At 41.2% G+C, this 144179-nt stretch overlaps 3 protein-coding genes across 3 annotated transcripts in view; all 3 read right to left on the minus strand.

The window, feature by feature from the left end:
• Positions 1-1476, minus strand: part of wbp1la (WW domain binding protein 1-like a) — an 8888-nt gene extending 7412 nt beyond the window's left edge. Inside the window, exon 1 of the mRNA XM_070978421.1 lies at positions 1289-1476. Coding sequence (XP_070834522.1) covers positions 1289-1351 — 63 coding nt within the window. The 5' untranslated portion in view covers positions 1352-1476. The remainder of the gene's footprint in view (positions 1-1288) is intronic.
• A 27048-nt stretch (positions 1477-28524) lies between these two features.
• fbxw4 (F-box and WD repeat domain containing 4) lies at positions 28525-86526 on the minus strand. Its single transcript, XM_070977496.1, has 9 exons — positions 86130-86526; positions 84445-84540; positions 82847-83032; positions 80569-80701; positions 80186-80271; positions 47982-48047; positions 34929-35069; positions 30859-31000; positions 28525-30697 (listed from the first exon to the last, which is right to left on the minus strand). Exons 1-9 carry the CDS (start codon positions 86312-86314, stop codon positions 30563-30565), a joined length of 1170 nt encoding a protein of 389 aa, XP_070833597.1. The 5' UTR covers positions 86315-86526; the 3' UTR covers positions 28525-30562.
• Positions 86527-112613: 26087 nt separating this feature from the next.
• fgf8a (fibroblast growth factor 8a) lies at positions 112614-120935 on the minus strand. Its single transcript, XM_070978271.1, has 5 exons — positions 119938-120935; positions 119800-119836; positions 118720-118900; positions 116313-116419; positions 112614-114149 (listed from the first exon to the last, which is right to left on the minus strand). Exons 1-5 carry the CDS (start codon positions 119967-119969, stop codon positions 113865-113867), a joined length of 642 nt encoding a protein of 213 aa, XP_070834372.1. The 5' UTR covers positions 119970-120935; the 3' UTR covers positions 112614-113864.
• Positions 120936-144179: the final 23244 nt, after the last annotated feature.

The raw sequence follows: 144179 nt of genomic DNA on the forward strand, positions 1-144179 counted from the left end.
CTCACCTAAATGATTAACTGATTATCAAAACAGTTGCTGATGAATGTTCTGTGGCTCAATTAATCGATTAATAGACTAAAAAATTCAGCTCTAACCTGAATGTGTCTTCATTTATTATTATTGCTTCTCTTGCTGAAGAAAACAAATTTGTACTCCTCAGCTCAGCTCAGAAACCGCCTGGATGTAACTGAGGAGAGCCTCTAAACCAGATATCACCCTGCCCATACTGCCTCTGACCCCGCTGTAACTATGTAACACCAGGAAGCTCTACAGGAGACGTCATATTGAACTCCCATTTCTACTTGCAACAGCAGTAAAACTCTGCCAGACTGAATGTGCAGATATATGTCTTATTGATACGTAATAAAGCTAACCAACCAGTACGATTAGATTCCAATGCGCGACCTATATCATCACTGTTTCTAGATTTTTTGGTAGTGATTACAGACCTACTTTTACAATCTGATCCATGATCAGCATGGGTTTGCCCAAACTAATGCAAACATAAGCGGCGGATGCTTTCATTTTCACGGTACTGATAACGTCTCGGCTGTTTTTTTTTTTTTTTTTTTCCCATAATGTTACCGGTTTTACAACATATGACTCAAACATGTGACTCGTCAGATTCTGTAACCTGATTGGGATTCATGTGAGCTTTACTGCCAAACATAAATATTAACAGGGTCAGGTGCTGCATTTTGATATTTGTAACTAATGAGTTACGTAACATACATTTTATCCGGCGCTGACCTTCGTGTGTAAAAGATGCCATGTGAAGTGAACAACTTCAATCTATGGCTTCACAACATTTCAACAATCATTTTCAAACATACCTAACGCTTTGTTTGTTGATTCAGGATTGTCAAACAGTAACTTATATGACAGTCATAACTGCGTGGCTCAGGAATCACGTTCGGATATCAGCTAGTCTTCTGTATCATTTTGTGTTAAACAGAAATCAAAACATGTGCTACTGCTCGTCCCTACTAAGGTTACCAAAGTTAGCCTGGTCCAACCTGCTATTTAAACAGCATAGCAACTTTCATACCAGTGTTTTCACGTAGCCTGACTGCTGAGGTCCGTACTAAAACTGGCCTGACGTTACCAGGAAGACAAATAAAAAATCAACCACAAGCTTGTAGCCAGAAACTACAAGACGAAAAACATTATTTGGCCAATCCAAAATCGGCTTAATACGTTTTAAGTAACCCAACCTGCTAGCTACGTTCGTGTAGTTAGCCAACTAGCTGCCAAACTGTTAAAGAACGTCGGGTAAATTAGCTGTTACCTCTGCGACTGTGGCCGCCGTGGCTGAATTTTCTTGTCCAACGTTGACCTTTAGTGATCCCATTCTTAAGAATATTAGAGATTAATATTTCTTTACCACTGGACTGCTAACAGTCGCATTGTTACCAAAACTTCGGCCTCTTTGGCTAACCAAAACAAGACAACCCCAGTCCAGCTAAACTTCAACAATTGTTCCCTCAGAACGCTCTTCCCCTCTGCCATTGGTCCATTCAGGAATGTAGTCGTTTCTCGGACAACGATTGGTTCTTTCTGTTGTCACTCTAAAATGGTGCTCCGCCGACGTGTGCATCATCTGTCACCAGAAAGGTGGACTCAATTTCACCTCAGCGTTCACAGGTGAAAGGTAATCATTTCAAAGGAATACAGTGGGGAGAATGAGTACAACAACGACAACAACAACAACAACAACAACAACAACAACAACAACAACAACAACAACAACTATGAATCAGATTCAAAATGCCTGGATTAAAGACGAGAAGAGCATGCTCACTTGGAGAGAACTCTAATACAACTTAATTCTAGATAGAACAGTTTAGATCAAACTATGTACATGAATCAGGGTGATCACCTGTGCTGCTGTCACAGAAATAATCATCAATAACCAGTCAGAACTTAAATAAGTAACTCACAAACCAAGGATACAAGTGAGATCAAATAAAGTCTGCTCTCGTGGGGACTATGAAAAAATCCAGTTGTTGCAAATTTGGTAAAATTTGTCCTTTTGTAGTCTTACAGTTTTTCTCAGTCGCTTTGATACATTTCTCGAATCATCCTCGACATTGGCAAAAAAGTAAGTGCATTTCTCAAAACAATTTGTACAAATAGCAAAACACCATGGATTACCTGCAGAAGGCAGTTACTTGTTCAAAATCCTTAGTTCATCTCTCAAAAGTAAATATCTGTGTCAATGAATATGTCAGTGCCATCAGAATGACATGTCCTTGTGTCAATGTGTACGGATAAGACAGTCAAATTGCTTTGTCATGTTGTCAATATAACAGTGTACTCTGGAGGGATGTTTTGATGTAAACTTTGGCTGAAAATTTGATGACAATTATTGTAAATTGTAAGTTACGCCTTAGTGTATGTGGGAGATTAATTGCACGAGATTGGACAAGGTTCACATTTACGCCTCTACTGTTTGTACTGTAATTTGTTGACAGACCATGTCATTGTGATATAGAAAGGAAAAGACAGCACTGCATAGCACAAAGAAAGTAACAATAAAACAAAAGTAGAAATGTGAACATAGGACAATCTCCTTAGGGTGACACGGTGGTAACACTGTGGCCTCACAGCTAGAAGGTCCCTGGTCCAAATCCCGCTGTGGGCGTTGGGCGTGTCCTCCACCATGCCTTTGGTGTGCCTGCTGCTCGAGGAAAAAAAGGGGCCTTTCTGTGTGGAGTTTGCATGTTCTCCCCGTGTTCACCTGGGGTATCCTCCATAAAAATACCCCCATTAAAAACATGCAAGAATATCACCACCTGACCAATGGTGACGGTCCCCGGGCGCTGGTTGACTGGCGGCCCACCACTCATGGTCTGCCGTGGAGGAAGGACTGACCATGGATGCGTCAAAAAGCGGGAAAGAATTTCCCAGTTGCATGGCGTGTGCAGTTTCCCCCTCAACTCTGCATGTTGTGTGTAAATTGTGACGAATAAAGGAATTGCACTATGCAGTGCTGTAGGAATTACAGTGTAGTCTTCCTTTACCTCCTGACGTTCCACAAATTTCCCTTCATTAGAGAAAGTTCAGATTCACCTGGGAGCAATTTACCAATTCAGGACAGATTTAGAAAAAAAGTCTAATGGAAATGTATAGAAATATGCTTGACATATTATGACAACTTGTTTAACTATTTTACATGTAAAGACTTATGCAATGAACTAATGCCTAAATGTTGTGGGGGTGAGACTATTCAATAGTGACCCATCATAATACATTTTGATCAACATGACATATAAGCAATTGATAATGTAGGAAACAGCAGAGAATTGTACATAATCATTTGCCTGGATGTACCAAAGCATTTAGAACTTGTTCAGAGGAATGAGAAACTGCTTTTTTGATGTGCACAAGTGACACAATGAAGTGAAGATTGAACAAGTAGTTTTGAGAATTTCAATTCTGATCTGAGAAATGTCCCGAAGCAACTGAGAAAAACTATAATTGATAAGTCAATTTTTCCATCCTAAATATCTCTGGTGTAATTCCAATCCAATCATTCAAGGTAGGCTGAATTGGGCTTAACCATCTCCTTGTAATTGTTTTCTTACTTGCCACCAAGAGTAATTGCAGCATTTTTATCTCCCTTCTATGTTACAAGAGTGTGTGTGTGTGTGTGTGTGTGTGTGTGTGTGTGCGCGCGCGCGCTTTGTAACAGTTAAAATATCTACTACTGTATTCAAAGCCTATAAAAAAGCCTATATACAGTATGTAAAGCTTAATTTGTAATATTTATAATATTATATTTATGAACTGCAATGAGAAAGTGTCAGATACTGCATGCAGCCATATACAATAAAAATATTAATATAGGCCAGTGTTGTGCATGAACGAGTTCATTGAACGATAGCTCATGAACGCGTTCATATTTTGGGCGAACGTGAACTGAACGTACTGTATTACTGCCTGATGAACGTTACTGTGAACTCGTTCATTCTGGTGTCTGTGAACGGCACGCTCTCTCAGTTTAACTTCGTTCAATAGGGTGTCAGATTTCTATAGAGTCTTCCAGGCGAAAACCCGGCTGAAACACACCGTAAACAGGCCTTAATATGTAGCGGGAAAAAACACCAAATCTGGCAACACCAGCCAACGGTACCGCACCGCCGCATGTATCATGCGTCGCATGCGGAACTATGAACTAGTTAATTTTTGGAACAGTGAACTTAGTTCAAAATTTTGAATTATGAACTATGAAATGAACTAGTTCATTTTAAAATTTGTGAACTGAACTTTGAACTAGTTCATGTAGAATGTGAACTTTCCCAACACTGATAGGCTACTTCGCTTGTTCAGCTATATGTGTGTATGTAAGTGGTCTGCAAGACTGTAAGACTTTTTTAATGATCTGAGTGAACTTGATGATTCATGCAAACATCCTGTAATGGCAAACGGGAAAATAATATGTCAGCCTTGTTCACTGTATTCTTATCAAAAGCACCGCGTTTAGTACGAACAAAGTTTTCCAACTGACTTTATATCAGCAGCCAAACTAAGAGCAAGCAGACTGTAAAAAAAAAAACAAAAAACGACCGGAGTGGAGGCAGTGACCGACACGACACGAGCCGTTTTCAGCTCTGTCTTGTCAAATGCACCGCGTTTCTAAACAAGTTCACCAAGTAACTTTAAATATCATACAAACCGAAATAGAGGCGAGCTGAAGGAAACCTAAGGAGTACTGAAGAGAGCAACGTGAGCTAGAGTCAAACCAAGCACAGAGAGATTAGTCAACGGTCTGTGTGTACTACAGTGGGGCACGTCTCTGGCTGCAGACGCGAGTCTGTGTAGGGAGAGGCGGGCGTTGTGTGACTGGCCAATCACAGAGCGTGAAGACAGTCAGTTACCCAATAAGGATTTTTCTTCAGCACGAGCACAGATATTGACGAGTTTCATGCTCGTATTCGTCAAAAATGCTTTATCCGTACCGGATACTCGGCTCAACCCTAGTCGTTAGCAACAGTCGAGCCACATTGTCTCCGGCATGGTATATGAGCACCTTTATACCTCTCCTGAAACGGTCTCTTGAAATATCTAATAATATTCTTCCAACGCTCTCTCCACCTCATGGAGTTGGATGTTGACCACTGGACCAGATGTTTCCCCTTGCCTCCTCAGAAATCCCAATCCCCGATTCCCTGTCCCATTTACCTTTAATGTATAAAGTGTTATTAACATTGGCATGGGAAAGAGCTTTGTATAGGTTTGAAATGGAGTTAGGGGTCATGGCATTTTTCAGGATGTGGTAAAATTCTGATTCGACATCTGAAAGTAGGGTTGCCACCTTTCAGAAATGAAAATAAGGGATGCCCACCACAGCTCCTTGGGGCCATGACCACCACGGGCCGACTCCCGTGGGGTGGAGTGCCCGCAGCAGTGGTATGTTTTATTTGTGCCACTGTTTTTGTTGTTTGTTGTTCTTGTTGTTAATTAATGGGGGATCATTTGCCTCACAATAGTGATACCATCCTTGGTTTTGGGGGTTGGCCTCACTTAGAGGATAAATACTTGAATCTAACACGATTTCATTAGACTAGAGCTGTCCTATCTGGTCTGATGCGCATGAACTGATGAAGCCTGCTCGGATGAGAGGCGAAATGTCTTCCAAGACAAACTGACAAAGTCCAGTTGCGAACGATTGAATGTCCTGAAGCTTACAATGACCTGGATGAATGAGAATATACACAGGCACATATCATGAAACACTTCCCCTCTTTTTCGTCGGTAACGTAATGTGTTAGGATCTGTGAGAATGGAGAGAAAACGCAAAGGAGGTGCAGAGAAACTGCGAGACAAGAATTTGGCTCTTCAAGGCAACGCTGCAAATGCGCAAAAAATGCTGCTATGTTTGCAACAGCAGGGCCTTCATCAGCTCCTGTGGCCGATGACAGTGGTGGTGGTGGCGGCGACATTGAACAGGGACATGCAGTAAAACCTGCGGTAAGCTGGACTGCTTTCAGAACACTTGTAATGAGTAAAGCAACCCAACCCGTTGGTAATCTGACAATGATAAAACGTCAATAACATATTTTTGGCTACTGTTCTATGGCCAGGTTAGTTTGTATTCTAGTTAGTTTGTAATACCTGTATACACAGGTATTTTTTTAAGACATTGTGTATGTAGCCCTCTCCCTCATTCATGTGTCATCATCCCTCTTAAGTTTTCAGTTTCTAAGCTGCTATTTTTATCTTGAAGATTGACCAATAATTAAATCTCTCTCTTTCTCCCTCATACATATACATACACAAAGCTCAAAGTTCATTCAGGAGTTCAGCTACATTCATCCTTTTGGACTGGGTCACTTCACAGTTTATTGAGTACAACTCTTGGAAGAGTTAGCATGTGATCCATCATTTCTCATCTTTATTCTTTCTTTTTTCTTCCTCCCTGAAACACATGAGTACACCCAATAGGATGAATTCTGCTTAAAGATCCATTACTGTGATGGAGTGGTGGAGTATACTTTTTTGTAGAGTTAATAAATTACACTTTTTGGAAATATTTAATGTGTCCACTCTCACTGATTTCCGTTCACTCATTGTATGGCTTAAAGTACGTGGCTTTAAAGAATTGCACAGTTGGTATACACATTCAAGAGACCAAAAAGACCGAGGTGCGCATTATCAAATGTGGTGGGCCAGTCTGGTCCATGAGTACAGTTTCCACAGCCAGTAATAAAACGCAAAGCACAGTGGTATATAGCATCTAATTTCTTGAGGTGCAGATCTTAAGCATTCAAAAATAACAGATCACCATAATCCAGCAAAGGTAAAAAAGTTGTTGAAATCAAATACTCCCTTGTTTTGAGGGAGAAGTTGGATTTATTCCTGAAAAAGAAGCCCAATTTGATTTTCAGCTTGAAGACAAGATTTTCAATGTGTGTTTTGAATGACAGTTTCTGATTGATGATGATACCTAAATACTTGTAAGTTGTAACAGTTTCAATGTCAACTCCTTGCGTGTTTGAAATCTTTGGGAGATTAGATGGCAGTTCTTTGTTATGTGAAAACAACGTACATATAGTTTTCTTAGCATTTAACACCAGTTTAAGATGAATTAAATGTGACTGAACAACATCAAAGGCAGACTGCAGGTATTCCAGAGTTTTAGTTATTGTGGGGGAGGAACAGTAGATGATTGTGTCATCTGCATAGAAATGGAAGGTAGCATTTCATAAATTATCACAAAGATTATTTACATAAACAGAAAACAACAGTGGTCCTAGAATGGAACCTTGAGCCACACCCTTTGATAAGGGGAGGAAGGCAGAGGAAGACCCAGCAAACTGGACACATTGAGTTCTGGTTGACAGGTAGGCTTCAGGGCATTCAATCGTTCGCAACCGGACTTTGTCAGTTTGTCCAAGGCAAACTGACAATGACCTGGATGAATGAGAATATTCACAGGTAGGTTGACAGGTAGTTGGCAAACCAGCCTACAGTCACCTCGGATAAACCAATGTTGCGAAGTCTTTCTAACAATGTGACATGGCCTACTGTGTCAAAGGCTTTTGACAAGTCAATAAAAAGAGCTGCACAGTATTTCCTGCAGTCCAGTGCCTCAATAATATCACTGACAACTTTGGTAGCAGCTGTTATTGTACTGTGCTGTTTTCTAAAACCAGATTGATATGGAGATAGAATACTATTTGTGTCCAGAAATTCTTTAAGTTGTTCACTGACCAGCTTTTCAAGAACTTTGGCTAAAATACATAACTTAGAGATTGGCCTGTAGTTATTGAAAACTGTGGGGTCTCCCCCTTTCAATAAAGGGAGAACATGGGCAGATTTCCAGATGATGAGAATGACATTCTGGGACAGTGTAAGATTAAAAATAAACGTTAGAGGTTCTGCTAAAAAGTCTGCTGTGAGCTTAATGAAATAGGGTTCAAGCATGTCAGGACCAGCTGATTTGTTAGGATCCAGTTGCTTTAGAGCTCTATGAACATCTATCATCTTAAAAACAGTGAAATTAAAAGACTGAACTGCAGAGCTGGTTTGGGTCAGTGGAAGGTGAGCTCCATAATCTTAACACTGTGTTGAGTTTGCATGTGAAGATTCAAATAAAGAACCAGATAAAATGAAATGCTCATTAAAACAGTTTAAAATATCAGATTTATCAGTTAGAACACTGGAATCTTCTTTCATGCAGGCTGGCAAATCATTTGTGGGTATAGTCCATATGAAGATTTTATTACTTTCCAGAATTTCTTAGGGTCATTTAAATTGGTAGTTGTTTTGTTTAAGTAAAAGTCAGATTTAGCCTTTCTAACAGCGGAAGTAAAATGATTTTGGGGCTGCCTAAAAATCAGCCAGTCAGCCTCAGTTTTAGACTGTCTTGCTTTGACCCAGGCGAGGTCCCTTTCCTTTAGCAAGGCAGACAATTCGGAAGTAAACCATGGATTGTTTCGGCCTTTAACCCTAAACTTCTGAAAGGGGGCATGTTTATTTATGATTTTTATAAAAGCATCATAAAAACATTTCCATGCAGGTTCTATGCCGTTTATAAGAGATATTCTGCTCCAGTTGAAGTCCCAAAGGTCATGAAGAAAGGCTTTCTCATAGAAATGCTTAAAATCTCTCTTAAAAATAAGCCAAGGTCTTGATTTAGGGAGCTTTGCTTGTCTGATTGTGGCAATGACACAATGGTCACTAATATCGTTGGCAAATATACCAAAAGCAGAGTATTTATGAGGAGCATTTGTCAAAAATAAATCAAGAAGAGAGGATTTCTCCGGGTATTTGGTATTTGGACGGGTCGAACCATTGTGTGGGGTTAAATGTGTCACACGTAGATTTAAAACTATCAGAGACAGGAGACAACCAGTCCCAGTTAAAATCCCCAGTCAGTAAAATCTCATTAAAATCAATGGATGATAATTGTTTACTCAGAGATGATAAAGCCTCGCTGCTTGCAGAGGGGGGTCTATAACAACCTACAATGGTAATAAAATGGACAGAATGTGGTTTGGCCTCTTTTTTTTTAATGAAAAATGATCATTTTTAAAAACTCCAGCCAAAGTGGAGATTTCTGAAAACGCTGGTTATGTGTTGCCGTGTAAACTGGGTTAAACAGCATTTTAGGTTCCGAAACGTCACAACATGCAAACAACAAATACTTAACGTCATGTGAGCGACCTATGTTTACATTTGCGCCCATAGGTTTGGCATAGTTATGATGGCGCTCGACAGTGTATTTATCCGGGTTCATGTAAACAACAACATTTTTGAAAATGATGTTGTGTGCACGATGTTATTTTTGAAAACGGTGGGGTGTATTCATTTTCAAGAATACCCTGCTATGTGTAAACGTAGCCTAAGGCTACGAGAGTGTAAACATAGGTCGCTCACATGACGTTAAGTATTTTCAGTTGCATGTTGTGACGTTTCAGAACCTAAAATGCCGTTTAACCCTGTTTACACGCTAACACATTACCGGCGTTTTCAGAAATCTCCACTTTGGCCAGAGTTTTTAAAAATCATTTTTTGTGACAAAAACTCATGAAAACATATGCATTTTCCCTAAGTGTAAACGTAGGCTAGGTCTTTGTAGGTGGATGGATGATAGCATGGGATGCAGCCGGTGGTGCTCTGCTCCAGCTCCACCTGTCTCCACTCAGACAATTACACAGGCAGAGAGGGAGAAAAAGAGACAGGCAGGAGCACAGGAGACACAGAAAATGGAAAAACACAAGGAAACAACTGGGACACAGCCACAGCCATAGCTGTGACAGAAAGGCTTTACAATTTGACTACAATTCAGGGTCTCTCTGCAAAATAGGGCCACTATCCTTTTGGTTTGTATCATGCTTTTTTTTCTTAACACAGAACTTTTCATTTTTACACTTCTTCCAACAGCATTTAATTTTCTTTGTGAATGATGTATAATGAATCTGGGAGCCACAAGCTCTGATTCATTGGTCTCAGAATGTAGTTTTTTGTACTGCACCTCTAGTGTACACCCTGCACAAATTGGGCAGTTTGATAGCCCCATACATTAGATTGAGAGAGAGATTTTATTTGCAGTAATGTGAAATTATTTTTCCAAATGTCAGGTTAAGTTTCACTCTCTTCCTTTTTTACTTCCATCTTTGTTGATTCTCCTCTCCTCGGGGCCAGCCCTTTGAACCTTTCAGCCCAGTTTAAGGGAACAAAAGCAAACAAATCACATTGTCCTTTCAGGAATTTTGGCTTGTTCGCTGCCTTTCATGACCTCTTCTTTAGGCACCTCTTTGCCTCTCCTCATTGAGGTCCCCAAGAAGTCAATGGTTCCTTACATCCCAGTTTGACAAGTCAGGAGAATACACACTAATCCCCTTAATCTGGCCTTTCTCCCGCACGCAGCCACAGGGAGAGAGGGACCACAGAGAGTAATCCTGTCTGAGAAACAATAGGATTAAGGGCCCAACCCATGAGTGACAATCAGGTATCCACTGACTGACCTGCAAAGCAGGAGCCCTGGCCACTGTGTGTGACTCAATGTGACTTTATTTTTGTTTGGCGGGCCTGAGAGGGATGGGGGTGAGGCAGGGGAGGGACGGGTGGGTTGTGACAGGAGGAAGGACATTTCTTTGAGGGGCTGCTGGAGGTCTGACAGGCCTGTGGTCCCCTAAGCACCAGGGACCCAGGAATGAGTGACAGGTGAGGTGTAAGGGCTGGGGTTTGGTATAGGAGGCTGAAAAATGTGTATGTGGGGGTATGGGCTTGGGGGTAGCACAGATACATCTGATTTCATTTCAGATTTCTCTAGGGATATTTTAAGGGAAATAAGTATACTATCTTTTTGTATAATTGACATGAGAGAAATTCCCATAATAAAAGCATGTACATAGTGTTCAGTCATTTTGATACAAAATATAATTTCAGAAGCAAACTAAATATTTCAGATGTGAAAATGTACATTTCATATGTGCACTTTCAAATAATATGATACCGCAATGAAAAAATAATCAGGAACTGGAAATAGAGACAATGGTTTGTGATACAACCCATACAGAAATAACATAGGTATAATCTCAAGGTTACTGAGTGTGTTCATGTCTATCCCTTTCAACAGCTAACCCTCTACTGCTGTGATCAAGATCTTCAAGATCTCAAGAACTTCACATTCTAAACACCAGGTGGCCCCATTGGCACAAATATGTCTTCAGCAGGACTCTCACAGTCAGAGGGCCCCCTGTAACCGAGCTCCTCAGGTCAGAGAAAAGACAGACTGCTCATTGCACCAACACTTTGAACACAATTATCTGTCCAGAAACCCCACAAACCTCTAGCAGTGAGGTGCTTCTGATATCCAATCCTCTGTCTGTGCCCCCACTGCAGCTTGGAGACAGGCCTCAGATCTGTAGGAAACAAGCTTCACATCCAGTGAAAAGAGAAGCTGTCCGCTCCATTCAGCTCCAGTGAACTTGGCCAAAGAAAACAGCAATCGATTCTTCACATCTCCTCATGTTACGGTGATGGTTTTGTTAAGTGCTGGGGTAAATTACAGGTTATCCATTGTGTGAAAGGGAATGAGTCACAGGACGGTGGATTTCCATGTGTGACAGGTGCCTGCAGTGGTTACTCTGTTTGTTTAAGATATCTGGAAAAGCCTTCTGAGCTGATATTGTGGCTCTGAAGGCTCATCCCCACAGGTGAGGGTTAACCAAGTGGTGACCAAAGTAGTATTGAGGGACTCTCAAGTGTCCCTGACAGTGACCCTTCTGAATGCTTTTTAGATTTTTGGCTGGATGGAAGAGCATAGAGAAAAAAACTGAGTAAAATCTTGTTTAGCAATAGTTCAACATTTTGGGAAATATTCTTATTTGTTTTCTTTTCAAGAGTGAGATGGTAAGATGGATATCAATCTCATATCTGTGTGTACTAAGTACAAGTATGGGGCTAGTGTGCAGAGATGTAGTTAGCCTACCTTAGCATTAAGACTGGAAACAGCTTGCCTGGCTCTATCCAGTGTTCAAATATACACCTACTATCACTCCAAAAGCCCACTGATTAACATGTAAAATAAAAACAAGTCTTTGCTTGTATCTGACAAACCACACCATGAAGGAGACACTGCACAGAGATGCATTGAAGAACACTGTGTTCAAGATTGAGCTTTAAAAGTGTTGGTAAGTGTATTTTATAACTTTGGACAGACTAGCTGTTTCCACCTGCTTGCAGTCCATGCCAAGCTAGGCCAACCACATCCAGCTCTGTACTTAACACAAAGACAGAAATTGATTTTAATCATTCTACAGTACAGATAGTCCATTAATGCTACAAAGCAAAAACAAATATATTATTTATGGTGGAGTGTGGAGGATAAATTGAGGAATCTCACATCCTAAGGAAACAAGTTCTTCTGTAGTCTGGCAGTAGAGCAGTGGATGTTCCTATATTGCTTGCCAGATAATAGCAGGGTGAACAGGCTGTGGCTGGGATGGGTATTGTCTTTTCCCCTGGGGGACTTCTGGTATTGAGCACTGTGGTGGTGGAGGTGTGACCACCAATCTGAACTGTCTGGTGTATGTTAGTGAGAATGTCCAGTGTCCAGTTGCAGGGTGTGATGCTGAGCTGAAATCAGCAAACAGCATTCTGATGTAGCTGTTGTTATTTTCAAGGTGTATGAAAACTGTGGAGGGTAGTGGAGATGGCATCTTCAGCGAAACTGTTGGCTCTGAATGCAAACTGCTCAGGGGCAAGTGGTCTGGGAGCTGACAAATATAGGCAGGGAATCTTGTGTGGACAGCCTGGGGGTTGGACAGGGACAGAGCAGGAGACCTCAGTTGTATGGCCTGGCAGCTAGACAGGAGCAGAGCAGGACACCTCAGATGGATGACCTAGAGGCAGGGCAGAGGCCGAGCAGAAGACCTGAGGTGGATGACCTGAGGTTAAGACAAATGGGTGGAGCAGGACGGAGGGGTGATTGGTGACAGGGCTGAAGGACAGAGTACCTCTGGATGACAATCAAGAGGTAGGGGTGAAAGGTGGAGTGGTGCTGGACAGTGACCTGAATACTGGTGACTTAGGTGGAGCAGCTCTGCAGAATGTCCAATAGGATGTCAATGTGGGAAGGACTGCTCTGGAGGCTGGTTAGGTAGGCAGCCACATTAAAGCTGGAAGTCAGGACTAGAGTCCTGTAGCTGGAGTGTGGGACCAGAGATTGGTGGCTGGAGATCTGAACAAGGCTGGTGGTGGGGTGGCAAGAGAGCTGAACAGGAGGCTGGAGACACGGCTGCAGGACTGGAGGTCAGTGGCTGGGAGACTGGAAAGTGAGCTGATGGAGCCAGGGAAACAGGGGAATGCTGAAACACAGCCACAGGAGACGGCGACTGAGACTGTGACCATATAATGGAATAATTGTATAATTCATACCTGATCAATGTCATGAAGACCATTTATTCTTTTATTTACGTGTGCTTATGAAAATATATGTTTGTTTCATACTTGTATTTTAGGATAATGGGTGGCTCGCATTAAAATGAAGCAGGTCAAAGGTTAGGTAATGTAATCGACAATGTTCCAAGACAAAATAAAATAATGAAAACAGTTCTGGGAAAGAAGAAAAACTAAAGAGACACGGAGCAGTTGCGGGCACATCTGTCTTTAAAACAAAGACTTTTGGATGAACACTGGCATTTTTCAAAGGGCCAGTGCTCGACAGCAGCTTTGTGTCTCATGATGAAGCACCTTCTGAAATGGATGATGTCACCCAAGACATGGGTATCAGGGACAAGAGGGCAAAGCAGGAGCCTTTTTTTTCTCCTGTGCTCCCAAACCCTGAGTGACAGAGGAGGAAAGACATGTACAGACAAGAAAACACATTGCTCATTACCAGACTGATTTATCCACTGGCTGATACTGGACCCAAACATCAATCATCAGCCAGTCACTCTCATCCACTTCCAACTACAATTGAATTGAACATACTTATTTTAAGTGATATCATTGGTTTTCTAGAAAACTATTTTGATTTTGAAAACAAAAAGCGAATCCTTTGTTTCCTATACATAGCAGAAGGTTTTAGTGTCCAATGTAAGTGAAAAGACTTTTTGAAGTGTCCACTTATAAAAGAATGAAATACCTTGAATGTGTGGTCAGTGTGTGTGTGTGTGTGTGTGTGTGGGGGGGTGGGGGGGGGGGGGGTGGTGTCATTCCAGTTGATTTTGTGACAGAAATGCATTGTGTGTTTGGATGAGCAGCTACATTCATCTTGTGAGGAGACCCTGGAACTCCGAAAAGACTAATGCGATCAAACAAGGTAAATCCTCACCATGTGCTAATGTCCATCAATATCAAGCTTTTATTTTCAACTTTTGAACTTTAAAACAAGACAGTTTAAATCATGATCTTAATTCCATCAAGTAGTAATATATTGCTGTCATATCACAGTCCTGCTAAGTCCTGCAACTTGGAATTTTTGTTGACTGATCTGCTCGTAAAATTTGCTAACAGGAGCAGATGAAAATAGAAAGAAATCTTCTCTCTGACCTATAAGGTGGATGAAACAATACCAGGTGGGTTTCAAGTGACAAAAATGTAAGCTATATGAAGGGGATTTCTCTTTTAACCACTATTATTGCTGTATGTGATGGAGTTGGTAGTTCTGATACTCACATCTTTACCTGTTTGCAGGCTTCTTCAGTCCAGTAAGTTCAGTCAGCTGTTAAATACTAGCATAACCAGGGCACATAGATTCTTTGTAGAGCTATATTTTGTAGAAGATCAGAAAGTCTGTTTGGGAAATACATGCTAAAAAAAAAATTACATTGTTTTGTATGAATTTTGTTAATTTGGGGAACAATTGCATATGTTCAATGAGATGTCTGCATTTATCTCAGTATATTATATAATCAATTAGGCTGATTTGAAGGGCAGGAATCAGTCTCAGCTGGCTTACAGAGACAGAAACATTAAAATAATTGCAGAACTGTTGAAACTATTTTTTTGCAAATAAGCTTTATTCTTTTCCATATTTTTTACTAACAGTTTTTGCACAAATCTGGACTCATTTTAATAGAGTCAAAGTAGAAACCAGTGACACTGATGTACTGTAACTTCTGGCAGGGACACTAGAAGTCACTAGAAGGTGTGCTGAGAGAAGGTCAGTCTACAAGATGACATCATAGTAAAGTGCATTTGTGATTTTTACATTAATATGAATATACAAGATCATATCCTATTGTTATCAACAACATTTATATATAGTACATATACTGCAACAGACAGCAAGCTTGAACACAACATACTGTATGTTAAAGCAGCCACATTAACAATGCAGTCAATGGAAGCAATGCATGAGGACTGCCAGGGAGTGAAGAGAGAAAGACTAGAATGTATAGCGAGGATCTGTCGATGTGTATTCAACCCAGTGGTGTACTGCAAAATAAGTGGGTATACACTGTGTACCTGAGTATACTCACTTACAAATCCCCTCTGATGCACACCATTCAGTAGTGTGCTACAATTATTTTTTCCTGGCATGGCAAAGGCATGACCCACCTTACTCTTCCTCTGATTGGCTACTACTACACGTTGTTGCCTTTGCTGGTTGGCTGGGTAAGAATATCAGTGTAAGCCAACCAGGGTAAGTATTACCTGGGTAATACATTGCCAATGCCATCCTGGGACAATAAATGTCAACTGTAGTCTATCTGCTTGCCCCGTTGGGTCACAAAGTCAATAATTAAATTAATGACGGAAAGAAGGAAATTCATACAGCAAACAAATATAGATCAATATAAATGCAGTCCATTTTAGACTGGTGACAATGGAATTACACTCTCTTACTGCACTACAACTTAACACAGCACTGCAAACCATGCAGGAATTACATGAAACATCATGAAAAGGTCCACAGATGTGTCAGCTGAGAAGTCTTTCTCAAGCAGATGTTTCCATGGGACACATTTTAAAATGAGAACCCTATAAAAGGGTCTTAGATATTTACTGATGGCTGATAGCATGATGTAATGCTAGAAGACTGAGGCTAAAACTACATGCATAAACTTTGCATCCTCACCAGTTGTTGATAGAAGAGAGCAGCATTGTTTGTGTATTTCAGTGTTGAGCCGCTTCATCCAATATTATGACATAAAAAAATACAATTTAGAAATAATCAAATGTTGGCTATTTCAAATGTTATTTGTTGTAACATCCCTTGAATTGTTTAGATGCACACTTGAGCAAGCAATATAGAGGTTAGATTTAGGCTATGCATTATAGTTCACATTTTCAAACAGTGTGCTTCACTTTTACAAGAGACAAAGATTTGAGGATATGGAGAATTAGCCATGAGTTTAGCAAATGCAATGGTATCATTACATCATGACATTCTGATATAAATGCATCTTAGCTTACAGACTGCCATATCCACAAGCAGTGGATGCGTCGGTCCTGACCAGGTATTATTCTAATTTAACCTGTAACTCCACAAAATAACATACGGCTAATAGCGTGCCCATTGCCTTTAGATGTAGTGCATCTTTACTACTGTAGGTAGTAAGTGTTAGGCTTTTCCCCCAGTAAATTTGTTAGGACCCAAAGATGCAGACCACAGACAGAGATACAAGAAAAAATACAAGTTATTTTAAACACAATAGGTGCAATGAAAAATGAACTCAGAAGGACTGGGAGAGAATAAACAGAAGGCACATGAAGGCTGACAAAGCAGGTTTGAGGCAAGGCACGCGCTGAAGCAGCAGGTAGACACAGAAGTACAAGAGCACACTATGAGTGGCAGTACAAAAGCAGTTAGCATTAGCAAACTCACGAGAAGAGGAGATAGTATAGCGTAGTACTCACAATGAGATGATAAAGACACCACCAGAGATTCAGGACAATCCAGCAACAGGTAGGAGAGAGCGCTCTCCATTTATACTATGCCTAATCAGGATCATGCGCGTCAGGTGAACACCTGAGGAGGCAGAGCTGACTGGGTGTAGGTGAACACCCAGCTAGACCGACAGGGGAGAACAGACAGGCAATAATAATACTGAGGAAAAGAAAAGGAGACACAATGGGGGAAAAACAGGTCTGTAGGATCGTAACAGTAAGCCTGTTAACCAGACATGTAGTATGCAGCTTACATTAGGGCAGACAAAGACAAAGTTTAATCCATTCCTTACGTTTGGTCTTGCACTTTAGGTTTTTGAAAAACTACAAAAAAACCCACCCTCCAAAATCGTTCATCGAGGCTCATGCAGACTGCATCAACACATAGAGAAACACAAAGCTTGACCTGCCACTGCCAAGTTACTCAGCCAAGACTATGATTGGATAGTTGCTGTTTGCAGGAGGGAATTAGCGAAGGGTCAGTTGCGGCACTGTTCCAGAAAACTTTAAGCCATGCTCCTGTATCCCTGCTACCACTACCTCTGCCCTAACACATACAGGAGCCTCACCCCACAACATGCTACCTATCATTGCTGCCAGCAGCCATGAACAGCATGTAAACGGTACTAGTACATGTGTGTGTGCGTGAAGTGCAAAACACAGAAAACTCAGCTGGGAACAGCCCTATAGCATTCAGCAAGCTTTATAAAATAGGCAAGGCAAGGCAAGGCAAGGCAAGGCAAATTTATTTGTATAGCACAATTCATACACTAGGCAATTCAAAGTGCTTTACAGAAGCATAAAAATACATTAAAATCACACATTTCAAAGAAAGAAAGAAAGAGAGTAGAAGAGAATATAAAAATAAAAATAAAATACAATTAAAGGAAAATTAAAAACAGAAGCCAGTAAAAGACAATAATTTAGCTTTTAGAATGATTAAAACATTGAGCAAATACATTTGCTTTAAGTAAAAGCTGTAGCAAATAATAATGTTTTCAACCGTGATTTAAATGAGCTGACACTTGGTGCAGACCTCAGGTGTGCAGGGAGAATGTTCCACAGGTGAGGAGCATAATAACTGAAAGCTGCTTCACTTTGTTTGGTTCTGCTTCTGGGAACACACAATAGACCTGTCCCTGATGACCTGAGGGGTCTGGATACCGCATATGGAGTTAATAAATCTAGAATATATTTTGGTCCTAGACCATTTAATGCTTTGTAGACCAACAGTAAGATTTTAAAGTTTATTCTTTGACTCACAGGAAGCCAATGATCTGAGGACTGGTGTGATATGGTCCATTTTTCTGGTGTTTGTAAGGACTCGTGCAGCAGCATTTTGAATCAGCTGTAGTTGCCTAATTGATTTTTTGTTTAGGCCAGTAAAGACTCCATTGCAATAGTCCAACCTACTGAAAATGAATGCATGAACCAGTTTTTCCATGTCTTCTTTGGACAGACATCCCTTGATTCTGGTTATATTTTTCAAGTGGTAGTAGGCTGATTTGGTAATCAGCTTTAAATGGTTGTTAAAATTCAGGTCCAAATCAATAGTTACACCAAGATTTTTGGCTTTATCTGTTGTTGTCAGTGACATGGAGTTCAGTTGAGCACTGATCTTTGACCTTTCATTTTTGGGACCAAAAACAATCACTTCTGTTTTATCTGCATTAAGCTGAAGAAAATTCTGGCACATCCACTCATTGATTTGATGAATACACTCACTCAGTGAAAGTAAGGGACTGTACTCATGTGATGACACAGAAATATAAAGTTGTGTATCATCTGCGTAAGTATGATAAGAAATATTATGATGCTCCATAATCTGAGCTGGGGGCAACATGTAAATATTGAAAAGAAGTGGTCCGAGAATAGCGCTCACTCTTTTCCTTTCAATCTTGTACAGTCACTCACAGCTCCATCCACACTGCACAGGGGCAGACACCCTCTAAAACCCTCTAAAACCCAATGTGTCCACTCAGGATAGAAACCTGCTGCAAGTCTGCATCAGAAAGAATGTAATAATGGACTAATACATATGATAATATCCTCTTTTCCACCACAAATACTTACCTATATCCTAAGAAAGTATAAAGCATTAAATAAGTTTATAACTTTTTAATAAACTGATGGTTTTTTTAATGCCTGGGTGTTGCAATCCCTCAGCGCCCCTACTTCTGAAGTTGGTGGCTTCTGGCCTCCAGTGGCAGCAGTGCTGCTGCTGAGCAGAAAATAGAGCCAAAGTCCTGACATCATGTCCAGGGAAGCAGCAAAGCCAAATTTTTAGCAGGCTTGCTGTAGTCTCTGCTTGTGATGAATGACATTTCCAACAGTAGTGGTACCTAAAAGACTGTGGGCTAAAGGACTGTGCGCTTGTTTACCTCATAGGCAGCGAAGCTGAAAAGAAATTCGGCTCCTCTGAGTTTGAAGACAAGAACATAAAAAGACTACAATGCTGCTTTGAATGAAATTCGATGACTACTTTGATGCAAAAAGAAACCTAATACATGAAAGGGCATGAAAGCAGAAGCACACAAAAGGGATTCTGTATAAGCTAATGGAGAGATGTGAGTTTGATGGAAAAAAAGGATGAACACATCCGTGATTGATTGGCTATGGGTATCAGAGATAAGGGGTTGTCTCACAAGTTCCAGCTCACTGCAGACTTGACACTTGCACAAGTTATCCAGCATTTGAGGCACTCTGAGGATGTTGCAAACCATATTAGTCTCCAGTCTGGCCCACCAGAGTTGCTGGTGGCAAATATTAATGCTGGGAGACAGTGAATGGAGTGACACAGGGAAGGAAACATGCACATGCACATGCACAAGCACAAAGAAATATCCAGAATGCGTGGAACACACCACTATGATAAAATGCCCTGCTTTTAAGAGTACATGTAAAAAGTGCAACAAGTGAGGCCATGGGACATGAGTGTGTTGTTCCAAAATACTTGATGACGTCACAGCGAGTATGGGACAGTTTCAATTTCCAGCACTAGTCATTGAGGCAGCAAGCCCAGACAAACTAATTGTTACTTTCAACATTGCAAATGCCTTTAAGGTAGATACAGGGCCAATCATAAGTGAAAAGACATATCTGACATTCCCTAAAGCCTATGGAGTGGGTCCTGTAGACAGATCCTGTCCATTTTCGGCCAGGGGGCAAACTCAGACCCATAGACTGGTTCAGAGATAATACTGTCTACAGAAGCAAAGAATACACATTACATGCATATGTGATTAAAGGAAGTAGCAGCAGTTTGATCAGTCACCTAGATCCAGTTAAAATTGGTCTAGTGAAGAGAGTGGCCAGCACTGTGTTCAGAGCCTGCTAAAGACTGAACCTGTTAAAGTCATTCTCAAGGAAGGTGCTCCGTCATATGCAGTGTACACTGCTTGATGTATATCACTGCCAGTTATACCTCTAGTAAAGAAGGAGCTGCACCGTTTGGATGAAGAGGACATTGTTGAAAAGGTGACACAGCCCACAGAGTGGAGTGCCGCTATGGTCCTGGTCCTAAAGCCTATTAGAAAAAAGGTCCAGTGCTGTGCAGACCTAAGGAAAATAAATTGTACAGTGAAATGGGAAAAGTTTGTGCTACTCACAATAGAGGAAATCATGCCACAGCTCTCAGGATCCCACGTGTTCATGTCATTAGATGCCACCAGTGGCATGCTAAAGGTCTGTCTTAGCATCTGCACCTGCACTGTCCTTCCATGATGCTGCCAGGCCCACTGTGTGTGGTGTCAGCTGACACTAACAACGGAATTGGAGGCATCCTGCTGCAGGACACCTCCAATTCACAGCATGGTGATGACTGGAAACCTGTGACTTACTGCTCCAGGAGACTCAGACATGCAGAGACCAGGTATACTCAGATAGAGAAAGAATGCTTGGTTAGTGTTTGGAGATGTGAACGCTTTGAGAAAAATGTCCTGATAAGGTGCCAGAGACTGCTAATGAGACATCTGCCTTAATACAGAAGATGTGTATGCACCAGGAAAGACTTAAGCCGTAGCCGACACTCTCTGCAAGGGCCCAGTGCAGTGTTTTGGGGACGATGCCAACTGTATGACATTTCAGACCACAGGAAAAGTAGGTGTTGATCTGTATGAGTACAGGAGGCAATACTGTCTGGTAGTCTCTCACTAATACTCTACTCAGATACTTTGAGATCCTACAACTAACCATGCCAACCAGTAACCAGATCATACAAAAGCTAACATCTATCTTCCAGAAGGTATTCCAGAAGTGCTGGTAAATGATAACAGACTTTAGCTAGTTTCACAATTCATGCAGTACAGGAGGAATAATTGTATTCATGTAACATCTAATCCGCATTATGCCCATAGTAATGGACAGGCCAAGATGGCCGTACATGTAGCAAAAGGGGTTCTTTGGCAGGAAGATCCCCTCCTGGCTCGATGATATACAAGGCCATTCCTTCTTCCTCTCTCTGGGTCAGTTCTGCAGAGCTGCTGATTGTCTGAGTGTCCATCCTCTCAGTTAGATGTACATGTGTCTTAGCCACTCATATCTAACCAGTACACATTTTTATTGTCAGTGTTCTGTACTGTATCAAATTTTCTAAAACTAGTCAGTGACTGTAGTACGACCCAGGCCATACCACTGCTGTTAATGCTGCCATGACACTAATACTATTCCTACAAGCTTTATTAGACAACGGACAGCAGGAGTGGGGCCATTGTTATTCATTGAAAAATCTTCTCTAAAATTACTAACCACTGATTGTGTTTAATAAAATCCTCCACCCAGAAAACATGGTGTGTGGGGTGTTGTTGTGGAGACTGCTCCCATCCCCAGCCTCTATGATTAATTCAACTGTCAGGTGTCCCTGGGGGTCACATCTCCTGCATGGGTGGGCAATGTCTGTACGCACTGTGGCCACTCCTCTTAAGTGGCCCTGGCATATTAGCTAATGGACAGCATATGATCTAATAAATGCCATTAATGGCCAGTAGGGAAGGTCACTGCCCAGACTCACAGTGGACACCCTGGGACACATGTGGCTGGTAGCACAAAAGCACAAACTCATACAAAGCCTTATTATGCCATAGTTTTACTGTACATCTCCACTGCTTAAGCACTAACACTTAGTCACCTTCACTGTGAATGCATTCATTACAAACCAACTGAAAGAGTAATTCTAGTTTCTTAAAATTCAGTATTATTTTTGAAGGTAAATGAAGGTCAAAAATATACAGGACTATTATTATTACATAAGTATATGTAATAATCGTAGTGGATAACATAAGTATATGAAAAATTAGTTTGCAAAGGTATAACAGTCCAGCAGATGGCAGTAATGGAGCACGTATGGATGCCAACCACCAAAAAACCCAAAAGAAAAGTGCGGCAACTGTCATTGGTCATCAGTACACACTTGTTGTCTACATTAATTTCTTGTCAATATATTTGACCCGATGAAATTCCTACAAGAAAATGTCAAAGTGAACCCGATCAGAAGAAAGACTTTTCTCTGAAAAGAGGTGCCAAGGTTTGAAGCTAGGGATGAGCGCACCGAAATGCGGAGCAAGATGTTGTTCACATTCACATCTAACAGACAAACGACTTTGCAGTGTCCTCTGAGTATGAGTTGGTCGAAGTAGTAAATACAAGCAGTCCAGATTGTCACTCCAACATCAACAAGGTGGTGAAATTGTCTCTTACGCTGCCTTTGAGCAGTGCAGCATGTGAAAGGGGATTCTCACATCTCAACATATTCAAAACCATGAACAGATCTCATCTGTTACATACTTGTCTCTCAGCCCTGATGCACATTCACCTGTTCAAGATGACCACAGAGACATTTGACCCACAGCCAGAGGTTTACCTGTGGATGGAGAGAGACAGCTGATCTGAGATTTTCATGCAGGAAGCTGAAGAAGAGGACAGAGAGGGAAGCACGAAGGACAGTGAGGAAGTCAGCGTTTATTAAGACCACACGATGTATGAGGTACATACCAAACACCAGCTTACCACCTGATTTGATACCATCATGTTACTTCTGTGATGATTTGATATGTACCGTGATTCTTGTGTATTGCAATTCTTTGTGATTTGATATTTTGATTTATTGCAATTTTTGTTTTGTTTTTTTAACACTAAATCATTTGAAAAAGTTGAATCACACACATGCACAGACTGCACATCATGAGACAGTTCCAAAAACAATGCAAATCACATGTAGGTCAGTCTTTCTGAGATTCATTTCAGCAGCATCATTGTTATGCTACATATAAACATGGTAATTAAAACAGTTTTTGAAGCAAAATGCTACATTAAGCTGTTCCAGCTCCTCAAGCTGGCTTCCCAATAAATAAGATGCCAAACTGAATAGAGCCCCCAAAAACTGGATACAGCACAAATGTGAGCCTTTAAATTAATGTCTTTCACATATGAAACTGAACTTGAAGACTGTCCTTTCAAAACCCTGGACTTGACTGAATATACATAATATGTATATTTAGCATATTATGCTAAATAAAATCTACAATAGTATGAATAATAATAAATACTGTTTGAAGTAAAGTGTTGCGTTTAGCTGTCCCTGCACACTGTGTCACAACTGAACTAGGACTTGAACCCGAATGCACGACTCCAGAGACAAAGTACACATAAACAATCTTTAATGACAAAGTATCAACAGAAAATCACTCTACAGAGGAAAAATCATTAACTACACAAAATAAAGGAATCACTCACGAAGAGGAGAAAAACAGCAACAAAAAACACTCTGACGAGGAAAGCAACTCAGGTTATGGAATAAGGTAAGACAAAGTATCAAAGTAACTAAAGGCAAGACTAAGACAATGGCAAGACAAAGTATCAAAAGAATACAAAACCTGACAAGAAACGTGGCATGGACTGGCTTAGCAAGGCAAGATGAACTGGCACAGGACAAAGGGAAACACAGACAATATATATCCACACACACACACACACACACACACACACACACACACACACACACACACACACACACACACACACACACACACACACACACCAGGTAAAGGGGCAAGTTACCTGAAACGAGAGGAGAGTGGGATGTCAAAATAAAAGCCACGAGGCAACATAGACACAAGACAAAACTAAACATAACTTAACATAACTTTCTAGACATGACACTCTGTATGTGTCTTTTCCTAGCTATCTGCTATGCTGCTTTATCTGCTCCCCTCTCTTGACACACAATGTCTCCACCTAGTGGTGGCTGTATTTTTGAACCCACTGGGAGAAGCAGATTGAGTTAGCAATGTAAAGTTTCAGCTATTATATGCCTGTAAGTATGAGCACACATGTAATTTTCTCATTTTATGTCAAGCATGTGACGTAAAAACGTTTATTTGTTAAAATTATATTATCATGGGTGGCATGGTGGAGCAGCAGGTAGTGTGCGTGCCTCACAGCAAGAAGGTCGTGGGTTCGATCGCCGGGTCGGACGGGGCCTTTCTGTGTGAAGTTTGCAGGTTCTTCCCATGCATGCGTGGGTTCTCTCCGGGCACTCCGGCTTAACATAAGGTTAGTTGGTGAAATTGTCCTTAGATATGAATGGTTGTCTGTCTTGTGTGCCCTGCGATCGACTGGCGACCGGTCCAGGGTGTACCCTGCCTCTTGCCCATTGACAGCTGGGATAGGCTCCAGCTCCGTTAGAGGTAGCTCCAAGCTAACAGACATACATAACGCTAGTTATTAATACACATTGGATTCATTCAGGCAGGGGCTGATCCAGAGAAATATTCATTGAGTGGCAAGAGGGTGGTATGGAGACTTTAAGTGGTGGCAATGTACAACTTTGGAAAAATAAGAGACCACTGCAAATTTTTGACTATGCCAAAAGAGTTGAAAAGAAAAGTTTTGAGTGAGGAAAATAAGGGTTCAATTCTGGCTTTACTGGCAGAGGGATACGGTGAGCGTCAGGTTGATAGGGTCACGCAGCAGACATTGGGGACAACAAAGCTACAGACTGGCAGGGGGCACAAACGACTCTCCACTGGGATGACCATCAACTCATTCGAATGTCACTCAGCAACTACAGAATGACATCAAGTGACCTACAAAAAGAATGACAAGTGGCAGCTGGGGTGAAGTGCATGGCAAGATCGGTTCGAAGCAGGCTTCTAGGGACAGGGCTCAAGTTGTGCAAAGCTAGAAAAAAGCCCTTCATTAATGAGAAGCAAAGAAGAGTCAAGCTGAGGTTTGCAAAAGATGATAAGGATTGGACCACAGAGGACTGGAGTAAGGTCCTCTTCTCTGATGAGTTCAACTTTCAGCTGGTCGTCTAATGGTTAGAGGGAGACCTGGAGAGGCTTACAAGCCACAGTGTCTCGCACCCACTGTGAAATTTGGTTGAGGATCAGCAAGGCTGGAAACATGCAGATTCATCTTTGTAAAAGATGCATGACTCAAGCCATGTACAAGGTTATCCTGGACGAAAACTTGCTTTCTTCTGCTCTGACATTGTTCCCCAACTCTGAGGATTGGTGTTTTCAGCAGGACAATGCTCAATGCCATACAGCTAGGTCAATCAAGGTGTGGATGCGAGAGGATTCGGGGTCGCGGGGGGGCCGGAGCCTATCTCGGCTGTCAACGGGCGAGAGGCGGGGTACACCCTGGACCGGTCGCCAGCCGCAGAAATTATAACTAAGTAAAACTAAATATATATTTATATAATATGATTTATAATGCATAATTGCATAATACATATTAGAACAATATAATAAAAATACAATATAACTAAGTATAGAAACAGTATTTACAGCCAAAAACAGCAAAAAAAATTTGCGCAGTTTCAGATGATTGATAAGTGTAAACTGTAGACTGTATGTGCAATATTGCAGTAGTGCAGATAATATGTAAAAGTAATAGGTAAAAACACAAGAGTTTGTGAGGTTGGTGGATTAACTGTTTAAATTACCGTTGTACAGTGTGATGGCTTGTGGCAGGAACGATTTCCTGAAGCAATCTTTTGGAGAAGGAGCTCCGCTGTCTGTCCATGAGGTGGTGAAGAGGATGTTCAGGGTTATCCATGATGGATAACAGTCTGTCCAGTGTCCTCCTCTCCACCACCTCCTCACCACCAAACCTCCTCTAGTTTGCAGCCAATAACAGAGCCGGCCTTACTGATCAGTTTGTTCAGTCTGTTGGTGTCACTGGTTCAGATGCTGCTCCCCCAGCACACTGCAGCAAAGAAGAGTGCACTGGCAACAACAGACTGGCAAAAGATCCCCAACATCATGCAGCACACACTGAATGGTCTGAGCCTCCTCAGGAAATAGAGTCTGCTCATCCCCTTCTTATACACAGCCTTGATGTTAGTTTTCCAGTTCAGTCTGTTGTCGAGTTGCACTCCGAGGCATTTGTAATCCTCAACCACAGTGACATTCTCCCCCAGAATGCACAGTGGTTGTGTGGTTGTCCTGTTCCTTCTGAAATCAGAAATTGACTCCCATCACTTGCAGCTTCTCACCCAGGAGCAGCGGCTGGATGGTATTAAATGCACTGGAGAAATCAAAGGAAATGATCCTCACAGTGCTGCCGCTACAATCCAGGTGGGAGTGAGCACACTGCAGCAGGTGTATGATGGTGTCCACACACACACACACACACACACACACACACACACACACACACACACACACACACACACACACACACACACAAAATCAGTATTTATTTCACTCCTTGCAACATAAATACATAGTAACTCATATCAAACTATGTTATCCTTCATTATCATGCCACTTTGAATGTTTGTCAGGCTTATGTGGGCTTTTACTGAAATCCGAGAACATCTGAAGAGGTGGCTTCTCCACCCTGAGCCTCAATTCCCCAGGTTCCATCCTGTTTCTACGCCAGCAGCTCACACTGGTCCATCGTCACACTCCATCCATCCATCCATCCATCCATCCATCCATCCATCCATCCATCCATCCATAGCCCGGATCTTTCCCTTCATCCTCTCATCCCTTACCCTTCTTCCCCAACTCTGTCATCCCTCTACCATCATCCCTCACACCTTCATCCTTCACCCTCATCCTGATTTATTATCATTCATCAGTGAAAGGGTTTTGGGGAAAGTCCAGTTTTGGTGGAGCTGGAACATCACACCTGGAGGGGAAAAGATTCAAACTGAAATAAACCTAATTATACAATATAGTATTTCCTAATAATACACTGTGGAACAGTTATTTACAGTTGTACTCCATTTTTGTTTAAGGCAACCATTTATCAAACTGAATAATATACATATATTAGAATGAAGCTAAGCTTGTCTTTAAAATACACCATTTTGGGAAAAATCCATTTCTGTGATTTGAGCCTCTCACTCACATGTAAAATTCTAATTAGTAACAATGTTCATACCATGAGGACCAGCCGGCCCACAGATACTTGAGATAACTCAGACACTCTCTTTTGTCTTTCGCAGTCAGAGCTCTGCATGTCTAGCCACATATATAGATGATATTCAACAACTGCATCCCTTATACTCTGTGAAGCCACACATTTAGTGTTGCACGTGATTCCAGATATCCAGTGTCTATCCAGTAATGCCGATTACGCAGCACAAATCTTATTCTCTATAACTTTGTGGTAAGTGTGGTAAAAGTGTAAATTCTCAGGTAATAAGCTTTGAATGAAGTGTCAGTGCATTGCTGACTAATGTGACTTTTTGTTTGGGGCCTGGAGTTAGTGATCTTAGCGCTTTCTTAACTGGGTGATTTCGAATCTTCCACTTGCATGAGTGATCTGAAATGTGGATGTTTGTCTGTAGGCAATCTGGAGACACTCGTAATATATACTCATATATCAACATAACAACAAACACATTTAGCTTACTAGCAAACATGGCTAAAGCAAATGCAAGCAAATGTGGCTCAGCAAACACCGTTTATGGCCTTCACTAGTCTTGAACTTCAGAGGTGAATAGTAAGAATTACCTTATTGATTAACTGTACAGCCTGCCGAGTCCTACTGCCATTAGTCATGAACAGCAAAGCTCCTCCTGGTGATGGGATCGAACCCACTGAACAGAGCCTTGGAGTCCACAGGGAGCATCATCTCTTACTGCATTCACTTGCACTTGGACATCGTACTGTCACAGTTTCCGACCAAGCACAACTTTGGTTTTATGTATATATATATATTTGAATTAGATTGTCCAAAACTGGGGCGGCATGGCATTCTTTAAGGGTGCCAGCTGCCTCTAACCCTGGTAGATCTGCCGCTGGATTCAGGAATTGTGAAAAAACAAAACAAAACCTTAGTGAATCAATTTTGTATATGTATAAATGCTGTGTGTATGTGTTAATGTTATTTCCCTGATTTGCCTTATTCCAGATCTCTGAGACACCATCCACACCTTCACCTTTTTTTCAGTCATTGAAGTAGCTTTGCTGTTGTGTGTTATGTGTCTATTAATGGGTACTAATGGTTGGTTTAGTTGGAGAAAGAGCTGGCCAATCAAGGGAGGTAGTGGGAATAAAAATGGGAATGTCATCCAGCAAGATGGACTTTAAAGGTTGATTTAAGTTGACTTACAGAGATAACTCTTACATTGTCATTAACAATGCATTTATGCATTTGCCATGATGCTGTTCATATCCAGGCAAAATAAAAATTGGATTCTACTTTTTTTTTTTTTTTAACTCTTACTACTGTATTTTATCTTTGCTTTACTGTAAATAGCTTTGTTTTTAAGTTTCAAGTTATTGTTTTTAACAACACTACTGTTATCATAGGAACTGCTGCTGCTACTTCAACTACATATACTACATTACACTGACTCCTTGAACTGACCGCCGACCCATACACACACTCCATATCCTCCTTGGACGTGAACTCCAGCTGTTTGGTTCCTGTGTGTCAAACACCAGGTGCACTGTATGTGTGGTTTGAAAATCCAGATGTGATCATGTAGATTTGATCCTCACATTGTTCAGAGAGGATTTGGGGAGTCAAACACTCCAATCCCCTCTGGTGTGTGATCTCAGGTGCAAGGGTCAAATGTATGTAAACCCAAACAGTTTGTTTCCACAGTGATGAGATGGGTTTGTCAGAGGCTAATATGCCTTAATCCCCTCAAAGGCTCTGGCTGGGTCCAGGCTGCTGCTGCAAAGTGTTGGGGAGGAAAAGCCTGTGTGTTTTCCTCACTGTATCTTATTCACTGACAGTGTGTGCACATGATTTTTATGTGTTAAGCGTTTGTGCTCACAGTGTCTAAAGATAACAGGCAAGCCCTTCACCTGCAGGCTCCGGCATGCTTGTCATGCCTAACGAACAAATTCACTTTAGGTTGTCCTCACAGGGTGTTACAGTTCCTCTCTGTCCACAGTTACCCTCATCCCAAATGAAAGTGCATCTTGGTATTTGTCCAAATGGCAGCGACGGTTTTTGAATGCTAACAAATTAATTGTTGTTTAACTTACATGGTCACAAAGGGTTCTAATTCTGTAGATACTCATTTGTCTGGGATGTAGACAGTAAACTCCAGTAAATGATTGAACTATTTCAGAAAAACTGATGAATGGAACTCTTAAAGCCATTCCAAAATGCTTCATGATATAAAACCCTCATGGTGCTGTAAACACTATTAGAAGAACCTTTCAATGGACCATGAGGGATTTTTATTCCTATAATTTTCTGTTAAAGATTATTATTTTTTCATTTGTGGAATTTAGCAGTCATATCTGTGGTCTTTCAGCACTGCACTTCCCAGAATTAATTTGTCATTCCACAGCATCAAACTTGTTTCAAACAGCAAATGTAAATCTTTGATGACCTGATGACGAAAATGGACATGTCACAGCAGGAAAGGTGTAAATAATAAAAGAAACGCAGGCTGAATTCCATTGAGCTGCTTCAGTGTCAGGGTCCTGCTATTGTTCATGTTGCCTCACTGTCGCATTCACTGTTTACATGAACTCAAGAAGCCAAGTTACACAGGTGATAAGAGAATGTGCTTACATGCTGCTTAAATGTGTGTATTTATCTAGCAAATCAGTAATCAGATTTATCCTTTACTCCAATCCGTATTTTGGAAGCATTTCTTAATTATTTCAATTGTATTAGTAAGGACAAGTCTTCCTTTTCCCGTCTCTTCAGCTTAGTTAGTTGTGTGTGTCAGAGGGGACGGACAGACAAGACAGACAGACGGACGGACGGACGGACGGACGGACAGACAGACAGAGCACAGCTTTTCTCACAGCACCAAAGTGTCTGTGTTTAGTCAGACTTTGGATGGAATTATTTAAATATCAAAAGGAATGGCATTTAATTATCTCTCTTTTCATCCAACCTATACAGAAAACCTGCAATACAAACCTGGAGTTTGAAAGACGTGTGTCATTTACCGATGAAAGATGCATTATAGGAAATGTAGGATCCAATGTTTTTGGAACTTAAATCACACTATGGACCAGGAGTCTGGATATCGCGGCCTGTTTGTTTAGTCTCTTATTAGTCCTCTAGACTATTATGGAGCACTACATGACCAGAATGTCCTTTAAAACACATCGTTTGACATGTCAAAATGTTCAGTTCACTCAAAACCAAACGCAGTGCACAGAATTGATCAGCTGGATCAGAATAAGCAGCTCCTTTGAAATTGTGAAAACATTTCTTGTGAAAATATGTAGCTTTATTAAACAGCTGATTACGGACAGTTTTTGGGCATGTGTGTGTATCATCTGATGTAGATGGGGTTCTGGCTGAAGTCCAGTGAGTGCAGGGCAGTGGCCAGGGCTGCATACAGGTGAGAGCTGCTGAACCTCAGGCAGTACACTGGGCTACTCACTGGGTCTGAGCTCAGCTGGAAAAACTGCACAACAAACAACAACATAAAATCACATTACAACAGCATGAAGTTTATTGTTTCACATCTGGATGAAGGGGCATTTTAAAGCACGTGAGGTACCGTAGCTATTTCACAGAGTTTATTCCACTGTCATTTTTCTCATTCTGAGGACATTCTGTACAAACCTGCAGGCATTCAGTCTGCCGCTTGTCCCAAAGTCGTACGACACCATAGTATGAGGAGCCGCTGGCTATCATGTGATTTCCGTCTGTCTGGATGCAGTAAAGAGCGCTGTCATGAGGCTCCTCCCACTCCATCACACACTTCCTGTTGGGAAGGACGGGAGAGTTGACACACATGAGTTGAGATGAACAACACAATTTTTTTGTTTTGTTTTTTGATGTAGCAGCACCACATAATGCCTGATTCTTGAATGTTTGCAACTTGAAAAAGTTCTGAAAAAATATGTAGGAGCGCAAAATCAGGCAACTGGGCTTCACTGGAAGAATCTTCACACATGTACAGACAGCAGTGTGTCTGGGGTTTTACTGTTTTTTTTCCAAGAAGCATTGATGCTTTTTTGCAGACTGTCGATCATATAATGTCTATGTAGTAGCTCCTCTCACAAGTAGAGGAATGTCTGTTTGAGGGCTGAGCAGGCTGGCTTGGGCTCTGGAGATTGGAGAGTGGGTTGTCCACTGATCACAGGGTTGGCAGTTTGATCCTCACCTCCCCGTGTCCACAAATTGAAGTGCCCCAGGGCAAGACAGTGACCTCCAAATTGCTACTAATAGTCATGTCAGGACTCTGTGTGCTAAGTCGCTGCCATTGGTGTGTGTGTGTGTGTGTGTGTGTGTGTGTGTGTTTGTTTTTCTGGCCCATTATCAAAGGGGACAGTAGATAAAGGCAAACCTGGAAGGTTCTGATACAAAGTATGAACCTTAGCCAGACACCACCAGGACATTTCTTTAGAGACCTTTTTATAGATAGTTTCCCAAGGGACCAAAATACATTGGATAAATTAAGAGCGATTAAGACAAAATAATCGTATTTAGTATTTGAAATCCTTTGCACTAAATTGAACATTGTCTCCATTTCCCCCAAAATCAGTATCAAATTACAAATGTGTTTTAAGGAACCTTTCTATGAATTTACAGTTACATAGTATCTTTCAAGGAAATTCTAGGAATATATCAGATCCATGAGATAAAGTGATACCGGTTGATCCAACTTTCAAACACTTTTCCAAATCCACAACAAAGGCCCCCTGTCTCTGCCTGGGTTGCTGGGGAAAAAAGTAAAATTGCTTAAAATATACTAATCAAAAATCTGTAAACTGAGATTACTGAAAAAGACAAACCCACAGAAATCACTGAAAAAAAGTTTCAAACAATCTGACCTGCAACAACACAGGTGAGATTACATCTCTGTGTGCATGTTGTGCAGGTTTGGAGACAATGCTGAAACTCCATCTCTTGTTTATAGGAAATCTCTATACGGTAGTTTACAAGGAGGTGAGTGTGTGTGCAGCAGCAGGCTGAGCGAGCAGCAGCAGGGAGGTGGTGGCTGTGGTTAGGAGAGGGGAAGTATTTTGGGGATAAGCATTTTCTGCCAATAGACATCGATCCTCCATTAGTGCAGCCTCATCAATAAGTGATTGTCTGCCCCCCGGCAGACAATGGGGCAGCAGAGATGTCTGGAGGTCTCCCTCTCTTTCTCTCTCACACACACAAAGGTAGAGCATACAAATGCACACTCTAATTCTAGCAAACCTCTATGGGGGAGGTCACTCATTGTCACTGCATCCTGAAAGTGAAAAACATTAACAGTGCACTCACTAAAGTCCCTGATATACAGTTTATACACACACGCACGCACGCACACACACACACACACACACACACACACACACACACACACTTCCCTTTAAGTTTTCATTACATCTTACTTGCATATTAAAATTGCATATAAACTCAAACTGAACAGAGACAGTAATCTCAGAGGTATGGCTGGGTGAAAGTATATAGGTATAATAGGAGAAAGTATGCTAGGAGTGTGAAAATAAAACCACACATAAAGCTATCAAACTAAAATTCAAAGCAATAAGCCATGTTCCACAGCAATGCAAAACTCTGTGTGAAGCACGGTTGGAGTCAGTCATCTGGCCATCAGTAATTATTATCACAGTATTATTCAGCTGAAAGTCAAAATATCAACAATTCAATTCAATTCTGAATTATTTGCCAGCCTTAAGAAGCCTTACTTCCATTGCTGGCACACATCATTCCTCCATATCTGGATACTCCTGAAGTTATTTCTCTCCTCCATTGAGCAGTGTTCCTATTATCAAAAGCTGTGATTGTGAAGATGTAAATTTAATTACAAATTATGTAACACTATATCTGATATTCATAACCAAATACCCATCATGTTTTGAGTGATATCATCTATACTGTGACACAATATCATGTGATTTTTTCGTGTCAGACATTGGACATACTGTTTATACCATGGAAACCCTTTCATATATCAGGTTGTATCAGACCAGTGGTGCAAATCAGTGACAGGACAAATTTAATAGAATATAATATGTTTCCATTAATGTGATGAAATACTGCCAAGTATTTGATTGGCAGGATTAACTATAGACCATCATTCACGTCTGGTTAGTTTATCTATGTATCAATTTCTCCAGTGAATATTCCAAAAATGTACTATATCACAACATAGTAGAATATATTGATATTGCAATATAAAATGACATTTATTTATTTAAAAGAATCCATCCTATAGAAGAGATGAGGACAACTAGAATTCACAATCAAACTGATCATTCATTAGCTCTATGAACATCATGGGACATACAGAATCAGCATTTGTTTTTTGTCTTTTCACTGGTGAGCCCCAAATTCCAGACAACCTGAACCTCCTGGATGACCCTTGGTGCCTTTTGAGGCCAGTGAGATTTGACTATATGAATTATGGATATCTAAAGAGGGACCCCCCTCTGCCAACCTTCACCCCAACCCAACCGCTTTCAAAGTCCCCAGAGCGATCTGACAATCAGATCTGATTTGTCTTACTTGACTGATCCCCCAGAAATACAGCCTGAAACCCCTCACCCCAATAAATGCTGCCCTTTCCAACCATGTTAGGGACCCTGCTGGCATATAAGTGAGGGCTGCTGCATTAATATGGACACCACAGTAGGTTAGCTCCCTGTGCTCACACAGCTTGAAATAAAACTGTAAGCTTGGAATGATTTTTAGACCACAATCTGAAAGTTATTAGTGAAGCTTTTCCATCCTGACGAGAAGCCCTAAGGACGGGAACTAAGGGGCTGTCTATGAAATCATCACAATGACACGCTGAAGTGTGAGTCAGCGTGGATTGCATGGTGATCTGAAGCATCACTATAGACTGGATTTTAGATACACTGCTGTCACTTTTAAATGCTTTTATCTCTGATCCTCACGGTCACCGTAGGGGAGGGTTAAGTGAGGGGTATTCAGTTGGTTGCAATCTGCAACCTCACTGCTAGATGGCACTAACTCCTGCACACTGGAAGTTTAACTAACATTTCTACTTCAGGCCCAAGATCAAAATAGCAGAATTCGCTTCAAAATTTTCTCTAAATTAATGAATTCATCAAGAGAATGAAGTCATCAGTCTACATTCTGTATGTAAATGTTATTTCTTGTGTGTCATTTGCACTGAACATGGACTCATGTGACCCAGTGGCGAAGAACAGCATGCCTTTCTCTTCCCTTCGCTGGCTGCATTGCTCCTCTAGTGAGAAGGCAAGGCCCAGTGTGAGCACCCTGTCAATCCAGCTCTTCAGGATTGCAGTAACAGTGATCCAGTACATGGGGGTCTGTCTCAGTGAGTTTGCATTGTTCTTCAGTGATATCAGCAGACAGTGATTACACTTCAGATGACACCTCAACCACTTTTAAATACTTATACTACAACTGCTTTAAATGCTTCAGCTTCAATTGCAATCCAAAACAATATCTCACAATCATAATCTCTACTTCATTTTTTTTCAACGGTACCTTTGGCCCTGAGAATGTTGTGGTAAAGGTCTAAAGCACAGACAGATCCCACATTCACCTACATACAGTTGTTTTATTGCTGCATACCTACAGAATGTGATGTGTAATGTGTTTTATGGTCTCAAGATAAAAACCAAAGGAGCACTGACTGTTAACACACTGTTAAAGTTGAGCCTGACTAAAGAGACATGGTGGCGTACCGTGGGCTGAGGCGTAGGTCCCACAGTCGAATGAAGGTATCATAGCCGCAGGTAAAGAGCTGGAATGGAGACTCAAACACCATGTCCAACACACCAGCCCCACGACGAAACTGTGAGCCCAGACTGCACACACACTCCAACCTGGTGGAGGAGAGAGGACATGTGAAATCTGTGTTTTCACATGTAGAATATGACCATTCACATGTGACATGTCAGAAAAACACACACAGCTTTATGTGAATTTATCACTTATAGCATGTGGAGAATTACAAAATAAATGTGACAAAATGATTTTCCTTCCATTCATCATCAGTAAAATAAATGAATACATGATGAAATACATACACCAATCTGCAGTTCGGCCTTCAATGTGATCACTTACCAAATATTTTTTTGTTTCATTTTGTGCCATACAGTATGTAATGCTTGGCAGTGCTTGGTTAAAGATGACTGGTATTTTCCCACAGCAGGACTGATTATCATTGAGCCTTGAGGATTTTACTATATTTGCCCCAACCTTTGAATATCTTTGACATAAAACAAAACAAATAAGTGGAAGTTATAATAATTGACTGCTGAGCATTAGATGGATCTGACATGATGTCATGAAACCATGTCCAAGCTCCTTCTGGATGTTTGAACTCCCCTATCTCTATTTACCATCACTCGTGAACAAGACCCTGAGATACTGGAGCTCCCTTAGTTGGGACGGTGACCCAGCGAAAGCAATTTCCCATTTTCCGGTAGAGAGCCATTGCCTCAGACTTGAAGGTGCCAAGTCTCATCCTGACTGCTTCACACTCAGCTGCAAAGTGCTCCAGTGTGTACTGAAGGTCACAATCTTAGGCCAGCAGATCCACATCATTTGCACAGAGCAAACTGGACTCTCTCCTCTACCTGGCTGTGCCTTGAGATCCTCTTCACAACAATCGCAAACAGGATCTGTGACAAGGAACGTCCCTGGCAGAGCCCAGCACCCACTGAAAACATCCTTAACTTCCTTCTACTCATCCTTCCATCCAGACCTTCTAAAATAAATCAAAACGAATCAAAACCAACGGTAGTTTGCTCCAGCCGCCCTCCTATTAAGTGGCAAGTGGCACCATGTTTAGGACGTCATAGGCAATTTTTTGAGTACCCTGGTATATACTGAATTGGAGAATAGTCCAAATAGTCCATGCTTCTTTCTGTCAGGCACACATACGGCTGGAGCCTATCCCACCAAACACTGGGTGAAAGCCTGCACAAGTGCATTTGAGATAAGCAGAATTGTGTCTTTTTATTACTCTTTTATTGTTATCTTATTGTCATTGTTTCCATGATTGTTTTTAGTTTCTTTATTACAACATTTCAAGTTACAATTTTAATCTTCAACAGGAATGTGGTTACTTGGACTTGGAATCAGCACTTACAGAGTGTTGTCTGTGTGTCACTGAGCCTGGATTAGTAAGCACGGCTTTGAATGTGTGACTGGGGACACACAGAAATTGTGTGTGTACAAGTTCTAAATAAAGTTTGTGTGTCTGGGTTGATGTAGTTTGACCTGTCTCTTTCTGTCTGTGTGTGTGCGTGTGTGTGTGTGTGTGTGTGTGTGCGTGTGTGTGTGTGTGCGCGTGCATGCAAGTCGAGCTCCATGCAGCACCATGCTCTTGTGATCACAGTGCTGTCCCGCTTGCTCCTCGCCTCTTGATTATTGGAGAATAACTTGCACTCAGCAGGGTGGATTATTGCAGAATAACTGTCTCTTTGTTGCCATTTAATACCCTCCATGACCGTGACTGTGTGCGACTCTCACACGTTTGATACCTGCCCCATAGCAACCATTTAAAGGAGGCCGCTATCCTTGGCGACCAAGCAGCCCTGTGCTTCGACTCGTGCCCCCTCCCTCGCCCTGGAGCTCAATCCGCAGGCTTGGGCTGGTAATCCCCCAGCCTTACCCCAGGGGGGCTTCTTATTGGACCAGGGCTTTCCCCACAGGTTGCCTTATTGGGTGAGAGCTTTCTCATTGCCAGGGTCTCATGACTAAGCCCGGGCCAATGGGGAGTCTGTGATGAGGCTGAGTTTGTGTCTGTGTGGGGTGGTGACCCCTCGTTTTCCCCTTACCACTAAAACCAAGGAGCTTAGCACATGCCACACAAAAAAAGCTCATTCATGCCAAAGGGATACGAGCCTGTTCATTCATAACTAAATAATGATGTCTTCATCACAGCACCTCCATTCTAACTAAAATGGAATCATCAATTCATAACCCTACCATCAGAAATCCTTCAAAGTAGATGATTATAATCTTACGCTGTGCTGAAAAAAGGGCAAAAACAAACCAAAATGCGAGAGGAAAATAAAAACTAGGTTTCCATAAAATGGACCTGACATCTGTGCACTGATCTTAAAGTCAGTAATAGCACCATGCGATGAGCTGGTGCACAGTGCAAAACAGCAGGGATTCTCAAATTGGTAGGTCACTGGCTTTTATGGGCCGCGTGTGATTACAGGATGGAGGCATAAGCATATAATCTGTCAAAATGACTGTATCTGTTAGTGAACAGCGGCGCGATGTTCTGATCTGACCATCCATTCTGTTGCTTGTCTAAGTCCATAATGCTGAATATCTGAGTGTGGCCTCAAGCATACCTGACTGGAAAGCGTCACATGACAGGCTCTAAAACATAGCTGACTGGCTGAGTCATAACCATCACACACCGTCTGCCCTCAAAGGGTGAGTGATGTGCTCAGGAGAACACACCATCAGAGGCTGTAAGATGTGAAAATGACAGGGTGGCTAGTGTCACATACTGTTAAGGTCATCAACCCCAAATTAGTGGAAAAGTACTAATGCTATACTGCATATGGCTCATGTTAGAAAAATTGTCATGTATTTTGAAAAATGCATACATTAAATGGTGTCTTGTGAGGCCAGATGTGGACTGGATATTGGCAGCACCAGGAGAATTCCCGGTGGCCTGTTGAGCTGACTTGCCTGTGGTGTCAGGCCAGTGTTAAAAATGCTAAATGAAATGGAGAAATCAAAGAGAAACCAACACAGGGCAGCTACAGTTCTTTAGAGTCCACAGTCCACCCGGTTTTAATCTGATGGTATGATCTCTGTCTGTGAGTCGCACGCACATACACATCAACACAATGTTCAGTTAGTGCGTGGAGAGGGCGTGGCGAAGCACAGTGGCGAAAAATGGACAGCAATGGACAAAAGGGGAATGGGAGACAGAGAAAAGGTAGAACTGAGAGGGAGTGCTTTAAAAGGAGAAAAGCCATTAAGTATTAAACCCTGCAGTGTAGTTAGCTTTCATGTTCCATTTATACTCAGTCAAGACTACCTCTATTTGCCAGGTTAACTCTATATAGATTTAAAATGACATTCAAAATATTTGGGACAATTCAATCCTGACGAATGTTGACTTCTAAATCAACGCAGGTGTTTGCAGGCCAGTCTTGATGTGAGGTGCAACAGAAAAACAGTGAGGGGAACCGAAAGAATGATGTGGAAAAACAGCAAACAGGCGCAACATTGTGGAACAGCTGCGGAGCTCCATGATGATCTATAAGTCATGAGACCTACAAATCACGCAAAATACTTGATAAACAAAACATTACAATCATAGGTCACAATCCTAAATGATCAACTAAGAAAGTCAGACAGATCAGACCACCCTGACAAGGACAAGATGGAGAAAATGTTTTGGGAATTCAAACATGGTAGAAAAAAAAAAAAGAAATTATGCAATTCAACACTTTAATTTAATTTCTTAATTTAGATTGACAATGTAATCACGATAGCCAAAAGGCCCAAACTAGAAAAATAAAATTCGGGTTGTAACCCTAGGCCCAACCCTAATGAGAATTACGGTATCCATAACGATTCAAATGGAAATCATTGTTTTATTGAGAGAAATAATCTTGCTGATAGAGAACAAAGCAGTTTACGCTGCAGTGTGGTAGCTGCGATGGGCAGACTGTTGGCCCTAGGGGGCACAGACTTAGTGATTGTTATGAAGGGGCTACTGGCTGTGTGACATACAGGGTCTAAGTCCTGATTTCAGCCCGTCTGGTCTCACTGCAGGAGTCAGGTTGGCTTTAGGGGCCACACACACAGAAGTAGTGAAAGGAATCATTAATGAATTGACAATGCTAAAAAAAATAGAAGAAGCACAGCGAATTATCCTTTAGAGTGGGGACAGTTAAAGAAAAGCAGTGGGTGTGTTTGTGACAGACGTGGTTGGAGGCTCTTGTAAAATTAAGTCTGAGCTCTAAACAGGAGCCTGGGGACGCACTGGGAACAGGTCCTCTTGTCAAAAGCCATCAGACAGGTAGAGAAAAGAAGCCCTGCTGAGGCTTTTACTAAACCTAAAACAAACAGGGGAGCCACGCAACCTGCTGCATGTCCACCCAATTTACCCCACACCTCTGAGCTCGCTGCAGCAGGAGGAATGTGAGACAGCGGAGAGGCGGGCCGCAGGCTGCTGGGACCCATCAACAATGACCACCTTCAAAATGTCACATACATGTGTGCACTGCAAAGACAATACCACTGCAATTTGTTTAACAGAGCGTCGACACAGACATTTCACCCCACTCTTTTCAGTTTCAGGAATGTCAGGAATCCTTGCCTGGCCATTTGATTGTAAAAAAAAAAAGAAAAAAAAGGATGGCTCCCTTTCTAAAGGAACAGAGGGGAATCTTGGGAGTTGGGAGTGATGGTCAGGGTCCTTTCCCTTTGATGCTTTTTCCCCCTCTGTGTTTAGCCATGAGCGAAGACACTGTGAAAAGTTCGGGTACTGCTCCAATGGCGCCACTTGTGTGGGATCCCCCTCTATATGGCTGATCATAAGAAGTCTTTGTACAGCCGAGATGGGAAAAAAAGAGACCAGAATTAATTGCAATAGAAGGAAAAAAGATAAAGTGTTAAATGAAATTAAAATCAAAGGCACCAGAGCTCAATGGGGGCCTGGGCTTTATGACCCCCCCATCCTTTCTGAGTGCTACCATACAAGTTTTACAACCTGCAGTTAGCCTGTTGGTGTTAACCAAAAGAAAATGGTGGTACCAGTGTAAAATAGTAAGGATAAGCATCAAATAGGACTGAACAAATTGAGAAAAATATCTACTTGCATTTTTTCTGACCAATATTGTGTTTGTGATCTAAATTGCAACTATCAAAAAAAGAAAAGAAAAGTTGTTTGAAGAAGAGCTAATGCTGGCACAACTGAAGTTGCTCTTATGGCCAGTGAAGTTGATGGTTGTTGTCTAAACTTTTACTTACTACTACTACGTTTACTTATTACAGCTTATTAAGACATTAAGGTTCAGAGTGTATCTTCTGATTTGAAAACTGCACTCTCTCAAATTGCAATCTCAATGTAAGACTACAGAAGGAAATTGCGGTGTGAATGCTGGTAACTAAAAAACTGCAGTGCTGGATTTAAAAGTAGAATAATACCACTAATGTATGAAAGATATTTTATAATACAGATAATATTTTAAGGTTTGTTGAAAAGCTGATGTTTGACTACATTGCTGGTTTTAATTTGTATGAGTTTGTATTGATTTGTTTAATTTCTCTGCAAGTGCATGCCAGGCCTTATCACCCAGCATCAGTACTGCACCTCACTACTGCCGTTGTGGCTGATTGAGAGCCAATGCCTGGCGGAGACATCTATCTGTTACAGAAATGTCTTTATGGCATGCAGATATAGATGACTGTGTGTGTTCTTCATACACTGTATGTCTATGATCCATGTATAACTTTGCCATCCTATTTGTCCATACTGTAATTCTACTGTGTTGTTATATTCTGCACACACAACATCTACTGCATGTCTGTCTGTTCTTGGGGCGGGATCCCTCCTCTGTGGCTCTGCCTGAGGCTTCTTCCATTTTTCCTCATTAAAGGGGTTTATTTGGGGAGTGACCAAATTGAGGGTCTAAGAATAGAGGGTGTCATATACTGAACAAATTGAGTTACCCCTTCCAGCAAATCTGTGATTTGTGATATTAGGCCATAAAAACAAAATTTGACTTGAATCCTAATTAAATTGTATTGATTTTAACCTTATTATCTATTCTCTTCAGCATGTCCTATTCGGCAAAGTGATAATAGCATGGATATTTTTGCAAAACTTCACTGTGGTTTTGTGGATAGTTTTGTGAACATCTTGTTCCATCGAATGTATATTTCCATGTCATAGGGGGCAGTTTTTCCAGATCTGGCCAGGGAAAAAAACAAATCACTCAGACTTAGAGGACACATGCATTATCTGTTACACCTGGTAGCCATGTCAATTTCCCTGACCACCTGCAACCTGCAGAATAGCCTGCCCACCCATCTCTTCCTTCACTCTCCCTGTGTGTCTCCTGTCTTCTCCCCTCCTAGGATTTCCTGACCATTTGGGAGAAGGAATCAGCTTTTTGTGTCTGGCCCTGTGTTGTGTCGCGTCGGCCTGTTTTAATTGGGCCAGGTAAAGCTGGGAATTACAGCAGCCTTGGCAGGGATGTATGAGGTTTAAGCCTCTCCTTTCAGAGACAGGAATTTTCAGAGGCCCCTCATTTTGAACTGCTCTTTGCTCAACACTAGCGTGTTCCATGGTGTTTTCAAACCTGTGCTTCACTTGCTTTTTGTATCAATAACGGGCCACACTATTGCTGCATTCATGCACAAATGCAGTTGCAGATGTTTTACATGGAAAGTTCCCATCAATAGAAGCATGTGGGAACATTACACTGGTAAATTAGGGAGAGGGCATTTCTTGGTAGTGGAACATAACTGATAATCACAGTCTGCTGAAACTGTGATGTAATGGACGCAGTAGAACTGGGGTCCACAATCTTTATTTAATCTTTAATTAGGGGTGAAAACACTGAAACCATAGTACATAGTACATACACAGAGCCATCGCATGAACTGTTCAAACTGTGCAACCGCACTGGGCCTCGTGCCACTAGGGGGCCTCGTGCCTGCAATCCTGCTTTTTTTTAAAATAAATATATTAGTTATATATGATTTTGTCTGTCTCTGTCAAGGTACCATTAAAAACAAACAAATAAATAAAAAACAAATCCAACAAATCAAGCAGGTTTTTCATTGTCACTATGTCATTAGGCCTCACGGAAGCACGTCTGAGCACGTCCGAATCTCAGGATGCACTGGACCTCTTCGCGGAGATGAGGATACTTCGAGAGATAATCCCAAAGGGAACAACTACAGCACTTAAAACGCTTCGATACCTCAAAGGGATTGAAGGAACTTTCTCCAACTGTGAGACTGCGCTCAGGATCCTATTGACTTTTCCAGTAACGGTGGCATCGGGCGAGCGAAGCTTTTCAAAGTTGAAACTAATTAAAAACTATTTGCGCACCTCGACGTCACAGGACAGACTGTGTGGGCTTGTCCTGCTATCAGTTGAAAAGGACATTGTATCCAGACTGGATTTTAAAGATCTTATTGTTGAGTTTGCTGCCAAGAAGGCAAGGAAAGTGACTCTGACATGATCAATTTCTGTGCAATTTATGCATAGTGAGTCCGTCTCATTTGTTAGAGGTACAGTGCAGTAAATGTTGTGTATAGTTGTAATGAAAATGAACGCATATCATGAATGAAAACTGTCCTAACCTAGTTCTTTAAAATGTCAAGATGCCAAAAATGTGACTGAGCTGACTTGATGTAAATCCACTCGTTGCACAGTTGACCCCCCCGCCCCTTTGAAATAAATAGCAAAAAGTCACAGCTGAGACTATGAGTATGATTATGCTGTATTATTCTACTTGATGAAAACGTATTGCAGCGAGATTATGCGTGCAGTAGAACCAGAATAGCTGTGTCCGTGTGACTGTTATTCGTGTGCAATTGCGCATCCATGTCAAAGAGCAGGGCCTCGCATTTGAAGTTCGCACAGGGCCTCGCACATCCCCTGTGATGGCCTTGTACATACATATATGAATGCACATGCACCTATAGAGAGACAGAGAAGCACTCTCTAACAAAAGACGAGAAGCATGAGTGCTAATGCTGAGAGTATTGTGACAAGGTGAGGTCTAAATGACAAAATGAAAGAGGAGGAAGAGGACAAGAAAGAGGAGGGTGGTCACCCTACAAAGAAACCAGCAAGATGAGACAGTGAGAGCAAAAGCTTAGGTTTGGTTTTAAAATTTTGTGAGGGGCAAGTAATAATGGTGTATGCGTATACTTGCTCAATAGCCTAACTCTCTTTCTCTTTCATACGACCTTCATAGAAGAGTCTCTTTAATTCTTTCATACAGCCTGCAAAATATTTACTTCATTCAGTATGCATGTGCTTATAGGACTTGCTTAAAACAGAGCATGCACCATAAGATCTTATACGGATTTAGATTAGATTTAGATTTCATTTTGTTAACATAAATCTTAAAAATTAGCAATAAAGATTTTTGATATGATTAATTTTCACAATACATATTACAAGAAATAGCCTGAAGGTATTATATTTTCTGTCTTGGTCTTGATCTGGACCTGATGTACCAGTCCAGACTTATCTGGGATTGTCTGGGTGGCCTTTCCCATGATTCAGGACTTGCATGGTGCTGAGTCGTCAATGACCAATGTCTCTAATGGTAAAGTTGTGGCGGTCTTGCAGTGGTGGTAGATATTCTCTTGTCCATTGCTTGTAGCACGTGTCTACAATATACTGGATCTGATCCCACCTCCTTTATGCAAAGATATCCTGCTTATTGAACAGGCCTGGAGATGGATATGGCTTGTTGTTGCAAGAGGTGATTAGGTGTAAGCACCTCCAGATCATTTAGATCCCTGGAAGCCATCAGTAGAGGCCAACTGTTGATGATGGCTTCTACCTCACATAGCACGGCCCACCTTGTCAAGTGTCTGTAGCTTCAGGGTGGCACTCAGGATCTTCCTTACAGACTTGAGAAATCTCTCTCAGACTGCTCTGTGGTGGGAGCCAGTGGGATGATTAGACATCCACTGAATGCCACTCTCAGGTAGAGTGTTCTTGATCTTGGAGTAATTCCACTCAGCTCCAACAAAGTTTGTTCCATTGTCTGAGCAGAGGATTTCCCCTGACCTCTTCTAGCTAGCCTTCTAAGAAGGAGTCTGTACTGAATGAAGATGCTACCTGTAAGTATACTGCCAGGCACGTAAGATGACCCCATGCCTTTTCACCTAACTTCCCCCATTTTTTACTTTGAAGGGGCTGATGTCCACTTCAGCGTTAGTAAACAGAGGCTTGTCTGGCAGGACTCTGTCTCAAGGTAGGTTGGTCATCTGCACTGCAGCTCCATGTGAGTGTCGACACCCACAGCACTTGGATAGGATTCTCCTTTATTGCCGAGTTGGTGCCAGGGATCCACGATTTTGCAAATCCATGATTTGCAACTTGGAGAACACATGATTGCAACAGCTGTGACCCAGGTTCTCACCAAGAGGCCTGTCTTGAAGTTCCTCATCTCCTTATCAACCTCAGGTAGAGACTGAGTAACAATCAGCTCTTTCGTCTTATTACAGAGTGCTCTTTTTTTCATTTTAGTTTTTATTGTTGTTTTCATTTAACAAACAGTGAAAGAACAACACTGACACAAAAGACAATAATCCAAAAAACAAAACAAAACATGGACAACGGGTGGGGTGGGGGTGGGGGGGTGTCACAATCTTGAATGTTTCAGTCCTCATTTTCCAGATCCTCGTGTCTATCGTTTGAGTTCTTGTATATAGTCCATTTTTCACAGCAGAGTGCTCTTAACCTTAATCCTAACCATCCAAGTGACTCCCTTCCTAAGGTGGATCCGAAGGAAGAGAAATACTGCATTAAGTCCAGTACTGCATCCCTTTGATCTTCAGCTGTGTTAGCACTGACCATGGCATTTCTTACCCCTGGGTCTTCCATGGTTAGGTCCCCATGGTGGTCTGGGTTCTCTGGCCAGTCTTCCTTAGGTTTGGAGAGAAAGTTTAGCCCCTGTAACCAAGTGTGGCTTTGGACGAATTTCCCTGCTTTGAGTCACCTTGATGTGTCTACAAGATGGTCTGTACTCACTTAGCGATGACAGTGCAGAGTCTATATGTTCTGTTGCTTCTAGATTTAAGCACAGCAGCACTGACCAGTCTGACCAGAATAATGACTCTTGAGTTGCAGGTGCAGTTCTGATCTCAACACCTTGTCAATACAGGCAGTTATAATGGCTGCGTTGAGCTCCACGTGACGGATTGTCATGGGCTTAAGTGGAGTCTATAAAGTCTTTCCCATCAAAAAAGCGCAGAAGCTATGGGACTGGGTACACCAGTGAAGTCCCAAAGCTCTCTCTATGGGAAATATGGCATCCCGTCTCTATGGCATCCGATCCAGGTGAAGGTCTTTAACATCTGTTGCCCTCTCCTCTTCCAGGATAGCAGACAGCACAACCCTGCTGTTGCTTATCCATGTGGAAAGTTTGAATCTGCCCTTTCCACAAGGTGGGATACAACAACACTGCCACTTATTATGAGTGAACTGCTCTAATACAGTCATCTATGTAGTAGCAGTCCAATGATCTCTTCTGTCCTCTGCAGATTCCACAACCATCTTGTACTCGTACATTTCCTGACTGATGTTGCCTGATGTTCTTGTTCCTCAGTGACAGGGTGATGCTGCAATGTCCATCTAAAAGTCTAGCTAACTGTGAAGCTATGTCAAGGAACTGAAGATCTTCTCTGGACATCTACAGCTTCTCATCTTACTAACACTCTCAAACTGCTGACTCTAGAGTTCATCCAGTCAACTGATATACGGTTGCTGAAACCTCTTTCAGCCTGTCTGTTGCGCAGATGCCAGTGTCTTACTGGAGAGGTCCACTGATGGTCCAGCCAAGCCCTGTTCTTACATCATATGGACTGTTATCTTCACTGGCAATGATGTCCTAGGGTCCCACAGCCTGGGGGCACATTAGTTCCAATGAGGAGTCCTATCTCTGTATCCATCTTCGGGAGTAACACCTGCAACTGAGGCCACTTGTCAACATCCTCTTTTAAAGGAATGTTATCTGTAGTTGGATGAATGGTCTTCTGGGTGTATGTATTTTGGAGACCTGGAAAATTGTTGTAGTCTAAGGTGCTCACTTTCAAGCCGGACACCGTGTGACTGCTAATGATCCTTTTCTTCCCCACGGTTGTCAGTAAGATATGTGCCCTTCTGCGTGTGAGGTTGTGCTCTTTCTTTAGCTCCTCAGTACAGAAGCAGGCAATACTGCCAGGGTCGAGGAGAGTGTAAGTCCTTTTCACATTCTGGCCCTTATTTCTCTTGGCTTGAACTGGAATGATTGCTAAGATATGCTCTATGTTCTCAGCACTTGTTTCTCCACAAGTAGTTTTACCTGAACCCACAAAGCATCTTAATCTTAATCACCATGATCTATAGCATGATCTCCACCCTGACAGAAGAGACAGGTTTCAGAAAATGCCCAGACTTGGCTGATAGTGAACTCACTTCCTGGCTTCGACTTGGGAGTTACTGCTTGAGTATTGGCAATACCAGCAGCCGCGGTGAAGCCACTCATGTAACCACTTCTCCTGTGCAGCCAATCCACCTGCCCTTTAGCTTGTCCTTTAAAGTCCTTTATGTTACCAAACAGTGGCTGCAGTTCTTCTGTTGCTTGTCTGTTGACAAACTCCAAAGGTCACTGAACTTTCCTCTTTCCTGAATACCACGTACCACACACCTACACCTTTGCATAAGCTTGCACAGAAGCTTGGCAATGATAGCAAGCATGTTAGCTGACATTGTCTAACTCTTCCATGCATGTCACATCAGTCATAGCATTACAGCATCCTGTGACACAAAGGCTGAATAAAAGCTTTCCCATCGATGATAAGCCTGTTCAGGGCCATGTTAAAATAGTCATGCTTGTGTTCCAAATGGAGGTAGGTATCAACTCCCTGGGCTGTCTGTTGGTGTATTGCTCCTTAAAGGGCAATTCTTTGCTGCACTCTGTCTTATCCTCTACTCCATGTTTGAATGCCCTGATGAACAGCCGATATTCTAGGAGGTCTCCCTTAATGTTCTGAGGGGGAAGAGCAGCTAGTCTTTGCTGCTAAATTAGCATTTCAGCAATGCCTTCTAAAGTCTGTGCCTGTGGCTTAGTAGTTGCAGCAGCGGTATTATAAAGAGCAAGAAAGTCAACAAATGGATGATGGTGGGATGGAACAATGTTTTCCGATACCAAACCAAGTAGTTTTAGTAGTAGTACTAAACTAGTAGTAGTTGTTTTTTTCCTTTCTTTCTTTTTTTTTTTTTTCAAAAACCTAGCCAAGTAGTTTGGCTTATCTAGGCCTTAGTCCTCTCTGCAAAATACTTAAAGGGATCAGCCGTGGGTTCAAACCAGTTAGCTTGCTCTTTGTTGATTTCTTCATCAGAAATTTGTTGAAGTATCCCTTTAAGACTGGTAAGCAATTCACAGAACTATTCAAACATCCTCTTGAAATTCACCATTCATTTGTTTTGAATCACTGTTAAGATAGTATCATCACCACTGCCCATCAATTGGCGTATCTGATTCATTTTACCTGTGAGCTTAGTTAGATCGGCTTCCGTAAGCAAACGACATGTTGCAACTTTTCCTCCATTGCCTTAGCTGTTACTTTCACCACCCAAGCATCCACAACTGTAGTCGTATACTCATATCTGTGCTCCATTCTTTATGAACAGCTGGCTTAAACTTGCTTAATGTGAAACAGTTCAGGGTCTGATAATTACCTTACCTCAGAATGTAATTCTGCATGGAATTTCCTGCCATATCTAATTTGATCATTGTAGGCCATCTCATGCAATTAACAACTTAATTTTGCATTTCCATTTGCTGTGTACTGCTTGCTGCCAGTTAAAAAAGGAAAAAGTAGCTTTGCAAAGAGAATTACTGCAAGGAATAAAAAAAAGACTATGATGTATCATTCAGCAGGATTTCAGCGCGTGCTTGCAGAAGCATGTGGGGTGAAAAAACATCTGAGCAGTCTAACACAAAACATTTGTTTGTGTTGCAATATACAGCAATGCTGTAGCATGTAAGAGTGGCTTCATCACTTACCGCTCAACATCCCAGATGCGAAGAGGGGAGTAGGTCTCACAGCACGCAGTGCCTGTCACAAAGGAGCTGCACATAGAGAGGGACAAGAGGAGACAGACAGATAGGGAAATGAAATGTCTTACAAAGAGTATTTAAACCTGTGGAACTGTGTGAATGACAACAGCAGAATAAATACACCATCATTTGGACCTTATTGTTCACATTTCAGGCAGCTCATACTTAGTGAAAATGATGTCATTCAGACAATGGCAAATACAGTATATCACTCAGGATATCACAGCTGTCAGCATAGCTGGCACTTCAACTCACAGCATGCCGCAAACAAAATCAAATATGATATGTTGATGATAGCCACACAGTGGCTATAAAAACAGACACAGGTGTCAACTACCACACAGCCTCATTTACCACCAACAAATAAACCATCACCAACAACTGATTAACAATATCACGTGGACTGGCTGTGTCTACTTTACTCTCTTGGCTGTTGACTGAATTTCTCCTTTGCAGAAGTTTGTGTGTGGTAGTTTTTACTTGTGCTTCGGCACATCGCTTTCATTATTGATTCATTTGTCAATTATTTTCTTCGTTTAGACAGCCCAAGGTGACATTTCCAAATGCCTTGTTTATATTCAATTTAAAATTATATAAACATGGAATGAATTGATTCTGAGCAGACGTAAAATTACTGACAGAAGGACACTGACAGAAACATTCCTTCACCACTAACAGCTTCAAACTTCATATAACCATATATTGACTTGTATTCAAATATTTATTCATGCTTACTGTTACAAGGGAAAAGATTGTCTTTATGTCATCATGGAAGAGTTTCTTTCCCTCAAAGTGCAAGGATGAACGCACAACAAACATGTACTTCAGTGGTGGCACTCAGATGTCTGCTGAGGAGACAGAATACGCAGTGGTGGGCTTGTCTATCACTCTGGGAGCAGGATGAGTTTCATAAACTACTATACAAAAATAATACAAAGACAGGGACAGTAGGACAAAAACACTGCAACCACAGTCTGTTCTTCTCTGAGGAAACTGTTTATCATGACAAATTTAAATGTTGTTAAAAAAATGATTCTATTTGCTGTCACATAGCAGCGCACGCACACACACACACACACACACACACACACACACACACACACACACACACACACACACACACACACACACACACACACACACACACACACACACACACACACTCCTTTGCCCCTGCCTCCATCCAGCACACATTGTTTTCTAGCAGAAGAAAAGAGAAGAAACGACAACAGTTGTGATCCTTTGATTGGAGTGGCAGGTTGGTATTAGCAGCCTAGGTATGCACCGTGAATGCCATGCATGTGGAGAGGTGGGGGAGCTGTGAAAGGAGAGGGGAGGAGCGCTGTGGGAGTGGGCTGTCGAGGTGTGTTTGGGTGTTAGAAGCTATGTAGAGGGTGGGGTGATGACCAGGGGAGTTGGTGGTAGGGGGGCTTCTGTTGGGCTGGGCCAGGGTCTCAGGGCTTACTGCCCTCCTACAGGGTTGACGGACAGGGGGGAGGACCCGCCTTTTTCACACAGAGACAGTTACTGACAAATGCTGCTGCCTGGACGAGAACACTGTAGATGGAGATACAGAGACAAAATTTGAAGGAGAATTAAAAAACACTTCACACTACCCACTTAAAGTCATACATGTTGAATTTTTGCAGGTGGTTTGGAAGCTCTGAGGGCAGTCTCTCCACACAGACACCTCTGGAGGCAGTGAACATACTAGCTATAACTTCCAGCATGGACAACACTGTCAGGCTGATATTCCATTTTCCAGATGAGGTCCCATCAGCCCCATGTGTTGGCAAGCCAAGGGACGTGTTCTAAATACAAAAGGGACATTGACGCTAACTAAGACAAAAAATGAAAATGCATACAAAGGCTGTGGAACTGAAAATATAAGCATGGTTCAGAAAAGATGGTTTGAACAAAACTACAAAAGTAGTAGTACTTTTTCTCTTTACTGATGTGACTGACATTAGATAAGAAACACGCTGTCATATTAAAGCTGCAACTCCTTATGAATTAACCTGAACCCAAATTATTCTGTAGATTAATTAACTAACATATGAGATATCATGCAGCATGGTGGCGCAGCATGGTGGGGCAGCAGGTAGTGCGCGTGCCTCACAGCAAGAAGGTTGCCGGTTTGATTCCTGGGCGGGGCCTTTCTGTGTGAAGTTTGCATGTTCTTCCCGTGCATGTGTGGCTTCCTCCCACAGACCAAAAACATGCTCATTAGGTTAATTGGTGGATAAAAATTGCCCCTAGGTGTGAGTGTGAGCGTGAATGGTTGTTTGTCTTGTGTGTTGCCCTGCGATCGACTGGCAACCGGTTCAGGGTGTACCCCGCCTCTCGCCCGTTGACAGCTGGGATAGGCTCCAGCCCCCCCGCAACCCCCAAAGGGATAGGCGGTATAGAAAATGGATGGATGAGATATCATAAATAATGAAAATACCTATTATTAGTTCGTAAAGCTCACAGTCCTCAGGTGGCCCATATTAATCCCCCGTGTTAAAGTGCCCAACTTTACAGCAGAAATAAATATGTTTGCTGCCTGGTTAAAAAAAACAAAAATCAAAACAATAAAAAACAAATATCCCTGTTCATGATAATGGTACAGGAAGTGAATTTTCAGAAAATTCACTCACTTAAATTATGCTTAGGCTTGAAGTTATGCATAATTATGGACATAACCACTTCGACAGTTGGATGTGAGGTTTCAGCAACCAGGCTTCATTCAGCCTGCCTCAGCTCCACCTCTTCGGCCATTTTTGCATTAGCTGGGAGTTAGATGAGGTCAGGCACTGCCAAAACAGCGATGCTGGAGCCACTGTCCAGGAGCTTTACACTGGCTCTTGAGAAACCTATGGGTTGATGTCATGGAGACTGCAGACTCTGTCATAGCTTTGACAGAGTTAACAGACATGTGATGTCTGTCTGTTAACTCTGTCTTAAGTGATGTGGAGACATCACCACTGAGGCCTCCCACAGTGTCATCCTATGGTTCTACATAAAGAGCTTGATTTATGTGACTTAATCATCATTCAAACAGAAAATGAAAATGTAAAAAAAACTAAAAAAAAATTCTGTGTGGAAGTGATTCTTATAGAAAACCAGTGACAGAGGAAAAATTAAAAATGAAGGTCAGATCACCCAGAAATGGATTAAACAGCATGTCAGACTCAAACAAGGACTCAAGAATTCAGTAATTATGAGATGTGCTGGTCACTTCACACATTCTGTTCTGCCATTCTGGTTTCCTCTGTGATCATACAGTGATCACCACACGCCTACATGCTTCTCCTTCATTCAAGACCAGATTTCTCTTAATGTGTAGGCCTACATGGCTGTCCCTGACAAACCTAATAATATAATATAATGAAAGTAACACTGAATCTGCCATTTTGACAGAGTGAGCCGATGAACCTGGGTGAGGCGTTCCTGGACCCATTAGACTCTCCTCACAGTATGAGAAACCATCGGAGGAGGAAGTTATTGCTCCACAGGTGCTGTGCCTCAGTCAAATGATGACCTGAGGACAATGCAGAGGCCAGCAGCATCAGGAAGTCTCATGGACCATCCACAGGACATGTCAGGATGTCCACTGTGACCTGAGAGCTCGAGGGCCAGCTGATACTTCAGTATCTCAGAAACCCTTCAGACTGATGCAGGATGTGATCTGGACAGTTCACATTAAAGTTACGGCTTTGCTCCTTTGTGCATTATATATACCCAATTTCTATTTCCAAAAAGTGCTTTATTTTTAAGGGGGGTCAAGTGTTATTTGAGAAATACTTCATGTTCTTTCACAAAGCATTTATGAAACTCTTATTTGATTGGTCCATTTCAAATCCTGACTATGAAAAAGTCAGAAGTGTTTTTGTAATCCTTTACTACAAGCAGCAAATAGTGACTCACAGTATAAATTATATAGTATGCTCTACAGTATTTTGGGCATCAAACAGACAATCTGCAGCTTTGACAAACATTATGAAGCATAAACATGGCAATAACTGTCTGCCAAGTTAAAACCTGTCTTGTGAAAAGACCCAAATCACTCAGTGAGCCAGTTCAGTCCTCAGTTTCATTTAATTTTTATTATGCAGGAAAAGATTCAAGGTAACACTACAGAAGTTAAAATGTGTTACATTTGAAGTGGCCTGAAACTTTAGAGCAGGTTTAATTACAATTCACAATGTAAATAGCAGCACAGAGACAACAGAGGAGAGGAGTTCATTGAGTGAGCTGGATGGTCTTTGTCTGAGTCAAATCTATGGTGCCTCAGTTTGTGCTTATCTGCCTGTTTGACATGTGTTATGAAGTTATGGCTTTAATGTAACATGACTTCTCATCTCAGAAGTTTTTCAAGTACATAGACAAATTACTTTGTAAGATCAGTTATTCCACCTTCATTTATGTTGACATGGTTCAGGATAAAGTCTATTCCAGGCAAATTTCTGCCTCATTATGGTAACTGTCACTGGTCTGATGCATTTACGGTGTTCACAGACAAACCTGTGGATACAGTAATCACAATGCTATTACTGCGATATCCTTTGTACATTTATTGGCTGTGTTGTTACCAGAAATAATTACTTAACTAATCTGTCACACCTTCTATTTGTTTCATATTGTACTTTCAGTCCCCACATTCTCATAATTACTGGAAGTGTTTCATCAGTTACTATACTATAGGTAACGTTACATGCTAACACGTTACCTCTGTATCTCTCTCTGTCTACTTCACTGGTCTCTGTAGATCACCTCTCAGAAATGTACCTGTAATGTAAAACAGAGTGTATGAGAGTTTATTTAAGCATAAACACTAAGCTAACACAATGTGACAGAGACAGAAATGAGCAGTATGTACCTGAGGAAGACCAGTAATTCTGATTGTTGATGTTGTTCATTTCTCTCAGATTCCTGCTCAAACATGTAAAGCTGTGAATTTTATGGTTTAGAAGCAGTTATTAATGTGACATTCACTCAGTTACAGTGATTCGCTGGTTGTAAAAATGGGCAGGGCTGATGCAGAGGTCGGTGGCCAGAGCCTGCTCAGCCCTGTGGAAACTGACCAATCAGAGTAGACTGGGCTTTTAAGGATGGAGGCCTTACAGAGACAGACACTAAAACAGAGCGTTTCAGACGTGAGTAGAAATACGGCAAGTGGTGGAAGTGTTTTTGAATATTAAAGTACGTTAACACTTTCTTGTAGACACCCAAAAACAAAAGATTGACAACATTGCTAACTGCAGCCTGCAGACAAACCAGATGGCCTTATGTACAAAAAATTCCAGAGGTTGTCTCAGGGACTGACAGTATGTATATTCAAACCAGAAACCACATTTATGTTGACCCCAAGGTTAACTCCACGCCTGTAAACCACACTGAAGGGAAGGAAGCTATTAGCTCCAGCTGTGGTGGAGCATAGGTCGGGAACACTGTCAGAATGTGTCACTACCTTTAACTGCTCAAACAAGACAAGACGTGGGACTATCCTTTTGTCACGTTGTATCTCTTCTACTTCTATGTGTGGAAACTGTGCCAAGATCCTGAAACGAAGCTAAAGCAATGACAATGACAAAACAAATCAGCTTTGGAAAGGTTTCTGATTCACAGATGCTGTGTATTATGTTCAGAGTACCTGGGTAATGATGAGAATTTACTTCATCAGAATGAAAAATGTGGCTTGTATTACCAGCACTGCACTTTTACTTGCTGACAGGGTGGACCCATCATACATATTGGAACAATGACACACTTAATTGAGCCATGATTGGCTCAGGTTGATATTTGCTAACTTGAGCATCACCAACAAATACTGACAGATATCATTAAGACAAACACTGCAGCAGATTCAAACACTGACACTGAAATGGCCACTTGAAGTGTGGCTGGAAGGGATCTTTTCATTGCCTGTATGGAAGGAAGTGTTTCTAGCCTCCAAGAAACAATGGAAATTTGATTATGTAAAATCTTATAACATCTTATAAATGTGTATTTCCATTTCTATTTGCTATTTTAGGGGTAGTGGAGGAGAGTGCACTTTTTAATAAACATGCAAATACATCATCTATTACAAGGTCTCAATGTTGGACTACCATTTGACAGAAATGCAAATTTTTGGTATCTTTAAATGTATTTCACATTATGCCTGGACAGTAGGGCTGTCAACCAATATTCTAAATTCAAATTGCAAAAACATCCATACACTCATTTGTGATAACAAATATTTTGATGGTCAGATAATTCCCATCCACTCTAAGCGCCAAGGCAGATGCATTGAAGATGGAGAGGAGTCACAAACCAGAATTTCCACGTTATTTTTGGATCAATGCAAGAAGCACGACCATAATTTTGTCCCATCACTTCTAAAATACATAACAAACCCTATGCCTTTGACACAAATGGTCGGAAATGCAGACTGGACAGTATTTTGTCCACACTTACTATTTAACATGTTCCTTTTGTAGTTAGTATTCTGTATTACTCCACCAACAACAGCTGGGCTGCAGAGGAGTTTTCTCAGGACTGTTAGGTAAAAAGTCTATGTAGCAGTCCAGACAGTACCAAGCAGAGCTGTGACTGAGGGATGCTCTTGGCAGCAACACACAGGGGTGAGGAGTGGGATGTGTTTGGGATGGGGGGTGGGTTAAAGAGGTAGCAGGATAGGACAGGGATGGAGGGTGGGAGCAGCTTAATGGGCCTGACAGGCAGCTGTCAGGCCCATTAAGCAGCATGGCCGATTGGCAGGCCCCCAGTAATTAGTGTTGGGTAAACTCATTTATGGTCCAAATGGGTCGGACAGGGCCAGGACCAGTATGCACGGCGGATGACCTCTGACCCCGCTGACACAGGATACAATAGGGTTACGGTCACATTCGCTATCTGGACCCTATTACTCTCCATTACTCACATTACTCACCCCTCACTGGGCCATGATGCTGGCAGAGGCAGGGCAGGGGACACCGGCCATACAATGAAAGAACGACTCCCCCCTTGTCTCCCCTAGCTCTCTCACCCCTTCTGAAGCACCAAACAGGCCTGATCTGGGGTCAGAGCTTGCACTGATATTATAGCTGCTAAGGTCAGACCCTCTCTCGCCTAATGTGGGACAAGTATCCCCCCTAAACACAGATATGCATGCACACAGACAGACAGACAGACAGACAGACAGACAGACAGACAGACAGACAGACAGACAGACAGACAGACAGACACACACACACACACACACACACACACACACACACACACACACACACACACACACACACAGAGTCATATCTCCCCAACCAAACTGAGTCACCCTCCTCTGCATAATCTGTGCCTCCCCTCTCCTCCTCCTCTCATCATTAGCAGCATGCTGGGCCTCCGCTGCCGTTTGGGTAACCTCATCAGCTGGCTGTATTATCTAAGGGCCTGTGTGACAGGGTCACACAAACTAACTGAGTTCTCAGTGGGAACACAGCCCCACACACGCACAAACACACACACACGCATGCACACATGCACACGCACACACACACACACACACACACACACACACACACACACACACACACACACACACACACACACACACACACACACACACACACACACAAACACACACACACACAAACACACACAGCAGTACAAATCACAGATATGTAAAAGCACATCTACACACATTCTCATACGTGCAAACACACACTGATTCATACAGGCTGAAACACAGACATGGGCAGTAGTAACACACACATACACGCACACATATGTATACACACACATATACCAAGTGTGAGAGCCCCTGCTGGGGGTTGAATCCAACAGTACCAACATTGTTAGCTCCAAATCAACACACAGAGAGTACCACGCTTTCCCAAGACCACCACCACCTCACTGCTGCTGTCCAGACTGTCACCATTCACTGATCCGGGCTCAGTACACACCAATGACGTCTCGTACAGGACAGGGACCCTTGCAATACAATACATGTTTTTATCTACAAGTCTGGAGTCTGAGCTGCTACTAAAACATAAACCTTGTGAGATGACTTTCCAAAGTCTTGGTACAGAAACAATACACAGACTATTGCTGTACCTACCTAGAACTACAACAAATACAATATTATCCACTGTCTCCGCACAATTGCACTACAGCCCGGCACACCTGCAACTGCTCCAGCCTACATGTCTGATGTTTCAGTGATGTGTGAAAATGTCTGATTTTCACACTGTCAGACATAAAAAGTGTGTGACCTGATGATAGATAGATACCACGTGCTGTTCTGTTGCATATGTGAGCTGCCCTGTACACAACACAAGGTGTAAACAGGTCAAGTTTGCTGGACATAAGCATTAAGTATTATTTAAGTAGTATTATGGTCCTCTTTCAGCTGCCGGCTACCTCAGCCTTCCTGACTGAGACTTCATTACCCAGGGAAGAAAAATACATAAATATGGCAATGATTTTTCAGGACAAAACAGAATTCTGCACCACAAAAATGAAAAAATTGTTTCCATGAAAACTGTCAACAGTGAGGTCTGTAGATTATCCTGACTAACAAAGACACTTTCTGAAAAGACAGTGCAGCTAAGTTTGTCAAATGTCATGTTTCAATGTTTTGAAAAACCCAAATTAAATTTGAATTAACTTCCACTTCAGTAATGGAACTCAGTAATGGCCTGCAAATCAGTTTTAATGGTGTCATTTTTTTTATCGCGCGATTAACGTTCTTTGTGACCTAGTGAACTTGTAGTTTTTTAGAAGCTGTGGCCACTGCTAGTAACGTTACAAAAATTACAGGATCCGATTGTAAACCGGAAACAAAACAATACACGCCCCACGCATGTTTTGGTCTCGCCTGCTCGCTAGCTGTGAAAGTGTAGGCGGATGTCAAGCATGAAACGCTGAAATGGATGCGAACAAGATTCTGAATAGAAAGTTTAGTTTCAAAGAGTTGCCAGATGGGTCGACTGACAAGACCAAAGTTTGGACAGAGGCATATGGATACCGCAACTAAGAACAAGCTTACTGCAGCCATATCCAGTAATGTTCATTCTTTCTGCAGAGAAATAAGAGGCTGGGTTGATGAGCCTCTGGTGAATAAACAGAAGAGCGTTATAGTCTGACTGCTTGTATGTTCAAAGGAAACTTAAGAAAGGAAAGTTTAAGCCATGGTTTAACTGCACTATAGGCTGAGTCCTAGTTTACAATGATGTGCACTTTGTAACTTTATCTTGTATCACCCTGTTTTGATCCCTTAGAAAGGGTTGTTGAAGGGGCTTTTTTGTAACCAAGTATTTATTTTTTGTCATCTGTTTATTGACACGGTTAAATTGTGTGAGATTTGATTCATTCAAATGTGAATGACTGCTCAAAGTGAGAATGTTAATGTGAAATATAACACTACACGTTGTTGTTTTCAATAAAAATACATTTGCACAAAGCAAGCCTATCTACTTTTCCATGTTGATAACGGTACTAAAATGATAATTAATGGGAAATTTAGAATAGATAAAAATGTGCGATTAATTTGCGATTAATCGCAAGTTAACTATGACATTTATGTGATTAATCGCGATTAAATATTTTAATCGATTGACAGCACTAATTCCTACCCATCCTTGCATGGTCAGCTTTTAAAATATGTGAGTCCCTCGTTTGATACAGAGAAAGTACAGCATCCCAACCGTGCCAGATGCAGTTAAAAAACAACTAGAGGTGTGTAACTGAGATCACACTGGTCTGACCTGTGAGAACCAAGCAGTCATGTAATAGTGCAGTAATGACTGAGCACATCGACATGTTGACGGGTATTGCGGCTGGTGTGATCCCATCACAAGTTATGAACTGAATTCTTTCAATTGACCGAAATTTTTCCAGTCTGCGACATGACTTTGATTTCCTACTTTTTTAAGGTTTTCTCTACCCTTGCAACAGTTTGTTACAGAAACAGTAACTTCAAAGTGTTACATTAGGCATGTGAGTAGATTTCACAGGCGTAGTTAATTATTTCAGTTTTCTGCATATTAGAAGCAGCTATTTTTGGTTATCCCAAGAGGACCACTGGGTCTCACCTGGTCACCCCAGTAGAAAGGTTCTGGATATGCCCCTGCTTATCAGGACTGCAAATTCACTTGTATATCTTAAGACAGCCCCTTCAGTGATTGAGTTTGACACTCCTGTTTTAGTATAGAAAATAACATTAAATCCACGCCACAATTTTCAAAGAGGTAAATGACACGAGGGCTCGATCTGTGTGACCAACAGTCCAAAACTCAAAGAGGTTTCTTAAAAAATATGTAAAAAAATATGCAAATCCTCAACATTGGAGAAGCTTGAATGAGGAAATGTCTGGTATTTTTTGCTGTTGATTTACGGACTAATTCACCCAGTGTGTCCGTATGAGATGTAACCCTCATAAAGTGAGGAAGAAAGGAGAAATAAACCCATCAACACTTCCACAGATTTACCCTCTGGCTGTGGTCCTAGTTGTGGTTCTTTGATGATGAAATCCAGTTTGAGCCTGTGTAAGTGTACAATTGTGCACATGCAGCTAATCACATCTTATTTTAAACATATATCATATATTTCCCACATCTAAAGCTTACTTAAACAGCTCAAAATTTAAAAGGTTGGGATTTCAATGAGTGTAGCCTGGCTATGACGGCACTCATCACCGTGAATGACAAATGATTTCAATTCTTGCCGTTGCCATCTCGACTTTTGTAGGAATTAGGGAATTCCATTCTATTAAGAGGACATAATACAAACACAAAAAGTAAGTCAGTATTTATCTCAGCCTCTGCCCCGAGAACCAATTACACATGAATGCAAGAGAACAGTCCACATTCCGGCTCTGGGAATGTGGAGGCATTTGGCTCTGGACTCCAGGGACGGTTTAGCTTTGCCTAGTCACCCACCACCCCCACCTCCCGTCAGAAAGAGGGTTGTTAATTTGTTGCGCTTGACCCCGGGCTTTGTGCCTGACGTGTATCTAGTTTGTAAAAAGTGCTTTTATCTGCTTTCTAAATATGCCTGAGCTCAAAGGGTTATGATGCTTTTATATTGGTCAGGGAGGGAGACAATGGTCAAAGGGTGCTTTGCAAGTGCTGACCCCTGCTGACACACATGCACGTACGTGTACACACACACACACACACACACACACACACACACACACACACACACACACACACACACACACACACACACACTCCCTCTCACTTTCACTCCCAGCCTCCTCTCCCTTGCTCCTCTAGCCCTTTCTTACGCATCGATATGCATGGACACACACACGCATACACGTAAGCCCAGACCTTGTTGTCCCAACCCCACCCCCCTGTGGTCCTTTTGGCTTCTGTTTGTGTCTCCTGCGTGTAGGGTCACCAGGACATTCCTCAGCCGGCCCCTCGGCTCTGTTCATCTAGCTGGAACAGACCGGGACCCAACACACCGTCACACTTAACACACACAGCAGACACAACAATGTGCTCATGTTAGCTAGCTGATTCAGGAAGCACATATGTTTATAACTTTGTAACAGCAATATGTCCAAAATGTAAAAAAGTGCCTGTAAGTGTTGTAAAAATATTAAAAAATCAGTTGAAGTAAGAATATGCAACTTCTGATGAACAAGGATAATGTGGCAGTTACAAACTGTTGCAGTAATGTCAGTTACACAGTAATACATACCTTTTATCTAAAATGAACTATTAGCCATCATAAACTACTGGTCATATCAGACCAATTAATGCTGTAGCCGCAGCATATTGTTGAGGGATAAGGTCCAGAAAGTTCCCATTTAAAATCTGGACCAACAAACTATCCATCTGAACCGAATGTTCTACCTATTATTAGAATCAGTGAGGGATTCCGAAAGATTTGGAATATTCAGTACTGGCTTCAGACACAATAAGAAGCTGTTGAACCCTATCCCAAGTACTGAACTCCATTACTGAAGTAAGAATAAATTGACTGCATATGACTTAGTCCTTTCATTTGGGTGTAATATGTTGACTAATGACATAATAATGAGATAACAGCTTCAGACACTGGATACTTAATTTGATTGCAATATACTAACTGTAGTTACTGATTTTACACTGTTAAATGTAATATGATATTTTAAGATTATCTGAGAAATTCCTGTATTTAACATTTAAATGACATTTTCGAACCATTGGTGAGACATTTTGATAACTTGGCAAGTCTCTATATCATGAGATGCAATGAGTGCTTATTGCATGAACAGAAGGCATAAACCAACCTGGATGATCACTTACTAGAATGCACAGATTTACATACTGACATCCACAATTCATTTATGAAAACATTAGTTTAAGATATCTCAACCTGTATTCTAACTGGCAAGACTTATATTCCTATTTCCATTATGTTAGCTCAGTGTGACAACCCCCACCTCAGTGCATCACAAACTTCCTTAAAGAACTGGAGGCAGCAGATGAGGCTGGGGGAAATCACATCCAGCACCTGGACCATAAACACTGGAGCCCCCCAAGGACATGTGCTCTCCCCACTGCTCTTCTTCTACACAAATGACTGCTCATGAGAGCTGTCTATTTAACTCCTGAAATTTGCAGACAACACAATGATCATTGGTTGGTGATGAGTCTGCATACAGACGGCCTTCTGGTGCAGTCAGAACAACCTGAAGCTGAACATGCTCAAAACTATGGAGATGACAGAGGACTTCAGAAGCACTATGACCGCTGTCACTATCTCCCATGACCTTAAGTGGGCATCCAACATTGACGCAATCATCAAAAAGGCCAGCAGAGGATGAAGCATACGAAGGTTAACCTGCTCCAGGAGCTGCTGATCCAGTTCTACACTGCAATCACAAGTTTGGGTTGGCTACCAAACAGGACAGGAACACACTGCAACAGACAGGACTGCAGAGCAAATCATTAGTGCCAACCTGAAACCCATTCAGATCTTTATATATCTCCAGAGTCAGGAGACGGGTGGGAGACATCGATGCCGGTCCATCACACTCTAAAAACAAGCTGTTCTAACTTTTCCCCTCCGGTAGGTGCTGCAGAACACTGTACACCAAAACTACCACACACAAGACACAACAGTTTCTTCCCACAGGCCATCACTGTGATGAACGCTTTAACTAATCCTAGTGACAATAATCCTGTAACACTAAAACATCCACTTAACTACAAAGTATAAACGATATATTTACAGTTAAAAAAAAACCCCATAGTGCTCTAACATGTATGCATGCATGACGGCTCCTCACCCAATTGTATGGACACAATAGTTCTTTGTGCATTTTCATCTTTGTTCAGCTTTTTTGTCCTTGCTTTTAGCTGTGTGCCTATCATCCTGTAAATTGTTCTGTGTACAAGTACATTGAGATCATCTTCAAAACTGGTGTCAAATTCCCTGTAAGTGCACACATACTTGGTCAATAAAGCTGGTTTGATGTTTTACACCTAAACCTAAAGATATCTACAAGTCAGAAGTGAATCAGAAACATCTTGAAGTCACTGTCATAAAGTGACACATTGATTTTACATTTCAGAAGTCAAAACTGATTTGTAGATATCTTTAATTAGTGGTATCACATACATTTATGGCAGAAAAGAACTTCATTCTTGGCAGTCAGGGTGGAATTGCACATCTTAATTTGATTTTTCAAATCATGAATGCAGTACGGATCTCTATAATGCCACTTCGTCAGGCTAGTGCATGATAAAAGGACTTGATGATATTATTCGTAGAAATTATTATAATTATTATTATTTGAAATTATGACCCTGGCATCATGACATGAGCATTGTGGTCGATCAAAAATATAATCATCAATATGAAAAAATCTAAGTACATGTGCCTCACAGTAAGTGAGGTCGCCGGTTCGATTCCCGGGTCGGGCCTTTCTGTGTGAAGTTTGCATGTTCTTCCCGTGCATGCGTGGGTTCTCTCCGGGTACTCCGGTTTCCTCCCACAGACCAAAAACATGCTCATTAGGTTGATTGGTGACTCTAAAATTGCCCCTAGGTGTGAGTGTGAGTGTGAATGGTTGTCTGTCCGTGTATGTTGCCCTGCGATCGGCTGGCGACCGGTCCAGGGTGTACCCCGCCTCTCGCCAGTTGACAGCTGGGATAGGCTCCAGCCCCCCCGTGACCCCGAAAGGGATAAGCGGCATAGAAAATGGATGGATGAAAACATCTATGTTAAAGTGTTCAAATGCCTAGCTATTACATTTCTACAAATATACCATTACTACATGTTGTACTTTTCATTTCATTTCTTTTTTTTTTCTTGACTAGGGTATTAGTTTTTGCATTTTAAAGGCGTAATCTGTAAATGTTTGATATTTTTACATGATCATGTGAAATGAAAATGAATCACTTAATAATCTTTTAAAAACACCTTCTCTTAATCTGGCCATTGTAAATTTATAACCCACTTTCTGGCTGTACACTATACTGACAAGCAAACTGGAGGTCAAAATTGGATCAAACATATCTCTTGCTAGTCAGAAGACAATTGTACATCTACAATTATGTCTCCTCTTGACTATGGTGATACTATACATGCCTCTCCCTCCACTCAAAGGTGTCTTCACCCTGTGTATCACAGTGTACTGTGTGTCATCACAGCTGATAAATTCCTCACTCACCATTGCATCATATAAGAAAAGGTGAGATGGTCTTCTTTAACCAACAGAGGGGAACTGCATTGTACTGTATATTACCTATCTATGAGGGTTTACAGCAAACACTTTCACTCCACTCTCTGGTCTCATATAAATACAGTAGTTTTTGTGCAATGCAAGGTCACTGGATATTTTAACATTAGCTGTACCACATTATCAAATTGAGTTTAGGGGAACTGGTTTCAACTACTATGCTCGGTACAAATGGAATGAGCTGCAAAAAACTATAAGACGATGCTCAAGTATCTGCTTTGGAACTGCTTTTCTTCATGTAAAACTAATGTCTAACTTGTTAGTGTGAATTTTCTGTCTGCCCATACTTCAACTGGACAGTATATGTTTGTTCTTCTATAAAGTTCCCTGAGTAAATAAATTATTAATCTATGTCCTTGGCTATATAATGGTTTGATTGATTGATGGATTAATGTTTACTAATTGGTGCATACTTAGAAAAGACCTGAGGCCTTCATTGTAAGGTACCACACTTCACTTCCACAGCACAGCACAACTCTTTGGACTTACAACTTTTAAAGAAGCAATTTAATGAATTTATCGAGATTTGGTTTGAAAAACCAAAGACCATGTAAAGCACACGAGACAACAGCATTTTTACACCGCAAGTGAAAGTCACAATCCACAATAACATGCTGACATTTTTGATTCGAGTCAGTGAAAAGCGGTCTCTGTGACAAGTGTTTGTATGGTAGGGGTCAGCGAGGAGCGCGACTGACAAGTTTTAAATTGGGAACCACTAGAAGCAGAGCTTCAGTGATCACAGAGCTTTGTCCTGCTCAAAATGTGGTGGGAGTGACGCTCATTAGGATAATGTGCTGTATGAATAACACTGCTGCCAGTACCTATCACACACTCCCACGCTGTTTGGGCTCTATGGTGCCTGGATCAATACACGTCTACTTTAACACTTTGGTTCCAGTGAGTTTTGGTCATAATTCAAAATACAAAATGTGGCTCAACTAAATACACATGTTAAACAAATGGGAGAGATCTTTCAATAAGTTCCATAAGAAAGGTGACCAATCAGACATGCTGCCCTAACTCAAAACTCAACATCTAAAAAGTTTTGACAAAAATCTGGGGTTTAAACAACTAACTGATTACACTTTCTTTAGAAAATGAATTGAAAACAAATCTCATAATTCAATAATGAGTTAAATCATTTAGTGAAAACACAACTCTCTTTTTCCAGCCTCACTTCTGTCAGGACAGTAAACTGAATATCTTTGGGTCTGGGTCTGAAGAAACAAATAAAAACATGACTTTGGGCTCTGAGAAATAAACAACACTTGGTTACAATGATTCCAAGTAAATTCTAATCAAATATGGTAACGCCTATATTTTACCTATTTTAAAGATGACTTTAAACTTTTACCATTTTGCTTTATATATATAGATTGTAAAATCATTTGTTACTATTGTGATGAGAGCCATAACTAATGTTTTCCTTCTTAGTTAATTAATCATGTAGTCCAAGAAGTGGTCTTGTTTTGTCCAAACAAGAGTTAAAAGCACAGATTTTCAATTTACAGCAGTAAACAGAAAACAGTGTTTAGCATTTTTGCTTAATAAATGACTGACTCATTAACTGACTATTAAAATCTCAAATGTCTCAGCCCTAAGCGTGATATTGTTTCGAACCATTACACCAAGCCCTATCTTATGGACAAAACAATTATTCTGAAGAAAAAACAAATCAACAGATTGATATTTTCCCTCTTTTCAGGGTTTTCCTTGGTTACAGTCAGTTTTTCTTGATCAGCTCAAGTTTGACAAGCTGAAAGCTCAGTGGGCATGTTTTCTGCATAGCTTTGTGTATATATGTGTAATTTAAGACAATGGAGAACAGAAAAATGTGGGATATATAGGATATATTTAGGCTAGCATTAGGGTTTTTCAGATATGAGTTTGAACATTTGGAAACGCACTTTGAAGGCTGTTTGTCTCTCATGTTTTTATCATGTTTCACATATGGCAGAGTGTGTCTGGCAAAGCGAAAACGTGAAAACACTCTTCCCTTGTAAACCTGAGACCTGAGAACACCTGTATGAGGCCAGCATATAATGAGAGGTCTTGATGTACTCTGTGTGTGTGTGTGTGTGTGTGTGTGTGTGTGTGTGTGTGTGTGTGTGTGTGTGTGTGTGTGTGTGTGTGTGTGTGCTGAAAGTTTCTCTCAGTTTGTGTTTATGTATGTAGTAAGTGTGGGGCGTTTGCAAGGTGTGTCTCTCTTCAAGAGAATGTCTGCCTGTAATGTGTGTCTGCATGAAGCTATCTGTGTGTGTAAGGAATGTAAGGTGTGTGTGTGTGCGTGTGTGTGTGTAATGAGGGGGTTCAGAGGGAGCTGTGATTATTCTCACCTCCTGCGGTGTGGGTCCTCTGGCTCTGTGGGCCCCAGGGAAAGCGCCCTGTATTTAGCGTGTGGGAACGCACATTCTGCCCCCTTATTGCTGCATTGTTGCAGCCTCGCTCTTTTCTTCTCTTTTTTTAACTAATTGAATTCTTGACTCCTGAGCCACAGGGACGGCTCGGGAGAGACCAAAGAGAAAGACATGAATTTCAGGCTTTTTCTTGCGGTTGAGTGGGGCAGAGCAGTGGGGGCTGGAATTGGAGTGTGTGAGGTTGGGTGGTGGTGGTAATGGGAGTGCAGTCAGAGAGGGACGGCTCTGGCTGGCTGGGTGGCTGCTGTGGCGTCACCCTGTACTTTGATACTGGAGGTCAAAGGTCAACCTCCCCCAGCAGTGGTGAGAAAGTAGCGAATTGGGGATGGTTTATCCAACAATAAATTTCTTCTTTTGGAAACTTTCAAAAGCGCTTTTGGCCCCTGCAACATCTTTGTAGTTGTGCTTGAGGAACTCTAGACAAAACAATTGTAACCCCCCCCCACCCCGTTCTCACCTCTCTTCAGGGTAGCTTCTCCCTTCACTGGCTTCTGCCAGCCCCCCTTCTCTACACTAGTGGTCAGTGTAGCATACCCCCATGCCAAACCCCACCCCAGTTCCAAGTCAGGATACCCACCTAGTCTAGCAGGAAATTGGCAGAGGGCAATATGCAGACATTACAGGCTCTATTCTACTTGGCACAAGGGATCAAAGTCAAATGAACTTTCTTATTGTATTTCAATTTTCCTTTTTTTAACAGGACTGTAATTATAGAGCAAAAATCAATGCACTGATATGCTCTTCTCAGGAATGGAATCTATAACACAGCTGGCTTTATCTGTCTGCTAAAGTGACTGCTTCTTGTCATACAGACATACATGACTGTTCAACAGTTGGAATCGCCTGCCACAAAAGCTTGATTCGGTCCAGTCACATGGTTGAGGGGGATACTCTATATTTCTGAATAGTCTTTCATGCTTGCAGGTTGTAGAATTTAAAAAAAAAAAAAAAATGTTATTTTGAATCAACAGTTTGCAGTAGTGTTTTTTACATAGAGAACAAAATGCTGTACAATGGTTTAACCAGACTGACAACTGAAAGGGCAAGAAGAGATAGATACCTCTGAGAAACAGTTAAATAAGAATATAAGAAATCACACATCATGGTCACACAGACAGAGAAAGAGGACAAAAAAGGAACCAACAGCAGCAGTTACTGATAAAAGAAACTGGAAGCTTCGCATCAAATCTGTGCAGATTTAAATAGGAACAGCTTCTTGTTTCAGAGTCAACAGGACAGCCTATAACAGGCTGGAATTAATAGGTGTGTTGCTTTAAAAAAGCTACTCTTAAAACTCCAAAATAGAAATAGAAGATTAATCTAGGGCAAGGGTTCTCAAACTTATGACTCAAAGGTTTGCATCTGATTTCTATTCAAGGGCAGAGGTCCGATTGGAAATGACAAAATAACATTTAATCACTTTTTTAAAGTAACATCTCTTGTGATTGGACTGTGCTAGCATGAATGCGAGGCAGACAAGGCCAGGCAGTTCATCTCTGTTTCTGACTCAGACATATTATTGTAACTACATGTATACTAATTGCAGTAATTGTGTCCTCGAGAAAAAGAAACATATTCTGTATCTGTCATTTAGGAGCTGATAGCTAATTCTCTGCTGTAATGTTGTGTGTGAACTCAGCAGCACCAACACACAACACTCTCTGCAACAGTCAATGTTGCCATGACAAAAACATCAACCTTATGGAAACAAGCCAAATTAAAACCACATTCATCTGGGGAGCCGATCACTGTGAATGATCTGCAGCTACACTGTATATCCACCATCACTAACAAATTATTGATCAATAGTATATAAAAATAGAAAACATTACACATCATAATGTATCTTCATCTGTTCATAACATGAGGTATGGCAGGGGTCCTAAACCCCATTGGTACAAGGGCCAAAATTTTTCTAAGCAGACTCGTGGGGGCCAGACAAATTGGCCTATTTACTACTTTCACTTTCTGACAAAATTACTGTTATCTTCATGAGTGTGATATCCTCCTAAAACACATGGAAAATTCAAAATGGAAACCACATACTAAACTAGAAAATGCTCTCAGACCTCCACCAAGAGGCAGTCTGTGCTCAACACAAAACCCACAGTTCAGCTACCGACCAATGAACGTCCTTATCGCGACTCAAAACTCCTTCTCAGGATCCCAGGAAACAAACAAAAATACTAATTTTGAGACACAATACAACAGGTGGCCAACGAAAATAAACAAGAAGTGATGCCTCTTGCATCCAATAAATCAATTAGTCTCTGTGATGTTTGTGGAGTGGTGGACCTTTTGGCTTGTTGCCAGGGGTTGGCAACCTAATCGCCAAACACTCTGAGGATGGACTGGACCTCTTCCATTGGTGAGTAATGTTTGACATACACATTTTCTACATTCATTCATATTCAGCAGGCTGGAAGGTCTGGCAGGCCAGATGTAACCGCAGGCCACTAGCTGACGATATGGGCTGGGTCTGGATTGACTTGTCATTCGGTCTGGACTTTGAGAAGCTCTGCTCCAGAGTCTGCACTATTGGAATTGACTTACAGAATATCAGCTGAACATATTACAGTCACACAGACAGTTAAAACCTCTTAAGAAGAAGAAGAAGAAAAAGAAACATACTTGATTGATCACATCACACAGTGAGTTAGGTGTACACTACACGCCATGCTTCCTGTGCAATTATTTTTTCTCCGCATTTATCCCATCCTCGGTCTGTCGATCCTCCGCGGCAGACCAGGAGCGGTAGGCTGCCAGCTGCCAGCCGACGCCGACGCCTGGGGACCAGTTCTCCTTCGTCACCATTGGTCAGGTGGTGATCTTCTTGCATGTCTTTAGTGGGGGAAACCCCGGGTGAACATGGGGGGAACATGCAAACTCCACACAGAAAGGCCCCCTTTTTTCCTTGAGCAGCAGGCACCAAAGGCATGGTGGAGGATACGGGATTCGAACCGGGGACCTTCTAGCTGTGAGGCGACAGTGCACCACTTGTGCCACCGTGCTACCTGAAATCTAACAACTGAGTAGACTGCAGAGATTCCAAAGAAAAATGGGCTCCCACAATATTTAGAGTGGTGCTTTCAGTTGCAAGCACCACTGTGGTTCAGTAATCGCAGGTCATTTAGGCTTCAAATTCAAAACTGAACAGTATTTATGGGGACAAGGGTTAAAACAATATTCAACCCTGTCAAGGAACGCTGTGGGGACATCAACTAAATGGAAGTTTTGATGATTTAATAATTCTACCTTTGGGGTCAAAACTATTTCAAATGTAAAAAAACATATGGTGTCTGAATTATACTGTTTTTATCTATGTCAGAAAAGCCATTATTGAAGTGAAGAAGAAAAACATCAACATAACGTTTGCTAACTTTTGAATGGTGGTGTGTGGTGACAACTTTGATGTGCACATACATTGTACATTTTACAAATCTGTAAAAAGTAATGGCAGAAAATACACATTACATGAAAAGCGCACACACAAACTCATCAACTGACACACACAAACGTGCAGGTAATAATGTTAATATGACAAGGCTGAGGCTAGTAATTTTAAAATCTGTGATCATATAGTTTAACTGTGATAGGAGTGGGTTTCTGGCCTATGAAATTGAGACAGGTGATCGTGAAAAGAAAAAGGTATGTTTCCAGCCTGGACTTGAAAGGTGCTGCTTTCGGTGCCTGCTGCTCGAGGAAAAAGGGGACTTTCTGTGTGGAGTTTGCATGTTCTCCCCGTGTTCACCCGGGTTTCCTCCTTAAATCACCCCCACTAAAAACATGCAAGAAAACCACCACCTGACCAATGGTGACGAAAAACGGATGGGTCCCCGGGTGCTGGCGTCGGCTTGCAGCCCACCGCTCCTGGTCTGCCGCGGAGGAACGATGGCCCAAGATGGGTCAAACGCGGAGAAAATAATTTCACGAAGCATGGCGTGTGTGCAGTCTCCTCCCTGTAGCATGTGTGTGCAGTGATCAATAAAAGTAAATCTTAATCTTAATCTTAAATCTTAAAGCATCAACACAGCTTGCACAGTGGTTGATTATTCCAGAGAAGCAGAGCTCGGCAGACAAAGGCTTGACCACCAAAGCAGTTCTTATTAAATTGACAAATAGCTGATAATAATAATAATAATAATAATAATAATAATAATAATAATAATAATAATAATAATAATAATAATAATAATAATAATAATGATGTTATGAAGGCATGTGCTTGCATGTGATTTCAGCATCTGATTTTGGTAAAATTTGCCTATTTTATGAAGGTGAAAAAAGGCAGTTCCTGTTACACACATGATGTGTGGCTGAAATGTAAGAGAGGGATCAGTTAATATTTCCAGATTCTTAACTGTATGGGTAAAAAAACGCCAAATATTTAAATCCTGGATGCATTCAAAAACAGGAAATAATTTCATATCCAGTGATGGACTCCTGACAAGCACATCTTGAATTTGAAAGGCTGTTATGGAAAGCGACACAATGCTTGCACCATATTTGGCTCCTGGGGCCAGATGCTTAAAACTCTGTCGATTCACAACTAAAACTCAGACAGAATTATGCATATGCATTTTTTCATCAGACTTAAAGCTGCATGTACGCCTGATTCTGTCTTATAAATCTCACTCACTGTGGAATTGGGTGCACATGCATAACCCTCACTTCTACTCCTACAATTACAACACCCTTAAATATCTGTTTGTCAGTGACGCTGTACCACTCATGGAGCCTGTCAATGGGAGGAACAGCACAGAAGAAAAAGTCCAGTTTAAAAGACTGTTGCATTGGCAAGATTCTCAAACAGCATCAGAACAAATGTCATTATGCACGACCATCATGCATGTCTGTTGCCATTTATAGCACACACACCATTATATCTGTAAAGCATCATTGTGGTGATCATCATTACTGAATGTCAGAGGGATGATCAATGATTAAGTAATAGCATTCATACTGAAACAGACTTTATTAAGTGTTGTGGAAAAGTTAAATGCAAATAAAATAGATAATAAGAAAAAAAACAATAGAATTCATCACTCTTAATTTAAGTTTTAAATAATAACACAATCTGTAAAATGTTTTACAAAAAGGTTACATCTCACCTTACTTCCACGTTGAAAACTGTCTATGCCTGGTCTGAAGCGTGTGTGGGAAAAGGCGCATGCATGTTTTTTTTTTGCATTACATCATTTATAGATCTGGCCTAAGCTGTCTGAGGGGGTTCAGTATGCTTCAAAGTAACTAGTTAGCATACAAGCAGGGATATTTACTCATTGTTGCTCTTTTTCAGTACCAAACCATTTACAAAAGGAGTTTTTTAAAATTAACCAAAAATCTTAAAAATAACCAAAAGACTTTTCATTACTCTTTCAATCACTGATTTTTCTATGGAGCTGAAAACTTAATTAACTAACATTTCCTCACAAATATCATTTCTCTTGAGAGATGAATACATACCTCTTATACGGGTCAGTGGCAGAAAGCACTTTTGTTTGCGATACAATACTTTCCAGACCTGTGCAATGTGTCCATAACAGCCCCAAATCAGATGTTATTCAACAACACATGCAAAACTGCGGCCGGGTTCACTTTTGTATAGAGTTAGAATTTTTTATTTATTTTTTATTAGAAAATAGCCTGCTAGGGTTATGTAGAAAGTTCTGCATCATTCAGAGTAATTTACAACAGACTTAGCAAGTATTGCCAAGTGTCATCCAGCCACATCTAAAGGAAAGGGAATATCCACTTTTCCAAATTATTTGATTAGTAGAAATTAGAAAAGATTAGAGGAAATTTGAGAAATCTAATGAACAACTTCAAATTGCCTTATTTGCAGTGTTTTGCTGTTGTGGATAGTACATAAGCACATTTTACTCAAGTTTACTCAAATAATCAACATTTATTACCATAGCACCGAGAGGAGGCATTTGGCTGTAAAATGAGAAAAAAATAACTTTTGATTCTGCAAGTACTTTGATGACAATCCTTTACTTTTACTAGAATGCAGTTTTTCAATGCAGGATATACTGCATTTTAACAATTCTATTGATTATTTTTACTGAAGCAACTTTTCATTACCCCGTGTATTGACTATTGTGCTACTGTGGTCTTTATATGAGTCTGTCAGCATTCTGTTAAGACTTCAGTTGTGTTGAAGTATTAGAGAAAAGACTTTTACATAAAAATGACTCAGGCAATTATTCAGACGTGACAGCAACGTGTAAGATGGCCATAACATTGACTTGCCAGGGTGCATGTCTAAAAAAAGCTTCATGTAGCAGTTAGTCAGTAAAACAGAAATATGTTCAGTATCTTCAGTAATCCTGTAGACTTCTAAATGCAGCGATACAGTGCAATAAAAAACATGACTGAACTCCTCATGTTTTACAGTACATGGTGTTTTAAACTCAGTATACAAATTGGTACAGAAATTAAGTCGAACCCAGACAATCAGAAACCTGTTATGACAGGAAACTGACAGGAAACAGTGCGTGAAGCTGGGAAAACACATCTCCGATGCAAAGCATCAGCACCGGATCCCCCCAGGGCTGCGTTCTAACTCCTCTGCTCTTCTCCCTGTACACGAACAGCTGCACCTCCAGTCACCAGTCCATCAAGCTCCTGAAGACGACACCACCCTCATCGGACTCATCTCTGATGGCCACGAGTCCGCCTACAGGTGGGAGGTTGACCATCTGGTGACCTGGTGCAACCAGAACAACCTAGAGCTCAACGCTCTAAAGACAGTGGAGATGGTTGTGGACTTCAGGAAAAACTCAGCCTCACCTGCCCCCATCACCATCTGTGACTCCACTATTGACATGTATTGTCTTTCCGCTTCCTGGGAACTATCATCTCCCAGGACCTCAAGTGGGAGACGAACATAAGCTCCCTCATCAAGAAAGTACAGCAGAGGATGTACTTCCTACGCCAAAGACAATGATGGTGCACTTCTACACAGCCATCAGTGAGTCCATCCTCAGCTCCTCCATCACCATCTGGTACGCTGCTGCCACCGCCAAGGACAAGGGCAGACTGCAGCGTGTCATTCAGTCTGCAGAGAAGGTGATTGACTGCAATCTCCCGTCTCTTCAGGACCTGTACACCTCCAGGACGCTGAGGCGTGCAGGAAAGATTGTGGCTAATCCCTCCCACCCCGGACATAAACTCTTTGAGACACTCCCCTCTGGCAGGAGGCTGCAGTCCATCAGGACCAAAAACCTCACGCCGCAAGAACAGTTTTTCCCATTTTTTCCCCCCCCGACACTCTTCGCACTTCATCTCTGCCTCATCTTGTCACACTGACATTGCCATAACTCTATGCGTTACATTAACGCTCAGCTTGCATTTCCTTGTCATTTTACTGTATCACTGCCAGCTGTACAGCTCTTTTTATCCATCCATCCATCCATTTTCTATGCCGCTTATCCCTTTTGGGGGGGGGGAGCCTATCTCGGCTGTCAACGGGCGAGAGGCGGAGTACACCCTGGACCGGTTGCCAGCCGATCGCAGGGCACATTGCTCTTTTTATTCGGGGGGAAAACAAAAAAAAAGACTGTATATATATTGTTATATTTTTTACTTTTTAATAGCTTATTTTTAGAAGATTTGTCATGCACCAACTTCACCAAAACAAATTCCTGATATGTGTAAAATCGTGCTTTTTCTGATTCTGATTATATATTCTGATTATCTATATTCACGCATATGAATAACCAGGTTTTTATATGTTCCAACTAGAAACCATATTCAGAATGCCATAAGAACAGGGTAAAATGGAATAATAATGTTCATGGAAACATACTCATTGCTGGCTGGTTGCTCTTTGGCATCAGAGACCATTAAAGATACATTAATATGCAAATACTTGCTTCATTATGGTGAGAAGGACTGCATCTTTTCTCACAGAACTGTAATTGTAAAAAACTCATCTCCTTCACTGCTACACTGATATACTTCACAGCAGATAGCAAGACAATCTGGAAGAAGAAGATAATAGATAGAGATATCCCAATTCATATCTAAATCTTGGGTCCACAGAAGATAACTATGAGCTGGACAAGCATAGCGGAGTCCAAGAAACCATATCAGTTGTAACTCAGTGTGAGAGCTGCCTTGCTGCTACACATTTGCAGCTGCCCAGCCCACACTTAAACCTGTTGGGTCTTGTTCGAACGAGAGCAGGGTCTACAGAAAACACCTCGGTCAACGATAAGCTAAACACTTGCCCCATTTCCTATTGCCTGGACTCACACACACCAGGTAGTGAGAGACAGGGAGGAGAGACAAAGAGGTATAAACAAACAGGACACTCATCACAAGTTTAAAGCATGGCTGTACCAGCGTGGTTTTCTGCCCAGAATCCTGTGGCCACTCCTGGTGTATGAGGTGCTAGTCTCAACAGCTGAGGCCTTGGAAGGGAAAATAAGTTCTCACCTCAGAAGATGGTTTGGGCAAGAAAGAGGAGGAAGAGTTCAAGGTGACGAGAACTAGAGAGGTGTTAGTACAGGGACTTTCTATGAGAGAGACTGACCCAAAGGTGGCCAAAGTTGGAATCAAGTTGAGGACTGGGAGGAGATGGCAAGTAGTTGAAGGTAGAGACAAGGCTGCTCCAAAGCAAGCTGTTGAGAGTAGTGACACAAGGTAGAGTAGGGATGCAATCTTCTCCAACTTTACAGACTGACACAAGAGGAATGAGAGAAGCTGTGTTGTTCAGTATGACATGAGAGTAGCAACAGAAGAGAGGTCATGCAGGATGGTGGCAGCTGGATGCCTGCACAAGGTGGGACAATGCACTGGAGAAGAAGGTGACATGGACTGATCTGCAGAAAGCTGAGGCCCACTGGATCAGGTTACTTGTCTTGGAGGTGTATGACATGGTTTCCAGGCTGTCAAAACTACTCACATGGGACAAAGCTGAGACACTAGCATGCCTGCTGTGCTCCAAATGTGGACCCTACAGCCATGGCAGCACCCAGAGAGGGGTGCAGCCATTACACTCAGCTAGGAACCTTGGCCGTTGCAAGGGAATCACTACCATGAGTCTAGACATTGCCAGAGCCTACAGTACCTTGGGTACCAAGAGACACACCATAGATGTGGCAGAGAAGACCTAAAGGTGGCTGTGGCACAAGAGAGGATAACCATGGGGCAAGCAGTTGGGCAGCCATGTGGGCACAGGTCTTACTAGCCACAGCTGTGTCACCTTAAGGATAGTGTATAATGTTGAAAGACCCAAAACACCACATGATTCAATGAACATCACTGAACATGTGTCCAAAAGCCTCAGCGGATGTATTTGCTCATTCATCTAATTGGGTGGCACATTGGCACACGGTCACTAGCCTCACAGCTAGAAGGTCCCGGTTAGAATCCTGCTGTGGGCGCTGGTGGCATGTCCTCCACCATGCCTTCAGTGCCTGCTGCTCGAGGAAAGGGGCCTTTCTGTGTGGAGTTTGCATGTTCTCCCCGTGCTCACCTGGGGTATCCTCTTTAAAATACCCCCACTAAAAACATGCAAGAAGATCACCACCTGACCAATGGTGACAAAAGGAACTGGGTCCCCAGGCGCTGCTGTCGGCTGGCAGCTGGCAGCCCACCGCTCCTGGTCTGCCAGACCAGACCAAGGATGGGCCAAATGCGGAGAATTCATTTCACAAAGCATGGCGTGTGCAAGTAATGTGTGGTGCATGTATATGTGATGTAGTGATCATAAAAAGTATGTTCTTCTTCTTCTTCTTCTAATGTAGTAAAGTCAAATGTCAGTGGAATGGACAGGAAATAATTACTGAATGAAAATAGTATTTGTGTTAAAAAGAGAAAGTGAAAGCAGCAGATCAGTGAGTATGATGGAGGAGTTTTATTTTTTATTACTTACAGAACAAAAGAAAATTAGAAGTGTCGCTATTTTTGGTGCAAAATAGGCAATACAAATAGTAGGGTGAAGACTAAGTATAGATCAGAATTCTAAATCAAACTGAAACTGATGTAATCATTTAATTTTCTGTCATGGTCAGAGTCTCTCAACATTTTGGTAGAGGAAATTAATGAAAACCATGCAGAGATTTATTCACACAGAGACCAAAACAGACAAAATCAACACAGACGACAATGTGAGAAAATCTTATCTGACACTATTTTATCCATGCAAGCTTCTGTAGTTCCTCATCATATATCATAAACTGAATATAAATTAAAATATAAATATAAAAATATATAAATTAATATGTAAGAAAAAAAAGGCAAGGCCAACAGTCACTAATGGGATCAATATCTTTTCTGAGGCAGCAAGGACTGTGGACGAGAGCAGCTGTCCTGTGCTAGCCTTGGCATTTCACTGCAGCCACAACAATCCTCACTAACAGACCTTGAGATGATATCCAGTGGAACAACAAAAACACAAGGATGGAAACAGAGGTTGGGTTGTGTGTGTGCATGTGTGTGGCAGAAAGAGCAGTGTTAAGTCTAGAGATTATCAGTTCTACAAAAACTTATTATCCTCGAGTTGGTTGACAATATACTGTATGTACTCAAAGTCATTTGGTGTGCATAAATTGACACTTGCAGCATACTCTGGATGCTCTGTACACACAAAAGGAGTTATCTGAGTACAGTAGCTGGGAGGTGATGTTCTGGGGAGGAATGTGGTGCTGCTTTTCTGGAGAGTTGTTGTACGCTGATGCTGGGAAACAGAGCTTGAAACGTAGGTGTTTACCAGGAAAAGGGGATCTAACTAAAGACACTAGCAAGTTACTTTATGGAAAATTTAAGATCCAGTGTGTTTGGAGGTTTACCCATACAAGGGATTAAAAGACGATCTGTCTCTAACAATTTTCCCAACTTAAGAGAAGTGGAATACTAAATCACTGCAAGATTTCTTTAAGTTTTGGTTTGGTTAATTTGACCAAAATAGAAAACAGAAAGGCAGTGAAAGCGTCATAACTCTTTTTTTTTATCTAATTACGAATTGATTGTGTAAATTTCAGAGCACATAAAGTGCTATAAACTGCTTGGTTAAAATTGAATAGAATGGGATGGATTTGGAATGACTGTGTTCACACTTTCTACAAACTGAAAAATCTAATAAAATTGTGTCTGTGTGATTTTTTAAGTGTAAAGCAGGAACAGTTAAATTTCTAACACGAGCTCCTCTCTCTCTTCCCTCTTGTTCTGTGGAGGGCATGCTTTGAAGGCAGCCACCACTCACCTCATTCACTCTGAACTAACCTCTAAGTACCTCACAATCTCTGTCAGAATGGCACATGGCACAAACAAATGCCACTAACTGTTAAAGAGAGTGAATTATGACACCTGTCTTGAGTCTTACATCTGGGAAGAGAATCAGCCTCCTGACTGGAAACCACACAGGCTGCTGCAGATCTATTCACACTCACATATTTTTGAAGGCAGTGTAAGAATCAACACTATATATTTAGCAGATGATTGAATGTATATATATATTCTTTAATATGGACAATGTAAAGTGCTACGTCATTGGCCACTACATCTCCTCACTGAGACCTGACAAGATGAAACAAACAATCATATCTTAATTTGAACTACTTTAAAAGCATGTGTGCATATCAGGACAGAATATGTGGATTTGGTATTCCAACAGAAAAGGTCATAGCAACCCAGCTGGATTAAACTGATTTTATTTCTGAGTTTAATGGCATGACTAACACATAATTCATTCTCTTCGTTTGTTGCAATATTCCAGAATTTGATAGCTGATATGATTGAGTTGTTATCTATGTTGACTTCAAGTCCACATAGACCACCCACCACCACCAGTGGTGGGGAACCTCTGGTCTCCAAGACATATATGATCCAGCCCATGACCAATTCATAAATACAAATTCTGATGCCCAACAAGGAGCTTGCAGGCAGACTACATACTGACTGAGACAGTGTTATGCTGGCAAGTTACAATTACAATTAGTCATTTGGCAGACGCTTTTTTCCAAAGCGACATACATATGAATTCACAACCACGATGACACAGCATCAAGGGCAGGATACTTCAGCATGTGGACTGCCGAGGCCAGGAATCGAACCACCATCCAACCATCGAATCGGACCTCCTGATTGGTAGAAGACCGCTCTACATCCTGAGCTACAGCCACAGTTTTGTGGTGAGCAAGCTAATAGCTAAAAAGTGTTTGGCTAATAGCTAATAAGATATCAGTTTATATATTAGCTAATAAGCTATTAACTAATAACTAAGAAATCTAATTCAGAAGGAGAATTTGTGAAGGAGTGATTTGTTGCTCTTTATCATCATGTAAACGTCACATTTCAAAACTGTAGTTGTATGAAATCTTCAACTTGAACTAGCTATGTGTGTTTTACTGTGGCCCATGCACATGCATGCCTACTGTTTTAGTGCAGAATTAATTATCAGTTGCAGCAGTGGGTAGGGTTAGCTCTACAGTACTGTCTCGACAGTCTGATCATGTATGGTTTGGTGTTTCACAGCCTTTGTGACTTTTAGCTAATCTTATGCTTAAACAACTGAGCTGAAAAAAAGTCAATTTTCCTTTCAGGAACTAGATTTAGTTACTTGGTGTATGGGGCAGAAGTGGATTTAATAGGTTTATCAGTGAGCTGACACCTGGGTTTCCGAAGGGTTTTAATTAACCAGGCCACTGGTCAGTGAGAGGTAGGGAGAAGGTTTCCATTATGAGTGGGCGGCAGGCTGAGGCATGGTCTGCTATTTCAACCAGCAAATTGGAGAATTAATGATGTGGATAATCTGCCTGTTCCTCTCAGATCAGAGAGATGCTCCAAGGCCTGTATCAGACACACAAGGCCACCATGCATGTATGATGATATACTGCTTCTTATTTTCTTGTGTGATCAGTTACAGTTTTAGACTGAAAATGAGGAAATTTTATCTTCTCACTTATTCACAAGTCTTACAGGCCAAGCTATGACTGGACTAAGATTGGGTTTTAAGGATCAAAATTACACTATTGCAATTTTAGGGATTTAGGAATAAATGCTGTTAAAAGTCTTTAAGATCTTTTGTACAAGGGTGTGTGAATACTAATGTAGACCTGTTCCACAACAGCCAAGAACCACAGAAATTGTGTTCATATTGTATGTGGTATGATTGTATACCACACAATTTACACTGGGTTCCAGTGCGGGAAGTAGTGTTCTTTGTGTATAGATAAAAGATAAAACAGATTAAGTCAGTGTTCCATGATGCTGAACCCACAGGGGCTAAAATCTTTGTTTTAATTAATCTTGAAGCTGTATACAGACCAGGCATTTTTTTAATGAGATGGGAAACCCCGGACCTGTGATGTTTCCACTCGGCAGCCAGATGGATGATCACCTGCCTCTCTGCTGGACTAGTCAGGATACTGTTACAGCACTCTGCATCTGCCTGCCAGCATGTCATCAATGCTGTGAGTGAGTGTAAGTGTGTGTTATTAAGTGCCTGTGTGTAAACATGGCTGAAAAATCAAAGGCACTTCTAAATCACCTCTACAACCTCTATGCTCTGCTCTCTGAAGCCAATTTTTCAATTACAGTCAGCACTTTCATTGATATTTTAACATCTCTCACTAGTTATAATTTGAGAATGTAGTGGGAACCTCTACTATTTTCTGTAAATGCGAACTCTCTAAAAAGTCTTCTTATAGGGCTTAATATTCCACCAAGTGGTCCTGCTAGAAATGCTGTGTTACAAACCAGAATATAGAACAAATGAAAAAATTACAAAACCAAAGATGAACAGCCTCGCTGTTGTATGCATTTGCCAAACAGTCAAGATGCAGTTTCCATCCATGTTTGTCCAGACTCACACAATATATACAGTAAAGACTTAGAAGGAATATAATAAAATGTATTTAGTTTATTTTTGGTAAAATGGAAGTTCTCACTATATTGACATGTATGATTCCAGTGAATCATTTCCAGTGAGAGACATGCTGTCTTCACTTAGAGACTATTTTCCAGGAGTACAGAGGACTGACAGAGAGCTTCATCACATGGTGCAACGACAATAACCTGAAGCTCAATATGAGCACAACCAATCAGCTAATGGAGGACTTAGGGCTGGGTGATAAAACGATAATGATATGTCTCGTGATAGACACGTAATCAAGATCAATAAAAATGCGTTTCCATAATTTTTTTCTTCGTTGGAAGAAACAGTTGTGAAGCAAATTGGTTGCATGAACAAAGTCACCAATGTCACCAATAATGGACAGGTTAACAACGTTTCTATGAATGGAAATGGTGAAAATCTGACAAATCAAATACATTTTCTCTTGCTATTTCTTAAATATCATAGCAGCCTAATATGGGCTACCTGCCAAAACAGCTGGTAAGGTACGCTGCCTCACTTGAAATAAAGACACACCCACAAATGGTAAAGGATGTTATTATGAACTACAACATCAACCTTCAAAGAAAAAGAACTGATGTGCTATATCACAGAGCCAAGCCCACAAATATAATGAGTGAGGCTACTATTTATGCCATCATCTAAATATTAGATTGATTAAGAGAAGAGATATGTCAGGATCTGTCTGATTCAGCTCAGCATGTGAGAGTTTGATCAATCACATTATATGCTTGCCCTGTGATCACATCAGAGCAAACATAATGCAATGTTAGAAAAAAAAATAGCTTCCAAGTTTACACAAGTTGGTAAAAGCAGACACAAACCATACAGTCAGTATTCAGCAGATGTGTGTCTGTTTGTCTAATGCTCAATCAATTTGTGTTTCCCCTCATCTCAATCTCAACCTAACCTCAGCCCTAACCCCAACTACAGAGGTTAGATCCACAAGAACCATTATTCAAAGGGGAAACAGACTTTGACAAAAGACAGGTCCAACATCAGGCTCAAGTTTGACAATCGCCATCTACACATTTGACCTAATAGATTTCTTCTTGGGGGAAATCCAATTTAACTGAGTGACTAATCACAGCTCATTAGTCAACCTCTTTGCTGCTCTTGTTAACTTAACTTTTTTGAGTGACCTGGATCAAATGCTTACCTCAGGGTGGGACTAATAGCAACAGACCATACTCTATCGAACATGGGAATGGTGTGTCTCGGGCAGCTGGAAGTCAAAGTCCAAATCTAAAGAAACAAAAGTCAGCAGTAAGCTTAATCTGTAGTGTATGCATAAATAGACATACTATGATATAGAGATGAGATATGACATGCTGCTGAAACATCAGTGAAGCTTACAAAGAGCTGAATGTGGAGTGAAATGTTACATTTTCTTGTTATGAAGAGTTGTAAGTGTCTCAAAGTAATGGTGTTTATATTCTTCAATCTTGTTCTTTGTGAAAAAAATGTTGATTGTAAACACCATGGCACTGTGCATCACATCAATAATATTTATATATAACATATTTGTAGGGGTCTTCTGACCCGCGTTGTTCGGTCTCTTGATCCACTGATGATGAGTCCATCTTTAGAATCCAGGCAGTTGACTTCCTGGTCATGACCTGATAACTCCATCGACATGTCACTCCTCCTGCTGTGGACCAGGATCTTGCCATCACTGACAAAGAAAAAGGGGAGTAATTTTTAGGAATAGCCTGATATCTTAGCTGTCCAAAATATGAGGAGGATGTAAATCTTTCGTAAAAATAAGTTGTACTATCATCAGGACTTTCTCCTCTGTCTTGTCCTTGCACTTCTCCCTTGACCAAAACTGGTCTTGCTTACACAGCAATTTCATGCAGAGCAATGGACAATGTAAGCAGCATTACTATCTCCAAATGCTATGATGGAAGATATTTAGCTGTGATCAGCACGTGGAAGCTTTTCCATTTGCTGGAATCCTCGTAAGATAGGCTGGGACAAATAAAGCATAGCTAAAATTTTCCAAAATAACCAGCCTATTCCAGAACTGTCAACCACAATTCATGGCCTTCATCTGCAAATTAAGTTATCATCATTTAATTAGACAGAAGTCAAATACTTACTAGGTCACAAGATGACTAGTCAACCAACAACTGAGGAAACTCAGTTTACTGGTGATCACTGTGATGATCGATGTGGTTGAAATCCCCACAAAAAGCAAGTAAATGGACTTTGAGTTAAGATTATTTTGTCAACCACTGCTCAAGAGGGAACTTGGAATTATTTTTATCAAACTGATTGTTTAGACTCTTCATTTAGCAGGATCGTCTTCACCTGTGAGTTATGCAACAAACAGCTTGTTTGGGTTGTTGCCAATGTGTCACTGCCACCTTTCAACACTGTGCTGGTGCCAGTGAGGAAGCTTGAGCAAACACTTCCTTGGTTTTTATGAAGAATGCCTACAATCTACAGACCATGCTCCTGTCAGCCTCAGTCTATTGTCTGCTCAACGGCTAAAGCCATTTTTCAGGTGGAAAATAGCCTTGAGTGGAGAAACATGGGGTGGCAGTAGTAGCTGTACAGACTTGGCTTGAAGGGTGACTGGTTCAAGTCCAGCTCTGACCATGCCCAGATTATGACAAATCATCTAAAAGGCACAAAGACATAACAGAGGTAGCTTGAAAGGTGAGGTGCCCTTGAGCAAGGCCTCATACCCCTTACTGCTGTGTGTGGGCATGCATGTGTGTTGTATATGCTATAATGTGTTGGTTTTACCTTTTAAGTAGAAATAAGGCTTGTTCACAACTGATGAATTCATTAAAAAGACTCACCTTTATAAGGAGGCCTTCTATTTTTAAGCATTACGTGCACTGGAATTAGTTATGCCATATGTCATCACGTCCAGCTTCAAGTGTGATTAATAAATTACGAAATTCAAATTTAATCTATTCCGGGAATGGGTTTGTTGCTGTAGGTGCCAGTGACATAATTAAATACAATTGAGGAAGTCCAGGTTAAATAACGGATACATAAGGCTGAAGGCTTATCAGACACCAAAACACTGTCCAGCAGATTTAGAATATTACATATAAGTAGTATTATACACACACACACACACACACACACACACACACACACACACACACACACACACACACACACACACACATTATATACACATGATATATAATTTAAGTATATAAGATAGTATTCTGGAATGGTGTTAATACAGCAATGACTGATGGCCACATGGCAAACAACAGAAATTATTTGTTTATGTTCCAAAGAAATGGACCAGGAAAGTGCATTTACATCTAATTGACTGACCAACACACGTTATTGGAAACACTGCATTACATTGTGACAAAGGTTGAGCCAGGTTCAACTTGTTTGCTCAATGACTGTTTGTCTGCCTGATCCCTCTGTGTCATAACGCTGTATCAGTTGGTCTGAACAATGCCTTCAAACACACTCAGTATGCTTCAAACACAAGGTTGATTTCTGGTTGGAGGTTGTTATGTTATATTAGTTAGGACGTTATAGCTACAGAGCTGACACTCTCACTGTAGCTACCTAAAAAACGCTGTAGGTTATGCCATAAATGACATGAGCCTTCTAAAGAATGTAGCTACATGTGTGGGGACCACAAGAACTGTGAATGACTGGTTTGATTTCTCCTACAACTTCAGGATGCCAATGGAGATTATAGGTTGTTGAACAATAAGTAAGTAAGACACAAATAGCATCTGTTACTTTAGTATCCCTGATTGTTACATAATGACTAATGCATGTTGTCAAAGCCAAATTAAGTCACAAGGAGAACAAACAGGGTATGAACTACCTTCCACCACTGATCAGGTGAGAGCCCATCACAACAAAGCGACAGACATCACCCTTGTGCCCCGAGTAGATTTCGGATGGTTTACAGTGAAGCCTCCCGGAGTCTTGGTGCAGACGGTACACTCCAATATCAGCTGCCTGAGACAGAAAGAGTTTGTCTCCATCCAGCTGCAACCATGGCAGTAGTCTGAAGACAAGATATGTAATTTAAGAGAAATGTAAGTGATGTCAAAATTATTACAATAAAACTATCATGATGAAAAAAAAATACATTTAGTTCAATATCAACGGAAATACACTTATTTGCTTTCTTTTCTATGAGACAGAGAAAAAGATGGATATCAATCTCATGTCCAGTGTTTCCCCTACCATTGTACAGGCCTGACAGGCTGCCAGGCCAAGGAGACCCCCGCCAGGCCAAAAAAAAAATAAAGAAAAAAGAAAAAAATCAATATGCCAAATATAAGCCACTACATTTAGGAGCGCCTCTGTGCAGCGCAACGTGAGTCAACCTGCTTCGTTGCCTAGTAATGATGCGAGGAGTACCACTGCTAAGAGCGCGGGCATATTTTATGGGATGTTTAAGATTTGTAGCTAGCTAACTATGGGGTGACCCCGCTCTGATTGTCGGCCACGATCGGACGGGTGACCCCACTCCAATTGCCAATCCACGTCCGATGGGTGACCGCGGGCCCCGTCCAACTGGTAACCCAGTCAAAAAAAAATCCAGCTAAACACAAAACATCTGGCTGGGATCCCGAATGGCTTAATAACAATACATACAGCCCTTGGTTGTACCACACTCCCCATCGTAATTTTCCAATTTGTTGTTTAGCTTATATTTTTGTTCTGATTGAGCTCCTTTTTTTTTTGGTAAGCAATAATGATGAAAATAACACAGACAATAGGCTAGTTTTCCACTAGAACCACTAAAGGGTCATTTTTCCCCAGGCACTGTCAAATATATGTAACTCTGTTATAATAAAAGAATAAAAAACTTCTATGTTTAATGTTTGTTAAATGTTTAAATTATTTATAACTGATAGAATCTCAATTATGTGTAGGAAATACCCCTACCACAATGCTTGCTGAAGTTCTTCTCTAAAGCGAGAAAAATCAAGTGCAGCACAGAACAATGCACACTGTGTGGTTGACGTGCTAATGTGTAATCAAGCATGTTCCATTTGTATCCAATAAATGCACCTTATCAAGTCACCCTCTCCTTGTGATCTTGAATACAGTCTGGGTGAACAAAAATTTGAATGCAAATATAATAATTGCAGAATTGCAGACTGCTTGCTGTGCCACCTGACTTAATGCAACTGCGCCAATACACCATCTCACGCGTCTCGTCTGTTTAGGGTTTTTTCGGTGGGTGGTTTTTTCGGTGAAAAAAATTCTAGGGGAAACACTGCATGTCTGTGCGTCAAGTATGAAACTGAAGTCAGGACATGGCTAACCTAGCTTTACACAAAGACTGAAAGCAAGTAAAATGCATAATACACATGCATTTCACTGTAAATTGTCTGGGTGACAGAGTAAAAAGAGGTCAAAGCGTGTCTGCTTCTAAACCAGTGAATAGACAATTGACTCACTTACTTTGTTTTCCATTTGAGAGGAACAGCCCTTTTGCAGACCCCATCATACCAGTTTTGGGCTATCTTCACTCTCTCCTTCAGAGGGATGTGACGATATCTGCAATTACAGTGACAGTCAAACATAACTTTACATTGACCATTCTGGATGTTGAAGACTGGATATCATAGTGTTAGCTATGATGAAAAAGTTTCAATGTTTCAATAGTAGAGGGCATACTGAAACAAATTCTTTAAATTATGAATTAATTAACGAGTATTAAATGAAAAATCTGATATGGTGAAAAAACTGTTTTAGACAGTCCTGATAGAGCTATGGAGGAGCGTTGATTATAGTATGAATATGTAACAGATGAATCCTAGAATCCATGTTTATGAAATGATGGAAAGCCAAAAATTGGAGTCATGTGTGAATGTGTAGTTAGTAGCTCTCACATATTCCACCTAGTTAAATTGGGGAATTTTGAAGGATTATGTATCAGTCACAGAAATAAGTGTTACAATGTTGTAAAACATGTGGCAGGTTGGCACACATTTCACAATGTCACTCTTAAATGCTCAATTGTATTGGAGTAGTGGCAGGTATTCAAAACCGTAACATTTTCATTTTGTTTGGGTCAAGCACGCATACATACATTTATATTCATTGTGTGTCAGATGGAAGCTTAGTGTTGGTGTTAGTGTTGTAGGACATTGGACATGTTTTCAACAAGCCTCACAGCTTGTTACAGGAACTGTCACATATCATGAAGTTTTGTTTCTATTCATTTTCTAACCCTCATGATCTCTGCAAGGTTGACAACTACCATTACCAGAGCAACCAGCATAGGTCTGACCCAGTGGAGGAGAGGCCTGAGGGAGGACACTGGGATGCCAGTGTGACTCAGGTTGGACTGTGTGAGTCAAGACACATCCACACATAAAGGGATGATTCCCACACAGGCTGCTCAGTATTCATAAAGGATTGATACCAGTTTATAACAACATGGCTCTAATTTTCATGTGCAACATCTCTCTCTATCTCCCCTAATTTCCAAGCATCTTTCTATTGTCGGCTCTCTAATGAAGTCATAAAATGCCTTAAAAACAACAACAAAGTAACCACCAGGTTAGCTGCTATCATTTGGTTGGCATGACCAAACCAGGTCAGACAGGTCAAGAAACACAAGCAGTCATAATAAAACCAGGTTTCCTTTAACAGATTAGTTAATTAATTCTGCTCCACAACTTATATTATTCCCTTGAGAAGTTGAGAAGCCTGAAAGCTCTCATGATGAAATGAACTACATGTTCATGCAGTACTCTACTTGATCCTACTCACAGTAACTATTCATGATGTGGAACTCTGGTCTGTGGAGTAATTCTTGATTGAATTAAAATGAGCAATATTCACTGGTTCTTGTAAACTGACATACCACTACCAGGGGAGTGTTGTTCAGACTGTCTGTAGCGAAATTTCATGGAGCCCAAGCCACAGGTGTAAAACCAGTGCTACTGTAGGTGGGTCTCCTCCAATACCCTTTGGCTTTACTCGGGAATGTAAACCAACTAGGTACTAATGGCCCACACACGGCATGTGGCCGAACAGAGCAGCGCTCAGCGCAGACCGCCCCTGCACAGCACCGTCAGGCTAATGCTAAGCTAAAAATACACCGCAGCTCTCTAATCACTGTGCGACTGTTATCTTACATGTCCGTCCCATTCCGAGTAATTCCAGTGTTTAAAAACTCCTTAGCAATCTTCCTCCACACAGCGTCCCGGTTTACAAAGTGGTAAATGGTTTTACAAACTTGAGAGAGACGACTGAGAGATTTGTAGTCCAAATAAGACAATATGTAGTAGAGAACATCCTCTGGCAGCTGGGCTAACAGCATGGTGAGCTCCCTGACAGCACCGCTGTACCCTTCTCGTACTCTCTATCTCCGGGTCTCGGCGGCGTGTTGCCCCGCACGAGGTGAAACTTTGAAAAGACGGGTGTTAAAGAAAGTAAACAATATTCCATCTTTCAGAGAAGTGCGGCACACAGGAAACAGGAAGCCATTCCACGATAGAATTGACAGCGGATGACGAAGTCGCGACCAACCTGGACGTGATGACGTAGCGCAACTAATTCCAGGGCACGTAATGCTTAAAGATAGATCGACAGAGAAGCCTCATTATGAAGAGGTGAGTCTTTTTAATGAATTTTTCAGTTGTGAGCAAGCCTTATATCTACTTAAACGGTAAAACCAACATATTATAGCACACACACACACACACACACACACACACACACACACACACACACACACACACACACACACACACACACACACACTGAGTTGCTCTCAGTAACAAAAGCAGTTACAATAACGATTCATTTAACATTTATTTAAATGAATAGCAAAGTTACAATGTACTTCACAAATAAAATAATACAGCGAAACAAAGAAACATAAGGCAAGAGCAAGCCAGAGTAAAGCAAGATAAAGACAAAACAGGTTTAAAAAAAGGAAAAATGTTGGTTTTCAGAGGTGGTTGAAACAGATTTGACCAGCCCTGGTTCCCAAGCTGTTACGGTCAGCCCGTTTAAACAACTGGAGACTTGATGTCTCAGGCTGAATTGTAATGCACAGGAGATGAACTTTTAAACTTTTAAAGACTCCTGTGTGAGCAGACTCCTTTATTTTAAGTAAAGACATGAAATCAAGCCATGAAGACATGACAGGTGACCTTTTATCAGAAAACCAATTGCATCTCATGGCTGTCCTTCGTGGATGGAAATTGCTCAGGTGTTATCATATGATGTACAGTATATGGAACTTTGGTCACGTGACAGCAGGTGGTTGTATATGGGGTAGAGAGTGTAGCCTGTTCTTGCTTCTATTAAAACCCTGTGGACTGTTGCATTCTTCATAATAATAATAATGATAATTATTAGAAGAAGAAGAAACTTTATTTGTATAGCACCTTTCATATAGGAATTGCAGCTCAACATGCTTTACAAGAAAGAAATCACATGCACCAAGTGAGTGCTTTACCTAGAAAAACAGAATGGACATAAAAACTGCTAAAAAATTAATGTAAAATAAGATGGAGATAAGGATCAAAATAAAAAAAAGACGATGCATAAAATCACACAATAAAATATTAAAATGTAGATTCAAAGTCTAGAAAATCTTGTAGAATAAGTATTAAAATCTGAAGGAGTCTATTCGGATGAACTCAAAATTTGCCACAAGGGGCTATACTATCTGTTCAGTATATGACACCCTCTATCCTTAAACCCTCAATTAGGTTCAGGAAACACTCACCAAAAACCCCTTTAAGGAAGAAACCTCAGGAAGAGCACCAGAGGAGGGATCCCTCTCCCACGATAGACAGATATGTGACTGAGGTGCTCAGAGAAACAGAGCAGTGTGTGAGAACAGAGCTTCCCATGGACCTGTTGAGTCCTGTTTACAGCTTATCATAAACAAGGTTCTTTAACAAATGTGTCTGCTGATATTCTACATTTTTCTTCTTGTCATTAAAGCCCATGTGTAAATTCAAAACAAAAGTTAATTAATGCTGCTAATAAGTATTGTGTGTGTATCAAAGTCTGATATCTTTTCCTTCTATGCCATAGAGTTTCATTGTCAACCCAAAACTATCAAAAACACATTAGTGAACCACACTGTTGCAGTGAGTGATATGTTCCTTTATTACCATGAATGCACACTATTTATTTTGATTCTATCCCACATACACCATTCTACAGGCCCAAATACTCACTGGAGCACCAAATGTAGATAATCTGCCGCTGAAAATAGTCCCCAACAAATGTTCTATCGCCTCTTCTTTGGGTAAAATTTGTTAACAGCATTGTTAGTTTTGGTCTTTTTATGAAATTGACAATAAGGAAATTATAATATAAATAGAAAACCAAAGTCCTGATGTCATCTGTTTTGGACACCCCAGAATACATTGGATGACAGGAAAACAGGTGAGACAGGTGGAGTAATCCCGCTGGAGGATGGGGGAGTGGAGGGACACTGGAGCAAAAAGGCAGTTAGGTGGGCCAGGAGTGTAATTTAAGGGCTGCTTTGATTTTTCCTTGGTTTCCCAAGGGATGGCAATGATGACACAGAACACAGGCAGGATTTCGCTGTTGTCTTTCGTAGTACTCTCTGAGTCAAACCATCAGAAAACCCTAACCCTAATGGGCAGGGGTTTAGTTTTTGGTCTGTGGCTAAGTGCTTGGACAGCACAGCTCCTACTCCCTCAGAAGTGTCAACCTTGACAACGAACTGCCAGTTGGGATCTGGGAGGATCAGGATAAAAGCTGATGTAGAGTGGCACTTGAGAGTCTGGAAAGCCTGGTCAGCTTGGGACCGCTGAAAAGCAAGCTACAAGAGGTAAGGGAATGCAGTGGGGGAGCAGGAAACTGTAGTTATGGATGAATTATCTATAGAAATTAGCAAACCCCAGCAACCGCTGCAGCTACTTGCTGTTGTTGGGTGCAGGCCACTTGCTGGCACCGCTTGATGACAGTGCTGACCTTGGTGGGATCTGTTTGAATTGGGAGGAGACTGTTTGGACTTGGAACTCAGTTTTTTGGCCTTAACAAACAGTTTGTTCATCCATCCACTTCACTGACTTCAAGGGGACTTCCAACTGCTCTGCCAACACATTATCTATGAAACACTGTCATGAACACAGAGATGGTGAAGGGTTGACCAGACAGAATTAACTTAGGGTGAACTCAGGGCTGAGAGTTTGGTGCACCAGTGCCCTCTTGCCTGTGAACCCCTCATTATACTGGAAAGGCTGTGATGAAGTGGCCATCTGGCCACAGTAGAGACACCTCCTGTGAGACAGCCCTGGCATTTCTCTATGCCACCAGGGGTCTTGGAGGCAGGCATTGATGAGGTCCAGGCAAGAGAACTGCAGTGCTTAAGAAGGGAGAGGGGTGATGGTTGCCCTTTGGCACCTGACTGGAACTTTTCTCTCTCTGTCACTCTCTGGATGTCAATGCAGAGCCTTGGAGGAACACTGAGAGGGTTGAAGAGATAGGGTTCTGTACCTGGAGTTGAGAGAGTGGGAGGTGGATGATTCCCGGAAATGATCATGGCAGAGATCTCCTGAAGGCAGTCTATGATGAAGGTGAGTTACTGCCTGTGTCTCCTCCTCCTCGTGTCCCTTGAGTTATTACTCCTTGAGCACTTCCAAGAACCTGGGTTGGGGTCTGCTGCGTCAAAACTGGCTGAACTTAAAATATACAGGAAAGCCCTCCGCAGTGCCAGGGCAGCCTATTACTCTGCGCTAATAGAGGAAAATAAGAACAATCCCAGGTTTCTCTTCAGCACTGTAGCCAGGCTGACAGAGAGCCATAATTCTGTTGAACCATGTATTCCTTTAGCTCTGAACAGTAATGACTTCATGAGCTTCTTTAATGATAAAATTCTAACTATTAGAGACAGAATTAATCGACTCCTGCCGTTAACAGGTACTGTTTTGTCTTCAAACACAGAAACCGTAGAAACTGTTACTCAGTCTGTCGCAGTTCTAGACTGTTTTTCTCCTGTCGACCTTCACCAACTAATTTCAATAATTTCATCATCAAAATCATCAACCTGTATTTTAGATCCTATCCCGACTAAGCTGTTTAAAGAAGTATTACCTCTAATTGACTCTTCAGTATTAGACATGATCAATCTGCCTTTATCAACGGGCTACGTACCACAGTCCTTTAAAGTAGCTGTGATAAAACCGCTACTTAAAAAGCCTACTCTTGATCCAGGGGTTTTAGCCAACTATAGACCGATATCCAACCTTCCCTTTCTCTCAAAAACTCTTGAGAAAGCAGTTGCCAATCAGCTGTGCGACTTTCTAAACAATAATAGTTTATTCGAGGATTTCCAGTCAGGATTTAGAGTGCATCATAGCACAGAGACAGCACTGGTTAAAGTTACAAATGATCTTCTAATTGCATCTGATAAAGGATTTGTCGCTGTACTAGTCTTATTGGATCTTAGTGCTGCATTTGACACCATTGACCATGGCATCCGATTGCAGACACTGGAACATTTCATTGGCATTAAGGGAACTGTGCTAAGCTGGTTTAAATCCTACTTGTCAGATCGCTCTCAGTTTGTATTGCGTTAATGACAACTCCTCTGTGCTCACTAAAGTCAGCTGTGGAGTTCCGCAGGGTTCTGTGCTTGGACCAATTCTATTCACCTTATATATGCTTCCTTTAGGTAAGATTATCAGGAAGCACTCAATAAATTTTCATTGCTATGCAGATGATACCCAGCTATATTTATCAATGAAGCCGGAAGAAACCAGTCAGTTAACTAGACTACAAGCATGTCTTCATGACATAAAGACCTGGATGACCTGCAATTTTCTGATGCTAAATTCAGACAAAACTGAAGTTATAGTAGTAGGCCCTAAACATCTTAGAAAGTCACTTTCTGATGACATAGCAGCTATGGATGGCATTGCGCTGGCCTCCAGCACCACTGTAAAGAATCTGGGAGTCATCTTTGACCAAGACATGTCCTTTCCAGAAGCGAGATCATATTTCTCCAATACTCGCCACTTTGCACTGGCTCCCTGTAAAGTTTAGAATAGAGTTTAAAATTCTCCTCCTTACTTACAAAGCCATTAATAACCAGGCACCTTCTTATCTTAAAGAGCTCATAGTACCTTATTGCCCCACTCGAACACTGCGTTCCCAGAATGCAGGTCTACTTATGGTTCCTAAAGTCTCAAAAAGCAGAACAGGAGTCAGAGCATTTAGCTATCAAGCTCCTCTCCTGTGGAACCATCTTCCAGTCTTTGTCCAGGAGGCAGACACTGTCTCTACATTTAAGAGTAGGCTTAAAACTTTCCTTTTTGATAAAGCTTATAGTTAGGGCTGGCTCAGGCTTGTCCCAAAGATACACCAAGCTCCTCTGTCCTTCTGTCCCTCTTCATTCGCACGCTTTCATGTCCTACCACGGCGTGTTACTAACTTAGCTCCTTCCCCAGAGTCTCTGTGCTTTGTCGTCTTGCAGGTTCCCATGGACAGTGGCTGAATCTGGATTGTGGATTGCAGCTGCGTCTCCTGCCTTGGCCCTGCCTGACATCCACTGCAACTGCTACTGCTGTCATTACATCCACTGTCACTGTTACTGTGACTGCATGTCTGTCTCTCTCTCTCTCTCTCTCTCTGACTGCATTTCTGTCTGTCTGTCTGTCTGTCTCACTCTCCCTCTCTTGCTCTTCCTCTCTCACCCAACCGGTTGAGGCAGATGGCCGCCCACCCAGAGTCTGGTTCTGCCCGAGGTTTCTGCCTGTTAAAAGGAAGTTTTTCCTCGCCACTGTCACCAAGTGCTTGCTCATGGGGGAATTTTTGGTTTCTTTGTAGATAAAAGAGCTTGGTCTGTACCAGCTCTATATGGAAAGTGTCCTGAGACAACTTCTGTTGTGATTTGGCGCTATACAAATAAAATTGAATTGAAAAAAAATTGAATTGAATTGAATGGTTGTGCCCATACACAGCCCAACACGGACTCAAAAGCAGGACTCAGAGGCATGGCAAAAGGTAATTGCTGAGGGCAAAGCAGGCAAGGGGCAGGCAGGCAGAACCAGTAAAAAACTGTGGTTAAAAAAAAACAAAACAAAACAAACAAAGACACTAATTACAAAACAATCCTATCATCCTATCCAACTTCCTTTTTAATAGCCAACATTCTTCCTCCACTCAACACAATGATAATCAAACTGAAAGGTGTGTCAACTTTCCAAGGGGTACAACCAGGGAAGTAACCCAAAGAGACTTAAAGCAAAGAATTCTATGATCTATAGGGGATTAGGAGTGGTAAAACATGGTGATAGATTAAAAACTGTGTGTGTTAAAATAGAGGTCAGCATGTGGCGAAAACAAAGAGGCAAAACAAGACAAGGCCATTATTATAATTTATTGTATGGACCTTTTTATTACAGAACACCAACAGCTACAGATAAACTGGTGTGATTTAACTAACAAAATATATATTTTTAATTATTATAAACTTGCAGTGCAGGAATTTTACATATAAATGAAGGTCCATTACATTCAAGCCCTTGCCAAATGAGTTCACACAGTGCTGATTAAGCCTATCGAAAACCTGAGTTTGTGGGGGTAGAAATACGTCTTACGTCAATCAGCAAAGATTGCTTTGCCAGCGCTGAGGGGGGGAGCAATCATAGTGATGAAGTAGGCTAGTGCAACTAGGAAGAAGGCGGAGCATATGGCATAATAAGTGCATCTGCTGTGTTTGTGTAATTACTGACACAGCCAGAAGGGGGAGACAAAAGTTCAGCATTGGGGAGTTTAAATATAAAAACTTAACGGATGTGATAAAAATATTAAAAGATAGCATTAGAGATGTGTGGTGGCTTACATTTGTTAGCAGACTTCCTGTGAGAGCTGTAGTTTCATGGAGCTGTAATGTAATAACAAAAATGTCCAGTGATTTATTATGATGAAGATGAGTCACAGATAGAGATCACAAGAGGACTGGATTAAATCTAAAGGCCTTGGAATCACATTCAGTGTGAGCTACACTTCAGCAGGGGGGAACCTTCAGGGCCTTCTAGGCCTTCAGAGAAGGCCTTAAAAAAATCTGGACCAAAAAATATAAGTATTAAATTATTATATATAATCTATCTAATTTAATTTAATACAATACATTAATACATTTTCTCTAATCTATGTTCTAAAGTGAAGTTTACTGTCAAGTTCACATCAGCAATGAAAGGGTTACTGTCCTGAAACATATTATCCAATCAGAATCTTCCGTCTCTATCGAAGCCCGGTTAGCTGGCTCATTAATTGGTTAGGACTTCATGAATCCAGGGGAAGGCCAAGCTATGTGTTTTGGTTTGGAGAGTGATGGGAAAATTGACCAATCACGGTTTGATTTTAAGTGGGCGGGACAAAAACAAAAGATCATAGGCCTTCGTGAAGTCCGAAAGGCGGGCAGAGTGGTGAGAGCGGTGAGAGACAATTAAATGGCGGAAGACGAGAACGAAGTTGTGGCTAGCTTGTTAGCATCGCCTTTTTCAAGGCGGCCTTTCCTCTGTGGAGCGCTCTTTCTTGGCTCTGAAGTGCATCAAGACGCACGCCAGAAACAGTACTGGACAGGATCGCCTGGGAGCTTTGGCACTGATGTCCATAGAAAAAGGACTTCTTTTGGAGCTCAAGTCAAAGGACAAACTTTATGACGCTGCCATCACCCACTTCACAAAGAAAGACCGACGAATGGACTTCGTTTTCATGTAAGGTAGGCCTATGTTGCAAGCCACCTTGATTATTATTTCAAGTGATTAATTCGGGCCAAGTGGACATTCAGTAATTTGTATTTATTGCGGAGGTTGTCTGTAAAAAAATCCAGTGCAATTTGCGCCTTTAATTCCTTTGCCTTTAATTCAATATGTAAACTTATCAAACTTATCAGAAGTGTGTGGTTGGACTTTTGTTTTTTAGAGGGTTTTTATCCCCCCCATGGCTCCCCCCTTTCTGTCCCTTTCCAAGAATTAAGGAGGTGTAGTGGAACCTATGAAAATTGTGACTTTTGACATAAGTATTCATTGCGCCGTGCGAAATTGCGCATGGAGAGGTATTTGCACTTCAATTCAACTTTAAATAAAACTCCAGCTACCAGCTTTGTGTAACTTTTTCTATATTGTGCATTTGAAATTGTATAGTTTGACGATGCTCGTGAATTTATTTGTCAATGTGTGTATGGCTTGCTGTGCGCCGTGATTTATAGCGCTGTCCATGGTGATGAAGCCTCGGTGTCGGTGTCAGCAGTGTCACGTTCTGGGTTACCTCATTTTATATTTCCAGATTTTGGCTTATGTTTATTTAATGTAGCCTCCAGTTTTATGAAGGTACTGTTGAGAATGTTTCTTGTTGCGGAGAATATTATTGATGTTATGGTCTATTTGTTTACATTCTTGTCATCGTTAATTAAAGGATTGCAGTTGTTGAACACTTTCAATTCATCGTACTGTTTCTTTTTTTCCGCGATGATTTCTTTTCTTGGCAGTGAGGGCTGAGGTGAAGGCCCAGCTGTAGTGCTCACAGTTCGCCACTGCACTTCAGTCATATATGGACTGCTGGAAGAGAAGATGCCCTCCACACATAAAGGACTATTCCAACCAATAATCAGCATTGTATATTTAAAATTGTGGAAAACCAGATGCTACAGCAGACTGTAATTGACAGAGACACAGTCATTAAGGGTCCCCGGTTCGAATCTCGCTGTGGGCGCTGGGCGTGTCCTCCACCATGCCTTTGGTGCCTGCTGCTTGAGGAAAAATAAGGGGCCTTTCTGTGTGGAGTTTGCATGTTCTCCCCGTGTTCACCTGGGGTATCCTCCATAAAAATATCCCCACTAAAAACATGCAACAAGATCACCACCTGACCAATGGCGACGACAAGGAACTGGTCCCCGGAAGCTGGTTGACTGGCAGCCCACCGCTCCTGGTCTGCCGTGGAGGAAGGACTGACCATGGATGGGTCAAATAGCAGGATGGAATTTCACATATGCATGGCGTGTACAGTTTCCTCCTCAACTGCATGTTGTGTATAAAAATGTGACGAATAAAGGAAATTCTTCTTCTTCTTCAAACAAATACTTTGTGATTTCTGGAGTGGGAGAACCGGATCAACCTCAGTGTCGCCGACATGAAAGACACACATACTCACAGACTCACTATTATAGACACAGTTGTTTCTAGGCACTTAATAGAATGACTTTTGTCTATCTTCATAATTTATGGATGTTTCACCATATAAATTCTAACTTGTCAAAAGACTGGGAAAAAAGGGTGGTATATACTCTGGGGAGGTAATGAAGGAATGAGGAACAAGTGCTCTGGTGACTAAGGGCAACTACAGGGCAGGTGGGAATGGTATTTATCTGAAATGACAGTAGCGCTCAATGACTAGAAAAAATGTGCAAATTACTAAAGAGAGGTAGGCACTGTGAAATAAATTAAATAGATTATTGTTAGAATTATCAGAAGCAACAAACTTATCATCAGACTTATACAGACAGACTTATACAATACCTATAGGCCTACAGAATTACAAATATCTGTTTCGATTACGTTGATTTTTCCAAAGTAGAGAATTTAAGGAGAATTTCAACCCATATGCAAATAATTTCAAGAGTTTTGTGAATGCTAAGCAGGATACTCACTCATCATTTCAGATTCTTTAGTGGCTCTGGAAAGAGCATAAGTTTTAAAGGCTCATCTCACCCAAATCCAAAGACTGTTGTTACTGAGTGTGAAAAGCAATATCATCTTAACTCAAGAGTCTGCTATTTCCATGGCTTTCAACTACACTCATGCACTGTCACACTATTCAACTGAGTAAACTTTATCCTCTGAAGAAAACCATGACATGTTGTTGGAAGCTCCAGACAATCCTTGTAGGTCACCCTTTAAATTTACACAGCTTCTCTGTTTACATTCAGTTGATCTATTTACAGTTCAGTTGAGTTAACTAAATTCCAGTATGATGTTTTACAGTGCATGACAACCCAGAGAATAATTTCAGAAGACAATGACACAAGGTTGTGTGTGATCAGAATGTCTTTACTTGCACACATATGCATCAGCTTTCTTTGCTCACCACATGTTGTGAAATTTACAAACAATGTGCAATAGAAGGAAAGTTGAAACCAGCCCAGCACAGCCCTGTGGCCTGTTTAGCCACTAAAACTGCCAAGGTTGTGTCATGGTCAAATGACTACCAAAAGTTGATTGACCTTATAACAGTTTGTGAGGTGCTTAACCATTTAGCATCAGTAGCATCAGTTTGTGCTCATTCACATCATGAGGGTCCTCAAGTCTTCAGTTACGAGTAGCATCCCCGCAGCTCTTTGATCAGCTGAGCGCAGCTGCACATAATTGAAATATGCAGATCGTTTTTCTTTTTTTTTCTTTTTTTAAAAGACATGTCCCCTTGTTGAAAGCTGTTCTCTCTACAAGGCCATGTCCCAAACACTGGGCTGTCGAAAAAAATCATTTATGGTTGGCTTTCCAGCTGAACTGTCAGGGCTAAAAGGAAATGAAGAGGTTGGGAGCAGGGATACAGGGAGTATAGGGGATGTTTGGGGGTTGTGGCAGGGGTGTTTTCAAGGGAGCTATGAAGCGGGCGGGAGGGGTATGGGGGTCTTTCCGTTTGATCTTTTTAGGGCAGCAAAGAGGGAGGGGGCTCTGCCTGAGCTGGCAAACACATTTAGCTGGTAATTGTTCAGATCAGACTGACAATCAGTCTTCGAAATGCATGGACAAACAGAAGTTTACAGCTCCAATTGGAAAAGTCAACAGGTCTCGCATAAGGCCCGTACATAAACAATGAAACTGTCGAGCTGGAACTTCACTTTGATCAGTTGTTTGCGTTTCAATTATCCAGCCTGGTTGGACTGGTAGCTTTTGTTAATACTGCTGAATAGGGGCTTGGATTTAATGGGCTGCCTGTCATTTTTGATAGAGAATCCATCCACCTTACTGTGTTTGTATTCAGTACATCTGAACATCCTCAGATGGCAGCTTGGTACAGTATGAAGTCACTGCTGGTAGTCACACTTACAGAAAGACAAGTCCAACTATTATTATTAACTGTTATTATTAACTATTTTTAAACTATTTTTATATTGGATTTACTCGTTTTCCTCGTTTTCTATTTTCTTTTCCAATTTTATTCTTACTGTGCAAATTTGTTTCTTCATTAATAGTAATATCTAGTAATTGTAGTTCCTCACAGTTAAATGTGTGAGGTGAGTCTTGGGCATAGGTCTCGAATAACCATATTAGATTAGCCATAATGAAAAGTGTCTGTATGATTCCCAACTGCCGTCCCTTCAGAACATAAGGGTTGGGTATGGAATGCCAATATTGAGCACATGCTGAATTGTGGCTGTAGTATTCAGGGGTCTAGCTGGGATCTTAGAATTATTGAGCTCAGGACAGGAGCCCTAAATGGAATCGTAGCCCCTCTAAGAAAAGATTGCCACCAGGCTATAAGTTTTTTCTCCCTGTGTGACGGTCTAATGGTTCTTTCAAAGCATTTTCTACACTAGCAGAATAACATTTCTTATGAAAAAAATAGAAATTCCTTTTTCATTTTTAGATTTTATTTTCATATCATGTGTGCTTTGTGAGGGTGCATTTTCTATGTTTTGCAAACTAACACATGAAAAAAGTACTGGGCTGAGACAAACCTACCATATACTTAAGCTGCTAATGACAAGACTACATGACTAATGTGATGCATGAGAAAACCTTTCAACACCTCTGAGACTATATACAGAATATGTTTTTTTGTCATAATTGAGCAGTTTATTTGGAAATGAAGGGTTACCAACGATGCACACATCTTTAACCCACACTGTGTAAATGTATATAAAAAGTAGCCGTACAACAAACTAACGAACGTGATAGACAGACAGAAAGAAAAAGAAAACTAATACTATATCAGCAAAGGGGGCAGAAAAAAAAGAAGATGAGCAATGCAGCAAACTGTGAAATTTAAGAGGAAAAAAAGAAACACTTTACATGTGTCCAATATTCCAAAAAGAATTCAAGTCAATTTTTGGATCTAAAAAATTCAACCATCTTTGAGGACCAAGGAACTGAACTGATCGATCCTCTGTCCTGTCAGGTCCTGCCTGCTGCATGATTCAAGAAAGAGAGGTTCAGATGAAGATTCAGAACACATATACATTCAGACAGATAGGTAAAATGTTAACATAAATTCACTGATATTCAAATTTCAACAATAAGTATTCACTAGTGATTCCATTTAACAATTACATGTTCAGTTTCTTTTCAAATTGAAATTCTAACTGCCCACAGCCCTCCAAACAGCGCTCCCAACATTTGGAGATTTTACTCAGCTTGAGTCTAAATAATTTTGAGAAAGTCCAATAAAAAACAATGAAATATTTTAAAGTGAATAACTGTTAGTGTCTACTTCCCTTGACACCAGTTTGGTAAATCAATTTTCTGAGGAAATAATAGACTTAAAAAGACTTGTTTAAAATAACATTTTGGTAATTCAAGACTCAAGTCAAGTCATTCAAGTGCTCGTATTGCCAGTAATTGATCAATAACCTTCATATCTGAAGGGGGAACATTAATTCCAGATGCACTTAATTTGGAGGTATCTCCATACCTGATGAACTGACAAGTAATACTGTATTCTTGACAAACATCCTTCGAGACATTCAGATTACTATATGACTCTCCCACCCACTCAACAAGTCATAGACATCAGTCTGTCAGGGTTAACAGAGATATTTGCTCCCTTGGAAAAACCCTCATCTTACTGAATATTTCAGAGCATATACAAGTGGCTGGAGGTTGTAAGTGCTTTTTGATGGGGACAGCTTCTGTGTTGGCTTGTGGCATTCAAGGCTGCTTAGTGAGGCAGGGTCGCGTTCTCTGGTCACCCCTGCTATTCTACGGCCTCTACAGGGGGGGTCGAGGCAGGGGTTAAATTGCTCCCTAAGCAAATGAAGAAGGTAGCTCTGTTTGTTTATCCGGGGTTAAGGATGATGGTCGAGGCTCAATAAAATGGATGAAAGCGTTACCCCCGTTTTTCTGCACTGGAATTGCTCCACATTTGCATGGTAGCATTGGCGACACAAAAGGTGTGACTTTTCCCACAAGGCAGTTCTGACTTTACAGACACTGGAGGGTTGGGGGTGTAATGGAGAGGGCAGACTTGGACCCTAATTTAATTAATTTACACAAAGTCTACTGGCTTTCCAGTGGGTCCGCAAAAATACCCAAACTACACTTTATCGCTATTTTTCTATTGTTATCGGGTTACATCATTGAGTTATCATAAAGCACTGGCTTAAATTGATTGATCTGGTGTCTGCAAGTTTACATAGGAAGTCCTAAGGGAAACAGCCCTCTGTTAATCCATTGTGGAGGGAGGGGAGTTAAGCAGATTATTGTCTAGTATTGTCAAGACTAGTTAATTCAGTGCTTTGGGTTAGACAGCCTTTCATATGTCAGGATTAACCAGTGAAGGAAGTCGTCCATTTTTCATCTGTGTCCTCTCAGCAGGAAAGAAGGGCAGGGTTACAAACTGTTCTCATCATATCAAAGATCATTAATGGAAATTAGATGAAGTTGGATTTCCATGATAATTGTATGAACTATGAATAGTAGCATGTAGTTGGTAAGATCATTTCCTTTATCAGAAGATTACCAGAGTACCAATGAGTCTTCCAAATTTTAAATTTCAACATTAAAGATTGTCATGTCCAAAAACCTGAAAGCAACCAGTTATCTTTCATTAAGAACAAGGGATCAAGCAAAAAAAACAAAAAAAATCAGCACTAAATGTTAAAACTTTAATATCTCAAAGCTACAAATACCTACCAGTCCTCTGTCTTTTGTAAAGCTGTCGAAACACTGGGACATGAAAACCCTAATCCTTAACATAATCAGACAAGAAGACACAATGGATAATAGAGGAAGAGTTTCTAGGAAACTTTTTATTTCGTTTTATTTTGTATTTTTCTTACTATGAATGCACCAGACAAACAAATTATTGCATTTATAAAAGAAGAGAAGAGCATAATGGACAGAAGAAATCCAAATGGTTAGCTGTAGAGCTATTTTGACTATCAATTTGACTTGAATTTTAGATGGACCCAGAGAATATCAGCATGTTTTCTTGTTGACATTCTTTGGGTTCATCTTCCCAAATATGAATATTTTCTCTCTTTTTTTTTTTTCTTCCAGCAAACTGAATATCAGACAAAACAAGATGTTTGAAGATGTCACCTTGGGCTTTGTAAAATGAATACAGATTTTTTTTAATAGTCTTTAATAGTTTTTAAAGAAAATAATTGGGATTAAATGATAATGAAAAGAATCTTTAGTTGTAGCCCTAATCAGGTCTACATGCTAAGGTCAGTTAAACATCAAAAACATGTTCCATGTATGTGGGTCGTTGGAGAGTACTGACTTGAACGTGAATTTTTTGTACTGTAAGTCTCTTTGGTTCTGCATATTGATGAGCTCTGAATTCTTCTAGGGCTGATAAGACAGTTTAGCTCAAGTTTTATCATCTGGTAATGGGCTGATTACTCAGCATTCACTTTTTGTCCCTCTAGTGATGGGGCTGAAGAACAGCAGTCTAAGTATGTTGGTATGTACAGTATGTCCAACACTTTGGTCCACAGGAGGGTACCTGCACTAAGGGCCCCACTGCCAAGTTGTATGCTGGAGATATTCATGGATCAAAGCGCATGATTCCTAATTGCCTTGATGCATTAGCTTTGATTGCCCCTTATCCTCTAGAGTTGTCGACTATCTCATAATCTACTTGGATGATCTTAACTTTGCTTAGGACATTTATATGTCCAAGAATATAAAACCCCCTTTGAATTGAATAATTCCATAGCTTTTTCAAGTGCCCCCCTCAGGACAAACATCCCATGACCACTGAGAGGTGTGTTCAAACTGTATACAAGTGGAACCCAGACAGAGTCTATAAACCCAGACACTCTCCACCCACCTGGGGCCAAATGTATAAACCATGTGCAGACATGAAAAGTGTACATATGCCACTGTCCACACATGTTTCTGAATATGTAAAAATCCGGTGGTAAGAATGTGCACACTGGTAAACATCTTTCACACCATGCTTACCCTGTATGCTGTCTTTGAAGTCCAGTTACCATAATGTTACAACAACAACAAAAAAAAATAATAAAAGTGTAGATTTGGTTCTGATTTTATTTAGAACTTTTTTTTTCACTGCATTGATTTAGGAGCTGTAATTTTGTTGTATCTTGAATAAATATATTTTTTATCATGCATTATAATAATTAGAATTTTAACAATCTCTGTATAAATAAACAAATAAATAAATACATGACTTTTATATAAATAATACTGAGACTATTATCCAGTTGGGTATTAAGAATAACCACCTTCAAGTGTGACCAATTAACAAGTCATTAAAATGACACTATGTGGCTCGCACACTATCACTGTGCACAGTGGTGCACTTCTTGGCCTCACACTTGAAATCAGACCATGTTTTTTAAATACCCCCTATGTGGCCCAGATCTAATGGTGTTTACCACTTTGGTTGCTGCCATTCAGCTTGTTATATTTTGTTGGTAATGCCAGAGCTTAGGCTTCCAAATGATATTTTTCTTGTGTCAGTTTGGTCAGTCATTATTTCAAGTTTATAGTCTTCTTCTTCTTCAACTGCTTCCTAAATTATTCCATAATTTTTCCTCAAAACTAAATAAAATGCTTGGCCGTTATATGCAAACCGGCCAGTGGGGGTGTTGTGGAAGCCCTTTATCGTAAATTGTTGGGATAGTCAGAAGGCTTGCGCATGTGTGCACAATTTCAGGATGATTGAGATGTATAACACCAAAGCATGTAGGAATAGATGTACGTGGGATTTTACAAATCTGATGAAAGACTGCATGTGCATGTTTTCTGTTTTGTTTGTACATAGATTTCTAGACCTGAATATATACATAGTTTAACACATTTGGCCTCTGGAGTCATATCATGTCTGTCGGACAGCAAATATTACTTTGACATCCATTGGATGTTTGTGGCTAATGACCACAGATTGCAAACACAGGCCAATATATGAATACAGGAAGATTAGGATTTTAAGTCTGAGTGCATCATAGGAATGGTACCAGACTGCTTATATACAGTACATAAATAACAGTAACATGGAGAATTTCCAGTTTTGCACAGTGTAAATATAACTACACATGGCAACAATGGAGGAGGATAGGCAAAAAGAAAAAGAAAAAAAAAAATGCTCCAGTGCCAAAGGGCTCTATTCGTTGTTTTTTTTTTTTAGATGTTTTAGGAATTCTATTCATTTTGGGTCAAACATTTATTGTCAGTGCAGGAAGTACTGTGTGTTCTTAAATTGGTGAAGCAGACAGTAGGGAGACCAGAGAAGTCTCCTTTCACAGACGTACATTTATTTGCTTTTTCATGATCCCTCCATAACATTAGTTGAGATGCCTAACTTCAGTTTTACAGTTACCATAAACCAGTGTTTTCAGAATCTATTTGCCAAAATCTGTAAAATCTCAAGATAGATGGCAGAATAGAACCCAAAAGCACAACACAGAAAGTGATTAATACACAAAGGAAGTTCAGTTTACGTTGTATAAAAAAAAAAAAAAAAAAAAAAAAAAAAGCAAGAAGGAGGAGGCAGAGGAATCAGAAGTCAGGGTAATCAGCAGAGGTCCAAACACGTAGGTCAGACAGAACAGAATGAAGTAGAAAGGTAGCCAGAGACTTCAGCTATCAAGCTTTTCTCCTGTGGAACCATCTTCCATTTTCAGTCCAGGAAGTAGACACCCTTTTTAAGTTTAATTTTCCTTTTTGATAACACTGAGAAACAGGATTGGCTCAGGCTTGCCTTGGACCAGCCCATAGTTATGCTGCTATATGCTTAGACTGTTGGGGGACATCCCATGATACAATGGGCTCCTCTCTCCTCCTCTCCCTCTCCATCTGTATGCATTCGTGTCCCATGAACACGTTACTAACTTTCATTTCATCTCATTATCTCATCTTGTAAATTCTCAAGGATTGTGACGTCGCCAGGAATATGGATCATGATTATGCCTATTGCCATGGTCCTGCTTGATGCCAACTGCTGCTGTTATTATTATTAGTCATATTTCTATCGCACATTTTTATCTATTCTAAATGTCCAATTAATTATCATTTTAATACTCTTATCAACATGGAAAAGTGGATAGGCTTGCTTTGTGCAAATGTTTTTATTGAAAACAACAATGTGTAGTGTTATATTTCACACTAACATTCTCACTTTGAGCAGTCATTCACATTTGAATGAATCAAATCTCACAGAATTTAACACTGTCAATAAACAGATGACAAAAAAATAAATACTTGGTTACAAAAAAGCCCCTTCAACAACCCTTTCTAAGGGATCAAAAAAGGGTCATACAAGCTAAAGTTACAAAGTGCACATCATTGTAAACTAGGACTCAGCCTATAGTGCAGTTAAACCATGGCTTAAACTTTCCTTTCTTGAGTTTCCTTTGAACATACAAGCAGTCAGACTATAACGCTCTTCTGTTTATTCACCAGAGGCTCATCAACGCAGCCTCTTATTTCTCTCCAGAAAGAATGAACATTACTTGGCTATGACTGCAGTAAGCTTGTTCTTAGTTGCGGTATCCACATGCCTCTGTTGAAAGCCATCCATTGTCACCTGGTTTTGACAAGGAGGCGGCGGAGAATTCACATTCGCCGTGTGTTTGGCCATCAAGTGGTATTTCAGACAGGATATGCTACGGTGATAATTCAGTACACACCAACATTACACACAGATAGCTTTGGTCTTGTCAGTTGACCCATCTGGCAACTTTTTGAAACTAAACCTTTCATTCAGAATCTTGTTTGCATCCATTTCGGTGTTTCGCACTTGACACACAAACCGGTAGCCTACTCTTTTACAGCTAGCGAGAAGGCAAGACCAAACACATGCGTTGTTTTGTTTCCGTTTTACAATCGGATCCTGTAGTTTTCCTAACGTTACTAGCAGTGGCCACAGCTTTTAAAAAACTACAAGTTCACTAGGTCACAAAGAGCGTTAATCGCGCGATAAAAAAACATGACACCGTTAAAATTGATTTGTGTTAACGCGTTAATAACGTGATATTTTTGACAGCACTAGTCATATTTCTATAATTATATACATATTATTTATTATATACATATATATCATATATTAGTACATTGATATACTATTACATACATATACATATGTTATTATTATTATTATTATTATTGTAGTTGTTCTTGTTATTGCAATTGCTGTGCAGCTCTCTTGTCGCTATATAAATAAGATTTAATTGAACTGAATATATGACCACTGGAAAGTTAGGCAAAACACTATAGACGGTCTAGTGGGGAGTGAATTGACTGAATGGGTATATATACAAATGCTACTGAGGTGAACGGCAGGTGAGTAGACGGGTGAGAAAACCAGGTGAGGGAAATAAGGTAGACAGGCAGGATCAAAATGACAGGAAAGTTAGTGATATGACACGAAGAAAACAGAAACATGAATAACAAAACTAAGAGCTGACTGTGGTTTTGACAGTACCCAGACTCCCATTGTTTGAGAGAGGTAGAGGGTAGGGTGGTCCTCCATGGGTTACAGAATATGGAGCAGGACAGACATGGGGTTGATGACCTTGGAGATGGGAAATGGACTAATGAATGCCTGAGCCCGCTTCAGAGCCAGACGCTCTGTCCAAGGGTGTAAGGAAGTACCAGAGGGTGATGTTGGTTGGATCCTCGTAGGTAGCAGTCAAAGGACTGCAGGAGAATTGAGCAGGCCTGCATACAGGTATGCGGGCACCAACGAATAAAAGCCTGGACAGATGGGACACTAGCCTCACGTTCCTGCTCCAGTAGGAGTTGTGGCTCGAAAGATGAGAGGCTGGCAGCTGAACTGTGCTGTTTGTGTACTTCATTTGGAGGTGTTGTCTGGACCAGAACTAGGAGTTGCAGGTGGTGAGACAGTGCATAGTAGTCTCCATCTCCTGGTTCATGTGTTCAGTTTGCCCATTGGAATGGGGATGGAATCCAGAGGACAGGGTAATGCCAGTACGGGCTGATGCCAATATGTTGCTTTGGATAAGTACGTTGCTTTGGATAAAAGCATCTGCCAAATGACTAATTGTAATCGGAATTGATGGTGACTCTCCCTAGTCAGAAGCAATGTCACGAGGCAGCATGTGCTGTTAAAACACATGATTTAACATGATCTTTCTTTGGCAGAGGGTAACCTGAGCAACAGTATACACTGAGCAGACTTGAAAGAATGATCCACCACCATATTACCGTCTTAAGGGGGTAAGTCAATCCACAGATTTTACTGTTGGTTCCTATAGTCAGTAGACTGTTATGAGTATCACTTTTCCAAATTCCCATTATTACCTATTGCAACAGTGAGGACAGGTGTTCTCATATGCTCTACCAAAAAAAGGCACTGCATAGGTACCCCAGACATGATTCAAAACACATAATTTATGAGTTACACCTGCCCATCATTATCACAGGAATCCATAGAACCTTTTTAAAACTGACTTAACTCAATCAGTTCCTGCTTCCCTTGAACCCAAAATGATAAAGTTCGCACATCTGATTATCAGACCCCTTTCTAGGAAGTTTTCATATTTAGGATTTTACCTCTCAACATGGTCTTAGTTTTCTGTTTTTAGCAGAATGTTGGTGTTCTTCAAACTCTGCCATACTATTAGAATCGTTGCCACCAAATGACAGTTTCCTCTACTCATGTAGACTCATGTAGAGAAGACAAAAGAGTCACCAGTACCTTCTTTAATAATTTTACTGACTTACTACTTACTCCAAAACAACATTTGGAGACTTTTTAAGCTTCAAATATTTAGCTTTGGTTATTAAAACTCAGCAGTCTGTACTAACTGTGTACTAACTATCTATCAACGTCCTTCGCACAACAGTCTTTATCTGAGTTTTCTGATTTTGTGTCAGTTGTTCTTATCAGTTATGATAAGACTATTGTATTTTCATGTCAGTCACATTACTGACTCAAAGGCTATGGAATTTGATGTTCTGGACTGGTCTTTGTGTTATGTCACATATAAAGAGGGTTTTGAGACTGATGTCAATTTCATTAGCTATTTCAACAAGGTTGAAAGACATAATTCTTTTCATCTGAGGACCACTGACTCAGGTATTCCACTGCCTTTCTTTTAGAAGTTCCTAAAGTGTCCCACAAAAAATCTGGTGAGGCTGCTTTCTGATTTTTTCTAACCGTAAACCTTGGAACACAATCCTCTTAATTCTTAGAGCAGCTAACTCCTTTGGAATTTTTCAAAAGAAATAAAAAATCTACCTTTCAGTCTTATTTGGGTTAACTTTGTTGGTGTACTTGTTAATGTCCAGTCATGAGCTGCAATGATTTATGGGACTACAAATGGTGTGGTATGGGTAAGGGTATAATGAGGCCTGGGAGTCTGTCGTGGCAAGCAAGGTTTGAGGAGTGCCCCATTGAAGGACTTGAGAGCTGAGTTTAGCAGGAACAAACAAATTATTATTAGGACAGGCGCTGGAGGCAGGATAATCAGCATGGCATGTTTTCACCCTGTCAATTTCCTGCTGAGCTGTAGTTCCAGGTGAAACAGCGGTAGAAGTTGGTAAAGCCCAGGAATTTCAGGGGGTCCTTGCAGGTGTCAGGGACAGGCCACTCTGTGAATACTCTTACTTTGGAAGGGTCCATCTGGATACATCTAGCATTGACCATGAACACCAGGAATGAAACCTTGTGATGTGGAACCGTTTTTATAGCAGTTGAGTCTCCAGGAGCCTCTGGAGAACACAACAGACATGTTGTTTGAGCATGTGTTCCTGCTCAAACTTGGACAAGATAAGTATGTCATCCAGATATATAAAAACAAAGACATTGAGCACATCCCATAGCACATTCAATGATAAGCCACTGGAAAACAGCAGGAGCGTTAGTAAGACCGAAAGGTATGACAATATACTGATAGTGCCCACTGGGAGTCTTAGATACAGTTTTCCATTCATCACCTTTCCTGATATGTGCAATGTGGTGAGCACTCCTGAGATCATCCTGAGCTTTGGGAAGATAGTGGCTCCCTCAAGTCAAAGCATGGTAGAAATGAGTGGGAGAGGGTACCTGCTGTTTAGAGTGGTGTCATTGGGTCATCTGTAGTTGATGCAAGGCTGAAGGGTCTTGTCCTTCTTGGCCACAAAGAAGAACCCTGCCCCCACAGGAGCAGAGAGAGAATGAACGATGCCTGCTGCCAGGGACTCAATGTATCTCTCCATCCTCTATGTAATAATCTGCCACAGTTCCTCCTCCTTGGGAGAGAATGAGTTCCATGAAGAGGAACTGTGGCACGGGGTGTAAACTGTTTCCCCACTCAACTGTTTCCCAATCCTTGGTTTGGCCTGAGAGAATCAAAATAATGTATAATACTTGTGACTGTTGTGTAGGGAAGAAAGAGGGCTGGAGCAAGAAGTTAAGGGAGCACTGGATGAGGAAGGATTGGCAGGCACCTGAGGACACCGAATAATGCCCTGGAAGTGGCAGCTGTGGAAGCAGGGTTTGAATGACTCACTGGGCTGGGAGAGATAGATACTGTTTGAGCTGGAGTTGGTGCTCGAGAGGAAAGTGTCTGCAGAACACTGATGAACTCCTGGAAAGTTTGGAGATAATCACAGATGAACACCAGACAAATTTTCATTGTCATTACTCTCCACATCCATGATTCGATGTGAGTTTTGATTTGGTTTTATGCCCTGACAACTGTCATTTCCATTTTTTTTTTTTTTATATATATATTCTTCTTTAGAAAGATAAGCGACATGGTGTCAAGCATGATATAACACTGACATATTTATTTTTCTGAAATGTACCATACTAAGATTGATTTCAGTTATAGAAGCTGAAAGTATAGTTTGATTGATTTTTGATTTGGAATCGTTATCTGTAATCAAGACCAAAATTGACCAAAACCAGCATATAAGTTACCAGTCTGGGGTTCCTTAGAATTCCGATGTGGCCAGTGTGAGATAGGAGAATGAATAGTTTGCAACAAATGTCCTCTTGAAGGAAATTTATGGCCAACTTTCAATCAGCAGTGCTGGAACTATTTGCTCTCCTGCTGGAAAACAAACAGAAAAGCTGACAGAGAAACTGACCCTCTTATATACAAGTCAGACAAACAAACACACACACACACACACACACACACACACACACACACACACACACACACACACACACACACACACACACACACACACAATGATTCAGCAGAGGTTTTCCTCATAAGAACTGCTGTTTCTTGGACTGACTGTTAGTTCAGGTCAAAGTATGATGAATGTTGAATAATGACACTAACTGGACCAAAAAGAGGTCAATATGTCCTGCTGGGATTGTCCAATCAGATTAAATGCTGGGGTGTTAAAAGGTGGGTGATGAAAAAATAACAGTGGAGATACTGAGAGTTACAGAACATGAAGGAAGCTAAAGCCTAAAAACAAACACAGTGGTATCATCCCCACAACAGCAAAGCACTCTGACACTGACATGCTGCTATCTCCTGAAAAGGGAGGGAGGTGTCTTCTTCATGACTTCAAATGACCTTGTTATCCCTGTTGGGATCAGACTAAGAATACCCTCCCTATTAGCTTTCCCTGGTCAGATTTCATGTGGGGAGAAACCAAAGGCCATAGTTTTTCCTTTCTGTTCAGTTAAGAGGTACTGGTTTAAGAAGGTTAACACTAGAGAAGAAGCACATGTTTTTTTCTCAGCAAACCTTCAGACAAAAAATAAAACTTCAAAAAATCCTATCAATAATGTTCTAAGGAAGTGAATAGAAAGATGGGGTTTACAATGGGTTGTGAAATAAAGCAGGTTAGGTACAGACTTGAATTGCCTGTCCAGGGTCTGTACATGAGTAACACCTGCTCCATCTTCAGGCAAAATGCAAGAAATTAATGATTGCTGTGGTCTGGAGGTTGCTTTCCAAGAATTAGCCACTTTCAGACAATTTCATGGTAAACCTTTTTTTTAACATTTGTGCACTCTATTTTAATATTGTTGTCATAGACATAAGTAAATATAGAAATGGTACAATAATCATACTTTAGTTGCTATGAGTGGAAATGGCATTGCAAGAGTTGATTGTAGGAAAACATATGAAATATATTTTCAGTGGACATTTTGCTGATATATTAATTATCAACATTTTGTAACATGCCAAAAACAGTAATAGTCGAGCAATACAGATGTGATTTTGCTTTACCACATTGGGTTTCTGTGTACACATGCATATTAACACACGTTTGTCAGCGCATACACTCAGGTCCTCATGGATATGGGCACATGGTATAATTTAATATCAGATGGTCCTAGTGAATCCATGTGGACACCAGGATGTGGTCTACTTGTTGCTCTGTTCAAGTTTGGCTTGTATCTTGTATACTACTTCTGTTTCAGATACAATATTTACAAGCCTGGAACAAATGTTCAGACCTGTGAAGACTTCTAATTATGAGCATACACCACTAGTGCTTCTGTCTTCTACTGTAGCTTCTGAAGACAGGAAGACAGTGATGGATAGCTGACCACATACAGCTAACTAACAAACATGCTGACATTGTGTAAACACTAAATAAATTAGCCATGATGTAGATCGCTGTGGTGTCAGATTTGCAGGGGTTGCCTGCATGTGGCACTATTTAACAGCTAAGGCTTACATAGTTAGCATTGCTAACAACGGTCCTGCTGTTGCCTTGTACACCGATGTCATGACTTAGGGTTGGTATAGGTAGAAGGTAGAAGGTAGTATAAAGCTACACATATAAAAATTCTGTAAATGTGTTAATTGTATCTATTCATTTACACAGACTAGAAAAGTATTCATGTTTTATTTTGATTTGATCACTTGCTTTCAGTTCATAATAATAGGGTGGCTGTGGCTCTGGAACAGGTCATCCACTGATCACAGGTTTGGGGGTTTGGTCCCCAGTTCCACTTATCCACATGTCACAAAAGTGTGTTTCTAAAAAAGTTGAAGCAATCCATCTTCACAGTTGAAAATAAGTGAAGATGAAAAGATGGTTTCAGTGTGTGCTAAACACAGAGCTGCAGTCAGGATGTAATTAGTCTAGCTTAGTGGAAGGACTGGAAGCAGGGGGAAATAGCTAGCCTGTCCAAAGTTCAAAGATCCAGCTACTGCATGAACACCTCTAAATATCACTAATTAACATGTCTATTTGTTTAATCTGTACTAAAGAGGAAATGTAAAATCAATATTTTCTGGTTTAAGAGGGGCTGCATTGACAGACAAGACAGCTGTCTGAAGTCTTGTCATTACAGATAACATGCCGGGATTGGTACTACAATGTCTGCTTGACATAGAACTAAGAAGAAAAACAAAGAAGTTGTGAACTTGCAGCAGCATTTCTTTAACTGCCCTGCAAGTTGCCAACACCAAAAACATACCACTCCTTCCTTTATCTTGCTGCCAACATCTTATATCTCAAGGAATTACACTGATGCCTCCAAAGAACTATTGCTGTTTAAAATTCAATTCCTTACATCTCCCAGCATATATTCCTCACAACACTTATCACACAAAATCCATCCATCCATCCATTTTCTATGCCGCTTATCCCTTTTGGGATCGCGGGGGGGCCGGAGACTATCTCGGCTGTCAATGGGCGAGAGGCGGGGTACACCCTGGACCGGTCGCCAGCCGATCGCAGGGCACAAACACACAACCATTCACACTCACACTCACACCTAGGGGCAATTTAGAGTCACCAATCAACCTAATGAGCATGTTTTTGGTCTGTGGGAGGAAGCCGGAGTACCCGGAGAGAACCCACGCATGCACGGGAAGAACATGCAAACTTCACACAGAAAGGCCCGACCCGGGAATCGAACCTGTGAGGCACGCGCACTACCTGCTGCGCCACCGTGCAGCCCCACACAAAATCCAATAAGCATTATTCTGGAGGGCTCCTTGAATGTCTCTGCATTTTCTACACGACACTTTGCATTTTCTCTTATGCAATTAACATTGTGTCTGGCAACATTACTACAGGTAACAAAGAACCATTTTTTTCTTCTCTCTGACAGCCCTGCTGTCTCCCATTGGTTACTTCACATTTCTGTATTGTCTACATTACTCACTAACTATGTTGCAGTCTTTCGTTTGTTCCTCCTCTTAAAATGTCAAGGAGCTGAATATGTTTTCATTTTCGCTGCCCATGGCATAAGTGAGTGAGCAGACCTGGACTTTTCTGACACCATGTAATGTCTGTGTGACATCAAACTAAGAAGAGCAACTCGGAAAGTGCTGAAAACTCAGCTGCATTTATTTAACTGCCCTGCGCATTGCACAACACCAAAAACACAACAGTCCTTCTTTGTGTTGCTGCCAGCATCTCGTACCTCAACGCATCACAATATCTGTACTGATACCTTCAACTGTCAGACATTTGATTGATTATAGGTACCATTGCCTGTGGACAAAAACCTGTACTCGGCAGCCATATCCTCCTGAGACCCACCTAGTCATTTGTGTCCTCTGTAATGGACATTTGGTTTTGGTCTATATCTTTTGACTCATTTGAGCTACCCTTTAAGTCCTGCTGTGCTCAGTAGAGGACATCCTGGCCTTTCCAGTGATATCTCATGTGTTTGGGTGGGACGAGGAGAACTTTCTTTTCATGCTGAGACAAAGTAGAGACTGCAGCAAAATGCAAATGCCATAAGAGAAAAGATACGTCAAATATTGTTAAGATATTGTTTTTTTTTGTTTGTTTGTTTTTTTAACTATGGTAATCATATATTTTCTTGTTTATGAACATGTCAGGAATCATAAAATTGGAGTCAGAGTTCAGTTAAACTTTTTGTCAGGAAAAATAATAGCAATATTATGAATGTTTAATAATGTCAATTTTGTTCAGAAGTTCAACAAAAGGTACGGGCCAAATGTTCAGTTTCATTTACAAAATGGATTGACATTCATGTTTTCTTGTCAGCCTATTTTGATTTTGTTGTGTTATGGTAAAATCATTCTGTTAGATCACTACAGTGGACATGCTGTAAAATCTAAACTAAAAATATTTTTTTACAAAATTCTGAATTGTGAGTTATTGTTTTAGCTCAAAAGAAGCAGGATATCACACACACACACACACACACACACACACACACACACACACACACACACACACACACACACACACACACACACACACACACACACACAAAAATTAACTTGAAAGATACTTTTTTTCCTTGGTTCTCAGGAGAATATCTGGCAACTTGCTTTATAGCTGGAGACCCTGTATGCATAAGTACTGGGTGGACAGATGTTGTTTGTCAAGAAATTATCAAGAAATGGTACAGTAATTGAAATTAATTTCACAATGATTTTTAGTTTTTCCTAACTTTTTCCTTGCCTCTGTGTCAAGACAAACTTTTGTATAATAAAAACAGGTATAAAAACACACAAAGCAATTGGAGCATGGGTAAGGAGCCTGGCAGGCAGAAAGAAAAATATGTGCACACAAATGAATAAATCTCTCTATTTAATAATTAGTGTGCACAGATGTATACAGATAATTAGTCAGTAGTGTCTTTGAATTAATCATTTGTGCACAGAAATTAACAGAACATAGCTTTAAACATGTTTTATTAAATGCAAACATCGTATTTAGATGAGACTGTCCATTGTCATTTATTTCATATTAAGCTGGTACAAACAATAAGCAAAATAAGTAATTTCTGTGCACAAATGTATTGTTTTTATTTTATACATCTTACAGGCTCTTGTAGTGCTATCAAAGTAACACTAAGCTAAAATGGATTTACATACAGTACGTATGTATGGAGAATAAGGCTGGTCAGCAAATTTGTGTGTGTCGGGGTTTTTCACAGATAGGTCCAAAACAAGAACGTATCAAACAAGAGTTTAATATCTGTCTTTTAATGTACATTTACACATTTTAAATAAATATTCCATCCTTAAAATTATTTTACACATCCTCAAATAAAAATATATTTATATATGTATAAAAACAGACATTCAGGGGGCAACAACAACACAAGAGGGTGAGGGGTCGTGGGCGTGTCAAGGGGGTTCCTCACACTTCAATGCATTTTGTACAAATCAACATTACAGTCAGAACAGGAAACCTGTGATTATCAAATGTAGCTGCCACATTGTTCCATCAGATGCCATTAAAGCTCTGTTTATTTGAACTGTTTGAGAAAGATATAGAATGGTCTCAGACATTACTCAGCATCTAGCAAAAAGGTTAAACACTGCATACTTACGCAACATTTACTGAACCCTGGTTTATGTCTCTGAATGCAACGTTAACTGGCAGTGCGGTCAATCAAGGCCCTTCAAGTCTCCTTGAGCAGCAGGCTAGAGTCCAAAAAAATGACTCCACTGGTCAAAATGAAACAAAAAACAAAAACACCACAATGCACTCTACTAAGATGTCCCCGATAAGTCAGACAGTGAGTAATGTGCATCTAAAAACACAATTTTCCTTTTGTCTTGTCTTTTTTACACAGGTCAGTACTAAGTCTGGAGTACAAAAATAGATTTCTCATGTTTTTTGTCTATTAACAGTTGTTTTTTTTTTTACTTTGAGAAAAATAGAAATCAAACTACACATTAAGATATAGTAACACTCAGTATAAAAATGTCTCTAGAGGTTTTTTTGGAGAGTAGAGGAGTGTGTTGGCTGCTGGTAATTCAGTCAGTCTGTCAGTTTCTCTTCTTTCTCTCCGTCTTTTCTTCCTCCCCCTCCTCAGCGCTCTGACGAATATCGTGTACGTTTAGTCCTTTGACTGAAGGGGTAGTGGATGAAGTCAAAAGGGTGGTGGTGGCTCGGGTGGGAGGGCTGCTGCCCCTTCGGCAGCCTCTTCATGAAATGGACCTCGCGCTGGTGCTGGCGTGTTTGCGAGCCTTTCCGTGGCCGCCCGCGGCGGGTGAAGGCCATGTACCAGCTCTCGTAGCGGGCGTTCCTTAGCGCTGTGTAGTTGTTCTCCAGAACGATCTCAGTAAAGATACAGTCACGGCCTTGTCCGTTTTTCTGCAGAAACACACACACAAAAACAGTTTGTGGGAATGTTTAGAGAAGATCCTCGATGAGGATTTACAGATGGGAAATATCAGATGTATAAAGGTTTCCCTGTGCAGCCTGCCCCCTGCATGTGCACACACTCACACACACTCAGCCCTCCCCTCATACATGCAGCATATGCTACAGTCATTACAGATCAGAGAGAGGGGGATGACAGTAAGCGATGACTCTTCTCCCCCTTCAGAAAACATCCAGCAGCTATTGTGGTGTCAGTGGCTGCAGGACAGATCCTCCAGCCATAAAGCCTTAATCAGCCCCCAAGTGTCACTTTCACTTCTGTTTTGCCTGAATTGAATACCAATCAATACATCCTTAAATATGTCTCATCAGTTATCTGCTGTGTTCAGTTGAGGCCCCAGTAGATCAGGTTGTTGACTTCAGGCAACAATGCAGCTTAGGGATAAGACAGTAAATGCAAAGGTGGGTGAAGTGTGACCTCAAGTTGATATTGAGTAAAAACATTATACAACTTGCATCAGTGACAAAACGTACAGTAAGGTCAGCTGACAGTATTAACTGGACTTGGACACACAGTGCTAGCCTACAGTAACAAGCTCCCACCTTTTTTGGACAAAACTGTGTGTTAAAAATAGTCATGATACACCCATGTGCACATACATACACCCAAAAACACACTCTCATTCTCTTCAGCACACACACACACACACACACACACACACACACACACACACACACACACACACACACACACACACACACACACACATGCATGCATGCACACATACACGCACACAAACACACACACAGTGGGGCCGAGGCCGGCTGTGACTGGGCCGGTAGCTAGGGGCAGATGGTGTACGAGGCAGGGTGCTGGGTGGGTGGAGGGGAGTGTGTGTGGGGGGCTGCAGAGAGGCTGGCAGCTCTGTTTATTAGTCGTCACAGTCAGAGAGGGGCAGCGAGATAGCCTCAGCCTGAAACGCACACCTACACATGCACGTAACAGCAACAGCAGCATGACTAAACCCTAACCTGGAACCTTATATTGTACAAATACAGATACTGAATTCATGTAAGGCTATCATATGACTATTAGTGCCCATTAGCCTCAACACCTGAGCCTAAACACTCTGAATATGCATGGAGGAAAACGTCTTACATTATCTTGCTGGTCATGACAGCAACAAACACACACGCACACACATATATCTCAAAGGTTAAATTAGTGCAAAGCTTAAAAGGCGACTTCTGTCGTCTAAAGGAAGCTGCCAGTTGAATTGTAGATATGGTCTGCAGGTTGGAATTTAAATTTAATTTCTTTATAGTCAACTAATCCCACGAAACCCCAAGCCTGCATATATGTAGTTTAGTTATTAAAAAAGGCTCAGGAATTTCCGAAAACAGCTGGCCGCTATAGTTTTAACAAATGTTCCTCAGACAGGAGGAAATAGTGCATTTGTTGTGCACTATTTTCAGCTATGGACAAATACACATTTGGCAAGAGGAAAGAGCTGCATCAGACTTCAGGCTACATTTAATAATACTTGTTGGGAGGATCAGTTCAATTCAATTTAATCAGGTTTTGACTTGTAAAGGGATTTGTTGAGATAAGAAAAATAGAATGTTTAAAACCGTATTTGAAAAATACCATTAGCTCATGAAAGTTGATGCACCTTGGGTTATTTTTGGAACAATATTTTAGCTGAGGAATAATGTATTTATCTGCTGTGCAGTGATCCATCACCTCATTTATGTGGTCATAAATAATCTCAGCTACAAAATTATATTAATTTCCTCTGTTTACTGTGACTTGACCTCTCCTCAACAGAAAAATCTTAGATTTAGCTGCATATCATTCTAGATTACTTTTCATTATACTTTAGAGCTTCTATGACTTCTTATTCTTTTGCTTTTGACACATCAAAGACTAATGGATCATTTTGATTTCTCTGCACTCAACACTTTGCCACAACAATTCAACTTCTGCTCAACAATATGATATGAGGTCATCCTTTTCAACACAGAAGTCCATGAGACACACACTAAATCCTCTTCTAACTCCTCTAGCTGTGCTGCTCCAAAAGTTGACATTTTGACCTGAGCTACAGTAAGGTTGCCTCTGCTCCGCTGGTTGAGGTCAGCTTTTCTCCTCACCTTGCCAATGAGCTTCCCCCTCTTGTTCATGCAGATGTAGAAACCCGTCTCGGCTCCCTTGATGCGCACTCGGCTCCCAAACGTATCTGTTTCCACAACGAGTTTGGCTAAAGAAATCAAACAAAAAGAGTTTTGTTAGCAACTACAGCTGAGAGCATGATGCTTGGCAAAAGGCTCATGTAATTTTAGCAAGATGTGTCTTTTTAGTGTCTGTCCCTAATGAATGACTTAACAGTGCACATCAGGGCAGTGGACATAGGAGCATTAACAACATATGCAGAAATGCTGTGTTTCCAAGCATGCATACTCTCACTCCTGACAACCACACACACACACACGCACGCACGCACACACACACACACACACACACACACACACACACACACACACACACACACACACACACACACACACACTAAAACCTGTGGGACCATTCCTGTGGATTTATGCAAGCTGAAATTCTTGCAAAATGATAAAACCACGTGTCTCTTGATTCTTTGAAAGCTAAAGAGGTGATCCTGGCCGTCCCATCAAGAATTCCTTTTTCAGATAAATCTGCATTGACCTCACACACAAAGCTCCACATTTATCTCTATACCCTGAGACATACTGAAAGAAGGGAAATACAGACAGTTGACAGAGCATCACTTTATGGAGTTTTGTACAATTTTACATTGCTTTTCAACAACATAAAATAACAAGACATTGAATTTCATTGTTATTTAACTTCTGCAGAATGACAGTATTTATCTTCAGGTCATTTTCAGTCTGCCGCACGTGATGAGTTTGCACTGCAGAGATTTGACATTCTCATTGATATTGATCCAGAAAATTTAATGCCGATAGCAGATGACCTTTTATAAATTCCATTTAAATCCACAATGTCTCATAAAACTGGTTCCATGGCATCGGGCGCCGGGTTACTGGGGTCACTGAGGATGGTCAGGCCTTTCCAACCCACCAATGGCTAACCGCGACATGTCGGAAAGTTATAGATGTGGTCACAACCAGCAGCTACAGCTGAGCTGAGTAAGGGGCAGAGTCAGACACACACACACACACACACACACACACACACACACACACACACACACACACACACACACACACACACACACACACACATTTCCCCTTTAACACTTTCATAGTCCCCTCTCTCTCATTTCAGAGAAACCGACTTCAGGTGACCTGAATAGCTTGCACACTTGTTTTGAGGCCACACACATGCACACAATTACATCCTTAAACAACTGAGCTCCCTGTCCAGACAGCAGCAGCAGCAAACACACCATTATCAGTTGCCTTGTTAAGAGAATGAGTGTGTTCTTTATGGAATTCAGTTTACTTTAAATGCAACAAAAACTGTAGCCCAGACTAGCTGCAGAGCTCAATGAGTGGTTCTGAGGCTGGGCAGAGAGGGGTTGAAGGTGGGGTGGAGGGGGGAGAAGGCGCTATGCAGGAAATGTTCGGGAGGTAGAAGTAAGATGACTCTTCCAATGGCTCTTCCAGACCTGCAGGATCTCTGGAGGATCACCTCAAGCATCAACTACAATCCACTGGACAGTTTCTCTGTGCTCTAAGCCTCTTCCCCTCCAACAGCATAGACTGGGATCACAAATGGTGCAAAGGTTGGCCACCTTCATCATTCATCTGCTTGGTTAAGGGGTAAATGCTTCAATAACATGCTGCTGATAGGGGTTTTGACTTTTGTCTGGACATTTCAGCATCTTGAAGCAAGACAGAAATAGACAAATCTCTGACTGACTGACTGACTGACTGACTAAATGGGACTTTATTCGATAAATTCTGCAAATATACTGATTTGCATTGGAAATACCATCTCTCATTATACTGGATTTACATACTGGTGTACATGTCTTTATGGAAGAAATATAAACAATACAATTAAATATATGACTTTTGAGGTGAATTAGTTTTTGATATTTTTTGCTCTTTAAATGCTACAGCGCCTGTCTTTAATGACATTAGAACAGTGGCCTTCAGCCTTGTTCAGGGGGAAATAAATGCCAGGAATAATTTTTATGACAAAGTAAAAAAGAAATTTAGAAATAAAAATGGGAGTTACATTGTAAAAATGATAAAATAGGATGGATACATTTTTGGATATAAAAAAGAAATAATGAAGTACTTGTTGGCCCAGGGAGAGAGTTAGTGTGCACAAAGTGGAAGATTTTACTTCTGGAAAATTAACGAGAAATAAATCCAAATTGTTCTTTGGATTGGTGCAAAATTTCAAGGACAAAAAAACTAAAAATTATCTGAAAACTTGGAAAAAATCGAATTACATTGACCCACTTTCCGCTAACATTTAAGGGATCTCAGGGATTATTTTTTCAGCTATTAACAAGGAGTTCGTGTCCTTGTGCAGTTGCGGGGCTTCTCTTACCGTGCACATCTCCATCGTCAGCCATGGCGTTGATCTTCTTGTTGGGCAGGACCTGCACATGCTTGCCGCTGGTCCGGCTGTACAGCTGGTATATCCGGATCAACCTGCGGCTCACGCGGTCCGTCACTTTGCTCTGCTCGCTTACATGCTGCGTGAAATTAGGCGGGGACTGATTGGTTACCTGTCAGAAATTAGATATCATCACAATCATCAGTATGTGTACATTTATTATAATAGTAATTACTATTTATTTATCTATATTTTTATTCATTTTTACCGACATTAAACGGTCCAAGAGGGAGACAAAAATCAGGACAGGAGTACTGAGCCAATCGTGTGTCTTCTAGTTACTGTAGGAAATGATTTAAGCACTTAAACACCGAGGGAAAAGCTATCCTCAAGCAACAACAGCTTGTTGTCGTTTCTTTTTTCCTAATGACAAGTGTAACAATTTCCAGGAGAGCCACTGCCAAATCAAATTATCAGCTTCCAAAAAAGACGCGCGGTGTGATTACAGGTTGTGCGTACAGGAGAATGTGCGCCACAGCGCACAGCAAAAACACTGTATGAGCCGGATAAATGTTCGGCTTCTCATTCTTCTTTTTGGGAAACAGAACATACTTCAGCTATATTCAGTCTGATTTTTTTTTGTCTCTTTTACTTCGATCTGTCTATCCGCCGTACTCCGCTGTGATGGAATGACTGCTGCTGACGGAAACATTGGCCCTGGTTCTTTTGTGCCCCACGACATTTTTTATAAGACTTGCAAGCATTTCCCTCTGCCCCGATGCCCCGTCTGTGCCCGCGCGTCATGTGCCAGGGCCGGTATGTTCATCAGCAACCTGCCAGCAGGCCGCGCGCCCTGCTGCCCGTCGCACCATGGGAGCCATCCGATATTGTTGTATCACATAATGTTATGATGATCCCTCACCTTTCCTCCTCTGTTACTGCACCGTACATCACAAGCTTAGACTGCCATATGTTTAAGAGATTTTTGAAGCTAATCCTTACTCTAGCCCCCAAAATAAAAAAGACACATTCAAAAACATTTATATGACAGAAATAAAAGCGGTGACATACCTGAGCATAGTAGCAAAATGCAAATAAGTGTAGAAACCTGCAAAGAAGAAAAACAACATGCATTAAGTCACTTCGGAGCTGCGTGAAGGAGCATTAACGGTGCGTAAAGAGTGGAAGTGGCGGAGGAAAAGCACTCACAGATAGCTGAGTCTGGATGGGATGGGTCGCATGTTGGATGGAGGTGAAAGCTCTTCCAGTTAATTCTGACCACGTTCCTTTCAAAGCTGCAAAGTCCAGCTGATCTCGATAGAAATCAAATATCCACAAAAAGGTCAGAGGTGTTGACAGAGAGGCTCATGCACGCACAGCGGACACATTCTTCATCAAATCACTGTCCATCACAGGCAAGCTCCTGCTCCGCTGAAATAGCCGAAGAACAGTGATTGATCGTTTCTCATGAAAATGAAGACGTCTGTCAGAAGGCTGCGCAAAGTCTAAGTGCACTTGCAGAAGCGGAGCTGTGCGTTGAAGTTTTGCGAAAGGCGCTGCAGAGTTTTGCTCTATTTTTACAAACAAGTTCGTCCGTGCTGTCAAACTGTTCGGCCTAGTTTGTAATCCCTGTGGTGGGCTACTCCTTCAGGTGTGTGTGATCCCGCTGTAAAGAGGACTGGGCTGGCTCGGGCTCCTCAGTGCTCTCGCTATGGCTCGATGCTGCTGCACCGCTCGGCTGTGGCAGGACTGTAGGCAGGACGCTCCTTCTCTCCTCTCTCTGCTCCCATCCCACACCACTCCCGTGTCAAGCCTCTGGTTCGGCGCTCACACACCCCCGGTTAAAATGGCAGGCTGATATGCTAAGAACAAGCCCCCTTTTTCCGCAGAACAAAAGCGGACAGCCACAGCTCCCCCCTCCCCATTTAAAACATCTCTACCTGAGGAGCGGTCGACACTTGGCAGGGGAGGGGGGGAAGAGGCGAGGAGGAGCCTGGACTGCCCCGCGCACTGCCGCCACAAGTCTGAGAAAAGCACGAAAATGAAAAAATAAAAATAAAAAATGACCGCCTCTCTTCATGCTGACACACTTCTGAGTACATCAGCTGTTTGTGATGAATGGTCAGCTGTAACCTCATGACCCGCAGACCCTCTTGCTCATCCCTCCTCTGCTCTCATGTCCTTTAATACTCTGTTCTTCCAGTTTTGGGAAGCTGAAGCTGGAGCTACTCAGCGTTGTGTATTAACAGAGCCAAGTGTGAGACACATTAAAAGGATTACAGGCGATTAGCGTTTTTAACCGCCCCGTCATTTGATAAAGAGAGCAGCTTCTTCTCTCTTTCAGATTTAACCCAACTGTCGGGACAAACAGGCATATAAAGATTTATTTGTGGAGTGATCCAAACTAATACACAAACTTCTGGAAAGCAAAGCTGCTGAAGATGACGGAGTGAATCATCAAGTCAAGAAGAGAAGCAGACAGCAGTAGGCCTATGGGTAAGAAGGCCTATGGGACATTCACACCTCACAGCATGGTCACTGACATTAAAGAGGCCCATTTAGTTTTTTACTCAAGAGATGTGCCACATTAATTATCTGCAATCCATCCCCTTTTATTGTAGAATAGCCATTCAACACAACCTTTACATCAGTTAGATTTTATTGATTGATTTGACCATTAATTAGTCTGCTCAGTATCGGCCACAACAAGGACACAGAAACTCAGCACAGTCTGATTAATAAACATCATTTAAGGTGTCGCTAAATTAGCTGGGACGGCTTGAGATCTACTGAGAACATCACTCAGCTTTGTTTGTAGTGTAAAAAGAGTCATTCCACAGAGTCACAGCTGCTACTGGGCCTGGAAGGTGGGGGAGCCAAAAATTGGTGGGTAGTTTTTTATGAAAGAGTTTCTTTAGGTTGACTTGAATTTTGACTTAATGTTTATATTGGCTTCAGTATCTCATGAGAAAACATATCAGCCTCACCACATCCAAACTTCCGCCTCAAACTACCCACAGCCTCTCCATCACAGAGGATGGTTTCACTGTCAGTCTGTCATACACTGTTGACCCACCAGTGGGCGCTCCAGAGGAGATGCTAGGTGCAGCCACAGTCAGTTGCCCCCAGAGTCCTTGATGGTGTAATATGATGGCATTAAAGACAGTGTGGAGCTGTGAATGGAGTTCTGCTTTGTCTGTATCACATGCTGGAGTCACTTCATCTGTTACTTGCTCCTCTGACAGGCTTCATGCTTCCAGATGATTTGCTTCCCTGTTTCCTTCCCTTCCTAACATTAGCATTAGTATTAGTGTGTGTGTGGGCGTGATGATACGTGTGAGATATGAAGTGGGTCAATGTGAGTAAGGCAATGTGTATAAGAGTGTTATACTATAAACTGCAATCAAAGCTATGGGAGTGTGTGTGTGTGTGTGTGCGTGTGTGTGTGTGTGTGTGTGTGTGTGTGTGTGTGTGTGTGTGTGTGTGTGTGTGTGCGCGCGCGCATGCGTGTGTGTGTGTGTGTGTGTGTGTGTGTGTGTGTGTGTGTGTGTGTGTGTGTGTGTGATGAGCGGCAGGTAGCTGCCACTCTGTACCCTGGCTCAGGGCCTGGCTGCCCTCCCCTTAACCCCAGGAGCCCTGCATCCATCAGCAGCCCTGCAGGGGGCAAACACCCTTCCCCCTCTGCTCCCACTCCCCTCTCTCTGTTCCTCCACTCATGACCAGAGCTCCACCAGTATTGGGTTATGAAAAACATATTTTTACAATGAAAATACAAAATAAAATCCCATTTTTACTATGAAAACACAAAATAAAATCATATTTCTGACAATATTTCTGCAACAAAAAAACAAACAAACCTGACAATAATTTTTGTTTCCTCCACAATTATATTCCTGATAGGCATCAACATCTCCTAAAGCATTTGGACCATCATGGGACTTCACATTTTAAGTAATCCTAAATACCTGTAAGCTATCAATGTTTTGCACATGTTAACCAACTATTCATTTTCACAGCCATTGATTTCCATTCATTTTATGTATAGTATAAAAATCACCTTGTAGCACCTTGAAACTATCTTGAGACAGGCCATCTATGATTCACAACGTTACTGTTTTCAAAGTTGCATGATGATGGCGTGGTATTGCAGTTTGAAGTGAGAATGATTTCAAATGTCTGCATTGCAGTACTGCATAATAACGCAACTGATAGCGATAAAAGGACACATAATGTTGACTGTGATGGAAGTTTAATCTCTGCAAATTGACTTTCTTACTGTCGTGAAATTAAATAAAACTGCTAGCTGCTCAGAAGGTGGAAAAGCACGCATCTAAACATGACATACTTAGAGATTTCAGCCTCCACCACAGTAAGTGAGTGGAATTTAGTTTGTGGTGCTCACAGGATTGAAAAACAACATTTCAATATTCAGGATCCCTGTTTCTTTCACTCTGGATGAACCACGAGGACACAGTGAAAACTGCTTTCATTCAAACTATTTCCTCAGCAGAATGCGGTAGTTCTGATGAAATGTGTTCACACTGAAGTTACACATTGCTGTCCTTCCTTTAGATATCATTCTCCTTTCCTCCCCTCTAACTTCCCTCTCTTGAATTCACTACCTTGGTTACACCTCACTCTCCCTCCATCATTCCTGCTCTGTATTCTATGTACAGCCATCTGCCACCTCCCCTCCTCCCTCTGCTCTACCTTCTCCCTCCATCACTTCTCTTTCCCTTGCTTCCCCTCATCTCCTTCATCTAAGCAGAGGTGGACTTTTGTTTCAAGGCCTCAGTAAGATTCAAATAAACTACCTGTTGTCAGTGGCCACTCTGAAGGGCGAGATGAAGAGTCTGTTGTCACACCCTGTGCATGACTGTGTGCTGCATCACATCTTTTTGTGTCTTTGTAGTCTCAATGCACAAAGCACAGACTTTCAGACAGTCTGTTCTTGGAGGCATCCTTACCTTGTATTGCTGCGATAATATATCCACTCTGTTGACATAAACTGAGTGCTTCAGTTCAACTTCGTCATGCTGAAGTGCATGATTCCTTTTGTTTTGGTTCTTAACCAGGTGAAGCAGGATCACTACTCAGCAATGAGCTTCTTTTTGCCACTTTTTCTTTTTTGGCTTTAATTCAGAATGGCTGGCAATGAAACTCCATCCTTTTAGTACAACATGCAGTGATGGCATCGTGACATTTGATGTGTGCCACTTGATGCCTGTAACACCCACTGGACATGTCACACCGTTGTTTACCTGAAGAGTAGCCACATCTCTAGACAACAATAATGAGTAATGATTTTAATGATTTTAATTACAGAACAAAAGGATTTGACATGCATGATTCAGTGCTGGCTAAGCCTCAAAAAGTGTATGACTTGCACTCTATAGAAAATAATTATGAAAAGCAAATGCTGTTGTTACTTGGCAACAGCTAAAGTTGGGACAATGTAACTTTACTGTAACTTAGTTAAAGAGCAGCACCTCAAGAAGCAGGAGCAAAAAACAGAAGAGCTTACATCGTTTGCACGGCTAGTTCAGCATTCAAACTACAGCTCAAGCAAACTTCTTCCTCCAGGACAGGTGTTTCTATGTTTGTAGAGAGGTGACCAAACCTTGACTGCAGCAGTAATCCATACAGTGAGCTTCAGAAGTGGCCATATTAACCCACGCTCACACCCACACCCACACCCACATCCCACATGATTTATAAGGAGGCCATATTTCTTCCTGAAAATCCTATATTTCACTGAGGTTTTTTGATTACCTCCTGCCTTGTACCTACTATCTTTATCTGTAGGTTGGTCTTGGTCTTGATCTATTAAACGCCCAGTGTGTAGGTTTTAGGGACATCAATTGGCAGAAAAGGAACATAATATTCATAGTTTTCATCCCTGTGTAATCACCTGAAAATAAGAATCACTGTGTTTTTTGTTCTCTTAGAATAAGCCCTTTTTGATTGTCCTCTCTCTTCATTCAGCCTTCTCTGTGCTGGACCATTGGCCATCCTGGGATCTGTGTTGGTGTCAGATGTTTCAGTTCTGGATCCTGTCCTCTAGGAGATTCAGCCTCTCCTCTTGTCTGTCTCTGTCCCTTGTGTGCATGTTGTCCTAGACTCTGTCCCTTTGTGTGTTTCTTTCTTCCACCCTGTCTGTGTGAATGGTGCGTGAGCTTTGCTGGTGTGTTCATGTAGCCTGCCCTGTTTCAATGGTGGAGAGATCATGTGACTCAGCTCTATGGTCTACAGTATGATGGTCTAGTAGTCTGTGCTCACGACATCTCTTACATCTCTGTCCATTCTGGGAGAGACATCACTGCTCTGTTGATGAGGAGTTAGCAGGTCTGAACTGTCCATGATGGTGCTTTGTAATGAACTGAACAAAATGATATGTTGAATAAACTGGATGGATAGATGATCAAGAGACAATAGACGTTTACAGGGAATGATCTGCATGGATCCACAACGATATCAAATTGCAATTAGTCTTTTTTGACCAGGTTCTCATGAATTTTGTTATTGTTCTTGCACACAGCTCATGGTGTCACGCTCACGATAGTAATGAACATTCCGCTTTTGAACATTTGAAGCTGGTCCAATTTAAAAACTTCATAGCACTGAATTTGGTTAGCATATTGTGAAAAGAAACATGTCACTTATACTCAACATGTATTAAAGGCAGACAGTAAGTTTCCATTATGAATGTTTTCTTCAAACTACAAAACGGACGGTTCTCTTGATCACAAACAACCTGGTGTTTAATGAACTGTTGATAAGTAGTTTCTGAATAACTGAATGAACGATAGTAGTTCTGAATTAATGTTTTGTGTACTTTTCTGGGTGAATGTGACTACATTGCTGTCAGCTCCCTTCACCTGGTGAATTTTGTTCTGTTGTTCTGCTTTGCTTCAAAAACAATTGTGATCATCCAAACAATAGACAGAGTTGAGCCTATAAGTCTCAAGTAACTCTGTAGTCGTCCCCTCACTTTCTCAGGGCCCAGTCATTGGGCCTGTGTGCCTTCAACTGTTTATCCATCTGGATGGAGGGAAAGTGAGAGAGACAGAGAGACAGAGAGAGAGAGAGCCTGGCATCTATGAACTTACAGACATTTCCAGCCTCAAATCCGGGCCGATTGATTGCCCTGCTGGGTTTGACCAAATATACCCTCCTTCAAGGAACATGTGCTAGTAATACCCATACCATATGACCACTTAAACCCAGCAGAGGCTTCAGCAGCAACCTCTGCTTGCCTCTGCTCTGGCGCCTGGATCTCTTCAACACTGAGTCTGGCAGTGAAGCCATATATGCATGAGATGATTTTGCAGAGCATCTTCTGCTATTTCTGTGAGGTGCTGACCTAAAGTAAGTAGCAGTGATAGTAAGGCAGTGTACAGCATGTGTAATCAAAAGTGATCAGTCCGTATGTAACCAGAGAGCCAAATTTAAAACCGGTACATAAAATAACTTCAAAAGGGGTTCTGAAGACTAACAACATTACATGTTTTTAAATATGAAACGTTTGTCTAATGACTTTATTCTACTGGCAAATTTTACGTCTCCAGACACACAAGACACCTGCAATTGTTGCAAATCTTCTTCATGGGACCAAACAGCATACAACCTCACGATGAATCCAGCTGAGTGTCTGGCTTTCTTTGTAATTAGTTCGTGAAATACTTTTTTATTTTTATTAATCACACAACACAACATGCACATGCCATGCTTCTTCTGCATTTAACCCATCCTAATAGTCCTTCCTCTGTGGCAGACCAGGAGCAGTGGGCTGCCAGCCGACAGCGGTGCGCGGGGACCCAGTTCCTCTTTGTCACCATTCGGTCAGGTGGTTCTTCTTGCATATTTTTAGTGTTTTTTTTTATGGAGGATACCCCAGGTGAACACGGGGAGAACATGCAAACTCCATACAGAAAGGCCCTTTTTCCACCATGCCATGATGATTCACAATGTGAAATGTGAAAAACGTGGAGGGTCTTCATTCATATGATGGTTTTGTTTTGTTTTGTTTTGTTTTTTTGTTGACAAAATTTGTAATACGTTTTTTCATGCTTTAAGATTCATTTAGTTTAAGTCTCATATCATTGTCTCATTTTTGTCATAATCTTGTTGAGAAAAATGAACACTGCAAGTACCAACTGAATGCAATGCTGTTAAAGTTGGACATATTGCTGTTAGATGTGTTTAATGCTGTTTAAGGTGACCATATCACTGTTTTAGCTGTGTATAATGCTGTCGTAGTGCCATACAATGCATACCTTGTTGGGTGAAATCCAGGACATGGCTGAACCATGTATGGTCATTGTGTTCCTGAGGATGTAACTTAGGGCTGTACGTGCCTGTCTGTCTGTAAAGCTTTGTCAGTGCCCCACAAGTGGTTGCAGTGTGTGCAGTCCTTGGTGCCAGAGGAAAGCTCCTGGTCCACGGCAGCCTATTATATCCAAGAATGGTCAAGTATGCTAAAGTCGTGTGGTCTCACTCCACTATTAAACCTTGCAATTCATGCAGTCAGTCTGACACGCAGTCAGAGGCCTGATTCAGTTATTAATGCAAAACAAAGTCTCTGAAACAGTCACATTGACAGTTACATTAACACCATACACTGCACTACACATCAAACAAGATTGCGACAGTGTGCAGCACATGGGACATTTTATTCTACTATATTACATATATATTACTGAATGCTGGCAAACATGCACTGAAAAAGACCCAATATTTTAAACCACCTGAAAGCTGGAAGACAATTCAGGAGAAGAACCTACACAAAATGAAATGGGATAATGTCATTGTGGCCTACTTACTATATCAAGCAGAAAATTGTGGGGCTGAAAAACGATGCCAAAGCACAAGCACCAAAAAATACAGTTCCTCCAATGGCTACTTAAGGCTGGCGAGTCAATCCCCATAGACCCCTATATTAAAATACCAAACTTAATGGCAGAAATAAACATATTTACTGCCTGGTAGTGGCCTCTGTAGCTAATTTCCTTCTTGATGACAACTGTATATGGAGTAAATTTTTATATGACTCGCTCATTTAAATAATATTAACGATTAAAGTTATGCATAATTATGGGCATGACTGCTCTGAGTGAGAACTAGCCACCATGGGCTTCATTCAGCCCATCTCAGCTCCACCCACACTCCACATCTTTGCCCATTTTTGGATTAGCCAGGAGTTTGGTGGAGTCAAGCACTGCCAAGGTGGCGATGGCCAGAGTCACAGACACTGAGCTTCACAATGGCTCTTCAGAAACCTGTGGGAGACTCTGTCCATGTTTTACGCAGTCTACACTTACCATGCTTGGCTCAGGTTAGGCCATGTTTGGCAAATGAATGAAATATCCTCAGTAAACTGTCTCTCCACTTTCTCTTGTGTCGTTGTCAGCTCCTTCTCAAAAACAATCTGAATTAAATGAGCTAAACTAGAAAAGTATCCAGCTGGCGTAAAATGGCGACCCGCTTGTGGTCAAGGTGGAGGAGGGGGTAGAGGAGATGGGGGGAGAGATAGCTTAGTGGTGGCTGTACTGCTGTGGTTGCAAGCTTGGTGGCAACATTTGGAACAAGTACCTACATAACAACAATAATGATAATATTAAATCATAACCCCAGCAAAATGTATAGATGATAATAACAACAATAATGCTGATTTATTTTCCTGGATGGGCGGCCTGGCCTCCAGGGGCCTGCCCATACCACGAGGTCTGGGTGTGTGGTCGTGTACTCTGAGACTAGGCACCCACTGCACGCTAGGAGCAAGTAGACATCGGTAGAACATGACTTTAGTTTGTTATCATACACCTGAGAATGTGTCAGGCTTGGGCTCAAAGCAGGACTCAGATGCAGAGACTCGTTCACAAGTTCTGACTTTATTAGAGAAGTCTTGAACAAACCTCTGGGCAGAGTGATAAAACAAGAGGCTATGAAATTATCTGACGCGTGATCTTCCCTAGGGGAAATCACACGGCTGTGAAACATTAACAAAGAAACCAGAAACCAAAACAGACTATGCAAAATTACCAAACAGAAAGCGCTCCAAAAGGGAGGGTAATCTAAAGAACTAACGTCTACAACAAATAACAGAAAGTCACTCCACAGGGAGGAATAACTATACAGGCTGGAGAAACAGAAAATCACTCCAACGGAGGAATAAACAGGATAAACAAAACAATACAAATTACAACTAAAAATCACTCGAAAACGAGGAAAGACCTATGTCAGGAAATCTACGAAAACTAAAACTGGTCTATTAAATATACAACAAAAAATCACTCTAGATCAGAGGAAGAAAAACAAGAACTTCGATATCAAAACCTGAGGCTGTGGCAAGGAACGCTGGCGTGATCATACAGGGACGAAACACACTGGCACAAGACAAAGGGAAACGCAGACTATTTGAACACATGAGGGCAAGGGAACCAGGTGGAAACAATCAGGTAATTGGGGAGACAATCAGACTGGAGACATAAGGAAGGGCAAGTGACCTGAAACGAGAGGAGAGTTACTTTTCAAAATAAAACAGGAAATGACGAGACAAAAACCCAAGACAATACCTCACCGCGGTGTGACAGAATGTGACTGCCATGAATACTGAATGGCTCCAAGTAAGAAGTAATGAATGACTTTTTACTGTTAATATGTCTCAAGGATTTTAAAAAGCTGGCCAGTTCATTTTTAAATGCTTCAAAAACACGATCTCAAAGACATTGTTTCCAGAGTATTCAACCTTTGTTTCATTAGAAGCCAAAAACACACTCACTTGAACTCTTAATCTGGATTTTGTGTTTTATTTCCATGTGAAGGACATACAGAATGCATGACAAGCAAAGTGGATTTCCATGAAATTGTGCTGCACAATTGAACATGAACAAAAATGTTGTACTGTGGCTCTTGTGAATGGAAGTCGGGGTCTTGCACCCCTCCCACTACAGCTGCCTCTGGATCTGCCTCAGGCTTTGCCATGTTCTCTGCCTTCACTTCAGTCCTCTGGAAGTCGCTGGGCTGCTTTTCACATCCTCCACACACACACACACACACACACACGCACACACACACACACACACACACACACACACACACACACACACACACAGAGGTGAGGCAGTAAAAATACCTGGCAACCTGCCGCTGTTCAGAATTAGCTGAGCTGAGTGAATGTCTGAGAGCGCTGCAGTGACCAGACTGTGGGCACATGCACTCAACCACACACTTACATGAATATCACATAGACACATGCATGGGAACAAATGAACATGTATAATCAGACGCTCAAAAACATAAACAGTCACACACAGACTCAAATCCACAAAAAACTAAACTTCTAAATGTGCACATACACAAATGCATATACGCCATTTCCACACAAATAAAGAATCTAACATTGCATCTGCACCCATGTATTCAATTTCCAATTAATATACACACACATATTCAAACATAGTACTAAAAAACACACGCACCACCCAAACTCGTGCAGGCATGGGCAAGGTGGCGAGGTAGACAAGTCTAAGCCAGTGTGGGAAACTGTTCCCACAGTTGGCGAGTGGAGCAGCATGGGTTTACGGCGGAAGGTGCTCAGTTCACCCTGATGGACTCATGGTGTGAGGCGTGTGTGTGTGTGTGTGTGTGTGTGTGTGTGTGTGTGTGTGAGAGAGAGAGAGAGAGAGAGAGAGAGAGAGAGGTGGGGTTTAGCCAATTGATTTGAATCCCAAATGTTCCTAAATTTCACTTCAGGAGCTGTGTGCATGTGTGTGTATTGTGCTGTAGAGAGAGAGAGAGGTGGAGATGTGTTGTTTCTGATCAGCACACACCTCTGTGAGTCGAATCGATACAGTGTCCTGCTCATGTGAAGAACATGAGCAGGACACTGATAATGGGGTTACACATAATTTTGTCAGCTGCAGTTCAACACCTCACTGTCTGCGGTCCAATCAGATTGCAGCTTGTCCAGGACAGAGTACACCTAATATGGAATCTGAGGTCATCAAGCATCATCACACCTGTGTGTGTAACATCACTGACAGATGCATTATGGGATTGACACGTGGTGAATTCCTTGAATTCCTGTAAAGGTTAGTGGCAGCATACAGCCGACTGTGTGCACTCATATTCACCAACACCTTGATTTGAGTTCTAACCAGCACTAACAACATCCTGCACAGAGCACAGCATCTGATCAGTGAGGAGGAGGAGAGAGAGGGAGGTCCAGTGGTTTCAGCTGACAGTCAGGAGTCCTCTGTGCATATTCGTGCAAACGCCCTGGCCTGCAATATTAAGAGACGTTCAGTTGCTTATCTCAGCGGTCAAAAGGGTTTGATTCCCTCTGTTCTTTGAAAACTTAAACAATACAACTACATGTTACCATGGTGCCAAGAAAAGTGACATTCTCCTCATCATGACACTAAATAGTGGATGTTTTATATAATCCAAATATGGCTGCCCCTCCATCCCAATGAGAGCTGTTCACCCAGTGCATATGATGAAAAGCTTCTCCCCCTTTTCACTTCATTTGACAGACAATCTTGAGAAAGTTGATAGTAGTATTTCAGCAGAAGCTGATACTGCTGGCCTCAGTCTGGGCTGGGTCAAAGTAAGGCCTGCATAAGGCCTGTTTTTTTCTGTCTGCAATATCATGAATAAATCAGAAAATACAGTGCTGTAAATGTTTAGAAAATATTGTGGCTGTGATTAAAAAACAAACATAAAATGTTGAAATGTGATGGGATATAAACTTGTGTTTCCAGCTTGACAGTCAGATGTGCTGCTTACTCCATCCACCACCCTGACCTCCACTTTACTCTACTGTGAAAAGTATACACAACTTCCTGAACCTTAGCACTGAGCATAACTTGTGAGGTGCAGAGTTGTCCATTATAGATGGGACAGTGGTTTGTCCTGATGAGTACAGTAGATGCACATCAATTCTGCTGCTGTAAGCACATGTAACACTGATAAAAACACTGGTTCAGTGTGTTCAGTAGGTAGTTTGGGACATATCACTGAAAGTGGTTAAAACATTGATCAAACATTTATTTACCTTCAGATATGTTATAACTGCATATTTTCAATTACATATCAATCTTGCTCCCATAAAATGTCCCTAATGAAAAGCATTATCTGGGTCTCAGGTGGCAAATGGCTTGCACTGTGAGTTCATTATGTGATAGCATAATTTAAATTTTTAAATAAATGTTTATTTTGTACGTATTTGAGTTTCATCTTTGCAAACAGTTTTGGTTTTACTTGTCCAGGATTGGAGATTTCTGCCTCCTTCCAGGTACAAAAGAGGTAAATGGAATTTAGTTTGTGTTTTAATAGCACTTACAAAGCAACATTTCAGAATCTGTGTCCCTGTTACTCTGGATAATCCATAGACTGCACTGTCAACAGTCATCATAGGTAGTGTTTGCATGGATTAAAGACAAAATGAAGAGAAAAATACAAATTCGATTTTTTTAATAAATGATGATGTTTCTTGGCATGAAAATCAGCACAAAAACCAAGCAATCAGCAGCATCTTTAGCACTGATACTGACGTCTCATCATTTGCTTTACTTCCACGTGTAAGTGTGACCTGATTGACAGCGTGTCATGACAGTGACATTAATGAGCATACAGGACTACATCACGTGACTGCAGTCTTCACATTCCTGAGAGGACGACCACCAAATGGGCCTGATGCTGAGTGGAGCAGCATGTGTGACATCTCTGACAGACGTAACACACGCACACACACAGAAACACACGCGCACGCAGGAGTAGGGCTGGATATGGCCGGCAGAAACATTGTTTTTCAATGCATTGTTCAATTTTGAGTTGTTGGGCTATTTTTTTCCATACTTCTTTAGTTCAGATATCTGTTTTGCACAAATTAGTGCATTTTTACCCTATTCACCTGAAGTACCACCAGCCTTTAGCACTTGGTAAAAAGCAGTGCTTTGGTCCAGTTCCAGTTTCTGCTCCAGTGCCTCGGCAGGAACAAGAGAAACTGGTCTAATCTAAAGTGTTCCGTTATGTTATGTGATTTTATACTTCAAATGGGAGGTAAGAAAAATGTGACTCAGCATAGCCTTTTGCTGTCTACAGTAATCAGAAAACAGCAGATCTGTGTGACTTGCAAGGAAAAAGTTTCACTATCAGTGTTTATATAGAAAGTGCTGAGACAGAAAGTGAGAGAAGAACCAAGAGGCAGGTTAGAGTTAAGTGGAATGAGCCTGAGAGGGTGGGAGAAATCAGGCAGTGAGCAAGAGGGGAAATAAATTGAAAAAGCAGAGAGTATACGGGGTCTTGTAGGAATTTTTTCAAAGAGAAGAAAAAATGGGCTGGTGGAAGAGGGAGACGCGGCATAGTGTTCAGAGCTGTTGTGTTTCTTTCGGACCCCCTCTTCAAAGGGACGCTGGCCCTAATGGCTTTACCATACGCGGCTCTGGGGGTTAGAGCTAGAGCACGACACTGCACAGTACCTGCAGCACTGGAGCTGCAGGGATTCAGGATCATGACGGCCTGGACAGGACTTAGCAGGCAGCTTCAGCATGGCACTCCTGGTGAACCTGCAGACATGCAGCATGCTGACGGGCTGCCTGCTGATGACAGAGAGACTGAACAACTGCTGCTCCACTGGACCGAGAGTGTTTAAAATGAGTTAAGTGAAGCGGTGACAAGGTTTGAAACACTGAGTTTTGAAAATCTGCAGCCACATAGCCCCCCCCCCCCCCCCCCCCCCCCCCCCACACACACACACACACACTCAATTTTTAAATAAAACATACATAAATCTGTTGCTGTTGATGTGAATTAACATTTGCTAAATTTTTTTTGACTTTGATTTTTCTAAATAGAACTAAATATAAATGAAATTGATGAAATTGAAATAAAAGTGTGATGATGATAATGATGGTATGCTCAGTATCCTGCCCAACCTTGACCTTTCCTTTGACCCCTGCATGGTGGTGTGACCCACAGGAAACTGAGGTGTAACTGTGGATGCTAAATCCATCAGAAGCACCTTTCTGCTTCCTGTATATGACAGGCTTATTTTGTGCAATTTTCCTCATGCCTTTGATGCCCTATTTGGTCACCAGTCCGTATTTGGGCAGTACTAGAGCCACAGTGGAGTGCTCTGTGGTGGTACTGGGATGCCTGAAGGGTATGGAAGTTTGCAGGGCAGGAGCACTACAGTTTAGCGGGGGGAGCCAAGGCTGTCAATCGGGTGCTTTATCTCTGCTCCACCCTGTCGGCGGGCCTATCATCCCTGGGTGGTGACAGAGAAGGTCGCTCATATCTGAGAAAGGCTGATAACCCAGAAGACCCACAGAGCAGAGATCCTTGCTGTCCAGCAAGACGGACTGGCAGCACATTCACTCCTCCGCACACACCTTCTCATCTTTCTTTTCTTTTCAGTGTGGGAGTGAATGAACTGAATGGAAGTCGATGCCAAACTATAGGTTTTAAAAGGCTCAGACAGAGTTTCTTGTTTTGAAGGAGTGACCACTTTCGTTCTGAAACTCTGTTCTACGTTCTGAAACTGTGTGTAAAGCAGACTGTGCTTTACACACAGTTGTGTTAAGGTAGCGTATTCACTGCCAGATACAAGGTCGCTGTTGGATGATTCTGCAAAGCTGTGGATTATGTTCACTGACAGTATATGTTTTTTTTTTAATCTGTTCATGGCAACCATGGTATGATTACAGTTACAGAAAGATCATGATTATGTCAAATAAACGTTCATTAAGGTAACTATAATTAGAGAGAGGCAACTAAAACACCTGGTGTAGAAATCAGACATACTACATACTCATCCACCACTGTGACTTCCACAGCAACCCTACTGTGGTAGAGAAGGTGCGCTTTCAGTTCATTTAGTGCCATCATCAGGTAATTTCATCATAATTTTTAAATTGACCAATACTTTAGGTTATGATCAAGTACCTGCAAAACTAGTTACATCCCCATCAGCCTCAGTTGGACTTTGTGCCTTGTACTTATCAACAAACATGCTAACATACTAAACTGTGTCTATGTTTTTCATAGTTGAGCTACGAGGTATTTTCTGGGTGGTCATGGACTTGCTACAATGCTAGAAATCACAGGAGATATAATGTGGGAGCTCTGTGACGTTCGATGGAAGGTTGGTATTGGCAGGCCATGAAACAGATTAATGCATATGACTGATACAAGGCAAGCCAATCAAATATTTAAATGGGAGATACAACAAAGTGGACTTGGGCAATGGATATGTATTTGCTGTGTTTTCTCTCATTTTGTTTTTCATTTGTTTATTGGAAATTTTACCATTTTTTTTCTCTAATGATATAAGTGTGATGTATGATATGAGATGATGGATATGTTGGAAATGAGATATGGTGTGATTCACAACAACTACAGTGGCTGTTTGTAAAAAAAAATGAAATTGGCATCTCATTCAAGAAAAGAACCTTGAATCAATAATAAGTAGCTGCTGCTGATGATTTTGAAATGGCATGGAATTTTGAGGGTGTTTACTGTACAGACATAAAACTCATGATGGTCATCATGATGATGAAACTTTGAGCAAAGAGACTTAGAATGTCAGTTAAAATGATGATAGGTGGGACTCAGTCTGTCTCCTCACTTTCCCAGAACAAGTTGTAGGACCCTCTGCATGTGTTTGTGCTTATCAGCAGACTGAAATAGCTACCAGGGTTAACAAGAAGCTCAGCCTGACACATGACCTGTCTGGCCTCAAAGCTAGTGCTCTCACACACTGGTGTGCTGGATGTTTTGGGAAAATTGATTCTTTAATGTAACATTAGGTCTTGGCTGCTCAGTATCCCTGATTTCTATTGTGACTGATCCAAAATCATCTGGAAACATTTAATTTGCTGATTTTAATCACAAATAAATTGTTCAGCACTGAATTGTTCATTCATCTTAGCTATTATTGATTTAAATGTGATGTGGGATAGAGATTCCATCAGCATGATGGGTCACCTGCTCTTAAACAATGCTCTTTGTTTTATTGGACAGGCTTATTGTCTTATGGTCTTAATGCTGTCCTTTTGGTCTGGTGAGAAAACATTTTTTGGGGAAAACACTGAATACTTTAAACACAGGCTTTAATTAAAAAAAAAAAGGTACATTGACACTTAAACCTGCATCTTTGCAGTTAAAAATACATGGAGTGGATATCCAGCATACACACATTATTTGTGAAGCATTATAGTACTGAGGTCCATGGGTACATTTATTGAAGAAGCGCAGAATCAATATTAGTTAAACTGTTATGTTCAGTAGGAACGGATAGGATTTCTTAAATTGGTGTCACCCCCCTTTAGAAAACTATGACACAGACTGGAGCAGATTTATCTTACCAACCCCTAACCAAATGGGTTGGCTAGGGATTGGTAAACTAAATGTTTTGGCTGTCTCTAAAGTGTGTGTGTGTGTGTGTGTGTGTGTGTGTGTGTGTGTGTGTGTGTGTGTGTGTGTGTGTGTGTGTGTGTGTGTGTGTGTGTGTGTGTGTGTGTGTGTGTGTGTTGGGGGTGGGAGCGGCCTGTAGCAGTTGATACATCTAATGTGACAGGAGCTGGCTCTCTGACAGCAGCTGTCACTGGAATAGCAGGGGGGTCCTTATCAATCACCCCCCCCAGCTGCCAATCAAATCCTGTCACCATGGCAACCAGGGCCCTGTTATCTATGCAGCTGTCAGCTCTCTCTCTCTCTCTCTCTCTCTCTCTCTCTCTCTCTCTCTCTCTCTCTCTCTCTCTCTGAACAAAATAAATGGACTGACTGGTCCATAGCATCCTGAGTATAGAAATGTGTACTCAAGAATCAATGAAAATTCTCCAGTTTGGTACCTTAACAGGTAATTGATCTAAAGTCATCACGTCAGAGGTGAAAGACATTAACTGTACCAGAGCAGATGCCAACATTAGTGTATTCAAATCCTGCGTATGAACACAGGACAGTTGCTTTACAACTGAGCCAACTCCACTTGCTGATGACCATGAGATGCAGTTGAATGCAACAAAAAAGCTAGAAAGTGGAAATGTTGATGCTGCCACTGATGCACCCTCATATATTAGTGCAGGCAAAGGCAGACAAGTGACCAAAATGATCTGCATACAACACTTTGCACAAGCTCATCAGCCAAAGTAGTCAGTACATGCACAATCACCTGCTATTGGTTTGAACATTTTATGCTTGGTTGAGGTGGAAACATTAATGTGTCAATAAAAGCAACAATTGACAAGGGAAATTGAAACAATGGAAACAGACTTATATATTATGGCGTACATGAAGTGTGTGACTTTGGTGACCTGAGTCTTCCACTCTGCTGAAGAGACTAGTGACAGACAATCTGTGCAGAGCAATGAGCAGACTGCAACATTGTGAGGTTTTTATATCATTTTATATCACTGCAACATGAATCCACAAACATCAGGATTAAACCTTGACTGTATTTGGTCAACCATCAAATGAATGATGGAAAAAGAGTAATAAAAAAGATTGAGCAGTATGGTCTCATGTGACTCTGCCCTCTTTCTCTCATTCTTCTCTGTCATTAACACGCACGCACACACGCACGCACACACGCACACACACACACACACACACACACACACACACACACACACACACACACACACACACACACACATGCATACACACACTGACACTGCACTGCACTGAGGGAGAAAGGCAACCTGTGGGCTTTGTTTAACAGTAGCAGAATGAATATGTAAAGAAGAGCTCATAAATAGAGAGCTGAAAGACACCCAGCTGAGGCTGCCTTGGGCCAGCCTCCAGCCACACACACACATACACACACGCACGCACACACACACACACACACACACACACACACACACACACACACACACACACACACACACACACACACACACACTGGTCTTTTCATACAAAGACAAGCAACACTCAATCAAAGGTCTGTAAGGGAAATAGTTGTTAACAGATCAATCACCTGTAGGATGAGACCAACAGAAGAACAATCCATCTATTGCTGAAGATGTATGCTAATGAGAGGAGTCACTGCATCACTGCTAACACACACTTCAACTGCTGCTGCTCACATGCTTTCTGTGGGAAAAATGATCACAACTGGAAAACAGTTGGTAAGTCAATGGACACACATCATGATTTCTAAACTGATATCTAATACTGATATCTGCTGTTTATTACAAATTTAATCTCAATTGATTCTCCCTTCTTTACTGCGTCTGATTTATAGCATCACAATTGTTTAAAGAAGCTCCTGACACACAATGGGCCTCATGCAAAAAACAATTGATCTTAAGAGGCATGTATGTATGACTACAGATCATTTGTGACATGAATCAACTTTTTCAAACTTACATTTTTTTATGACGTATGAACACATAGTAACATGTTTTTAGTATCTCACTCTTAAATCATTCCCTCTTTATTTCAGTCTGATCTGATATTACTTTGACAGTCATATACATAATACTGTATTGAAGTGAAAAGTCTTGACACTGTGTTCTGTGGATTATGCAGAGTGGAGATACCTTTTAAAAGAATAACCTCACAGAGTCTTATAATCTGTCTTGTACTACCAACCAGTTGTGACAACATGCAATTTCCTGTACAGCAGTGATGTGCTGTGGCTAGACAGTACCAAGATGCATCACAGCTGGGTGTGGTCACAAGCACAATGAACACACCCAGCTGTGATGCTGGGTGTGTTCAGAACTTTAGTCGACTTAGGCCTTTCAACATGGAGTGGCCAGTGCAGCTACTGTATGTTTTTCTTCCTTCAAAAATCTGGACTTAACCTGTTCTTTAAATGTCAGTTTTCAGTGCTGCGTGGTGGATGAACTGAATTCAGGTCACCTCCATTGTACTGGGGTGGAGACAGAAACCTCAGAGAACAGGTATCTCCAAACCTGGATAAATTAAAGTATGTGAGTGGACAAATTTCACAGGAAAGACACAAGAAATTGTGCTTTATTTGCTAGTTGAGTGTTAAAGACACCTTTAACAAAGCGACAATATTTTGATTCTGTGGGTTAAATTTATAAGCAGTCTGACAGAAATTCTTAACTCGGTGTCCACGTATTGTGTTAGATTTCAGCCACAATTGTCATGCACCCGTAGGATGGCGATAGAATCATGTTTTTCAGTATTCCATTACAGCTCTTTTGAGAGATTACATATTTTGGGTTGCATCCCGTTGTAAAGGTGTGCTTTAATCTGTAGCTGTTATGATTCCATCCACCAGGACTTGGATTGGTGTGACTGTGAAGTTTAGACCTTGATGCAATGCTACAGTTTCAGCTTTGGTCAGCACATATTTACATACTCCATACTTACAGAAAATCACATAATGACCAACTGAGCCATCTCTGTTACTCCAACTACTGAGATGTGGCTGAAGGTGCAAAATGCAAAATATACAAATAAAATTTAAGAAAGTTGCAACAACATCAATATTTGAACTGCTGTACATGAGGAACAGGACACATGTCTGAAACCCACATCACCCAAACAAATTCCTTGTATGTGTAAAATTGTACTTGGCATTAAAGCTTTTTCTGATTCTGATCTCATCATCTATTCAACTTAGAACAACAGAGTCCTGTCCCCATTCAACTGTCATCGTTCTACTGCGCATACTTCATGAAGCATGGCCCCAAGTGTGTCAGCACAGCAGAGTTGTGAATGGGTGTAAAAGTGTCTGTGAGTGCAAATGCCAGAGAGAGAATGGAATAGCAGTGTGTGTGTGTGTGTGTGTGTGTGTGTGTGTGTGTGTGTGTGTGTGTGTGTGTGTGTGTGTGTGTGTGTGTGTGTGTGTGTGTGTGTGAATGAGAGTGAGAGGGAGGAGAGACAGAACATAGCATACATAGCTGAAATAGCTGATGCTGTCTTGTTTGTGTCGGAAACGCTGCATAGATGTGTGTGTGTGTGTGTGTGTGTGTGTGTGTGTGTGTGTGTGTGTGTGTGTGTGTGTGTGTGTGTGTGTGTGTTTGTGTGTGGTCATGTGTTTGTGTTGAGGTACAGCCACTCTGTGCTGTTTGTCTCCAGTCTGTGGAGCCTGGCCAGCCTCTGCTCTGGATGAAGATCATACCTGACTACACAGGCACTGAACATTGCAGCTGACTGTACATCACTAATATAAAATAGCTGCATGTGGATAAAGCTCATGGGAGATTGGACTGCCTGCTCCAGAGCACTGATTGTTACCGGTTTCGCAATGAGCAAAAGAGTAAATGAGTGTACTTCATTTACAACTGTACTTCCCTAAACTTGAGTTTCCAACTCAGTCTTTGTCTTCTAAATTTGGACTTGCTAAATCCAAACTGAGGTAACTTGATGACATCACTATGACATCACTGGGGTTATTTTTTCAGACTTGACAAAGCTCCTCATTTGCCACAGATGATATTATGCAACTGTTTTCACATGCTTAGTTGTAGTTCCTGTGACAGCTAAACTGACTTTTAAATGTACATGAAGTTTCCTGTCATTTCATTGTGAATGGAACGCAGCTGATGATAAAGGGGAAACTCAAAATTTTCACATGAAGCATCTCAAATATACACAGTATGGATTCACACCACTTAGTTTTTGGCAATAATATTTAATATAATTTGGGCACAGATTTTATTGGATTTGGAAACTATTAAACCTGAAAGCAGAAACAACGTGCAAAGAAGCAAACAAAGCACTTCCTGCAGAATGCACTTCTCTCCTTTATCTCTCCATTCATACTCTCCTGCTCTCATTCTCTTCCTGCCCGTCCTTCCAGCTCCCACCTGTTATTATTGTGGCCTGTGAGCCACAGTTGATGCTTTCATCATCATAGCTGTGGTGGCCCACACATTAAACAAGGGCTGTGCTGTGATTTGGACAAATTGCGATGAGATGTCTTCGCATCTCCAAGGGTGAAAAACACTAGTTGGGACACATGGAGCTGGATCAGGAAAAAAGAGCGTGGATTAGAAAGGGAAAGAAAATATTCTTTGTCAGTGGAAGATGGAGAATGTAATGTCTTTTTAAACTTATGCTCTTGTGGTTGTTGTAGAGAAGACATAAGTCAAGCAAATGTGGTCAGTCATACAGTTTTTACTGAATCGTCTGACAGAGCACTACATGTTTGAACATTCATGCTTCCATTTAATGGGAGCCTCTCAAATATGTTTTAGAAAGTAAGACAAGTATCCTGTCACCTCACTTGCGGATTAGACAGACATATTTCGGCTGTATCTGACACAACCCAAATGGTCACAATTTTAACTTGCGAGTTAATGAGCTGTAACTTGAACTGTAAAGAATAATGTCTAACACAAATTATTTAATTTTTAATTTAATTAAAGTCCTTGAAATTCCGCAGGCTAGACAACTAATTTACCTATACAATTAGTGTCGCTAGGTTGTATTTAAAGGTCAGGCAGGCTAATGTGCTAATTCAGTGTCCACTTGTGTGTGTCATACAGATCAGAGCTAAGCCACATGAGAAAAAACACGTAATGCCAGCTTTCTAGTTTTCTATATCTTCAAGGGGTGTGCACATATGACTACAAAGCCATCATTGCTGGCAGTTACAGCTAAATAAAATCCCATATGAACACTAATACAGTCAGTCCAGCTAATCAAAAAGGAGCAACTGTTTGTGTTTGGTTTCACTTGTTACCAACCACGAATAAAATATATGTGATGGAAAAGAGCGATCAGGCTAATGCATGAATGATCACAACTGAGAATAATGAGAGTTTTCCCATTACCGCTTGAATGCTACATTAACATGAATAGTTCACTTGTTTGTTTGATACATGACCCTTTGAAACAAGCACCAGTCTTTATAACATTTATATACTGGCTTCTTTTCAGCACTTGCGCATTGTTGTTGATTATTTAGGCCTCCAAAGGAGTTCTGATTTTGAATAACATACCATATTATCCAATCTGCTCAAGTGTCTTACAGTGAAACCAAAGGTGCTACATCTGATTTGAAGGGCAAGGCTTCTCCCTGTATTAGCATGAACAAACATACCATAGGTGTATTGATGAAATACCTACATGTCTACTCTCAACACCTCTATGGTTTTGTTTATTTCAGCCTTGCAAGCCTTCAACTGAAACTTCATATTAGTAGTGAATACACAAGACGTCTGCTGATGCATTCTGACTCAACCAGTCTGCTGGATGATCCCACTGAAGATACTACACTATTCATGGACTCAGATGTTGGTGTATGTAATGTGAATCCATTTGGAAGTAAAGGCCTCTCTTATGTTTTGCAGTCTACTTCATTGAGAACCTTGCTATGGTGTTGTCATTTGCTTGAGAAACTGATTATGATACTATATTATATTAGAACTGCCAAAAGAAATCCCTCTTATATTGTGACTGTCAAAGAATATTGAATCTTTGTCATCATGGCAAGGTTGTCTAAAGCAATGGCTGGGTCTGGTGTTCTCAGTGCTGTATGCCTCTTATCTGCATTCTGAAAGCCTGGACTGATGTTTGCTTTACACATCTGATGTTACAGATTTTTCACAGGCTACACAGTTGGATGGGGCCTCATACAAAAGCAACAAAAGTGTTCAGTAAAAGGTTTAAGACTCCAGGGCTCCAGGCTAAAAGTTGACCGAGGTCAACCTCACAGATCAGAGCTGTATCTTAGAGGCTAAGTCCAGAATGTGGCCGCTGCTGAAATCACAGGTTACAGATGGTCAGTTTGTGCTGGGCTCTACGTGGACTGAGCTCCACCCAGCAAGGTTGGAAAACACCTCTGACCACAGATCCTGTGGCCAAGCACAGTCAAACCAAGGCGTTATCACCTTGGCTCTGCTCTCCTACAGACCAAATGTTACTGTGAAACATCAATTAATGCACCATTCATATTTGACTCCTGTAAACCTGAAATCTGCTTTGAAAACATGTTGCCTGCTGAATTGAAAAAAATAATCTGATGATTGTGTAATAGTCAACATGTTTCAGTATTTGAGATGTCATGAAGTGCTGCAGAAAATTGATTTGGTGCACCCACTTCCCTTCAGCTTGTTGGACAACATCTATTTCAGTTAGTGGTTTCCATTTTCCCAGTATGACCTGCATCCTGGCTCAAAACACAACAATGCTTTGCGGCTGTCATACATTCTAGTTTACTGAGACTGTGAGTGGAGAAAATTGATACCTCTTTTTTGAAGTCTCTCTCTGCCTGGAGAGTACTGAGGATTCCTGACATCACTTCCCGTCTAGCCACTGTTTCGCTATCGTGTGTAATTAAATTCAGTCTGTCATCTGTCTTTCTGAAAGAGGGAAACATGTTTCTGGAGTTTACTATACATTAAATAATATATGATAAAAGAATATTAACAACAGAACTCCCTAGAATGTGAACCCTTGTGATTTTAACAACAGCATCAACAATAATTTGCTGGTATTCAGAAAAACTATGGTCCACGTACGACATGCCATGGTAACTCTTTCTTGCTAGCATAGCATAAACACACACTATCTCCTAATGTTGTCTTCTCTTGGGATTTTGAGAAACAGTGTCAAAAATGTCATCATACAATTTTGAATGAGGTTTTCTTTGAACAGAAGTTTCAATTTTACTTGGAAGGAATGAGAAGCTCTTCGATAGCTTAAGCTGTGCTGTAAATGTCCTGATGTGTTTTCATGTCATCATCATGCAACCTGTTTTCCAAAGGACCACCAAACAAAGTTAGAACTTTGACCTGACATTAAACACATAGAGAGTGATCCTAACTACTCAGAAACCCAAGCCATCTAATCCTCAAAGCCCAGTTAAAAAATGGGTTCAAACATACACTTCTGCTAACCTAACCATCATTAACACCCCATCAAACTGCTGCTGAGCTTTCAAAACCCAAAGACCTGATTGTATTTTTACACCCTGGCTCAAGTCACAGCTCAGCCAATCATTGTAGCATCTGGAGAAGCTGCTATTGTTGTGTTTCGTGTATTAGTGACCATAAAGAGCCTTCACAGGGCCCAATAGACCCACTGTGGGATCCCAGGGAGCAAACACAGGGGCCACAACTGGGAAACAGTTGTATTGTTATTCGTGGAGGCAGACACTCTCCCTTTTGAGCGCAGTTGGGGGATCCAGCGTTACAGGTAGTTGCGAACTGTCGCTACTTGTTGAAATGAGGGCTTAGAACACAATGACCTGCACCAGGGTACAATGACTTCAAATAAGTTTCAAGGTAAACTGCCTCTGCACAACAGAAGGGCTGAGACCCGTGAAGTCACAGACACTGAGGGCCACCTTGCGTATTGAGCCGTGTATTGGTGATTTGTCGTTTTCAGGGTTTTGAGAGTTGTAAATGGACAGAGTAATAACATGTCTGTGTCACATTTGACAGTGAAAGGACAGTGAATGGAGGAGGGCCAGGGTGATGTTGTTGTGACCCTGCAGAGCCATAATGTTGTGATCAAAC

This window comes from Chaetodon trifascialis, chromosome 13, assembly GCF_039877785.1.
Source record: "Chaetodon trifascialis isolate fChaTrf1 chromosome 13, fChaTrf1.hap1, whole genome shotgun sequence".
Classification (NCBI taxonomy): Eukaryota; Metazoa; Chordata; class Actinopteri; order Chaetodontiformes; family Chaetodontidae; genus Chaetodon; species Chaetodon trifascialis.

Coding starts and splice junctions, on each gene's coding strand:
- fbxw4 (XM_070977496.1), bottom strand. CDS start 86,314: ATGCTGTTAGCCCAGCTGCCAGAGGATGTTCTCTACTACATATTGTCT. Junction 80,702..82,846: donor CACCTGATCAGTGGTGGAAG/GTAGTTCATACC, acceptor TTTCTTTGTCAG/TGATGGCAAGATCCTGGTCC. Junction 30,698..30,858: donor GGCAGACTGAATGCCTGCAG/GTTTGTACAGAA, acceptor TTTGTTGTGCAG/TTTTTCCAGCTGAGCTCAGA.
- fgf8a (XM_070978271.1), bottom strand. CDS start 119,969: ATGCGACCCATCCCATCCAGACTCAGCTATCT. Junction 119,837..119,937: donor CCATCCAGACTCAGCTATCT/GTGAGTGCTTTT, acceptor TCTTCTTTGCAG/GTTTCTACACTTATTTGCAT. Junction 116,420..118,719: donor TGACGATGGAGATGTGCACG/GTAAGAGAAGCC, acceptor TGATTTCTTTAG/CCAAACTCGTTGTGGAAACA.